General features: G+C 47.6%; 2 protein-coding genes and 2 non-coding genes across 9 annotated transcripts; 1 reads left to right on the forward strand and 3 right to left on the reverse strand.

Annotated features, from left to right (window-relative positions):
• The first annotated feature begins 4,894 nt into the window (after positions 1-4,894).
• GRAMD2B (GRAM domain containing 2B) lies at positions 4,895-94,809 on the forward strand. Of its 6 annotated transcripts, none has more exons than XM_029055931.2 (15): positions 32,571-32,649; positions 64,222-64,446; positions 70,647-70,766; positions 73,513-73,627; positions 75,504-75,570; positions 76,690-76,790; positions 80,133-80,228; positions 82,863-82,934; positions 83,031-83,111; positions 85,225-85,336; positions 85,473-85,589; positions 86,166-86,250; positions 87,055-87,159; positions 92,405-92,495; positions 93,604-94,809. In XM_029055931.2, exons 4-15 carry the CDS (start codon positions 73,517-73,519, stop codon positions 93,643-93,645), a joined length of 1,080 nt encoding a protein of 359 aa, XP_028911764.1. In that variant the 5' UTR covers positions 32,571-32,649; positions 64,222-64,446; positions 70,647-70,766; positions 73,513-73,516; the 3' UTR covers positions 93,646-94,809. The 6 variants fall into 6 exon arrangements, with proteins under 6 accessions (XP_028911758.1, XP_028911759.1, XP_028911763.1 ...); XM_029055928.1 differs by lacking the exon at positions 64,222-64,446 and adding an exon at positions 70,205-70,238 and having other exon boundaries at positions 32,574-32,649; XM_029055925.2 differs by lacking the exons at positions 32,571-32,649; positions 64,222-64,446 and adding an exon at positions 4,895-5,084.
• On the reverse strand, positions 54,378-54,450 carry MIR92D (microRNA mir-92d). The gene has a single exon (NR_037199.1). It is a non-coding gene; the product is annotated as a microRNA mir-92d (primary transcript).
• Positions 94,810-101,143: 6,334 nt separating the features above from the next.
• On the reverse strand, positions 101,144-101,281 carry LOC114808321. The gene has a single exon (XR_003756167.1). It is a non-coding gene; the product is annotated as a small nucleolar RNA SNORA7 (small nucleolar RNA).
• Positions 101,282-104,665: 3,384 nt separating this feature from the next.
• LOC100681148 (phosphorylated adapter RNA export protein) lies at positions 104,666-118,389 on the reverse strand. The gene is made up of 5 exons (XM_029054839.2): positions 118,232-118,389; positions 112,569-112,653; positions 110,862-111,439; positions 106,267-106,350; positions 104,666-105,023 (listed from the first exon to the last, which is right to left on the reverse strand). The coding sequence occupies exons 1-4, from the start codon at positions 118,312-118,314 to the stop codon at positions 106,311-106,313; spliced, it is 786 nt and encodes a 261-aa protein (XP_028910672.1). The 5' UTR covers positions 118,315-118,389; the 3' UTR covers positions 104,666-105,023; positions 106,267-106,310.
• Between the last annotated feature and the right edge of the window lie 9,724 nt (positions 118,390-128,113).

Consider the following 128,113-nt stretch of genomic DNA (forward strand, 5'->3'; position numbering starts at 1 on the left):
GAAGCTTTAGGGAAACCCCATCCAATACTGCACCCTCTCTCCTTCCCATCATGCTGGTTCCTTATCCTCTCCAACCCTGACTCTCAAGCCCCAAACCTGCCCTCCCAGCCCCTACCCTTGTTCCTCATGGCAAGTTGAAAAACATTTACAGAATCCACTTGCTTTTAACAAAAGCTCATTATCAGCCAGAGGATCTCTTATGACTATTCCAGGAGGATTAGGCCAAGCAATAAGACCCTGAGTTAGCCCCACAACTCATCCAATCTAGGTAAGGTGATCATTCATCCAATTTCCAACTTTCCAAACTCAGTATGGAGACAACACTGAACACCTTTATGTCCTGCCACCAACTTCCACAGCTGGGACACAGTGTCCATGTTCACACAGATCTGGGAAGAGAATGCAAAGGCTCTGGAGCAAATTTGGGGAGGCAGGACACATGTGATGTCATGTGTATCATAGTGTCCAGTATTCCCGAGTGCTGTCAGTGGTCATCCTAAATTTAGGACTCTATCTCTGGCAGGGATCCCAGGACTCTTGGAGGAACCTTGGGATGGTTTCCCAGCAGCCCTGTCTGTAGTGAGGCCGAGAGAACGTGCTATTCTGACCAACAGCTCATTTCCCAGGAATTCCTCCTATTCCATTAGGTGGCGCCGTGGTTCCACAAATGGTTCTGTGTTTACAACAAAGTAGCTTGAGTTGTTGTCGAAGAACTTGAAACTAACGTTCTAAGGGTCCCACAGAGCTAGTACACTTCCGGATTTTTCATTCATCAACCCTGGATTCCAGGAAAAGTCCAAAAGCCACGAGATCTTAACCTGCAGCTGTTTCCAGCATCATTTTCATACCTCCAAAAGGGATTAGCAACTGAAAAGATTCCTAGACTTTGGTTCTGATTCATATCAATTTCTGTCAGAGCAGACAGGGATTAAGATTGGGGATTTTCCTGCAACGCCCACCTGTCCTTAAAGGGATCAGAAGAACTGCTTGTTGGACAGGAAATGCTCTGCTCTGCCCTGCCTGTTACCACCCTATCCGTTTTCGCCCCTGATTCCCCATACCCCTGCCCTTGTCTGCTGCTCCCAACCCTGCCCCACCCCTCTTTACTCTTGCTGTTGATTCTGTTCCTGCTACTACCCCTCCCCTAACCTTTGCACCCCGCTGGAGCAGTGGTTTGAGACACACAGCATTCTCAGGCGTCAATTCTGTTTTAGGGGGACCAGGATTATCAGACATTCTGGGGTTCTTCAGCGGAGGGCAGGATTCCCAGAGAGGGCTGATTCCACAAATAGAAATAGTATGCCTAATGGCTAGAGCACGGGCCTGGGTACTATGGCCTAATGGCTAGAGCACGGGCCTGGGAGTCAGAAGGACCTGGGTTCTAATTCTGCCTCCACCACTTATCTGCTGTGTGATCTTGGGCAAGTCACTTCACTTCTCTATGCCTCAGTTACCTCATCGGTAAAATGTGAGCCCCACTTGGGACAGGGACTGTGTCCAACCTGATTTGCAGCACTTAGAACATTATGTCATTATATTATATTATGATTATGTTATAAGTGTAACTGAGTTAATCAACAAGATTCCTTCCCTCTAGGAGCTTATGGTGGGAGACAGTTGTTAAAAATGCACTACAGGTAGGGAAAGCAACCCAGTACAAGGATTTGTATATAAATCATTTTGGGGAGGGGGGACACATCCTAACTCTCAGTCAATCAATCAGCCAATCAATCAATTGTATTTATTGAATGCTTACTTAGAGTCAGTAGATACGTTCCTTGCCCACAGTGAGCTTACAGTCTAGAGGGACTGACATTAATATAAATCAGTAAATTATGTATATATAAGTAAATTATGGTTATATAAGTAAATTACAGGCAATTTAATGTTCATTCAATAGTATTTATTCAATAGTATTTATTGAGCACTTACTATGTGCAGAGCACTGTACTAAGCGCTTGGAATGAACAAGTCGGCAACAGATAGAGACAGTCCCTGCCCTTTGACGGGCTTACAGTCTAATCGGGGGAGATGGGCAGACAAGAACAATGGCAATAAATAGAGTCAAGGGGAAGAACATCTCATAAAAACAATGGCAAATAAATAGAATCAGGGTGATGTACATCTCATTAAACAAAATTAACAAAATAAATAGGGTGATGAAGATATATACAGTTGAGCGGACGAGTACAGGGCTGAGGGGGTGGGAGGGGAGAGGAGGAGGAGCAGAGGGAAAGGGGGGAGAAGAGGGTTTAGCTGCGGAGAGGTGAAGGGGGAGGGTAGAGGGAGCAGAGGGAAAAAAAGGGAGGAGCTCAGTCTGGGAAGGCCTCTTGGAGAAGGTGAGCTTTAAGTAGGGATTTGAAGAGGGGAAGAGAATTAGATCGACGGAGGTGAGGAGGGAGGGCATTCCAGGACCGTGGGAGGATGTGGCCCAGGGGTCGACGCGGGATAGGCGAGACTGAGGGACGGTGAGGAGGTGGGCGGCAGAGGAGCGGAGCGTGCGCGGTGGGCAGTAGAAAGAGAGAAGGGAGGAGAGGTAGGAAGGGGCAAGGTGATGGAGAGCCTTGAAGCCTAGAGTGAGGAGTTTTTGTTTTGAGCAGAGGTTGATAGGCAACCATTGGAGGTGTTTAAGAAGGGGAGTGACATGCCCAGATCGTTTCTGCAGGAAGATGAGCCAGGCAGCGGAGTGAAGAATAGACTGGAGCGGGGCAAGAGAGGAGGAAGGGAGATCAGAAAGAAGGCTGACACAGTAATCTAGCCGGGATATAACGAGGGCCTGTAGCAGTAAGGTAGCCGTTTGGGTGGAGAGGAAAATGTTGGTATTTGTTGGTATTTGTTAAGCGCTTACTATGTGCAGAGCACTGTTCTAAGCGCTGGGGTAGATACAGGGTCATCAGGTTGTCCCACGTGAGACTCACAGTCTTAATCCCCATTTTACAGATGGGGGAACTGAGGCACAGAGAAGTTAAGTGACTTGCCCAAGGTCACACAGCTACCAAGTGACAGAGCAGGATTCGAACCCATGACCTCTGGCTCCCAAGCCCGGGCTCTTTCCACTGAGCCACGACTGGAATTGGGTTTTGAGGGAGTTGGTGGAGTTTTATGTCTCTCAGAGCACTATCTTGTGCTTATCCACATTGAATTTCACAGACTATAAATCCATTCTGTGCTGTGAATGGAGAAATTCCCGCTTTTTCTCCTCCCCTCCTTCTCCTACATGGAAACCTTCACTGGCCTATTTACATGAGTTCAGCTCAGGAGAGGGAAAATCTGCCTCCCTGCAGAAGTTTGCAGTAAGAGTTCCATAACATAGCAAATTTCACTTTATCACAAAGCATATTGGTTGTTTCTTAATGTGGTTTCCCACCCTGCCATACTGCCTCATCATATCCAGTCTATCGAATGAACCTCGCAGTCCACCAATCCCCTCCCTGTCTCCTGTCTCCGTTCACTCTACCCTCCCCACAGTCTTTTGGAATCTCCATCCCCATATCTCCTCAGCAGAATCGTCAACTGCCCAAAAATTCACAGACAATCCTAAAAAATGAGGTAAAATTGGTCACATCCATATATCACATAGAAATGTTTGGCTGCCTGTAGATACAGTCAACCTTCACACACCGGGAGAGCAGCAGGATGAATCCCGGGGGTGTCATCACCACCATTGCCACCAACCAATACCAATTCTGCTTCACCAATTTGTTGCTGCCTCCTCACCTTCTCAGGCAGGTGCCTGGATGTCAGTGTTGTCAACTGCTGCGAATTATTTTTACAGAGTTTGTCTTGAGTCTGACTGGTTACTCTCATAGGAACGGCCACTGCCCCTTTCCCCCAAGAATGTCAGCTCTTCACTACTTGTGCTCTGTCAGCAAAAAAGTTTGAAAAATCAGTCATTTTCATTCATTGGTTGGTAAAAATCATTCTCAGCAGTTTGGCAAACCTGTTCCCCTGCCAGTCCCAAGCCCTCATCCTCACTGAGCTGGACCCATTCACTCTGGGAAGCCATAGGGATGGAGATTTCAAAGAGCTGAGGACAAGGCAGGTTGAAAGAAACTCGGGGTGACAGAGGTAAGGAGCAAGAACAGGGTTACGTGGTCACCGGGTGGGGTGTGATATCATGTAAAAAGACATCTGGTGTGCTTGGTAGCAAAGTGAAATTCGTCACCCTATCATCCACCGGCAGTTTGTCCTTGAATTCAGCTACAGGCATGTGTTAAAACTCAGTTGTGTTGGGTCAGTGATAGTTGTGCACCGTGAATAAATTCAAGAGCCAGACCCTGTGGCAAATTTGGGGTAACTAAATTATTTAAACCAGAAATTTCAAAAACAAATCCCTTAAATCGCTTTTTCTATAAAGGTGAGAAAAGCCTGATTTAGCATGACTCCTCGGGCTGTTAGCTCAATTCCCTCAACCTTCCTGAGACAAAACCTCTTCCTGAAATCATAACTTGCTGTCAGGTCATCACCTAGCTCTCTGCCCTGTCACTTTTCCTGCCTCTTTAGTGGTCTCTGGAGGCTACCAGCAAGATTTCCTTGGGTCTTTCAGGGAGTGGCTGCTGAGGCGAAAAGCTGAGCGAGAAGGGACCCAGGACCTGTCGCCCAACCTCACTCCTCTTTGATGAAGCAGAAAGCTTGCAGAAACCCAATCTCTAGAAATGTTGAGGGCAAAGGGTTGAATTTCCTGGATATCCAAATGAGTTAAGTATCGTCGGTTTAAGTAACTGAAGTTCTAATTTACCTACCTAGAAATTGTTACTTCCCCTGCGAAGGAACATGGTTAAAAATATCACTTCTTCATGGCACATTAATACATTACTTATTAACTGATAAAGCCCCTGGCAGGATTGGGAGTCACACCAGGAACACATTTCCTGGAACACTGGAAGTCTGCTCCTTTCATCAGGATACTTGCTGGAAATACTGGAGCTCGTTCTTGGTCTGACAGCTTATGTTCCTACGATGATGAGAAATAAGCATTCCTCCACTGACAGCTTTTTCCGTTTTGATATCCAGCCCAGCCAGCAGGAATCCAAGAATGGGTCCACCTTCAGTCCGACCGAGAGTATCAACTCTGTTTTTCTGAGGTGAGTACGCAGTTGGGTTACAATTTCCTAGTCTCTCTCTCTTCTTAACTCTCCTTTCAAACTGTCCATGGTGCTTCAGTCGCCCACGACTGCTTTGAATCATTTAGTATGAACCCCTTTAAATGCTCATGAATTCACCGACTGGAACTTGTAAACCTGAAACACGTACTGAACCCAGGCAAGGCAGATTTCAGCCATTGGCATATACGGCTGTGGGTTCCTACCTCACTCTAGGAAGTCATGTTTAAGCTAAGGGACAGAAAGAACCGGATATGGCACCGAACTCACAACCTCCATTAGTTTGCCGACAATCTGGAAACAAGACCAAGAGGGCGAAAAATACATTCAGAAAAAATAGAGAGCAAACATGACATGTGAGGTCTGAGGGTCCAAGAAGCCTGGATTCCATCCCTGCTTCCTGGGTACTCTGAATAAGGGAAAGGAAACAGGTTTCTCCAAAGAGGCAGAATGTTTAGGACAGATTTACCCAAGGGAATACGACAATTACTTACCTGTATATGGATGATAGACACAGTTCCTGCTAAGCAAAGGCACTGAGAGAGAAATGGGAAAGGAAAGGGTGAATGACTGAAGCTGAAACAGGAAAAGAGACAGACCAGTGATGGTGGGAGAGAAACGGGACCAGGGAACACAAGTAACTGTTTGGTCCTTAGAAGGGGAAAACTGCTAGGTCACCGTACAAAATGACAGAGAGCAAGTTCCCTCTTTCAGTTCACATTTCCCCTCAGCAAAGCCTTGTAGAAAAGGAAATTGACATCATTGATCCATAGAGCCCTAAAGGGCTTGTCTTGTTGCTATCTCAGGTATTTTCAGGCCCTTTTTAGAAAGAGCTGGAAATAGAATGTTGGCTGGGCAATGATCCTGTCTCAAACCCAGACTAGGAAAAGCTTTAAAAGTTTCCCCTAACCTACAGCTGTTCTCTCTGTCAGTTTGGTGGGCTTCTGTCCAGCACCAGCTCCACAGGAAGAAACATAATAATAATAATGTTGGTATTTGTTAAGCGCTTACTATATGCCGAGCACTGTTCTAAGCTCTGGGGTAGACATAGGGGAATCAGGTTGTCCCACGTGGGGCTCACAGTCTTAATCCCCATTTTACAGATGAGGGAACTGAGGCACGGAGAAGTTAAGTGACTTGCCCACAGTCACACAGCCGACAAGTGGCAGAGCTGGGATTCGAACTCATGAGCCCTGACTCCAAAGCCCGTGCTCTTTCCACTGAGCCACGCTGCTTCTCAAGGCCAGCCAGCCTTCTTCTCTGAAATGCCATGGCCTTCCCCTCCCATAAAGCACCCCTAAAAAAATTACTTCCTCCAGAAAGCATTCCATGAAAGATTCACACACACACACACCTTCCTGGTCATGCCATCTCATTAGATTTCTCAGCAATCATTTCTATATCTGTTCATTTATCATGTATTTATTGGATTATTCTTCTTTTATGATTTCTATCTTGGGCAACCATTGAAGGTTTTTGAGGTGTGGGGAGACAGGCACAGAACGATGTTTTAGGAAAACGATCTGAGCAGCAGAGTGAAGTATGGACTGGAGAGGGGAGAAATCGGAAGCAGGGAGGCCTGCGAGGAGGCTGATTCAGTTGTTAAATTGGTGGACCAGCTTTGAGTTGAGAGGAAGTTGGTGGAATCTGGAGATGTTGTGAAGAAAGACCAGATGGGATCTGGTGGCTGACTGAATATGGAGATTGAAAGAGAAAGAAGAGTCAAGGATAATGCCAAGTTTAAGTGCCTGAGAGATGGGGAGGATGGTGGGAGGGGGAGAGGATTTGGGTGGCTGTGAGAGCTTCTGGTCTGTGGCCATGTCTGCCCCCTACTGCTTCCTCCATTTTGTCCCTGTAATTCAGAAGAATGCTACATATTCCTGGCCCAGCCTACAGAGTCCTGAGCCAAACCGCCTGGAGGTTGTGTTGATTGGTTCAGGCACCCAAAGCCCCAGAATTGAAAAGGTTTGGACATGCCTATGGCCAGATTTTAGTATTTAGAATGGATTTGCAGTAAGGGAGGGGAAGAAGTGGGGTAGGTTTTATGGTTGCTTCCATATTAGGGGAGTGGAGGGGCAAACTTTGTTAGGAATCTAGTTCTCAGGTCTACAGGATTATTATACTTCCTGAATTCAGCTTCTAGTCCCAAGCACCAGGAAGTCCTGTCCCCAGGGAGCTTTGGAGAATCCTGGGAGGAGAGTTGGGGAAAACAGACTTAAACCCCATTTTACAGATGAGGTAACTGAGACTGCCACAGCAGACAAGTGGCAGAATCAGGAGGAAAACCCAGGTCCTTCTGACTCCCAGGGCCATGCTCTATTCATTAGGCCATGCTGCTTCTTTCTGCTCCTTTTATGGGCTTTGTTAAGTGTTTACTATATGCCAGGTACAGTACTCAGAGCTGGAGCAGATACAAGCTAATCAGTTGGACACAGTCCCTGTCCCACATGAGGCTCACAGTCTTAATCCCCAGCCCAAATTTCTCAACCCTCCTGTCCAAAGGCTGTCTGAGTTTCCTCTTAGAGTAAGCAGTCTCCTCAACTTCCTCACTCTGCCCCTAGGTGCCTAAATCTCTGAGGGCCCTTCCCTGTTCCCAACTGAGACCTCTGTACCTCTTGAGGCCCTAGCCCCAGCTGAATACTTCTACTTAAAAAAAGAACTCAAACCTGCTACTGTAACTGACATCATGGTCATTACCACCCTCACCACCACTGTTAATGTCACTGATTTGAGGGTCTACTATGTAGGTACCAAGTGGTGGATAAAGTATAGGGAAAAATGGAATAAAAAGCAACACCTACAAGGAGGTCACAATTTAAAAGACCATTCAACACAGTCAAAAATTAAACAATAAAAATTATATCAGCAATTAGGTAAGAACTGTCTGGTGAGATGACTCAGACCAGTATGATAATTCCCTCTCTTTTGTTGGGTTGGGTTTTTTTGGCTTTGGTTTATCACTTACTATGTGCCAGGTACTCTACTAAGTGCTGGGGTAGATACAAGCTAATCAGGTTGGACAGAGTCCATGTCTTACGTGGGGCTCGCAGTCTTAATTCCCATTTTACAGATGAGGTAACTGAGGCCCAGAGAAGTGAAGTAACTTTCCCAAGGTCACAAAGCCCTCCTTTTGTTTCCTTTCATCCCCACTCCATGCTCAAAAGATTAGAAAAGTTATATTCCTCCCTCATCCACCAGAGAAGTGATTTTCCCAAGGTCAAAAAGCCCTCCTTTTGTTTCCTTCATCCCCAGTCCATGCTCAAAAGATTAGAAAAGTTATACTCTTCCCTCATCCACCCTCCACTACTGCAATGGCTGGCAGCACCAGATGATTCAGGCTTCTTCAGGGAGGGCTCCTACTTGCTATATTCAATCATATTATTGAGCGCTTACTGTGTGCAGAACACTGTACTAAGCACTTGGAAAGTACAATTCAGCAATAGAGAGAATCTCTCTCACAATGGGCATCTACCCCAGCGTTTAGTACAGTTGCCTGGCAAATAGTAAATGCTTAACAAATACCATTAAAAAGAGCTGGCATGGACCATTAAGTGGCAGCTCACCACCTTCTTTTCTGGTAGCCCAGGCAGGAGCAGCCAGGTCAATAAGCAGAAGCAGGCCTGCTCAGACCCTAGTAAAGGGACTATTTCCCCCCTACCAGAAACTTCCCCCATTTTACAGACAAGGTAACTGAGGCATTAAGTGACTTGCCCAAAGTCACATGGCAGACAAGAGGAAAAGCTGGAATTAGAACTCAAGTCCTTCTGACTCCCAAGCCCGTGCTCTGTCCACGTGTTGAGGACAGGGACCATATCTAAACCATCATTTTGTAACTCCCCAAGTGCTTAGAGTAGTGTTCTGAGCTAGATTGGAATGCTCCAAGAGTGGACATTGACTCCCTGGTGATGACAGGTTTTCGCCATGTCAGAAGTTACAGATAAGTTTGCTCTTGCCTTAATAGTTCTTTAATCTTTATCCTGGGCAAATTCCTCCAGGCCCTCCAGGTTTATTACTACCCTCAAATTTATGCCTGGGCATATCACAGTGGAAAGCACAAAACTCAGTGTAGCCAGGGAGTCCAGGCTAGCAACAGCTCTGATATGGGTCCAAAGTTCAATTTTGTAAAGACTGAGTTCAGAGAGTTGAAATACAAACTCTTTGCCTAATTTAAGCTGGCTTAAAGATCAGTGAGTAAAAGCTTCAAACAGACATTCCCTTCCCTAATGTTCTTCACACACCTTGGGGCAAGGATAAAGGCAGGGAAATTCCTGGTGGATGGTGGGCAAATCCCTCAAACATTCTGGGCTTGGTTTCCTCATCTGTGAAATGGGTATTTCCATTTACTCCACCCAGGTGTTCTAAATAGTCATGAGTTGACACATAAATTCCTCTGGGTCCCTGATTGGGAGTTGCTCTGCTCTGACTAAGATTATAAAGCTCAAAATGCTGGACAACTGCAGGAAGTAATGAGGTGACACTGACCAAAATAGCAGGCAACCCTTTCCTTTCTTCAGTCCCTGCCAGGGTTTTGAGGGGGGTTTTAATGGTATTTGTTAAGTGCTTTACTATGTGCTAGGCAGTGTACTAAGGCCTGGGGTAGGTACAAGATAATCAGGTTGGATAAAGTCCATGTCCCACTTGGGGCTCACAATCTAAAACCCCATTTTACAGATGTGTTAACTGAGGCACAGAGAAGTGAAGTGACTTGCCCAATGTCCCACAGCAGACAAGTGGCCGAGCCACGAGGAGAACCCAGATCCTTCTGACTCACAGGCCTGTGCTCTATCCACTAGGCCATGTTGCTTCTTTCTGCTCCTGTGGACCACTCTCCTGACTGCGCCCAGACACCCAGCCCAGACTCAATAATAATAATAATAACAATAATAATGTTGGTATTTGTTAAGCGCTTACTATGTACAGAGCACTGTTCTAAGCGCTGGGGTAGATGGAGGGTAATCAGGTTGTCCCTCATGAGGCTCACAGTCTTAATCCCCATTTTACAGATGAGGTAACTGAGGCACAGAGAAGTTATTTGACTTGCCCACAGTCAGCTGACAAGTGGCAGAGCCGGGATTCAAACCCCTGATCTCTGATGCCCAAGCGCATGCTCTTTCCACTGAGCCACGCTACTTCTCAACCCTCCTGTCCAAAGGCTGTCTGAATTTCCTCTTAGAGTGAGCAGTCTCTTCACCTTCCTCACTCTGTCCCTAGGTTCCTAAATCTCTGAGGGGCCTTCCCTGCTCCCAACTGAGACCTCTATACCTCTTGAGGCCCTAGCCCCAGCTGAATGCTTCTACTTAAAAAAAGAACTCAAACCTTGCTACCGTAACTGACATCATGCCCATTACCACCCTCACCATCACTGTTAATATCACTGATTTGAGGGCCTACAGTGTAGATACTAAGTGGTGGGTAAAGTATAGGGGAAAATGGAATAAAAGACAACACCTACAAGGAGGTCACAATTTAGGAGACCATTCAACAGAGTCAACAATTAAACAATAAAAATTACATCAACAATTAGATAAGAACTGTCTGGTGAGATGACTCAGACCAGTATGATAATTCCCTCTCTTTTTCTTAGGTTTTTTTTGGGGCTTTGGCTTGTCACTTACTATGTGCCAGGCACTGTACTAAGTGCTGGGGTAGATACAAGCTAATCAGGTTGGACAGAGTCCATGTCTTACATGGGGCTCGCAGTCTTAATTCCCATTTTACAGATGAGGTAACCGAGACTCAGAGAAGTGAAGTAACTTTCCCAAGGTCACAGAGCCCTCCTTTTGTTTCCTTTCAGCCCCAGTCCATGCTCAAAAGATTAGAAAATTTACACTCTTCCCTCATCCACCCTCCACTCCTGCAGTGGCTAGCAGCCCTCGGGGATTCAGGCTTCTTCAGAGAGTGTTCCTACTTGAGATACATTTAACATTTCCGAAGGCCAAAAAGAAATGTCATAACTGTAGAGTAACCAGATTATTTTTCTCAAGCCAGAAGAAGGCCAAGGGTAGGCTTCCAGGGTTGGAGCCTCCAGGGTAGGGGCTTAGGGTGAGGAAGATTGAGGAATCTACCCTGGATGATATTGTCCTGAAGAGTCTGAGCAGTCACCTAATAACAGGAGATGGGAGGTTAAACCATACAGTACTGAGTTACCTTCCGGTTCTGGAATTCTTATGAGAAGTGGCATAGTAGGATGGGCCCAGGAAAAACACCCGGTTTTGGTTAATTAATGAATCAATCAATCAGAGGTATTTATTGAGCACTTACACAGTACAGAGCACTGTGTTAAGCGTGGCTCAGTGGAAAGACTCCGGGCTTAAGAGTCAGAGGTCATGGGTTCCATTACTGGCTCCACCACCTGTCAGCTGTGTGACTTTGAGCAAGTCATTTCACTTCTCAGTGCCTTAGTTACTTCATCTGTAAAATGGGGATTAAGACTGTGAGCCTCACATGGGACAACCTGATTATCCTGTATCTACCCCAGCGCTTAGAACAGTGCTTGGCACATAGTAAGCGCTTAACTAATACCAATATTATTATTATTATTTTTAAGCACTTGGAAAAGTACAATAAAGTTAGCTGACAGGATTTCTGCCCTCAGGGAGCATATAACTGAGCAGGGGAGATAGGCACTAAAATGAATTACAGGTAAAGGGAAGGAACAGAGTTTAAGATATAAACCTAAGTGTCACAGGGGGCAAGGGAGGGTGAGCGCACCCAAGTACCTAGGATGTATTGAAGTAGCCACTGAAGGGGAAAATGGGTACTCCTGTAGTGGTCTGCCGAATATGAAGAGGAAGGAAGTTCCGGATAGAAGGAAGGGTGTGAGCAAGGGGGTGTTGGCCTGAGAGACAAGAACAGGACACAGGGAGTAGGTTGGCATGAGAAGACTTAATCAATCTTTTTTATTGAATACATACTGCGTGCAAGGCACTGTACTAAGCTCTTGGGAGAGTACAACACACCAATATAGCAGACACATTCCCTGCCCATAGCGAGCTTACAGAGGGGGAGACAGACATTAATATAAATAAATAAATTATGGATCACTGACATCCACAGATTATCCTCTTTTACCCTAAAGTGCAAATTTCTTGTGCCAAATCTACTCAACAGAAGCATATTAGACCAGTTTTGTTTTATCTCCTTTCTTTTGCTCCTCAGCCATGGGGAGACATGAAGAGAGAGAGAAACAAACCAATGGCCTGTGTAGCCCATGAATGGGGTCTGATCCAAGGAAGATTTTTTTCCTCTTCTTTATGAAGAGGGTTCATCTTAATAAACAAAAGTAAAAAGAACTAATTTGGGGGGAATTTACTTTAAACCTCCTCTTTTCTTAAAGTCTCATCTTTTATGGCACCTCCAGGCTCCAGTTTATCTCATCTTCATCTCAAGCTCCCCTACCCCCATTGGATAAGTGAAGGTACCAAGTGTTTATAGATTCAATTCACTCCCTCTGAAGGAAAGCAACCATGGAGTAACAGAAAGACAAAAGTTGAAAACACTGAGGAATGAAAGGCAACTTTAGAAAACAACCAGAAAATCAACCACAGTGTCTTGTATTTGCCTAGTGCTTTGTGGACATTTTGCAGATATGATCTCACCAATCCACACAGCATTCCTGTGAGGGACATAAAAAGGAATCATCCTGCTCATTTAGAAAAAGCTAGAAAGAAAATAATTGTTTGAGGTTTGATGCATTTATAGGAAAATGAATTTGAAAATGAATATGTGGAGGTTCTCTCACATCAATAAGATAATATGAAACCATTTGGGAAAATAAAAGCATTGTATAAATTGTTTTATGGGGAGCAGCATGGTCTAATGGAAAAAGCACAAGACTGGAGTCAAGAGGCCTGAGTTCTAATCCTAGCTCTGCCACTGGCCTGCTGTGTGTCCTTGGGCAAATCACTTAATCTCTGTATCTCAGATTCCTCATCTGTAAAATGGGAAAACTGTATCCATACCCATCTCTCCTTACCATTAAGAATGTGAGCCCCCTGTGGGGGAGGGACTATGTCTGCAAATCTGTTTGGTAGAGGTAAGGAGCAAATAAATCCATAATTAATTACCTTGGTTGTTTATAAAGTCCATCAACCACTGAGTATTCTCTCTAAATTTCAAGTACACCACATGATCACCTAGGTGGCAGTAGTGGCAGAAGGGGTAGATGATCTGCTGAGTGGTTCCTGTCCTCTACCCATTTTTCCTTTAGACTGTAATCTCATTATGGGCAGGGAATGTATCTACCAGCTCTGTTACACTCCCAAGTGCTTAGTACAGTGTTCCATACACGGCGAGTACTCAATAAATGCTACTGCTTGACTGATGAATGTAAATGTACACAATTGATTACTATTCCCAATAGCCCCATGGTTAAGTGTAGTTATTAATAATTCCTGGACAACCATTTTCCAGTTCTGCCTCTTTAATTGGATTTTGGTTTATAAAATTATCCCTTGAGTTTACTTCATTTCCAGATTATGCCTGAACTTTGCTTTTCCTCTTCCTCCTCCATCTCTTTCTCCTTCTCTGGAACCATTACAGGGCCATAAATCTTTCCCAGGATGGGGTGAGAGTCACAGAAGAAATAAAATAATATGAAACTCTAGCACATCCATTTTGCTATTTAAGGTTTGGTGGGGGGAGGAGATTGAGCTTTGTAGATAAATCGAGGTTTGGGGATTATCTGAATTTTGATCATTAGGATTTGGGATCATTGCTTGATTATCCATGCTCTCCCTGTTCCCCATTCCTGTGGATAATCAAAAGATGGCTATGTTCATTTCTAGGAGCCTAGATCCCAGTGGTGGCACAAGGTCAAGATGAATCACTCCTATTCTCTACCCACTCGTACTTCTGCTCATGGTGTTATCAGAGTATCTAGGGTCATTAAGCTCTCAGCCAATCAAACCATTCTCTGTGTAGAGGCAGGGAGCTGAATCAGATGATCTCTTGAAGGACCCTGTAAGTCTGGAATTTTAGAAATCCAGTTTCTAGTAAATAATCTTTTCCAAAATCCCTCTTCCCTTCATTTACAATGGAGTTCTGAGCTAAAAAAAAAAGCCAAGTGTGCCATTTGGGAAGTATGTCTGTTATTGGTCAGGCTGTTTATCTGTCTTTTATGGGAAAGTGCTGAGGTTTCGAGGACCAACTTTCATCCACCATTCCCGATGGCAACTCCATCACTTAGGAAGGTAGATCTTCCTCTTCGATTGCCATAAAAAAGGACCAAAACAAAGATAACACATCAACTTTTTTTTTATTTCCAAAGGCAAATTTCAACTCAGCTTCCGTTGTTCACTTTTTAAAATTAAAATAATAATAATACTAATGGTATTTGTTAAGCACTTACTATGTGCCAAGCACTGTTCTAGGCAGTGGGGTAGATACAAGGTAATCAGATTGTCCAATGTGGGGCTCGCAGTCTTAATCCCCATTTTACAGATGAAGTAACTGAGGCAGAAAGAAGTTAAGTGGCATGCCCAAAGTCACACAGCTGACAAATGGTGGAGCCAGGATTAGAACCCATGACCTCCGACTCCCAAGTCCATGCTCCTTCCACTAAGCCAAAGCACATGGAGCATTCTCTTTTTTTAATGGTGTTTTGAATCAATCAATAGCATTTATTGAGCTCTTACTACGTGCAGAACACTGTACTAAGCACTTGGGAGACAGCAATACAACAGAATACGATTGACTGACTGACTGACTGACCAACTGGAAACAAAGGAAAGGATCATCAAATGGCCTGCTTCTAGTATGAAGAGCCACCACCAGAGAAACCTGGTTGGAATTGTCTCATCTTCATCACCCTTGCCACTTTCCTCTTTGCTTTTGAGCTGATCTCTATTCCCCGCCTGCCCCCAAATCCTGCCTTCCATATTTTTTGTTCATTCCAAGTGCTTAGTACAGTGCTCTGCACATAGTAAGCGCTCAATAAATACTATTGAATGAATATTTTTGTCTTGAGCCAAATCTCCTTAGAAATCTGAGGAACACCCACCAGAATAGAGATTCCCAGGGCTGACTTAAGTCACTCTTGGTTCAACCCAGAGATGGTGAGAATGCTCCTTTTCAAGGCCACACTGAACCCAATGAAGAGCTGGAAGAAAACTAGGAGTCAAATGTTGTCGCATCTCCCATCTCTGTCCAGTTGAAATTTACCAAATGGTGACCTTTTCATAAAACAAGTCCCAATTCAGAGTTGCTGTTCAAATCCCTATAGATTCCAGTCAAGCCACTTCACAGTAAAGATGAGGGATAGGATGCCACTGACTTTCCTCATGAAGTTAGAATGCTTGTTAGTCCTCACAGAAAAAACTGCACAAGAGATACTAGTTAGGGGGTGAGCCAGATGCCAAGTAAGTATTCATTTAAAATTGCATGCCAGGCATGAAAGTGTAGTAATGGCTAGCAAATGGGCCATATTTGTGCTAGGACTGGACAGGTCAGGTGGTCTAGTGTTTCCACCCCAGATTGGCCATTAGGCCAGTTAGTTTCAGGCCCAAGTGGGCTTCCTTAATCAAGGGAAAGAGGAGGGAATTTAGGTCATGCAGCTGCACCCTCTCCCAAACACCACTGTTTTTTAACATACTGTGCACCTGGACAACATCCAGTGCACTAATTGCATTTCCTTGATGCAAAGAGAAGAGGGCATCTGGAGGGTGCAGCAGGATGGCGGTTGGGGGGAGAGGGAGACCATGGGGGCAGTCTGTGATCAGTGTCAGAAATAGGGGACACTGACTGCATGCCACAGATGTCCCAGATGCACCAGTTGTCCCTGAGTCTAGTTTCACAGGGTTGTTCGTGCACCCTTGGGCCTTCCAACCCTTTCAGAAGTTTGTTGGTTTGGAGAGAGCCCAGGAAATCCCATCTAGATCCTCTTACTTCCCACCAAAATCCCATTAAAGTCTCAAAGAATTTGAGGCAGGTTAGCTTCCCCTAGATCATTTTAAAAGGATAGAACAACTCTGGTACAGAAACTACCCTCCTTGTGTAAATCTGAGGCATTTATTTTTTTCTGTTCTTTTCATATTCTCTCCTATTACTGCTGTTATTATCCCAAAGACCTATCTTTCAACCATGAATCACTATTCCAGATGCAAATTATAGCTTGCCTTTTGCCAAAATGTTCAAAATCCTTTTCAGTTCTCCGTTCCAAGGAATGGGTGACCTCCTAACCCCACAGAGTAGTGACACTGGCAGCTTGCAACCCCCCAGTTTGAGTGCAGCTGTAGCTATGCTTACCCTATGGAATGCTACTTCAAACATATTGAAATGTATGTTCCCATTATACAACAGAACACAGAACAAGAATAATGAACTTACATTCCTCCCCACAAAGCCCAAATCTTGCTTTCTGACCTGAATAATGTTGAGCTCTAAGAAATAAATAGAGAATGGTAGTGTTCAGCTTACCCAGCACATGATGAGTTTCAAGAATGGGAATTTTGTGTTTGAGGAAAATTGTACCCTGCTGTTTAACCATGTTTGGAAATGCGATCTGCCCTGGTCTTGGCCAAACATCACGTGAGTGGTATTTTTAAATCGTGCTGTTTGTTGAATTCATCAACTGGTTGAATTTATTACCCTACCTTGCAACTTTGAACTCTTACAAATATCTTCCTGGGAGATCTAGAACAGGGCAAATTCTGCTGCACAGTCTAAACCTGTGGGCCTGAAAGGAAGTGTCAAGCTATCTGGCAATTGAAGATGAAAGTACCCCTTTCATACTAGAAAACATGGAAAACCAAAGCTGATCCAAGACTCAACCACACATCTGGAAGTGATTAGCTTGTCAGAGTTTGGTAATTGATTGTGGCATTTACACACATGTTAAGCACTTACTCTTCTCCCACTTCCTTCTCTGTCACCCTTATGCTTGGACTTGCACCCTTTATTCACCTCTCCCTCAGCTCCGCAGCATTTATGTACATATCCACAATGCATTTATTTATACTAATAATAATAATGATAATAATGTTGGTATTTGTTAAGCGCTTACTATGTGCACAGCACTGTTCTAAGCGCTGGGGTAGACACAGGGGAATCAGGTTGTCCCACGTGGGGCTCACAGTCTTCATCCCCATTTTACAGATGAGGTAACTGAGGCACAGAGAAGTTAAGTGACTTGCCCACAGTCACCCAGCTGACAAGTGGCAGAGCTGGGATTCAAACCCATGACTTCTGTCTCCAAAGCCCGTGCTCTTTCCACTGAGCCACGCTGCTACTAATGTCTGCGCCTTCCCCTGCCCCACATTGTAAGCTCATTGTGGGCAGGCAACGTATTTACCAACTCTGTTATGTTATACTTTCCCAAGTGCTTAGTACAGGGGTCTCCCCACAGTAAGTACTCCATAAATACGATCGATCGATTACTATGTTCCAAGTACTGCTCTAAGCACTGGGAGAGACACAAGATAATCAAGTCCCTGTCTCACACAGGGATCCCAGTTTCAGTAGGAAAGGGAACAGGTATTGAATCCCCATTTTGTAGATGAGGTAACTGAGGCACAGAGAAGTTAAGTTACTTGCCCAAGGCCACACAGCAGGCAGGTGGCAGAGCCTGGATTAGAACCAGGTTGTCTGATTCCCAGGCCCATGCTCTTTCCACTAGGCCACACTTCTCCTCCTGGTAACATTGCAATAAGTCTATTCAGATACCTTTTAAAAAAAATCTTTGCTGGTTGCTATTTGTCAATGGTGGGGTATAATCATCAGTGATGGAAACGAAGTGCTTTTGCTTTAGAGACAGGAACAATAATAATAATAATGATAAAAATAATTGGGGTGTTTGTAATGCACTTACAACATTCCAAATCCTGTACTAAGCACTGTGGTAGATATAAGATAATCAGGTCAGACACAGTCCTTATCACACATGGGGCTCACAGTCTAAATAAGTGGGAGAACAGGTATTGAATCCCTATTTTACAGATGAAAAAACTGAGGCACAGAGAAGTTAACTAATTTAACCAAAGACCTACCGAAGGCAAGCAAAGCAGCATGGCCTAATGGATAGAGCCCGGGCCTGGGAGTCAGAAGGACCTGACTTCTAATCCCGGCGCTGCCACTTGTCTGCTGTGTGACCTTGGGCAGGTCATTTCACTTTTCTGTGCTTCAGTTGCCTCATCTGTAAAATGGGGATTAAGACTGTGAGCCCCATGTGGGGCATGGCCTGTGTCAAACATAATTAGCTTGTGTAAGCTCACTGTGGGCAGGGAATGTATCTGTTTATTGTTATATTGTACTCTCCCAAGCGCTTAGTACAGTACTGTACACCCAGTAAGTGCTAAATAAACACAGTTGAATGAATGAATGAACGAATACCCCAGCATTTACAACACTCCATCCCTGCTCTAGACTGTAATTTCATTGTGGGCAGGGAATGTATCTGTTATAGTGTTATAGTGTACTTTCCCAAGCGCTTAATACAGTGCTCTGCACAGAGTAAGTACTCAATAAATATGATTGACTGACTGCTTGACACATAGTAAGTGCTTAACAAATACCATCATCATCATCATCATCATCAAGTGGCCAAACTGGAATTAGAACCTGGGTCTTCTGATACCCGGGTCCATGCTCTTTCCATTAGGCCAGGGGTAAGATCATCAGTCAAGAACACGGGCCTGGGAGTCAGAGGGGCTGGGTTCTAATGTCAGCTCTGCCACTCCGCTTCTCCAAATGTCAGGATGATTATTCTTGGGCTCTACGTTGATAAAACTCCTATGGAGTTTGAAGTCTAGAAAGGACAAAGTGGAGTTCTCCTAACATGACAAAGATGTGATCTCTACTTTTATCCATAGAAAGAGCCCCATTGTGAATCTGGAAAGTCTGGATTCTGATCAATTAGTTATTTATTATTTCTAAGTGTACTAAAATAGAATGCTTCTTTCTTGAGTGATGCATTTATTCAAATCAAAATCATCCAATTCTGACTAAAACGCCCTTCTAGCTGTTCGATTGATTTGAAAATCCAATAATATTCCATGGATCTATCAGCACTTTCTCTTCCACTTTAGGGGGAAAAATAGCATTTCCACTGCCTATGGACCAGTTGAACTGGATTAAATTCTCATTTTGAATGCTCCAACCCTAATCCAAATCACTTTCCTCTCTTCCCATCCCCGGAAAGGGGTGAGGACAGGAGAAAAGCAGTATGGCCTACTGGAAAGAGCATGGGCCTGGGCATCAGATGACCTGAGTTTTAATGCTAGCTCCCCTACTTGCCTGCTGTGTAATCTTGGACAAAGTACTTTGCTTGTCAGTGCCTCAATTTCCTCATCTGCAAAATGAGAATTCAGTATCTGTTAGCCTACTTAGGGACTGTGCCCAATCTGATTATCTTGTACCTCTCCCAGCATTTAGTATGGTGCTTGACATATGGTAAGGCTGAAAAAAATCCACTATTCTTAAGGGAGCCGACATCATTTGGTGTTCTGGGGAGGCAGGTGGGAGGACTAGGTAAAGGGGCTTGAAAGATATTTCTAGAAACCAGGTTGGTTTAGAGGGAGCTGAGGGGATCTGTCCTAATCCTCCTCAAACTGGAATCACTCAATCAGTGGTATTTATTGAGTGCTTACTGTGTGCAGAACACTGTACTAAACGCTTGGAAAAGTACACTATAACAGAGTTGGTAAACATGATCCCCACCCTTGAGGAGCTTACAGTGTAGAGGGAAGAGCCTCTGGCCTGCCAGATGAGCACTGGGCATGCCCAGGGAATTCAAGTGCTATCTGATTCACATTGGAAAATGTACTGAGAGTTCCATATAGAATGCCAAATTCCCAGGTCAGAAAGTTCCTTGGTCTCTTATGAGGTCCTGGGTCAAGTCTAACCCATTGGGGCTGCTCTGTGTCCCTTCATAGCCTGACCCACATCCCTAATATTGTTTCCCAGCCAATTTAAGAGCGGGAGTGCCCTTCTACCCTGTAGTCCAGCGTTCATTCAGCTGTCATTGTATGATAGCTCAGGCCATGCAGTTATTGCAGGATTCTCCACCCTCTCCCAACAACAGCTCCCTTCTTCTGTCCTGAACTTATGGATCAATGTTCAGGTACTGACCCTAACTCCTTGTGGAGCAGGACACTGATTTCTACAGACCGGCCTAGCACCTTGCAAGAGCTGAGAGAAGAGGAGAAAGTGGCCCGCCTCAGGAATAGCTGAAGAAAAGAGTGTCTCTTCCTCTGGAGGTAGTCAATAGCCAAGGAGAATGAGTTGAGCTTGGTCTGGTAACCAAATCAATAATCATTTGACCTATGGTATTTATTGGATGCTTACTGTGCACAGAGCACTGTACTAAGCACTTGGGAGAGTACAATACAACAGAATTGGTAGATCACTTTAGTGAAATATACTGTATTTGCCCTGGGGCTTAAGAAGCCAAAGACTTAATAAATTGCCACACAAGCCAAAAAAAAAAACCACCCAGAATTCAATGACAGCATTAAGTTCTTTGTGGCCCCAAATTGTGCTTGCTTGCTTGGCCATTTCACTCTGAAAAGTGATTCATTAATCATCCACGTGTCTTCTGTTTGTGCCCCAGCAATACTGACATTAGCAAATGACATTTCCTGGGTGCCTGCCTCGAAGACTTTTGATGATGCTCATAGCCTGTTGAGTTGGAAGATTTTCTCAATGGATCAAAATCACATTCTGACTCCAACTTCCAGATTCCATGGAACCACAAGCATTATTAGATAGAGTAGTTTAAACAAGAGTGAGCCCTCCAACCAACCCTGCTTCCTTCTGAGACAGCGATGGGGAAATGATTGGATAGGGCACCTTTAACTCAGACTCGATGGACTATTCCTCCATAGAGTAGCTTCAGGAGCTTAGTGAATTTCTCAGGACAGCTGAATTTTGCTTAGCACTTTCCAGAGCTTCCGGTCGATTGATGGGGTGAAATGCCTTTGTATGGTTTGTGAAAACAGTACAGATTGCTGTTGCTCTCTGAATTTTTCCTTTCTTGTGCTGCAAAGATCATATCTTCTATGGTGGGTTTTGGTCTGGACCCAAAATTGTGATTAGTGCATGGTTTAACGCTATCCTCTAGACTGTCAGCTCCGAGTGGGCAAAGAATGTGTCTGTTGTATTGTTACACTGTACTCTCTCAAGGGCTTAGTACAATGCTCTGCACACAGTAAGTGCTCAGTAAATATGACTGGTTGACTGACTTTTCTTCAGTAGATAGTACAGGAGGAATCTAGCTAGAATCTTGATGATGGAAAGCCCCATTAATTTCCACAGTCAGATCCCTCCTCTTCCCTGAAACTGGTGATCATGGTGGCCTCCCTGAAGTCTTTTTTTATGGTATTTGTTAAGCACTTAAAATGTGCCAGACACTGTACTAAGCACTAGGGTAGACACGAGCTAGCCGGGTTGGACACAGTCCATGTCCCACTTGGAGATCCCTGTCTTAATCCCCATTTTATAGATGAGGTAACTGAGGCCCACCCTCTCAGGATAGCACCTGAAGAGTTTCCAGTGCTCTACCAGTTTCAATTATATGGGGAGAGTCAAGCAGAGGCATTCCCATTCCATCTCTAGCTTGGACAGTGGCTAGCAAGTGGAAGGCAATCTGCTACAAGTCAAAACTCACCTGTGCTAGGCAGCAGTGGCTTAGGAGAGAGTTAAGGGAAAAGACTCAAGTTTACTGTGTGGAAGAAAGCAATGGTAAACCACTTCCATATTTTTACCAAGAAAATTATATTGATTCACTACCCAAACGATAGCAGATGGAGGTGGGCCATTCTGGGAGAGCTTTGTCCGTGGAGTTGCTCACAGATGACTCGACAGCATAAGACAAGACAATGAGGTCCAGAGAAGTTAAACCACTTGCCCAAGGTCACACAGCAGACAAGTGGCAAAGCCGGAATACAACCCAGTTCATCAGCCTCCAAGTCTCATGCTCTTTCCACAAGACCACACTGCTTCATTCACACTGTTACATTTCTTTGAGGACTAGGCTTTGTGGTTGTTTAAGTCTTAGCCCCCCTCTTGACTTTCGATTTCTAAAAGAATGCCATCAGATCCAGGTGCTTGACTATTTTTCATGGTTTTGACTGTGGAAGTTGCTTTTTTAAAAGTCAAAGCTAGCGTTAGACCTCTGTATTTTTGCCAGTTTTCTAGGCTTCAAAGGACCTCCTCTTCAGTGGTGGAGGGCATGTTCAGGAGTTTGCTTGATATTTTTGCCATCTAGGAAAAGTTATCTTTGTCGTGGCAAGGGTGTAGTCATCTGCACTCTTCAGTCATCCAGAGGTTCAGAGGATGGGGCTATGTAGCTTCTTTAATAATGAGTCATAGTCTTGAGCTTGGTGACTATCAGGATATCCCTGGATCTTTTCAGCTTGCGGCATCCTTCCACTGACTATGCGTATTTCTGAGCTTAATCCACCTGTCCTGTTGCAAGCGTTTGTCAACCTCTTCTTTTTACAGTCATAAGGAGCTGCAAGGCGTTGTCGATGCATTTCTTGCTTTGCTGCTAGTAGTTTTGATGGGTTTTTTAAAAATCTTAGTCATTTATATCAAACCAGTCTTGCTGGTCTCTCCTTGCCATACCCACAGTCTTGATGGAGCTTTATCGACAGTTTCTCTGAAAAGACACCAATACTAATTCAAGCTGATACTTGCAGCCGAGCTCCATGTTTCAGAAGGGCTTCTTTCACTTGTCTTCATTCTCCAGGGGGTTTTATTTAGCAGCATGATGGTTTGGATGCAATTTTCTTAATGCATCAGTTGTACTGCCAGCAAAAAGGTGGAGAGAAATGAGCCTCTTGTATTTGTTTTTATTTTGTTTTCTTCCTCTCCCACCACCTAAATTGTTGAGGTGATGGTCTTTCTTCTGGTAAATAGCTAAGATTCCAATGGTTCCAATGGCAGAAGTGAGTGATACATTCTACAGTGATATGTGAAGCTATTGAAAACACAGCAGTGTCCAATGTAGAAGGGGAAAGATAGAGTTGCTCTCTGGCCAACTGTCTTGGGATGTTGCTGTTGGATCCTGGAGAACAAAATGAGGTTGTGGATGGGTCAGTCCGTTCCATCATCAGTACTGGAAAACCCCCAATGTTCCTCCAAACAAAAAACAAAAATTCTATGCACGTAGGTGACCAGCAATGTCAGTAGTTTGATTGCCGAAGAGGCAACAGTGGTGTTTAGTGAAACCATAAGTAACTGAGCATCCCTGTTTAGGAACATACTGCTCACCCAGGTGGAGAAAGGGCTAGAAAAGGTGCCCTGCATATTGTCTGTCTCACTAGAAGGCTGTATCTGATTCTCTTTAATCTTGCAGTGCAATAACAGATAGAAAATTAATGAATAGAAAGGAAAGGATCATTGCATCATGGAACAAACCGGTGTCCCCAAATAAGGACAGAGCTCAGTGTTTGTGAACTAGCCAGATATGGAGTCCATCTCTTGGCACTGAGTGAAACTAGACTACTTGATGAAGGACAGCTCACAGACACTATTCATTTATTCAATCATATTTACTGAGCATTAACTGTGTGCCAAGCATTGTACTAAACATTTGGGAGAGTAAATACAACAGACACATTCCCTGTCAACAATGAGCTCACAGCCTAGAGGGAGAGACAGACGTTAATACACATATACATACATACATAGAGATATAAAGATATGCTGTGGGGATGGGAGGGAGGATGAATTAGACTGTAATTCCCTGATTAGACTGTAAGCCCGTCAAACGGCAGGGACTGTCTCTATCTGTTGCCGACTTGTTCATTCCAAGCGCTTAGTACAGTGCTCTGCACATAGTAAGCGCTCAATAAATACTATTGAATGAATGAATGAATGAATGAAAGGAGCAAGTCAGGGTGATGCAGAAGGGAGTGGGAGAAGAGGAGAGGAGAGCTTAGTCAGGGAAGGCTTCTTGAAGGAGGTGTGCCTTCAATAAGACTTTGAAGTGGGGGAGATCTATTATCTGTCTGATATGAGGAGGGAGGGCATTCCAGGCCAGAGGTAGGATGTGGGGGAGAGGTCGGCGTCAAGATAGACAAGATGGAGGTACAGTGAGAAGGTTAGCATTATAGGAACGAAGCGTTCAGGCTGGGTTGTATTAGGAGAGTAGTGAGGTGAGGTAGGAGAGAGCAAGGTGATGGACTGCTTTGAAGGTGAGGAGTTTTTGTTTGATATGGAATTGGATGGGCACCTGCTGGAATTTCTTGAGGAGTGGGGAAATGTGGTCTGAACATTTTTGAAGGAAGATGATCCGGGCAGCAGAGTGGAGTATGGACTGGAGTGGGGAGAGTCAGGAGGCAGAGAGGTCAGCAAGGAGGCTGATTCAATAATCAAGGCTGGATAGGAGAAGTGCTTGCATTACTGTGGTAGCAGTTTGGATGGAGAGGAAGGGGTGGATTTTAGCGATGTTGTGAAGGTAGAATTGACAAGATTTAGTGATGGTTTGAATATGTGGGCTGAATGAGAGAGAGGAGTCAAGGATAATGCCAAGGCTACAGGCTTGTGACACAGGAAGGATGGTGGTGATGGGAAAGTGAGTGGGACAACTGGGTTCGGGTGGGAAGATAAGAATTTCAGTTTTAGCCATATTACGTATGAGGGGACAGGAGGACATCCAAATAGAGATGTCTTGAAGGCAGGAGGAAATGCGAGATTGCAGAGAGGGAGAGAGATCAGGGCTGGACATGTAGATTTGGGTATCATCAGCATAGAGGTGGTAGCTGAAGTTGTGTGAACAAATGAATTATCCAAGGGAGTGGGTGAAGATGGAGAATAGAAGGGGCCCCAGGACTGAACCTTGAGGGCCCCCCCAGATAGGGATTGAAAGGCAGAAGAGGAGCCCGTGAAAGAGACTGGGAATGAGTGGCCAGAGAGATAGGAGGAGAACCAGGAGAGGACACTGTCAGTGAAGCCTAAGTTGGATAATGTTCCTAGGAGAAGAGGGTGGTCGACAGCATCAAAGGCAGCTGAGAGGTTGAGGAGGATTAGGGTGGAATAGAGGTCACTGGATTTGGCAAGGAGATCACTGGTGACCTTTGAGAGGGCGGTTTCTGTGGAGTGAAGGGGATGGAAGCCAGATTGGTGGGAATCAAGGAGAGAATTGGAGGAGAGGAACTTGAGACAGCGGGTGTAGACAGCTCAGTCAAGGAGGTTGGAGAGGAATGGTAAGAGGGAGAAGGGGTGACAACTGGAGGGACCCGTGGGGTCAAGGGAGAGTTTTTTTTTAGGAAAGGGGAGATAGGGGCATGTTTAAAAGCAGTAGGGAAGAAGCCATTGGAGAATGAACAGCTGAAGATGGCAGTTAAGGAGGGAAAAAGGGAGGAGTCATGTGTTTTGATGAGGTGTGAAGGAATGGGGTGGGATGAGCAGGTGGAGGGGGTGGATTTTGAGAGAAGGAGAAGGAGAAGAAGATTTCCTCTAGACATACTGCTGGGAAAGATGGGAGAGTTGAAGAAGGGGCAAGAGAGGGGAGGGACTGGAGAAGGGCAGGGGATATTTTCAGGAGAGCACGCCTAATAGTGTCCATTTTGTTGATGAAGTAAGTGGCCAGCTCATCGGGGAGAAGGGATGACTCCGCAACTCCCAGCTGGGGGAATCCACAAATTCTCAGCTGCCACTAGCGAATCATTAAAGCATCTGCAGGAGTGAATGGGCGAGCCACGCTATCAAGTCCTTAGTCATTGATGGGGGATTGTTGACACGTTAACTCCTTAGTGAGTTCTGCTTCTTTCGGGGGGCGGGGAGGGTAGCCTGGGTCCTTGCCTCGATTTTGGCCGGAGGGCTCAGCGTCCCTTCCTTCCCTCCAAGGCGGCGATCGCAGGTCCCCTGCTGTCATTTCATAATTCACAATCAGGTCGGACACAGTCACTATCCCATATGGGGCTTCCACTCTAGGTAGGGGGGAGATGAGAGCTCACCTCCTTCAGGAGGCCTTCCCAGACTGAGCCCTCCCTTTCCCTCTGCTCCTCCCTCCTTCCCCTCAGCACTGTGCTCATTTGTATATATTATTTATTACCCTATTTATTTTGTTAATGAGGTGTATATCTCCTTGATTCTATTTATCTTGATGATGTTGTCTTGTTTTGTTTTGCTTTGTTGTCTGTCTTTCCCGTTTAGACAGTGAGCCCGTTATTGGGCAGGGATTGTCTCTGTTGCCGAATTGTACATTCCAAGCACTTAGTACAGTGCCCTGCACATAGTAAGTGCTCAATAAATACTTCTGAATGAACAGATATTGAATCCCCATTGTACAGACACTCAGACACCAGTGCCGAATATAACTTCGTGAGAGGTTTACCTTCTTAGCAGCAACATCACTCATGTGTTTCATTTGCAATCAGGCAGTCCTTAGTCTCTAACCTGGCAAATCTGCCCAGAGGCAATAGAATAATAATAAAAAGAAGAATTGGGGTATTTGTTAGGCACTTATTGTGTGCGAAGCACTGTTCAAAGCACTGGGGTAGATACAAGATAATCAGATTCCACATGGGGCTCACAGTTTAGGTGGGAGAAGAGGTATTGAATCCTCAATTTGCAGATGAGAAAACTGAGGCACAGAGAGTTAAGTGACTCGCCCAAGGTCACATAGCAGGCAAGTGGTGGAGGCTGGATTAGAACCCAGGTCCCCTGACTCTCAGGCCCATGATCTTTCCACTAGGCAACGCTGCTTAAATCATAATAATAATAGCATTTGTTAGATGCTTAACGCTATCTGCCAAACACTATACTAAACACTGGGGTAGATACAAGATATGAGATAATCAGGTCGGACACAGTCACTATCCCATATGGGACCTCCAGTCCAGGTTGGAGGGAGAACAGATATTGAATCCCCATTTTACAGATAAAGAAACTGTTAAAACTGAACTGAAAACTTAAACTGAAAGCCCAGATGAGTTAAGGGACTTGCCTATAACAGGCAAGTGGAAGAGCTGGAATTAGAACCCAGGCCCAGGCTCTTGATTGCTAATCCTATGCCTGGCATAGTGAAAAGAGCATGTGTCTGTGTGTCCAGAGACCCAGCTTCTAGTCGCAGCTCCACCACTTGCCTGCTGGGTGACCTTGTCAAGTCAGTAAACTTACCTGTGTCCCTGTTTCCTCATCTGTAAAATAAGAATTCAGTAGCTATAGTCCCCCCACTACTTAGGCTATGGGAGAGGGGCTGTGTGTGCCCTATTTATTTTATATCTACCCCAGTGCTTACCGCAGGATTTAGCACATAGTAAGCCCTTAACAAATATCACAATAATCATTATTATCATTATTGTTATTATTGCATCTGCCTCTAAAGCAAAAGCACTGTGCTTCAATCTTCGATGATTATGTCCTAACATTGACAAACAAGAAGAGAAAAAAAAAGAGGATCTGAATAGAGATATTGCAGTGGTACCAAATTCTGACAAGCTAATCATCATGGAAGATAATCATGTACAGGAGGGCGATGATGCTGAAACAGAGAAGAGAGTCATCGGACCCCATGGGATTGGAGAGCTAAATATACATGGTCTACTTCTGCTTAGTGATTGTGCCAAACATCAACTCATAATCACAAATCTTATTTTCTGCCTCTCAAATGAGAGAAAAACATCACTGATACATACAAAGACTAAGTATTGACAGCTCAGAGATTATATCATCCAAAAGCAGACCTTCAAATAGGGAAGCAGTGTGGCCTAATGGAAAGAGCACAGGCCTGAGAGTCAGAGGACGTGGGTTTGAATTCTGACTCCACCATTTGTCTACTGTGTGACCTTGGGCAAGTCACTTAACTTTTCTATGCCTCACATACCTCATCCTGAAAATGGGTATTAAGGCTCAGACTACGAGCCTTATGTGGGGCAGGGACAGTGTCCAACCTGATTGATCTGTTCCAGCGATAGATGCCTGGCACATAATGAGCACTGAATAAAGCCCATTTAATTAAAAAAAAAGGTATCCCCATATCACTACAGGCATGGGAGGTTCTGAGTGCTGAAAGGTGTATGCTATTTCACTAGTCACTGAAATATTTGTTGCAATTCAGAATAGTAGGACAAAGAACCGCCAAGCTGGCCTCATGCAATCAAGACAGCAATTCTGTGAGAATGCTCCCTCAAGGGTACCTTCTAATTGGCACACATTTGACACCTGCAAGCCCATCCCTCTTCCCTCTAGTACTGCATCTTGCATTGCTGCTGGCCAGGGCAGTAAAGGAGAGGGGCATAGGGATTTCTCTCTGATCTCCCTTCCTCCTCTCTCGCCCCGCTCCAGTCTATTCTTCACTCCGCTGCCCCGCTCATCTTCCTGCAGAAACGATCTGGGCATGTCACTCCCCTTCTTAAACACCTCCAGTGGTTGCCTATCGACCTCCGCTCCAAACAAAAACTCCTCACTCTAGGCTTCAAGGCTCTCCATCACCTTGCCCCTTCCTACCTCTCCTCCCTTCTCTCTTTCTACTGCCCAACCCGCACGCTCCGCTCCTCCGCCGCCCACCTCCTCACCGTCCCTCGGTCTCGCCTATCCCGCCGTCGAGCCCTGGGCCACGTCCTCCCGCGGTCCTGGAATGCCCTCCCTCCTCACCTCCTCCAAACTAATTCTCTTCCCCTCTTCAAAACCCTACTTAAAACTCACCTCCTCCAAGAGGCCTTCCCAGACTGAGCTCCCCTTCTCCCTCTACTCCCTCTACCGCCCCCCCCTTCACCTCTCCGCAGCTTAATAATAATGTTGGTATTTGTTAAGCGCTTACTATGTGCAGAGCACTTATCTAAGCGCTGGGGTAGACACAAGGGAATCAGGTTGTCCCACGTGGGGCTCACAGTCGTAATCCCCATTTTACAGATGAGGTAACTGAGGCACAGAGAAGTTAAGTGACTTGCCCACAGTCACACAGCTGACAAGTGGCAGAGCAGGGACTTGAACTCATGACCTCCGACTCCAAAACCCATGCTCTTTCCACTGAGCCACGCTGCTTCTCGTAACCCTCTTAAGCTTAACCCTCTTTTCCCCCCATTTCCCTCTGCTCCTCCCCCTCTACCTTCCCATCCCCTCAGCACTGTACTCGTCTGCTCAACTGTATATATTTTCATTACCCTATTTATTTTGTTAATGAAATGTACATCGCCTTGATTCTATTTAGTTGCCATTGTTTTTATGAGATGTTCTTCCCCTTGACTCTATTCATTGCCATTGTTCTTGTCTGTCCGTCTCCCCCGATTAGACTGTAAGCCCGTCAAACGGCAGGGACTGTCTCTATCTGTTGCCAACTTGTTCATTCCAAGCGCTTAGTACAGTGCTCTGCACATAGTAAGCGCTCAATAAATACTATTGAATGAATGAATGAATCCATATGCCAGTATACCAGGGGTGGCCTGTGTTGAGTTGCTTTTTTTTTTAATGCTACTTTTTAAGCCCTTACTACATGCAAGATACTGTACTCAGTGCAGGGGGTATAGAAAATAGTGGTGTTGAACACAGTCCCTGTCCCACATAGGGCTCACAGTTTTAATTCCCATTTTACAGATGAGGTAACTGAGACACAGAGAAGTAAAGTGACTTGCCCAAGGTCAAACTACAGACAAGTGGCAGATCTGGGATTAAAACCCAGTTCCTCTGACTCCCCAGGCCCATGCTCTTACTACTAGACATGCTGCTTCTCTGTTACTATATCTTTAGGAGTTAGGAAAATTATCCCATTAGACTGGAAACTCCTCAAGGATAGGGAATCGCCTCTTTTCCTTCTATGGATGAACCCAACCACCCAATACAGTGCTTTACATAAGGATTGATTTGTGGCTCTTCTCTGAACCATCTCTGTTTTCCACACCCCTCTGTAGTTGGAATATTTCAAGAAGAAATACCAAGTGCCTATTTACCAAATTAGCGATGGAAATAGAGGCCTATTCTCCACTTCAAAACTCCCTCCAGTTCGATCCATCAATCAATGTATTTACTATGTGCTAAACACCATTCTAAGCACTGGGGTAGATACACGATAATCAGGCCCTAGGGGGGCTAGAGGTATTGAATCCTCATAGTAAATCATTTAATCAATTTTTATTAAGCACTTACTGTGTGCAGAGCACTATCCTAAGCGCTTGAGAAAGTACAACAGAGTGGGTGATCAGGATCCCTGCCTACAAGGAGCTCACAATCTACAGTCCCCCCATATCAGAAAGGCCACAGCTTTACCCACATTTGAAGCCCTCCTAAAATCCCATCTCCACCACCAAGTTTTCTCCAATTAATGTCCTACATGGCATCCTGAGAACTATCATCCCTTCAGCCAGCTCTAGCATTTATGAACTTATTCTCACCCACGGGCCTGGGAGTCAGAGGACTTGGGTTCTAAACCCAGCTCTGCCACTGGCCTTCCTTGTGACCTTGGGCAAATCACTTACCTTCTCTGTGCTTCAGTTCCCTTATCTGCAAAATGAGGATTCAATACCTGTTTTCCCTCCCGTGAGCCCCACGTAGGGCCTGATTATCGTTTATCTACCCCAGTGCTTAAAACTGTGTTTAGCACATAGTAAGCACTTAACAAATACCACGAGTATGATTATTCTTAATTCTATACTTCCCAAGCACCTAGCATACTGCATTGTACCGAGGGGGTGGTCAATAAATACTACTACTACTACAACTACTGTTGGGTGCTCAGTACTGAGTGTCTATTATATGCAGAGCACTGTATTGAGAGGGTCAGAGGCAGGAGAGCCCAGTTAGAAGGGGTTAGCTTGGGAGGAATGAAGAGTCTGAACTGAGGTGGAGCAGAAGAGCAGTCAATCAATCAGTCAATCAATCAATGGTATTTATTGAGTGTTTACTGTGTGCAGGGCATCGTACTAAGTACTGGGAGAGTGCACTATGGTAGGTGATAGAAACAAAGTGGGATGGAGACAAGTGGTGAAAAGTTTTGAAGCTGGCTGCTAGTTCTCTTTCCTTTGGCAAGAGGAATTGGCGAACCATCGGTTTTTCATTTCTCCCTCATGAAAGGGAATTTTTAAATGGTCTTTGTTAAGCTTATGATGTGCCAGGCACTGTTCTAAGTGCTGGGGTAGATCCAAGTTAATCAGGTTAGACACAGTCCCTGTCCCACGTGGGGCTCACAGTCTTAACCCCCATTTTCCAGATGAGGTAACTGAGGCCCAGAGAAGTGAAGTAACTTGCCCAAGGTCACATAGCCGACAAGTGGCAGAGCTGGGATTAGAACCCAGGTCCTTCTTAGTCTCGGGCCCGTGTTCTACTATGCTGTTGCTAGAAACTGAAATAAGTTCCAGCAAACATCCTAGACCTTTCCTCTCCCGCATCCCAACGAGAGAAGAAGAAAGCTATTTGCAGCCTCACGTCTACTTCTCTGAGTTGCCATTCTCTATGCTTTCCCCCATGGTCACTTCTCTTTTTGGATCACAGAGCAAGTCTCCTGCATGGGAAATAAATGCGCGCCTGTGTGTGCACGTTTGTTTACGTCCCTATAGAAGAGGTATGCATCTAGACTGTGAGCTCGTCGTGGCTAGGGATTGTGTCTGTTTACCGTCGTAGGGTACTCCCTCAAACGCTTAGTACAGTGCTCTGCACACAGTCCGCTCTCAATAAATACGATGGAATGAATGGATGAATGAACATATGGACAGCGTGTGTGTACGTGTTTCCCCATGCTCCTATAGAACAGGTATGCGTTTGGACGGAGTGTGTACATGAAGTGTGGACTTCTAGACTCTAGACCGTGAGCTCGACGTGAGCAGGAAAACTGTCTCTATTTCCGGATTCTACTCAGAACAGTGCTCGGCACTTAGTAAGCGCTTAAGAAATGCCATCATTATTATTATTACTTCCCCAAGCGCTCGGTACAGTGCTCTGCGCACAGTAAGCGCTTAATAAAACGATCGATCCATTGATTCTAGTACACATAGCGGGGCTTTAGGGTGCCCGTTCCCGGAGAGAGTGGGTGTTCACGAGGATTATTAGCGTGCCCCCACGTGAAGTGGGCGGAAGGGGGAGAAGTGAGCAACCGGCGAGGCCCGGGAGTTGGCGGGGGCAGTGCCCCCCTCGGTCCTTCTCTCCGGCTGTTGGGGGGCGGAGTCGGGGGCGGGGCCAATATGACGATCCCCTGGGCCTTCCCTTTCCCGCTCGGACTTCCCGGCTCCGCTCCGCCGGCGGTGCCAGTCGGTGCTCCTCGTCTGGGGCTGTGCCGGCCCGGCCGAAACAAAGAGCCGGGCTCTGTCTCCTCCTCCTCCTCTTTTTCTTCCTTCTCCTCCTTCCTTCTCCTTCTCCTCCTTTTCCTCCTCCTCTTCCTCCTCTTCCTCCTCCTCCTCCTCCTCCTCCTCCTTCTCCTTCTCCTCCCCGGAGTTGGCTCAGGCTCTCCGTTGGCGTCGGTGTCCGAGGCCGGGACGACGACGGCGGCGGTAGTTTCTCTGGGAGCGGTAGGGAGCGGGGACACCACGGAGGGGGACAGCCCGGAGGGGGACACCCCGGGGCCGGCCGCCCTCAAAGCCCCCGAGGCAGCCCCGATGACCGATCTGCCGCCGGACGCGGAGGATTTCAAACCGGCGCGACCCCTCAGCAAAAGGGAGAGCAAAGCCGGCCTGTGCCCGTGAGTAGAGTCCCCGCGGGCCGGGACGGGGCGGGAACAGGCTTGGCACGACCCCAGCCCCTTCGGTCCCGCTGCCCCCGATGCAAGCTCTGCCCCTCAAGATGAGTCTTGGCAGGCGGGACAGGGCACTTGTGGAATTTGGCCCGGCTCTCAGTCACATGGCGATCGACTTCAGCCTGAGCCGAAAGTGGGAATCGTTTTTGTTCTTTGGGCCGACTTCAAGGGAGAACTTTCTTCTCGCTCTCGCGCTCTATTTTCCAACCTCTGGGGCCTGCCCAAACTAAACAGGGGCAATCCGAGCCGCGGAAACCTCGGAAACCTGTCTTTCAGTGGCCCCGACTCTCTCAGTTCCAGGTGCGAGCTCTTCAGGGACCATCCAGACCCTCAGTTAACTATGATCTGTTTTTCTCTTCTTCTGGGGGGCGGTTACTTCCTCCCGCCCACCCTCATCCCTCGAATTAAACCCTTGAGAATAAAGTAGCAATACGTTTTGCAATATTTTCCATGTGTTCCTCGGCCGGATGTACTCATCGTGGCCTTTTTGAAAATTGGTATTGCTCATCTAGGCAGCCGTGATCAATCCAAAAAGAGATCCAGACCAACATACTTCAAATATTTGAGTATTACGCACCTACGAGATTGCCTTTAATTGCTACGTAACCCGTCGCGAAAAGAAGTTAAGTACTATGTTATCTTGATCAGAAAAGGAGCATTTGGAACAACAAAATGAGCTGTTGACCCTCTTAGCTATTATGATGTGCTGCAGGTATGCGAATGCTCATCTCATGTACGTATGTAAACTAAGTCGTTATGCTTTTGGAGTGTGGGAATGACTCCAGAAGTGCAACTGCTTCTCTCACTCCTTTCTCTGTAGCATCTTGGTTTGTTTCAAAAGCAATGGCAAATTCTGCTTTCGGTTCTCAGTAATCTCAAATGAAATTCAGAATATCAGAAAACATACGTTTCTAATGTACTTAACACCCTGTACACTTAACATTTCGATTTCGTGAAATGATGTGCAGGCATTTCAGACTCTAGATCAGTTTGCTGAAGAAAAACAATATTTTTCAAATCACAGGTTGGATCCAGCTGCTGTGGAAAATGTTGTAAATAAAGACTGAAGGCAGAGAGCTGTTGGTTGGGATTTGCTTTTCACTAACCACCTAACATTATGTGGCCTTGACTGGCAGGCTTATAGGTTGTTTTAAAGGACTCTGTTGTCTTTGACCACTCTTCTTAACAGAAATATTCCTTTATTTGCCTTGGGCTATCCATCTGGCATCATCTTTCTTAAGGTTCTCTCAACACTGACATTAATTACAAAAATGAGAGAAGTTTTGCATTGTTTTCTCGCTGTAGAGGAAGAGGAAGAAACATCAAACCAACAGCCTCACAGAATGAAGGAACCTCTCAAGCATAACTGTGCTACCGAATTAGACACAGGTCTAGAAAAAGATATACATGAAACTGTTGTTCAAGACATCCAAACTTTTAAAAAAAATCTATCTAAACATTTAGAAGTATTTTAGGGGAAATTAGGCTTTTAATTTAATATTCAACGTACAGCTGTGAAGATGCTCTAGACAAAAAAAGTCAGCCCTATTCTCAGTGAATATGAAGCATCCCATGGCCCAGCATTTTTTGTTAGATCTGCTTCATCATTGAGCCATCTCCATGTATAGGACTTTTGTCTGCGAGACTGACTTAATAGCCTTTCCCTTTGAAAAGAGCATTTTGAGTTCCTGATAGCAATTTAAAATTCTGTTGATATTTCCACATCTCAGCAGTTGTGATACTGTCCAGCCCCATTTTATTTTTCCCAACGGAATAGTTTCCTCAGTCTTTCTAAACTATAGAGAAGCAGCATGGCCTAGTGGACGGAGCACGGGCCTGGGAGTCAGAAGGACCTGGGTTCTAATCCCGCTCCTCCACTTGTCTGCTTTGTGATCTTGGGGAAGTCACTTCACTTCTGTGAGCCTCAGTTGCATGGGGATTGAGATTGTGAGCCCCACCTGGGACAGGGACTGTGTCCAACCCGATTAGCTTGTATCTACCCCAGCGCTTAGTACAGTACCTGGCATATAGTAAGTGCTTAACAAATTCCATCGTTACTAACAAATACCATCATTTTGACCTTCATCTCTACAGCATCATAGATGCTGAGGAATTCCATTATTCCAGAATGTCTATTCCATCTCTGGTAGAGGTATTCTGTCCAAAAATGCTAAAATGGCTTATTTAGGACGCTCTAGAAATGTGAATACAGAGGTTTGTATCCCCCTCCATGTCATTGTGGTTCTAGTCCGAGTTTCTTACTTTATAGGAAGCTGAAACCATAATTGGGTCTTGTCAATTATACTATGTTTACCCCAACATTTAGTACTTCAGCACTTTTTTTTTAAGTATTTGGCACATTGTGAGCACTTAATAAGTACTGTTACTAAATAGTTCTCATATGATTGTATGTCTCAGTGTAGTCTAGCGCTCTAGTTGTGGGCCTGGAAGTCAGAAGATCTGGAATCTAGTACTAGCTCTGCCATTCGACTGCTCTGTCACCTTGGGCAAGTAACTGAACTTCTCTAGGCTTCAGTTTCCTCCTACGTAAAATAGGGAAAATAATTCCTGCCATAAGGATGTTGTGAGGACAAAATGAAATAAGTAATATGAATGTGGAATAAAGGCTGTGCAATTTCAAGGTGGTATAGCACCTTCTGTAGTGCAGGGGTTGCGTTCCTGAGGGAACGTGTCTACCAAGCACTTAGTCCAGTGCTCTGCACACAGTAAGTGCTCAATAGATACTATCGATTGGTTGAAGAATATGTTCCCAAAAACTTGTATTCTGATCCTCATGCCTTGACCAATGTCAAGGGGATATGCACAAACCCGTTTTCTTCCAATACCACATCATGACGTATCCAGACAGACTCACGCTGTGGGAAGAACATTCCCGAATTTAACAATAATGATAATGTTGCTATTTGTTAAGTTCTTACTACATGCAGAGCACTGTTATAAGCGCTGGGCTAGATACAGGATAATCAGATTGTCCCACGTGAGGCTCACAGTCTTAATCCCCATTTTACAAATGAGGTAGCTGAGGCACAGAGAAGTTAAGTGACTTGCCCACAGTCACACAGCTGACAAGTGGCAGAGCCGGGATTCAAACCCATGACCTCTGACTCCCAAGCCCGTGCTCTTTCCATTGAGCCACGCTGCATTCAATAGTATTTATTGAGCGCTTACTATGTGCAGAGCACTGTACTAAGCACTTGGAATGTACCATTTGGCAACAGATAGAGACAATCCCTGCCCAGTGACAGGCTCACAGTCTAATCGGGGGAGACAGATGGACAAAAACAAGACAACATAGTCACGATAAATAGAATCAAGGGGATGTATACCTCATTAACAAAATAAATAGGGTAATAAAAATATATACAAATGAGCACGGTGCTGAGGGGAGGGAGGGGGGAGGAGCAGAGGGAAAGGGGGCTTAGCTGAGGGGTGGTGAAGGGGGGAAGGGGGAGGGAGCAGAGGGCAGAGAGGGAGCAGAGGGAAAAGGGGTAGCTCTGTCTGGGAAGGCCTCTTGGAGGAGGCAAGCTCTCAGTAGGGCTTTGAAGAGGGGAAGAGAGTTAGTTTGGCGGAGGTGAGGAGGGAGGGCATTCCAGGACAGTGGTGGGACGTGGGCCAGGGGTCAACGGCGGGATAGGCATGAACGGGGGACATTGAGGAGGTGAGCGGTAGAGGACTGGAGCGTGCAGGGCGGGCAGTAGAAAGAGAGACGGCAGGAGGGGGCAAGGTGATGGAGAGCCTTGAAGCCCAGAGTGAGGAATTTTTGTTTTGCACGGAGGTTGATAGGTAACCACTGGAGGTTTTTAAGGAGGGGAGTGACATGCCCAGAGCGTTTCTGCAGGAAGATGACCCAGGCAGCAGAATGAAGAGTAGACTGGAGTGGGGAGAGACAGGAGGAAGGGAGATCAGAGAGAAGGCTGACACAATAATCTAGCAGGGATATTATGAGAGCAAAAAAAATAATGATGGTGCGCTTACTATGTGCCAAGCACTGTTCTAAGTGTTGGGGGTAGACACAAGGTGATCAGGTTGTCCCATGTGGAGCTCACAATCTTAATCCCCATTTTACAGAAGAGGTAACAGGCACAGAGAAGTTAAGTGACTTGCCCAAGGTCACACAGCCTATAAGGGGGAGCCAGGATTAGAACCCACAGCCTCTGACTCCCAAACCCGTGCTCTTTCCACCAAGCCATGCTGCTTCTCAACAGTGTTCTGTCCAAAAGGTGTAATGAAAATATGTCTTATAGAATAGTGAATTGTATTATGAGAGTAGGCGTGGCTATCCTATAGATATGTCTACTTTTTATTTTTCTTTTGTAATTTCTATCATTTGCATTAATATTTTTGAGATTCTTGAATGCATCACTCACTTGAGGTCTTTGTCTTTTTGTGTTTTGCGGGAGAGAGGGATCGTATCTATTCACACAACTGACCTTTGTACTCAAAGATGACCGTAAAAAGATGACTGTGTATTGTAGTAGTATTTATTGAAAGCCCACTTGGTGCAGTGCACTGTATTAGAAGTTTGGAAAATCCAGAATTAAGAAATGACACTTTTCCTGCCCATAGTGAAGTTACACTCTAATGGGGTAGACAAGTACAAACGTATTTACAGAGGAGGCAAAATCATTGAATGCGTAATGGAATAGTCATATTTACAAGAGTGCTGAGGATAGGTCTAAAATTTCTAAGTACTATAGATGGCTGATGGGTTTATATGACTTACTGGATAGAGCCCGGACCTGGGAGTCAGAAGGACCTGGGTTCTGATTCCAACTCTGCCACTTGTCTGCTGCGTGACCTTGAGCAAGCCACTTCACTTCTCTGGTCCTCATTTACCTCATCTGTAAAATGGGAATTAAGACTGTGAGCCTTATTTGGAACAGGGACTGTGTCCAACCCAATTCGCTTGTATTCACTCCAGCGCTTAGTATAGTGCCTAGCACATAGTAAATGCTTAACAAATACCACAATTACTATTATTATTAGGAATTAATTGAGGTAAGCTTGTTGGAGGAGGTGGGATTTTAGGAGGGCTTTGAATATGTGGCGAGCCGTGGTCTTTTGGATTTGGGAAGGGAGTTCCAAGTCAGGGGAACAACATGAGTGAAGAGACAGAGGCGGGAAAGTTGAGAGCAAGATACAGCTGGAAGGTTAGCATGGGAGGAAGCAGCATGGGCTAGAGGGAAGCAATGTTGCCTACTGGATGAAGCACAGGCCGGGGAGCCAGAGGACCTGAGCATGGGCCTGGGAGTCAGAGGACATGGGTTCTAATCCCAGCTCTGCCACTTCTCTGCTGTGTGACCTTGGGCAAGTCACTTAACTTCTCTGTGCCTCAGTTTCATCAAATGTAAAATGGGGATTCAAAGCCTGTTCTCCCTCCTATTTAGACTGTGAGCCCCATGTGGGGCAAGGACTGTATCCAGCCTGATTAACTTGTATCTACCCCAGCGCTTAGAACAGTGCTTAAAATATAATAAGAGCTTAACAAATACCATTACAAATGAAAGAGAGAAAGGGAGAGCAAGCAAACAGGTTGGGGAACATTGGGTGAAAAGAGCAGAGAGGTATAGTAGAAGGCCTTGATTGTGAGGAATAATAGAAACATTTTTTATGGTATTTGTTAAGTGCTTACTATGTGTCAATCACTGTTCTAAACACTGGGGTAGATAAAAGTTAATCAAACCAGATACGGCCTCTGTCCTGCATGGAGGGAGAATAGTTATTGAATCCCCTTTTTGCAGTTGAGGAAACTGAGACACAGAGAAGTTAAGTGATTTGTCCAGGATCACACAGCAGGCAAGTGGAGTAGCTGGGATTAGAACCCAGGTCGTCTGGCTCCCAGGAATCTTATCTACTTATCCCAGCTCTGCCACTTGTCAGCTGCGTGTCTGTGGGCAAGTCACTTAACTTCTCTGTGCCTCAGTTACCTCATCTGTAAAATGGGGATTAGGATTGTGAGCCTCACGTGGGACAACCTGATGACCCTGTATCTACCCCAGCATTTAGAACAGTGCTCTGCACATAGTAAGCGCTTAACAAATACCAACATTATTATCATTACTTATCTGTCTTATCTATTATGCCACACTGCAGTAAACAGCTTACTGTGGGCAGAACAATTAACTGAGTGCTGGGAAGGAATATACAAGTATGAGAAGATTTTGTTTGAAGCCGAGAAACACAGGAAGGCAGTGGAGGGTTTTGAAGAGAGGAGTGATGTGGGTCGAGCAAATATTTCATGAAAATGATCTGTGCAGCAGTGTGTAGTATAAATTGGAGCAGGGAAGAGACTAGTGGCAAGGAGATCAGCGAGAAGGCTGATGCAGTAGTCTCACTGTGATATGACTAGAGCTTGTACGTGAGTGGTAGCTGTTTGGATGGAGAGGAAGGGGTGGATCTGGAAGTGCAATGTAGGAAGAACCCTAGGGATTTGGCAGTAGATTGATCATGAGACTTGGAAGTCAGTCAGTTGTCCAGGATAACACTGAGATTGTGGGCTTCTGGGACAGAGAGGGCGGAGGTGTTGTTGACTGAGGTAGGAAAGATGAATAGTTTTGAAATATTTCAAATTTGGGGTTCTAGCCGGCTATCCGAGAGGAGATGTCCTAGACGGGGAAGAAAAAGAGAGATGTAGGATTGCAGGTTAGATTAAGAGGTCAGGGTTAGAGAGGTAGATTTGGGAGTCATTTGCTTAAAAGTGGTAGCTGAAGTCAGGGGAGTGGATGAGCACCCCAAGAAAATGAGGGTAGAGCAAGAAGAGTAGGGGACCCAGAATAGAATATTGGAAGATGCACAGCATGAATAGAGCTGCAAAAAAAATCTCAGCTTTTCCTAAATTTTATTCTGAAAAGTGCCCCCTCCCCAATTAATGAATTGGATTTCAAATAATCATTTCTATTTTAAGAGTTTGATAAAAGCCACCAGCATTGAGCCCATAGAGCCCCCCGATTTTCTATCCCAAACATTTTCCAGACTAGAATATGTAAATTTCTTATATATTGTAAGGTCCTTGTGGGAAGGGAGTGCTTAGTACAGGGCTCTGCACACAGTAAGCGCTCAATAAATACCACTGATGGGTTGATGAATTCAGCTCAGAATATGGAGCTGTTTGTCCACTACAAAGTTATGTGTGTGCATTAAATTCTACGTTAGTAACTTGGTGTAGCCACCATACCGTTATGTTCTTTCTAGCTATAACTTGTTCTGGAGTTGGTAATCCAGGTATGAGAAGGCAGAGCCAGCAGCTCTTTGTGGTGTCCATCTGATTTGTGAAAATTATCTCAGGGTAACCAGAAACTCTTTGAAACATTAACCTGTTGATAGTAAATTGTGTATGCTTCAGATTAGAGCAGAATCTTTTGTAATTAGGAAGATACCTGGGTGACTTATCTTTCGATTCCCTCCTTTAGGTTTGGTACGATGATCTGTTAATACAATTCGTGGTTTTTCAACACCTATTACTTAATTTTTGTCTCGGCCCATCTTTGAGCTGCTCTACCCTACTTTACAATACACTAGAATGGTTCTTAAAAGTCTTTCTGAACCCCAAACTCCTTTGAAGTAATTTATATGCCTAAAAAAAGGTGGAATTATGTCAGTAATCAATCAGTTGTATTTATTGAACACTTACTGTGTGCAGAGCACTGTACTGAGCACTTGGAAGAGTAAAGTATAACAGTTGGTAGACACATTCCTTGCCCACAACAAGCTTATAGTCTAGAGGGGGAGACGGACATTAATATAAATAAATTACGGATATCTACATAAGTGCTATGGGTTCGAGGTTGGGAGTGAATAAAAGGTGCAAGGGCTACATAGAAGCAAGTGGGAGAGGAGGAAATGAGGGCTTAGTCGGGGAAGGCCTCTTGGAGGTGTGCTTTTAATATGGCTCTGAAGGTGGGGAGAGTGATCATCTGCCGGATGTGAAGAGGGAGGGAGTTCCAGGCCAGAAGCAGAATGTGGGCGATAGGTCGGCAGTGAGATAGACGAGATCAAGGTACATTGAGCAGGTTGGCATTAGAGAAGCGAAATGTGCGGCCTGGGTTGAAGTAGGAAATCGGTGAGGTAAGGGAGGAGGGGGCAAGGTGATTGAGTGATTGAGTAGAGTATGAAATACTGTAAGCATTCTTTTAAGATGAATACCTGATGACTACAGAGCATTTATTATTGTTGCATGCAGCTACTGCCCCTGCGGGATCATGACTAGCAGGGCTGAGAGAGGATGAGTGAAGCTAACCACTCTCATGGATAATCAATTCCCTCTGGTAGCTTGGCGGTCCCAAAGTCTCAGGACTGAGGCTTGCCCGTCATTTGACATGAGACTCCGTCATTATCATTTCAAACTACTTCAGTTTTGATCTGCAGTTGTTGGTGTTGCTAAGATCCTACTTGGTGTTGCCTTGAAGCCCCAGGTGAGCAGCCAGTTTATTTGGGGGTTAAACCACTTAGTCCATACATATAGTTGCCTTTCAGTTTCAAAGATGACAATGTGGCAGGTGAGGGGGCTTTTTTGTTTTGTTTTGTTTTTGATTCTTTTATTGGTGGGGAAGGGTTGATAAGATCAGTGCATGACTGACATTTTTTGCATCTTATACTGGTAAGAGATGGCTCCTTCCTGCCATATCACATCTGTTACCCACAGTGCCTGATGCTGGTTTCTCTCGCTTAGTGTCATGATCTTCCAAAAGCCTCTTCTGAGTGTCACACTATTTCCAATTGCTATCATCTGCCATGTTTGTGGTTTTCCTGAGCAACCACTGAGTGCGACATAGTATACAAAATAGTTGGGAAAGTGCGGCAGAAGCACCAGGGCAGTTCCCTGCCCTCAAGGAGTTGTCACTTTTAAAGGGGAGACGGACATTCCAAGTTTTTACAAATTGTGGTCTCTCTTACTGCTGTTTCATCTCTGTCCACAGCTGTAACCTATCATTTGAGGTTTTGCTTCATCGTGTCTTTCAAACAGCTCCTTCTTCTGTTTCCTCCCCCTAGTTGACAATATAGAAGATTTTGGGGTTTCCTGCTGTTGCATTTCTCTCACACAGCCCATCCGGTGAAGGTGTGATGTGACCTGCATTGCTTCAATGTTAGTGAGCTGACTGAGTTTCAGGACTTCATTGTTTATGTCCTGTCTTGCTATTTGGTATTGAGAATGTCACATAGGTAGTGTTGACATCTCTTTAAAAACTGTGGGCCCCATGTGGGCCGGGGACTGTGTCTGACCTGATTTGCTCACCGAACAGATCCTGTCTGGGAGAACCAATCGGAGGATGGGGTGGGAGAGGCGGAATGTAAACCAATGTTTTGGAAAAATTCTAACAGAGGTACCCAGAAACCTTCCATTTGTCATGGGAGTCATAGATTAGCAAACCTATCACGTTCCTAAAGAAACCAAAGATGTTTTAATTTCTTCCTCCAGGTACATAAACTATGCACCCACTAAGTGTATTTTTCTGAATAGAAAGTAAGTTTTCCTTAAAAGTGTAAATTTAACAATTTTTAGCTGAATATGTTAAAACAGGCAAAATGTTATAATACCAGAAAGTCTTTCAGTGAGGTTAAATGAATGTCTGTAGATACCATGACCTTCCTGGGATCAACTGGTGTCCCAAGAGAGATTCTCACATTAGTGGGTGGTTTGCTTTTTTTTTTTTTTTAATCTTCCTTCCCTACCTGAATTCACCTAAAATGGTCAGGGTCATGCACCTCCCCCTGTGCTGATAACCTAGAATAACTTGTCCGCTGATGGATAAATTCCTAGGCAAATTTCAACAACAAATACAATCTTTCGCCTTTCCCCCCTTTTTCCTCTGTTAGGTCAGTCTCAAAGGGTAAGAGGGTCAAAGTGCTGCCTTGTTAGTAGCATTCCAGTCTTATAGGTATATCATGTCTCTCCTCCAGCTTTGCTTTCAATCTGTGGTATTTATTGAACATTTTCTGTCCACAGAGCATTGTACTAAGCACTTGGGAGAGTAGAATAAATAGTCATCCCTGTCCTCAAGGAGCATACTATCTAGCAGGGGAGAGAGACAGCTAGTCTACTGATGTTCTTTGTTTCTGAGTTCTAAGACAGCCTTTGAAGTGATGAAGTTGATCAGTGAAATAGACTAAAGAAAACCATTTAAATGGGAGGAAACCATAAATCTTCCCCCAAGAATTTCTAAAACTGTACAGGAACATTGCTCCACGAACAGTTTTTCATGTAATGGCAAACTTTTTTTCCCTCTGCTGTTGTGTTCAGATACAACTATTCCTAATATATCATGCATTTCTTCTTGAATTTGATTAGGATAAGCTCATATGCTTTGCTCAGGATCCAGGAAGGAAAAAGAATAAGAACATAAGACCATCAGTACTACACTCCAACAGTAGTGATAGGATGGTTGGAAGAAGAGTGTAATACCCTTCTCGATATCCCTTCCTACAGATGTCGGTTCCCCATTCCATTTTGCCCTAGGCAATGAGATATGAAGTCATTCTCTGGCTTCTTCCCTCCTTTTTCACCTCCAAGGCGGATCACGGGTAGATGCTCTCCTCAGTTTAGTGATCACAGAGGTCTCTTATGTCATGTAAATCCCAGAAGTGCATTCGTGTTTTGCCATCATCCGAGTGGGCTCTAACTGACCCCTCTTATTTTCAGCCATGGAAAAGTAATGGGACCTCATGAATAACTAAGAATCATAATAAGAACTATCTGGAATTTCAGAGCAGTGGCTATTGCACTAGACCAACTCAGTGCTAACATGGATTCGTCACTTTCAAGCCAACTTTAACCAGATCTAATAATCTCTCTGGGCTTTTGTTTCCCCAGGTGTCATCTACCTTATAGAGATAAAAGGATCAGTGAGTTACTACAGAGATCAGAGAGTTTGAGCTCTTCAAAAGAGAAACGTTTTTTGATTTACCATCAGTGGAATCAGTAGTATTTATTGAACGCTTCCTGTGTGCAGGGCACTGTAGTAAACACTTGGTAGAGCACAGTACAAGAGTTGGTAGACACATTCCCTACCCACATGAGGTTACAGTCGAGAGATGAACTTAATCTAATTATTCCCATAAAGCCACTTTGTTAAGGTCATTCTATTTTTGTTTCTTTTAATATAAACATAGGTTTTTTATTATTGTTCCTTGACTCCTTTCAGTATTATTCTTTGCTTTCCACCCTCCACCTTCTTCAAATTCTAATCAAGCAATTATATTTATTGAACATCTATTATGTGCAGAGCACTGCACTAAGCAATTGGGGGAGGAGAATTAGTAGACATGATCCCAGCCCTCAAGGAGCTTAAAATCTAGCTGAGATAGACACAAAAGTAAAGTACCATTAGGAAGAAGTTTTAGGGGGTAAAGATATGACAATATGTGTTAAGGGAGAGGGGGAAGTGAGTGCTGAAATGTGTAGGTGGTGTGGAAATCCCAAAATGGCAGTTGGGGGGGAGGAGGGTGATATAAAGTGGGGAGATTAGAAATTAAACAGAAAGGACCTCCTGGAGGAAATGGGATTTGAGAAGGTTTTTGAAGATGGGGAGAACAGGAGTCTGTCCAGCGTGAAGCAGGAGGGATTCCCAGGTAGTCAAAAGGGCATGAGTAAGAGGTTTCTGGTGAGAGTGATTGGTAATGAGGTTCAGTCAATAGGATATCTTGGGAAGAATGAAGTGTGCCATCTGGATTGTAGTGGGAAAAGGAAGTGTGTAAGTGGGAGGTGAGGCATGCTGATTAAGTGCCTTAGTAATAATTATTGTGGTATTTAAATGCATACTATGTGCCAAGCCCTATACTAAACACAGGGGAAGATACAGGATAATTAGGTCTGACACAGTCCCTGTCCCACATGGGGCTCACAACCTAAGCAAGATGGAGAACAGGTATTGAATCCCCATTTTACAGATGAGGAAACTGAGGTCCAGAGAAGCTAAGTGACTTGCCCAATGTCACACACCAGGCAAGTTGAGAAGCAGCGTGGCCAAGTGGAAAGAGTACGGGCCTGGGAGTCAGAGGACCTGGGTTCTAAGCCCAGCTTCACCACCTGTCTGCTGTGTGACCTTGGGCAAGTCACTTAATTGTTCTGTGCCTCAGTTATGTCATCTGTACAGTGGGGCATAAGACTGTGAGCCCCAGGTGGGACATGAACTGTGTCCAACCTCATTATCTTTGTTCTATCCCAGCAATTAGTACAGTGCCTGGCACATAATAAGCGATTAACAAATACCATTTAAAAAAAAAGTGGAGGAGCCTCAAGCTGAAAATGTCTAAAATAGAACTTTTTATATCCTCCCCACCCCCAACCGCCCCCCCCCCCCCCCGGCTAAGAACTCTCCTCCACTTAACTTTTCCACAGTTGATAGTACCATTTACCCGTCCCATCTCTGAAGCCTGCAACCCTGACTCCACCCTCTGTTTCAACTCCCACACTGTCATTAAATCCTGTTTGTTTTTCCTGCCCAACATTTCCAGGAAGTGTCCCTTCCTAGTCATCCAAATGGCCACTCCCAGGTCCAACCATTTATGTCCCGGTTTGACCATTGCATCAGCCTCCTCACAGGTTTCCTCACCTCCAGTTTCTCCCCTCTCCAATCCTTATTAGATTTTACTACTCAGATCATTTTCCTACAGTGTCATTCTGCACATATCTGTCCACTCCTTGAAAATCTCCAGTGATCAACCACTCCTCTCTACACCTCAGAAGCTCTTGACCATTGGCTTTAAGTCACTCAATCAGCTCTCTCCCACCTACTTTTTTTTAAAATGGTATTTATTAAGCACTTACTACATGCTGGGTACTGTTCTAAGAACTGGTCTGGATACAAGCTAATCAGATTCATTCAGTCAGTAGTATTTATTGAGCGCTTACTATGTGCAGAGCACTGTACTAAGCACTTGGAATGTACAATTCCGCAACAGATAGAGACAATCCCTGCCCAATGACGGGCTCACAGTCTAATTGGGGGAGACAGATGGCAGAGCAAAACAGAATGAAACAAAAACAAGACAACATTATCACGATAAATAGAATCAAAGGGATGTCACCTCATTGACAAAATAAATAGGGTAATAAAAAATGTATACAAATGAGTACAGTGCTGAGGGGAAGGGAAGGGAGGGGGGAGGAGCAGGGGGAAAGGGAGCTTAGCTGAGGGGAGGTGAAGGGGGGAAGGGAGAGGGAGCAGAGGGGGAGCAGAGGGAAAAGGGGGTAGCTCAGTCTGGGAAGGCCTCTTGGAGGAGGTGAGATCTCAGTAGGGCTTTGAAGACGGGAAGAGAGTTAGTTTCACGGAGGTGAGGAGGAAGGTCATTCGAGGACAGCAGTAGGACGTGGGCCAGAGGTCGACAGCGGGATAGGCGTGAGCAGGGGACATTGAGGAGGTGAATGGCAGAGGACCGGAGCGTGCAGGGTGGGCAGTAGAAAGAGAGAAGGGAGGTGGGGTAGGAGGGGGCAAGGTGATGGAGAGCCTTGAAGCCAAGAGTGAGGAGTTTTTGTTTCATGCGGAGGTTGATAGGCAACCACTGGAGGTTTTTAAGGAGGGGAGTGACATGCCCAGAGCGTTTCTGCAAGAAGATGATCCAGGCAGTGGAATGAAGAATAGACTGGAGTGGGGAGAGACAGGAGGAAGGGAGATCAGAGAGAAGGCTGACACAATAATCCAGCCGGGATATTATGAGAGCTTGTACCAGCATGAGAGCTGTTTGGATGGGAGGAAAGGGTGGATCTTGGCAATATTGTAAAGGTGAGACCAGCAAGCGTTGGTGACGGATTGGATGTGTGGGGTGAATGAGAGAGCTGAGTCAAGGATGACACCAAGGTTGCGGGCTTGTGAGACGGGGAGGATGATCGTGCTGTCCACAGTGACAGGGAAGTCAGAAGGGGACAGGGTTTGGGAGGGAAGATAACGAGCGTAGTTTTGGACATGTTGAGTTTTAGGTGGCGGACAGACATCCAGGTGGAGACGTTCTGGAGGCAGGAGGAGATATGAGCCTGAAGGGAGGAGGAAAGAACAGGGAAGGAGATGTAGATTTGGGTGTCATCTGGGTAGAGATGATAATTGAAGCCGTTGGAGAGAATGAGTTCACAAAGGGAGTGAATATAGATGGAGAACAGAAGAGGGCCAAGAACTGACCCTTGAGGAACCCTACAGTTAGGGGATGGGAGGGGGAGGAGGACCCTGCGAAGGAGACCGAGAATGAGTGGCCAGAAACATAAGAGGAGAACCAGGAGAGGACGGAGTCCGTGAAGCCAAGGTGAGATAAAGTATGGAGGAGGAGGAGGGGATGGTCGACAGTGTCAAAGGCAGCTGAGCAGTCGAGGAGGATTAGGATAGAGTAGGAGCCATTGGATTTGGCAAGAAGGAGGCCATGGGTGACCTTTGAATTCAGCCCCTTTACCTCGGGATGGGTAGAAATGATAGGACATCCAGACAAGTTTGTAAGCCAACTAGATGCCTCTTATGCAAATTGGCTGTCAGTCCGTGACGTGTCTCTCCCCCCACCCCCCACCCCCATCTTGGGCCCCCTAGTATTTTTTGTACATAACATGCCTGCCCTACTGTTTAAGCACTCACTCATCTACACATCCATAGGGAACCTAATTTATCTTGTATCTGACCCAGCACTTAGTACGATGCTCGGCATATAATAAGTGCTTAACAGATACTATGATCATTAATCAATCAATTGATCATATTTATGGAGCGCTACGTGCAAAGCACCAAACTCAGCACTTGAGAGAATACAACAGAATTAGCAGACTCATTCCCTGCCCATACAAGCATAAGTCTAGAGGAGATTAATATGAATAAAGAAGTAATTTATAATATTCAATCATATTTATTGAGCGCTTACTGTGTGCAGAGCACTGTACTAAGCGCTTGGAATGTGCAGTTCAGCAACAGATAGAGACAATCCCTGCCCCACAACTGGCTCACAGTCTAATTTATTATATATCATTTAAAGATAGGTACATAAGTGCTGTGGGGTTGGGGTGTATATCAAGTGTCCAAAGGTCACAGATTGAAGTGCATAGATGACGCAGAAGGGAGAGCGAGCTGGGGATGAGAGCTTAATTGAGGAAGGCCTCTTGGAGGAGATAATAAGTTGGTATATGAGATGTGACCTTAGTAATGCTTTGAAGGTGGAAAGTGGCGGTCTGGCATATATGGAGGGGGAGGGAGTTCCAGGCTAGGGGGAGGACGTGGGAAAGGGGTCAGTGGTGACATAGAGGGGATTGGGGCACAGTGAGTAAGTGGGTGCTAGAGGAGCAAAGCGTATGGGCTGGGCTGTAGTAGGAGATTAGTGAGGAGTTTGATGCGAAGTGGATGGGCAGCCATTGGAGGTTCTTGAGGCATGGGGAGACATGAACTGAATGTCTTAAGGTAAGATTTCACCATCAGTTGCATCATTTCCAAAAACAAATGGTCGTAGTGATCCTTCATGTTTAGAACTCTATACTATATATAGGTATTAAGTATTGTTATAAGTTCGTTAGCAAAATCCAGTTCTTTTCAAGTGTGGTCCACATACAGATGTGTACTTGTATTGACAGCCCATCCCCAAGAATGAGTTTTGGCATGCCTGTTTTTATGGTGTGTCAAAGCCTAACACTAAAGCCAAGCTAAACAGATTCATTTCTAAGCTGAACTGTAGTAGTAGAACTAATCATAGTAATGGTAGGCTTAATTGCATTTACCAAGTGCTCCCTGGGTGCACTGCACTAGGAGTTTAGAAAGTACAAAATAATGAAGTGAAGTGTTCCCTGTCCAGAAGGAGTGGCGTGCAGTCTAAAATACAGTGTCATGTACTAAGTGGTCACTCAAGCATTTGTTCGTTAATATGCATGAGGATGCTTTATCCCATCTTGTTCTGTATATTTTCACCAAAGATTTCCTGCTAATAATGCTCACTTGTTCTAAAAAGAAATATAAAATAATAATAATAATAGTAAAGGTATTTGTTAAGCACTAACTATGTGCCAAGCACTGTTCTAAGCACTGGGATAGATTCAAGGTAATTGGGTTGGATACCTGATTGGGACACTGACTCTGCTTAAATGATCCCCACCAGTCACTCACTGAGTAATTTCAATTTCATTCCCAAAGAAAATAACCTAAGTTTGGCCTCAAAAAAATTTGACTGTAGTGTTTACTAATTCTTGCACATGCTCAGTTGTCCTCTCCGTGCCCCCCCCACCCAAAAAAAATCCTTTTCATATGCAGTTTGAGAGGCCTCTTTCAGCTAGGCTTTGCTAAGAGGATAACAATAAATGACACATTTTTGCATTGTCAGTATTGCCTAGAAAAGCAAATAATGGAAGGTTAACACACAAAACTTGCTCCACAGACCTCAGGTACTGATCTGAAGAGGCTCGTTTTCCTAGATAGGAAAGTCAAATCCCTATATTAAGATTCTCAGTTATGATAAGCATCTAGTGAGTGAAGATGCCACTCCCAGAAACTGTTGTCCTATTTCTGGGAAGCCAGTTATTAGAGCTTCTCATTAAACATGACCTGTTTGGGGAGTTCAAAAGGCAGGATTGCATGTGCTAACTCTTTTTGCTCCACTTTATGGAAGATTCTCCCAACAGTCAAGTGTCTTTGCCTGTCTGACCTTTTAATTGTGAGACAATAGAACCAAAACCAAGGAAACAAAGTTTTGACTCCTCCTAAAGTCAATGAGGTTTATGGTGAGAGGGTCTTCCTCAGTTCAGTTCTTCCTTTTGTTAGGTCCACTTTGTGCGATACCCTGTCCTGGGTGCTGGAAAGAGAGGCAGAGGCAGGAGAAGAGTTGATCCTTGCCCTGGAGGGGATGACAGGCTGATGGTGGAGATGGGAGAAACACAAATTCATCAACAGCTGGCAGTACCAGTAAAAGAGGCTGTTGCTATAGAAACTTCCCAGCATATCATTTCCTAGTTTAGCATGGTATATTCTTAAAAACAGACAAGATCTGGAGGGTTCAGAAAGATTGATACAGTCCTAAACTTTATCTCCATCTTGAAACCCTCAGTCTCCCCTTTCTCTCCCCTGACGACCATGCCAACTACATTATTGACAAAAATTCAAAACCTCAGGTCTTAGCTTCCCTCAAATCTCCCACTCACTGCTCCAGTTCCCTCCCATTCTCACATCCACTCTCTCATCCTTCTCAAGCATCTCTTAAGAGATCTCCCACCTGCGTTCATAAACTACCCCCTCCACCTCTGTCCCCAGCCAATATGCCTTCTCACCGCCTAAAAGCACCTGCTGCTCAGACTTCTTAATTCCATGATCGCTATCTTCAACTGCTCACTCTCTGATAGCTCCTTGCCCTTCAAACCCACTCAAGTCTAGTGTAGTCTCACAAGAACTTTCTCTGGACCTCATTACACCATCCAGTTATCGCTCCATCTCCCTCTTCCCATTCCTGTACAAACTCCTTGAATGGATTGCAAACTGCTTTCTCCATTTCCGCTCTTCTAAATCCCTTAAAGATTCTCTATAATCTGGTTCTACATCCTTCGCTCCTGTGAGACCGCACTCTCCAAGGTCTCCAGTGACCTCCTACTTGACAATGAAATGGCTCCCGTCCTAATCCTCCTTGACCATTTGATTCCTTAAATGCTTTAGACCACTTCCTTCTCAAAATATGATGTAACCTTTGGTTTATCTGACACAGTCCTCTCCTGGTTCTCCTTTTAGATCTCTAGCCAGTCTTTCTTTCGCTGACTCAGCACTTAATCACCTTGCCCCTTCCTACCCCAGAGAAGCAGCGTGGCTCAGTGGAAAGAGCACGGGCTTTGGAGTCAGAGGTCATGGGTTCGAATCCCGGCTCGGCCACTTGTCAGCTGTGTGACTTTGGGCAAATCACTTAACTTCTCGGTGCCTCAGTTACCTCATCTGTAAAATGGGGATTAAGACTGTGAGCCCCACGTGGGACAACCTGATTCCCCTGTGTCTACCCCAGCGCTTAGAACAGTGCTCGGCACATAGTAAGCGCTTAACAAATACAAAAATAAAAAATAAATAAAATAAATACCTCACCTCACTATTCTCTTACTACAACCCAGCCTGCACACTTCGCTCCTCTAATGCTAACCATTTCACTGTACCTCATTCTCACCTATCTCACTGCCAGCCTCTCACCCACATCCTGCCTCTGACCTAGAACGTTCTCCCTCTTCATATCCAACAGACAACTCTCCCCACCTTCAGGGCTTTATTGAAGGCACATCTCCTCCAAGAGTCCTTCCCTGACTAACTCTCTTACCTTTTCTTCTGCCCCCTTCTGTGTGGCCATGACTTGCTCCCTTTATTCATTCCCCCCTCCCAGCCCCACAGCACTTATGTACTTATTTGTAATTTTATTTATTTATTTTGTCTGTCTCCCCCTCTAGACTGTAAGCTCGGTGTGGACAGGGAATGTGTCTGTTTTATTGTTATAGTGTACTATACTCCCAAGCATTTAGTACAGAGCGCTGCGCACGGCAAGTGCTCAATAAATGTGATTGACTGACTGCCTCCCAACCCCAAACTGTGAATGGTCCCTCAAGACTCTGTTCTGGGTCCCCTTCTCTTCTCAGTTGACACTCCCTTGGGGATCTCTTCCACTCTCATGATTTCAACTATCACCTCTATGCATATGACTCCTAAATATACCTTACTAGCCCTGACCCTTCTACTTCTCTGTAATGTCACACTTCCTCTTGCCTTCAGGACCTCTTTACACAGATGTTCTGCTGACACCTCATGCTCAGTGTGCCCAAAACTGAACTCCTCATCTATTAATCCTATTCCCCACCTCACTGTCCCATCACAGTTGGCAACACAACCATCTCCCAGGCTATCAAGCCCATGATCCTTCTCTTTCAACTCCCCCTTATTCAGCCTGTTATCAGATACTGTCCGTTCTACCTCCACAACATTTTGAGGAGCCACTCCTTTTTCTCCATCCAATAGCCAGTTTCTTGTTATATAATAGTAATAATGATAATGGTTTTTGTTAAGTGCTTACTATGTGCCAAGCACTGTTTTAAACGCTGGGGTAGATACAAGGTAATCAGGTTGGACACACTCCCTGTCCCACATGGGTCTCACAAACATAATCCTCATTTTACAGATGAGGTAACTGAGCCACAAAAGTTAAGTAACTTGCCCAAGGTTGCATAGCAGACAAGTGGCGGAGTCTGGATTAGAACCCATATCCTCTGACTCCCAGGCCTGTGCCCTTGCCTTCTGCCTTCAGCATTAACATAGATACATATTCAATTATTCATTTGGTCACTGCACCCCAATATACTGATGTTACTAACCACTACATCCTTGTTCTTGCTATACCTACATGATTGACATCTGCTGCCCTGCTATAGAGAAGCAGCGTGGCTCAGTGGAAAGAGCACGGGCTTCGGAGTCAGAGGTCATGGGTTCGAATTTCGGCTCTGCCACTTAGCTGTGTGACCTTAGGCAAGTCACTTGACTTCTCTGTGCCTCAGTGGCAAGTCACTTGACTTCTCTGTGCCTCAGTTACCTCATCTGTAAAATGGGGATGAAGACTGTGAGCCTCACGTGGGACAACCTGATTACCCTGTATCTACCCCGGCGCTTAGAACAGTGCTCTGCACATAGTAAGCGCTTAAATACCAACATCATTATTATTATTATTATTATTATAATACCCACAACAGGGATCGTGGTTTTGGCACATGGCTGTGCTTACCAGAACAGTAAGCTCTAAAATACCATTGATTGATCTAACAGTTAAACTCAGTACAAACCAGTGCAGCCAGAAGGTCCTGCCTGGTTAGAACTTTGCTTATGAACCTAATCTTTAAGAAGTGTGGCCTAGATAACACGGTAGCATTACTTATAGCCACAGATGTTTTTTTTCTTGACCAAAGAGGTAATTTCTTGGCACCAAAGTCCCAGTTTTCTCTTCATCTAATAGTGTAGTTCAAATTACAGTTTTGAGTGAGCCCAAGTTCAGTAGTCTTTATATTCAAAATAATATCCAAGTCATCCACCTAATGAAAATTGTAATCACACGAGGAGACTTAGACCTCACATCTATGAAGCCCACTATGTTCAGCTCTTGCATTTTATGCAGATAGTACTATGGAGCCTCAGACCTGACCTAAACTCCATGTGTCTGTCTGCTGCAATAAGCATCTTCTTGCTTTAAAGGATCAAGATGCAGCCTTAGATGATGGGAGCTGTATTCGATTGCCAGAAGCAGCCTTCCAACATGGCTACGCAAATTCCACCACTTTTCAAGGGGAGCATGATGACTGGCTGAAACAGCATACAACTGTTTTGAGGGGATAGATCCTTGGCAAATGAGAGCAAATCAGCTACTGGGCAGCCTTTCTATTTGTGTTAGAATTAGATATCTGTTCTATCTTCCATCATTTGGAGGACACCCGGGGAGAGCTGAGCTGGCTCCAGAAAGCCACTTCTTCCCAAGTTCCAATGAAATATGGGAAACCATTGTCTGGAGCTGGTTCTCAGTCACTCAATGAGTGACCCAGGCTGGTGACCTGACGCAGCCAATTGATGGCCCTATGGAGTTGGCAAGATTCTATACCTCTCAACATATAGGTTGAAAGGAGTGGAAACCTGACCCAGAGAATTTCTCCCAAAGTGCAGTGTAGTGTGGGAGCTAATGTAGTATTGATATTGACATATGTCAACAGTCATTATGACTAGCATACATAACTTTACATTAACCTAAATAAAAAACAAAATGCACTGTTGATATTGACAAATGTCAACAGCGATTATGACTACTATACACAGTTTAACACTAACCCAAACAAAAAACAAAATGCAGTGTTGATATTGACACATACCAGCAGTCATTATGACTGGTGTACACAACTTTACACTAACCCAAACAAAAACCATGCAAAACCCCACAGTTTTCTATGCCTGGATTGCAGATCTAGCCTAAAAGCTAATGCCCCAGAGTGGTTGGGTTGACTTGAGTTTTATGTATCAAAACAAACCAGAGGTGACAGTGGAACTTGAGAAGCAAAATGACTTAGCTTATTAGTGGTAGATAGTGGATTTCTTCATATTATTTTTTTATTGAAACCATAACATTATCCACAGGGCCTCATAATTTGTTTCAAGCAGTGCAAGATATGGCCTTCCCCTCAAAAGAAGTACAATTTACATCAGATAAGGACATGTTAGGAATATCAATTGTTTTCCAAGCATATTCCAACTCTGTTGTGAAAGCATCCTTGGGTTGCTGTTACTACTAATAATAATTATGGTACTTGTTAATAGCTTACTATTTACCAAGCACTCACTGGTTGTACACATTCCCTTGTCCCACTTGGGGTCTCACAGTCTAAGTAGAAGAGAGTAGGATTTAAAGTCCATTTTACAGATGAGGATATTGAGGCCAAAAAGTTAAATGACTTGTCCAAGGTCTCACAGTAGACAAGCAGCGGAGCCGGGATTAGAACCCACATCCTGTGACTTTCAGGTCCATGCTCTTTCCACTAGGGCATGCTGCTTAAACAACTTAAGGAAATACAAAATTTGAGAATCAATTCCATACAAAGGGGACTCAACCTACAAGGAACCAGAGCATCAGCTACTGGTCTGGCTCTCTAGAGCATTTAACTGCAGAATTAACTTCTTCTGCTATCTGCCACATTTTAACATCTTTCGACCACAATCCCCAGCAACCTCAACAGGCCGGAACAAGCGCAATACTGTAGACAAACAAAGCATTGCAACTGATCCCAACCTGCATAGAAAGGGGTTTGACTTTTCCTGGCTTTTGAATGGACTTTTCACTGCCACACCCAGTTTGTCTACTGTTTCAACCTCCTTGTTGATCTCTCTGCCTCCTGTCTCACCAGTCCATACTTAATTCTGCTGCCCAGATCATTTTTCTCAACTGTCTTCCTGCCTCTGTCTTCACGCTCCTCAGAGGCCTCCAATGGTTGGTTGCCTGCCAATTCCACATCAAGCAGAAACTCCTGACCATTGATTTTAAGGCATCCAATCAGCACTCTTCTCTCTCCCCTCCCCACTCACTCATTCACTCTCTTCTTTCATTTATGCTTCCTCTCAACTCAGTCTGCCTCATTTTCTTCTCTCCTGCCTGGAACTGCCTCCTCCTTCTTATTCCACAAACCACAGCTCTCTCCATCTTCAAAGCCCCCCTGAAATTGTATTTCTTCCAGAAGACCTTCCCACTTAACCCCACCATCTATTTCCCAACTGTCACTTTCAGCCCTTCCATACCACTTAAGTACTCACAACCTCCCCCACCCCCAAAGCTCTTGTGCACATATCCCTATCTACTCTATGATTTTCTCCTGTTTAAGTGTTTGTCTCTCCCCACCACCTACCTCCCCTGGATTGTAATCTCCTCTAGTGCAGGAACCATGTATACTAATTTGTATGATCCTCTTCCAAGAACTTATTACTAAGCTTTGCACATGGTAGGCACTCAAATCCTCATAGGTTCGTTGTTCGATTTTTATTTTAGACTCTGATTTAGGGGGTGATTTTCATGGTTGGACGAAATAATGTGTTGCCACTCAAGGACCGAGTTTGAATCCAAGTTGTCTGTGAATTGACCATTTAACTCTAAATCAATTTCTCTTCTTCACATGTAAATATGGGTGATTGATCTGTATCCCAGGAATGGGATGAATATGTTAACCTTCTTAAGATGTAGAGCTCTTGAACTGTACACGTAAGTTATTCCGCTTTGCTTAAACAGCTAGAACACTTGACTATCTTGCTCCTGCCACTAGTTAATGATGGAAGTTAGTTTCTGGGTCCTATTCTAGGAGAGTCTTCAGTCATTTTAAATGCATACACGAGTCATCTTTGACTCGTCTCTCTCGTTCACCCCACACATCCGATCCATTACCAAGACCTGCTGGTCTCACCTTTACAATATCGCCAAGATCCGCCCTTTCCTCTCCACCCAAACGGCTACCTTACTGCTACAGGCTCTCGTTATATCCCGGCTAGACTACTGTGTCAGCCTTCTCTCTGATCTCCCTTTCTCCTCTCTCGCCCCACTCCAGTCTATTCTTCACTCCGCTGACCGGCTCATCTTCCTGCAAAAACGTTCTGGGCATGTCACTCCCCTTCTTAAACACCTCCAGTGGTTGCCTATCAACCTCCACTCAAAAACTCCTCACTCTAGGCTTCAAGGCTCTCCATCACCTTGCCCCTTCCTACCTCTCCTCCCTTCTCTCTTTCTACTGCCCACCCCGCATGCTCCACTCCTCTGCCGCCCACCTCTTCACCGTCCCTCGGTCTCGCCTATCCCACCGTCGACCCCTGGGCCACGTCCTTCCGCGGTCCTGTAATGCCCTCCCTCCTCACCTCCGTCAATCTAATTCTCTTCCCCTCTTCAAATCCCTACTTAAAGCTCACCTCCTCCAAGAGGCCTTCCCAGACTGAGCTCCCCCCTTTTTCCCTCTGCTCCCTCTACCCCCCCTTCACCTCTCCATAGCTAAACCCTCTTCTCCCCCCTTTCCCTCTCCTCCTCCCCCTCTCCCATCCCACCCCCTCAGCACTGTACTCATCCGCTCAACTATATATCTTCATCACTCTATTTATTTTGTTTAATGAGATGTACATCACCCTGATTCTATTTATTTGCCATTGTTTTTATGAGATGTTCTTCCCCTTGACTCTATTTATGCACACTGTTCTTGTCTGCCTGTCTCCCCCAATTAGACTGTAAGCCCGTCAAAGAGCAGGGACTGTCTCTGTTGCCAATTTGTACATTCCAAGCGCTTAGTACAGTGCTCTGCACATAGTAAGCACTCAATAAATACTATTGAATGAATACACTTCCCATTTAGAAGTGACAACACTGGTCATCTCTGAACTCCTCTGAAGAGGAGTTAATTTTTTATTAGAAAAGGAATACAGGTTGTTAATAATGGATGATGTTTAAGCAGTAGAGAATTTACACACAGTGCCATTTATATTGTCACAGTGATCATTCTGATATCTAAATAGTAATACAGTATGAAAGCTGATCTGGTGGGCCTGAGACGTTTCCGTGAGGTACATCCTGTGCATTCTTTAAAGAGAACAGGAGTGACAGGTTTCTGTGAGAGCTTCACTTTTTCCACAACCTTTGTAGATCAGAGATGGGCAAAGCATGGCCTGAGGAGTGAGTCAGTTGGTAATTGATTATTGGAAGTGACCGTGCTTCTTTCTGCCCGTGGCGGCTCTTAACTGTCCCTGAGTCATCTGCAGACAGATTCAGCTGCTCAAGAGCAGCACCTTAAAAGGGGGGTGCCGAATGGATCTGCAGCTGGTTTGGAGATAGTAATGGGCCACTATGAGTGGAAATTTAGCTGTTTCTGTCTCCAAACTATTACCACCCCTCTGCACTATCCCAAGGAGCTATGTAACCCTAACAGCCTGACCAAATTGGTAAAGAGTCAGCAAGCCTGAGTAGTTGTTCTAGGTTTTTTTGTTTAGTTTAGTTTTGGTTTTTTTTCATCACTGTTTTAAAAATTTCATCACAAAAACAAGCAATTCTTATCTACTGAAAGTCGGGATGACAGGATTGGGTGAGCTATTGCAGGTGCTCACAGTGTGGTCTGCGTGCCAGGACAAGGTGGCCTACTGGATAGAGCACAGGCCTGAGAGTCAGAAGGTCATGGGTTCTAATCCCAGATCCGCCACTTGAAGGACTTCGGGCAAGTCACTTCACTTCTCTGGACCTCAGTTCCCTCATCTGTAAAATGGGGATGAAGACTGTGAGCCCCATGTGGGACAGGGACTGGGGACTGTGTCCAGCCTGACTAGCTTCTATCTGCCCAGTGCTTAGAACAGTGCTTGACACATAGTAAGTGCTTTACAAATACCATCCTTGTTATTATTATAAATGCAACCGCAACCCCTACTGCCACTATAAATGAGGGGACTGGCTTGCTTTTATGGCCACTGGCGAAAGCCTCGCCAAAACTGTCCAGGGGCAAGGGGCGATGAAGGATATAAGGCCTGTTTTGTTTCACCCAAGGGGTCTTCCCCTGAGCTATGAGGGCACTTCCCCTCCCACCCCCCCAACTCTCGTTCTTTCCCTCTCTCTCTCTCTCTCCCCTCCTGCCCCCCCTGTCCTTTGTGACCTGAACGAATGCATTGGAAGAAACAAAGTTTGTAAGAAGCAACAGTTGATGGCCATCAGATAGCAGGAAAGTTTGCCCGGCCCACCCCTACTTCTCTTATGCCACAGGAAGGCTGATTTTGTCATTCCTCACTGTTCTACAAGGTTAAAGATAACCTTGTAAAAAGCAAGTGTTCATTTCCTCATTCCCTAATCTTTATCTCATTTTTACAGTTGGTACACTTTCCCAATCAAGTATGAATCCCTGGTATTTATCTTTCTCTCTGTTTCCAGCCCTCCACGTTTACTGACAGGCTGGTCTGCATTGTGATTAGAATCGGTGAAAGATTTAAGCAGCATTCAGGGAGTAGAACTGCCTTAGGGAAGGCCAGGAAAGCTAGGGTCTGGGGAACAATTGCATTGGGAGGTCAGCACCCTGGGCCATCACCATTCATTCCCAGGTCCTCTCTGACCCGGCTTGGGCAACAAGACAGGTGGCTGACAGTAGCGGAAAGTTGCATGGACAACAGGAGCAACCTTCCATTTCCCCACTCCACTAGCAATACCCTGTTATTTGGAGATGGTGTTGAGAGAGGCCCACAGTCAGCCATGACTGAAGAGCTTTGAGTTCCACAACTGGCTGCCATACAAGGAATTTCCAACAGTGAAACTTGTTTAATACTTAAATGGGTGACTGAGTGATGTTGTGGGATCTGTACATATGTGTATATGTACCTATCTTTAAATTACATATTATGAATTGCTTAATCATATTATTGTCTGGCTCCCCCTCTGTACTGTAATTTATTTATTCATTCATCTATTTATATTAGTGTCTGTTTCCCCCTCTAGACTGAAGTCACTGTGGGCAGGAATGTGTCTGTTGTTTTAGTGAACTCTCCCAAGTGCTTAGTACAGTGCTTTGCAGACAGTAAGTGCTCAATAAATATGATTGAATGAATGAACTGTAAACTCTTTATGGCCAGGGAACATGTCTGCTATTTTTGTTATAATGTCCTCTCCCAAGCACTTAGGATAGGACTCTCTGCATAGTAAGTGCTCAGTAAGTACATTGATTAACTTACTGATTCATCTCCTAAATCTCCTTTGCTGCAGGACTTGCAAAATAGATCTCTCTCTTCCATCTAGCATGAGTTAGAGCTTGTCTGAAAGTTCCAAACTTATCACTGCAAGATAAAAAAGGTATATTCTTCATTCTGGGAAAAGTGGGGAGAAGCAGCGTGGCCTAGTGGAAAAAACACACCTGGGCTTGGGAGTCAGAGGACCTGAGTTCTAATTTCGGATCTGCCACATCCTGCTGTGTGACCTTGGGGAAGTCATTTCATTTCTTTGAGCCTCAGTTCCTTCATCAACAGAATAGGAATTCAGTACCTGTTCTCCCTCTTACTTAGGCAGTGAGCCCCGTGTGGGATCTGATTATCAAGGCTTAGTGCAGTGCTTTGCACATAGTAAGTGCTTAACAAATCAATCTGTTAGTGGTATTCATTGAGCACTTATTGTGTTCAGAAAACTGTACTAAGCACTTGGGAGAGTGTAATACATCAGAGTTGGTAGACTTGTTCTCTGCCCACAATGAGCGTACAGTCTGTAGGGAGAGACAGACATTCATATAAATAAATAACTTATAATTTATAGTTAGTCCACAATTATTAAGGGGGCAGATGGAAATTGCCAGATGTTTTGTTGAGGGGGCGGAAGAAGAGATTCATACCTCCGCAATTGACTTTTTACCATCAAAGATTCATGACAACCAATTCTGACAATGTAGTCGTGCCATGCACTTCAGCCACATTAGAGAGGCACTGTTGCAAGTGGTTTCTGACATTGCCTCACTTCCATAGGAAGACTTTATTTTCAGAGATGATGGTACTGAAGGTGAGATTCATTCAATCGTATTTATTGAGTGCTTACTGTGTGCGGAGCACTGTACTAAGCACTTGGAATGTAGAGAAGCAGCACGACTCAGTGGAAAGAGCCCGGGCTTGGGAGTCAGAGGTCGTGGGTTCTAATCCCGACTCCACCACTTGTCAGCTGTGTGACTTTGAGCAAATCACTTCACTTCTCTGTGCCTCAGTTACCTCATCTGTAAAATGGGGATTAAGACTGGGAGCCCCACGTGGGACAACCAGATCACCTTGTATCCCCCCCCAGCGCTTAGAACAGTGCTTCGCACAGAGTAAATGCGTAACAAATACTATCATTATTATTAGAAGTCGGCAACAGATAGAGACAATCCCTGCCCAACATCGGGATCCTGTGTGTGTTTGGGGGAGGGGGCATGGCTGACATTCCCTTCTGCCTTATATGCATGTAAAGATATTTCCGTGCTGATGTGGTTGCCTGTCACTGTTTCTTGCTATCCCAAACTCCGCAAAGCTTTGAGCAAGGAGAGGAAACCCCTCTCTAGATGTCTGCTCACCAGACTGGCCTATCTACCTCAGTAGTCTCCCAACAGCCCACTGCTAGCTCACATTTTTTGCAACCAGACTTCCCTTTAAATAATGTATTCATCCCTCACAGTAGTTGTTTGGGTGTCCTCCCATGTGATAAGTTATGTATTTATTCATATTAATATCTTTCTCTCCCTCTGTGGGCAGGGAGCATGTCTGCTAATTCTGATGTGCTGTAATTCTGTTGTACTGTATTCTCCCGAGTGCTTAGTACAGTGCTCTGCACATAGTAAGCCCTCAATAAATACAGTTGATTAATTGATTAGCGCCGATTCATTCTAAACATCCCACCCAGCGAGTCTGTGTTGCTTGTTACCCTCAATGCTGATGAGCCAACTACATTCCAAGACCTTCTTGATAAGCTTTGTCCTGCCTTTTGACGTTGAGGAGAGTTCATAGGTGACATTGGTGAAACTGTTCAAGAAGCTGAATGTGTCTTCTATAGTAGGCCAAGATGGGTAATAGTATTCTTTTATAGACCAACTTAATATGATAATAATGATTGTGGTATTGGTTAAGTACTTACTATGTGCCAGGCACTGTACTAAGCGCTGGGGTGGATACAAGCAAATTGGGTTGGACGTAGTCCCCGTCCCCTGTGGGGCTCACAGTCTTAAACCCCCATTTTACAGATGAGGTTACTGAGGCCCAGAGAAATGAAGTGACTTACCCAAAGCCACACAGCAGACACGTGTTGGGGCCGGGATTAGAACCCAGGTCCTTCTGAATTCCAGACCCATGCTCTATCCACTAGGCCACCCTGCTTCTCATATGAATATGAAGCTTGATGCTCCTTTGTTGCCAACTCTGTCAGTCTCCCCAAAGTCAGGCTGACCTTTTCAATTCTTTTCTCGTACTTACTTCACTAGTCATGCGTGGTTGGATAGTGTACTGCGTAAGAAGCAGAAGTCAGTGACAGTATCAAGCTCTGTGCCAGTGAAAATCTTCGAGTGTAGCGCTTACCTGGTACAGGCTGGTAGTTAACCTTGGTTTTCCTCAGACTTAATGTCATTCCATAACTTGGCACCAACCCTGCAAAGCACTTCACAATTACTTCTATATATGCTTGTGTGTATCTTTGAAGAACATAGCCATTGGCATTCAGAAATTCTTGGAAGCCCAGCTCAAAAACCTTTGATGATGCTCAATGCCTTTTGAGTTGGAAGAGTTTTCCGTTGGAGCGATCATGAACTTATTCAGACTCCAGCTTCCAGATCTCCCTTCGCATCCTCAAACATGCCAGCATAGAATAGTTTACACTGGAGTGGATCCACTGTGTAGCCTTACTCTAAGTCAGTGGTGATGGGAGAAAGAGGTGGACGGGGCATCTTCAACACTGACTCGATCGACCCATCCTGCCATGGCATACCCTAAGGATCTTAGCAAACTCCTCAGGACAACCAGATTTGCTTAGCGATTACCAAAGTCCTAGTCTGATGGTTTCAAATGCTTTGGAATGCACCCGAGATCTAAACAATGGCATCTCATAGATCATGTCAGCGTCTGTTAGCGAGACTAAAGCGACGGACGGATCACTGTACCCAGGCAAGGGCCTGAATACTGGACTTTCAGCTCATATGCTCCAAACTCAAGCTATCAGTATAACCAGTGCATTGAAAAGTGACATGCACCCTGTCAGGAAGGCAGATTATCAAGATCCTGGAGAATAAAGAAATCTCCAAGTCCTTCTGTGTCAACATCACAGGAGTCCTGTTGGAACATGGAACCACACACAGTTAAAACGACCGATCCGAAAAGTGAATAGACCTTTCTCCAAAATGCTGTCTATGAGACAGCCATTAAGATCGGGCATGACAAGGAGGGATGTTGAGACAGATTCCATGAAAATGACTGATTTTTAAAAAGTCCTGGTAGCAAATCAAGAAATGTATCAGAATGTCTTGCTGTGCCCCATGACTATAATAATATTATAATCATAATTATGGTGTTACGTGCTTACTATGTGCTAAGCACCATACCAAGCACTGGGGTAGATGCAAAATAATCAGGTTGGACAATAGTCCCTGTCCCACACGAGGCTCACAGCTTAAGCAGCAGGGAAAACAGGTATCGGAGCCCCATTTTCCAGAAGAGGAAACTGAAGTTGAGAAGTTAGGTGCTTTGCCCAAGGTCATTCAGCAGGCAGAGGCAGAGGTAGGATTAGAACCCAGGTCTTCTGACTCCCAGATTTGTGCTCTTTCCACTGGGCCATGCTGCTTCTCACAGCAGATCAAGCTAAAAAAGAAGACCAGTGGTGGGGTGCTGAGGCTGAAGAGATCCTGGGATATGCGATCAGCCACCAAACCAAGGAATTTTACTCATCACTAAAGAAGCTTTATGGCCCCTTACACACCACTGCTACATTAGACTACAGATGGAACACCCACCTCACAAGCGCTACAGTGATCTTCTGAACGTGCCTTCCACCCTTGAGGAGGAGGCCCCATGAAGCAGAGAATATCTGGCAAGTAGTGACGGCTGGGCCATAGGCCCAATTTTTGAGTAACTTGCACAGCCGGAGCCGTGAAAAATGCTAAAACATCACTTGTGTTCCTGCAGAAAAATGAGATCTCTCCTGACATCCGTACCAACTCTTACTCAACATATGGAGCACAGAGGAAATGCCACAGGACTTCAGATAGACCACCATAGTCCCCATCTTCAAGAAGAAAAGTGAGAGCACTGACTGGGAAAAATACCTTACTGCTTTCTATTGTCGGGAAGATTGTAGCCAGAATCCTCTTGGAAACAACTAGTGAAGGACGTAATCAACCATGCACTGCCTGATTCATAACGTGGCTTCACACCAAAATGCAGCCCAGAAAATATGCTCTTTACAGCATGACAGATGCAAGGAACAAGAGCAAGCATAAGTGCCCACCCCCCTCCCTACCATAGGATCAGTGGGGGTGATGACCCCCCCCCCCCCGCCCCCAGTTGTGTGAGCTGGACTCCAGGACTGCAAATCATCCCAGGTCTCTGACAAAACCTTGGAGTTTTCAATCAGGATCGAAAAGACTCCACAGGGTGGCTTTCTGACCTGTCAACTCATTGAAACCTGTCCCCTCCCGTGCCTTGTGCTCCCTAATATTTCAACCCCCTTGCTCAAAATGAAAAGTTGGGACCCATGACAACAAGACTTCTAATTGAATGAACTCTGACAAAGAACCTAGACTTTGTCCGTGTGTAAGACACCAAAACATGTGCAGCAGGGGAAGGGGCGATGATGAATCGGTGGGGCAAGGGGCAAATGGGAATGCCGGTTGGTGGTGGAGGGAGAGAGAAGGAGAGAAATCGGAGGTGGGAGGGAGGGCATCAGGGAAAGGAAAGGAGATGGGGATTTGGAAGCAGGACAGTTTTTGTACTCTCCCAAACACTTAGAACAGTGCCGTGCACACAGTAAATGCTCAGTTAATACCATTGATGGATTGATTTCCCTTGAAGTGGCTCCTCAGATTGGGCAAATGGATTTCAGATTTCGGTACCCTGGTGGGGCTCAGCAGCAGGGTATGAATAAGAGGATGAGTATGAATGGCTTCTGTTTGGGAGGCAAGGATGTAACCATAGCAACTCTAAGTGTATGCCAAACAGAAAGATTAAGTAAGATTTTGGTAGCTCAGCTCAGGCCCAGTGCCACGGGTGTTACAGGGGGACATAGCTACTAAAATCAGAGAATTCTTCTGACCTCATTGGCATAAATTATGGATTTTAAAGCTATCAAGACCACGTTGTCTTAAGCCAAGACTCCTTCCCAATACCGTACACAACTCAAGCCGTGTGATTCCCAGAGAAGAAATGCAGAAGGACCCCTGCTCTCTCGGGGAGTAACCCAAGTTTTTTAAGTAGAGCAACAAGAAAATATCTCCCACTGGGAGCACCAGTGAGAATTAAGAGCACCATTTTGTAGAACTTCAACTTGATTCTTCTCCTCTTCTTAGTATTTATGCCTGTGTTTTCCACCCAGTTTTTCAAAGCTCAACGCCTAGAACAAGGAAACAGAAAAGAATGCGTGCAAGATTAAAGTGGCCATCTGACCCACTTTTGGCAGGACAGTTGCACATTTCCTTCCTTAGTCCCGTCACCTACCAGGTCAGCGGGATGGCAAAAGTCCTGTTTTCAGCTATGGCGGTGGCAAGAGCGAAAACTCCGGGGAGCCCAGTACTGAGCCAAGCAGCAATGGCAGGAGTAGGTAAGTTACAGCAGCCCCTGTTGCCACCACCAGCTTCCCAGAACTCCCATCTCCCAAAAATCTTAACGAAGAGCTGGTTGCAGCTGCACTCAGATGCTGCTCTCCCCCACCTCCCTTGACTGCTGTTGCTCGGTTCCGGACCGAGCACGGCAGCTTGGGTGAGTATGAACCTGCCCCCCTTGGGCGCTTCCAAATTGGCCTTAGGCTGAGGGAGGCCTCAACATTTCAGAGGGAGTTTGTGCAGGCTCCACAATCGGGCAGAGGCTGTTGGAGGATGAGGAGAAGCTCCCTTGTACAAGTCTGCTCTCTCCCATCCTCCCGACAAAAAGGCAAATGGGCATGTTCCCAGACTTGGGAGCAGGTGATGAGTGAGGGACTTCTTGGGACCCTTTAATCCACTGTGCACTCTCCTCTCCATCATCCTATCCCTGGGAATGCACAGCACTTGTGCAGGTAGGTCCCAAATTGCCAGGTGGACGTTTTGAGGGTTGGGAGATGTGTATGTGTGTGTGTGTATCATTGTTGGCTGTTTCTGGGAGAAACGGGGAGGTGCATATGTCTAGATATGGCTGTGCGTGAGTGTCTCTCTGTGTGGCGTGTCTGTCTCTGTGTATCAGCATTTGTGTGTGACTTTCCTTTTCCTGCTTCTTTCTCTCCTTCTCGCTCACCAGGCATATGCCTGGACCATTGGCCACACTCATCTGGATAGCCCCACCCTCCATCCACTTTACACTCTGGAAAATCTGCTCACTATATGCGAGAGACATAGTCAGACGATTGCCTAAGAAACATACCTCCAGTGGACTTGGAACAATTTAATGAAGGAGGAAGTTGCTGTTGTTGATCTCCTTTTTAATTACAAGTATTTATTTAAGAAGCAATGATTTCTCCATACCACACACGGTCCCCATAATAGTACAGTGTCATTCAAACAGTCAGTGCTCAAATATTTGTTGGTAGTGATGATGAAACCTACATGTTTATGAATCACTTCCAAACTGTTCCTGGTGAGTGGGTGAAAATTATAGTCGAAGAATCTAAAAATGATTTTCTGAGAAGCAGCATGCCCTAGTGAGAAGCAGCGTAGCCTAGTGGTCTGGAAGTTGGAAGACCTATAAGCTCGTTGTGGGCAGGAAATGTGTCGGTTTATTGTTATATTGTTCTCTCCCAAGCGCTTAGTACAGTGCTTTGCACACAGTAAGCACTCAGTAAATACGAATGAATGAATGAACCCGGGTTCTAATCCTGCTGTGTGACCACAGGCCAAGTCACTTCTCCGCGCCTGAGTTTCCTCCTCATAAAATGGGGATTCAGTGCTTGTTTGCTCTTCTCTTTAGACAGTGAGCCCCATCTGGGTTAGGGACTGTGTCCGACCTGATTATCCAGTATCTACCCCCAGAACTCAGTACTGCGTTTGGCACATAATGAACACTCAACATATCATTGTTGTTATTGTTATTACTAGTATTACACTGTATTATGTATAGGAGCAAAGGACTGACTTCTTTTTTTTCTCTCCAGTATGAAGTTAAGTGTATACAGTGTTCCAAGGGAGGCCCAGCTTCTCTGTAATTAGAAGGGAAATACCAACTTCCTGGACCTAACCACTCATGTCTCTGAATCATCAATCTCCTTAATCATAGCTTGTTCATGTGTACTTGAGGGTTTTTACTTACTGGCTTCTTTGTGGCTAGCCTTGAACACACTAAAATTCTCATTGCAGAGTGGAAGGGGGATTAAGAGCCTAAACAATCAGTGGTATTTATTGAGCGCTTTCTGTGTGTGCAGAGCATAGATGTGATCCCTGCCCACAGCAGCTTACAGTCTAGCCGGAGGGACATATTAAAATAAATTACAGATGGATATATACGTAGGAGCTGTGGAGGGGCTTAAGGGATTCAGACCCAAGTGCATAGGTGGTGTGGAAGGGAGGATGAATAGGGGAAGGGAGGGCTTCATCATGGAAGGTCCCATGGAGGAGATGGGAATATGTTTAAAACTTGGTTGCCGCAGTTTATGGTCAGTTTTGGTTTGTCAACAGTCTTTGTCAAAACATAAACAAACATTGAGTCCTAATATGGAAATCTGTAAAATGTTGAAATCATTTAAGCCTTCTTTACACAAATGAGGTATATGAGGGGAAATTTTGAGAATACTAATAGAGTTGCCTAGCCTTTATTCATGGATAGTTTAATTCTGTTGGATTTTCTTACCCACATGATACTTTATGCTTAGCTCGTCCATGACTTGGGCATGGATGCTACCTTCAACCCACATGATTAGAGTCAGGATGGGGGACAAGAAGAGGAGAGGGAGTTTTCAAATCGTTTTCAAATAGTCATTATTTCTGGATTTATTCAGTGCCTACTCTCCAGAGCACTCCATTAGATGCTTGGGAGAGTATAATAAAAGTAAAATACACAGTTTCTGCCCTCAAGGGGCTTCCCAAATAATGAATATAAATGATCAGAATACAGTTGTACTTTGAAGATTGAGAATGATAATACAAAGAGGGATAGTTAATGAATTCAAGAAGTTGGGTGCTTGTTTTTATGAATTGCATAGGTCACAATATCTCCAGATGAACAGATGTCACTCTTTCCATAATACTAGTTGTAGTTCCCTAGGACCTGGCAACCTGTGAAGAGTTTTCTGTCCTCAGAACACTAGTTATCTCTTTTCAGTTTATGTGTTGTTGTTTTTGGTTCTTGTATTCCGTGTTCTGTAGTGAACTAACACAAAAGTCTTTCTACTGCCTTGGTAACGGATGTTTTCAAATGCAAAACATCTTTGTACTTGATGACCACAACCTCTTAACTTACCTTCGCACCACCAGCTCTGTATCCAAAACTACTCTTCCCTACCTCCAAAATGTCCAGTCTCTTAACTCTCTCCCCTTATCTCAACCTGTTTTTCCCCTTCTTATCTCCTCTTCCTAGACATAAGGGTTCATATCCTCAACACCTTTGGCCAAATCTAATAGGCTTCTTCTTAGTGCTAATCCTCTGACTGGTCTATTTCATTGGACATCATTGACCATCTTCTCATTCAGAAGAAAGATGAAGAAAACTGTTGTATGGAATTCAGGGTGTGGTGCCAATAGATGTTTCAAGAGTGGGTTGTTTAGGGTAATGGCAAGAGAACAGGGATGTGAGAGTAGGATGAACGCAGACATGGTAAGGGTACAGTGCATGTACTCTACCACCATGTGGCTTAGGTTCGGGGCAGCAGGCCACTTGGTAAGGAATCATAGTCTTTCTAGTGCCAATGGAAGTAATTGGGGTGGGGGACACAAGAGGATCCCACCCACCCACTATTGCATCTGTAACACTGTTCCTTTTTCCTATTACACCCTAGTTCTTGCTCTCTGCTCTCTCCAAGAAAATCTCCTAACTGTACCTCGCTCTTATCAACTCCTTCCTGTGACACATTGATCATATCTTCCACCTGGAGCAAGGAGGGGAGAGTTAGGGCTGAGTTAGGGGTGTAGGAGAGTGGCTGGAAATAGGGATGCTGGGGAGGGAATTGGTTTCCCTACGGTGATCGCATGTAATATAGGAAGTGGGGATTTACATATCTATAATTTTATTTATTTATATTAATGTCTGTCTCCCCCTCTAGACTATAAGGTTTTGGTTGGCAGGGAATGTGTCTGTTTGATTACAATGTACTCACCCAAGAGCTTAGTACAGTACTCTGCACACAGTAAGTTCTCAATAAATATGATTGACTGACTTGCATATATCTCCCACCACTTTTGCATTTGAAAACAACTATATATCTAAATGATTTTAGCTTCTGTCTCCTCCATTAGATTGTGTGCTCTTTGAGGCCAGAGATCAGGTCAACTAACTCTGTTTTACTCTCTCAAGTGCTTAGTTGAGTACTCTGCACCCAGGTGCTCAATAAATGCCATTAATCGCCACTGATCTCTTCCATAAGTAGTAGCCCTAAAATCTCTGGATTACTTGGTTACAGTTACACTTTTCGGTCTCCAATAGGTTAAAGCTATTAAACAAACTGCTTTTTTCTTGCTGTATTTAAAAATATGTCAACCTTCTGGAAATCCTCTTAAATGTTTTCTTCTTGCTCTCAGGAACAATTAGTAGTAGTAGTAGTAATAGTATTTTTTAAACACTTACTGTGTGCAGAGCATGGCACTAACCATTAGGAAAAAATACACCGGTGAGAGTTAGACATAATTCCAGGCCCTCCGGGAGCTCACTGTCTAAAAAAAAGACAGGGAAAAGTTTAGCAACAGACTTGTTGGAAAAGATGAAATAATATAAAAATATGAAGCAACATAAAAGATAAAATTTAGAGTCCAACAAGTCCAGGAGTAAATGGAACTGGTTTCCAGTAATAAGCAGCATTTATGATCAACCTTAAGTCTGTGAGAGAGGCTTTCCACCCCCTCCACTGCCCCGCTGCCACTGGGGCTCCCATCAGCCCCTGCTCCAGTCTGAGAAGGATTCAACCAGCACAAGCCTTTAGGACTTGGAGAAGGTCACGCCATGGTCGCAGCTGTGACTTTTGTGACTGGTGGTCTGAGCTGTGAGGAGCCTGAAATCCTGCTGCTCTTTCTTTCGGTACTTTCCCATTGCCCTTTCAGATTTTTGCTCACCTTTCCTTAAGTTCATTGTGGGCAGGGAACGTGTCTACCAACTCTGTTATATTGTACTCTCCCGATTGCTTAGTACAGTTCCCTGCACACAGTACGCATTCAATAAAGGTGATTGATTGATCGATGTGTCTGTGGCTAACTCTCTACTCCCTCATTCTTAGATTGTGAGCCCCTTGGGTGATATCTAATCCATTTACTTCAGTCAGTCAATTAATGGTATTTATTGAGTATTTACTATTTGCAGAGCATTGCGCTTAGCTCTTGGGAGAGCACAGTACAGTAGTGTTGGTAGACAAGATCCCTGCCTACAAAGAGTTTACAGCCAATGTATTTTTTCCCAATGCTCAATATGATGCTTTGCACGTAATCAATCGTATTTGAGTGCTTACTCTGTGTAGAGCACTTGGGAAAGTACAGTATAACAGATTTGGTAGTCACGTTCCATGGTCACAATGAGTTTATGGTCCAGATATGTACGTAAGTGCTGTGAGGCTGAGGGAGAGTGCAAGGGCGACGCCAGAGGGAGTGGGAGAAGAGGAAGTGAGAGCTCAGTCGGGGAAGACCTCTTGGAGGAGATGTGCTTTTAATAAGGTTTTGAAGGTGGGGAGAGTGATCGTCTGTCAGACATGAAGAGGGAGGGTGTTCCAGGCCAGAGGCAGGATGTGGGCCAGAGGTTAGCAGCGAGATAGATGAGATCAAGGTACAGTGAGTAGGTTGGCATTACAGGAGTGAAGCATGAGGACTGAGTTGTAGTAGGAAATCAGGAAGGTAAGGTAGGAGGAGACAAGGTGATTGAGTGCTTTTAAGTGCTTTAAACACATAGTAAGTGTTTAATAAATACTACTAGATGCCTTTAGATGATCCATATTTAGGTAGGTATCTTTTCTAATTCAAATTCTGACTTGTTTGGTCAGGCGCCAAGGTGTGTAACTTCATGTTGAGTCAAGCCAATCACTGCATATTTTATTAACCCATAAATCATTGGTTTATTGTAAGATTTAACTATGTACAAATGAGTCCTTCTCTCCATCTCTGCCTCTCTACCTGTCTGTATGTGTCTCTGTGTCTCTCTCTCTTTCTGTCTGCCTGTCTTGCTCCACCTGTCTCTGAAACTTTCTGTACTCTGAAATCCAGCAATGAATTACCTATGCACAATAGAACCATCTAAGTAAGTCTATGAAAATGATTCTCTCCAGTCTTATAGATGCAAACTGGGGTCACTTCTTTGTGCTGTGTTTGAATTATCCTTTTAAACTTTAAAGCATTTTATAGTATTCTGAGTTTCTTCTGTTGTAAACTATTGATGTGGGATAATATTTCATTGGAGAATCCCAAATGGAAGATAAATTGGGGTTAAAATTAGCTGCTATATAAGAGGTGCCATCTTCTGTGTTCATATCCCCTAACACATTTATCAAAAACAATTATATTTTTGTGTGAAAAGAGAGATTATTCAAGTATGTTGGAGGTAGGAATAGGGGAGCCCAGCGGGCTATTGGAATTACTGATTTCTCCTAGTTGTCATTTCTCCCCATTTTGCATGTCTGGGGTGTGCTGATGCCTTTCTCTTCTGCAGCTCAGAGTCTGAAAATGGTGTGGAAGAGAAGAAAAAAGCTGGCAAATCACCCACCACCCAGCCACCAACGCCTTCAACCGAAGCAGACTTGTTGGAGCAGAAAAAAAATATTGGTCCAAGGTAAAGTCCTCTCTGAAATAGACTGTATTCTTGCCGTGGGGGTTTATTGTATTTTATCCCATTAGCCCATAATAGGGCAACGCACCAGGAGTAGTTGGGTGTTTTTCCTTCATACCAAAGAAATCTAGCTTGAATTATGTTCTCTTCTCATCCTCCTCCCTTCCCTGTCAATCTTTCCAAGCACTTAGTACAGTGCTCTGCACACAGTAAGCACTCAATAAATACGATTGAATGAATCAATGAATGAATTTAGTGATCATTTGCTGTTTGCAGAGCACTGTACTAAGCTCTTGAGAAGGTATAGAACAATAGAGTGATAGACACATTCCCTCTGCCCACATTCAGTCATATTTCCTGAGCGCTTACTGTGTGCAGAACACTGTACTAAACACTTGGGAGAATACAGTATAACAGAGTCGGTAGACACGTTCCCTGCCCAGCCCACAAAGAGCTTTCAGTCTACAGGGTGAGCCAGACGTTCCTATAAATTACAGATCGGGAAAGGAAGGAAGCTCCTGTTTTTTTTTTTCCTTAATAAAATGGATTTGCTCTTCCTCAGGCAGTGACTTTGAACAGTCCTGGTGTCGCTATCCGTAATGTCACTGGACACTGATTCTGCTGCTGGATTCCCAGTACACACATCAATCTCTCTCATGTTCCCACAGCAACCCAGGTAGTCGGTCCAAAGATAGCAGAGCCAGAATCGCAGGCTGTGTGTGGTAAAGCCTGCTATCATCAACATGAATATTTAGTGAGCCCCTTCTGTGTGCCAAGTACAGTTGTAGTGCTTGGGAATGTATGGTAAAATTAAGACTTGATCCCTGCTCTTGGAGTGCTTACAGTTGTTCACGGTCATTCTGCCCCATCCCTCCTGTCAGCTTTGTACCTGGGATGGGGTGGACAGAGATAGTTGGAACTTCTGATAGTTTGGGGCTCCCTTGCAGAGAGCTGGGAGTGTAGAAAGGCCAGTGGGAAATGGATCGTTGTTATAGGCCTGTAGTTTAGTGCTTCGTTATTAAGCTCGTTCTGGGCAGGGAATGTGTTTGCTAATTCTGTTGGATCGTACTCTCCCAAATGCCTAGTACAGTGCTCTGCATTCATTTATTCATTCATTCCATCGTATTTATTAAGCGCTTACAGTGTGCAGAGCACTGTACTACACACTTGGAGCAGAGCAAGGGAAGTCTGAAGCAGCTGCGTGCATTCCCAATTTGGAGAATGTTCGGAAGGTGCTTCATGACCTCTGGGGCTCTGGTTAGCCTTGCCCAAGGGGTGAGGAACCTGAAGCTGAGCCTGACCTGGCTCCATTTATGCTTCCCCCACCTCTAACTGAGGGGGTTCCTCAAGGCTCAGTCTTGGGTCCCCTTCTCCTCTCCATCTACACCCACTCCCTTGGAGAACTCATTTGCTCCCATGGCTTCGATTTATCATTTCTACACAGATGATTCCCAAATTTACATCTCCATCCCTTCTCTCCTCTGTGTTCCCTTTTGCCTCCAGGACATCTCTATTTGGGTGTCCCACCAGTACCTCAAACTTAGTGTGTCCAAAACAGAATTCCTCATCTTCCTACCCAAACCCTGTCTTCCCCGCTGCCTCTCCAGTCAGTGTGGACACCACCACCATCCTCCTTGTCTCACAAGCCCATAATCTTGGGCTTGACTCAACCCAAATATTCAATCTGTTACCAAATCCTGTCAGTTTTACCTTCACAACATTGCTAAAATCCACATTTTCCTTGTCATCCAAACTGCTATTATGATGATCAAAGCACTTATCCCCACTCACCTTGACTACTGCATCGGCCATCTTGCTGATCTCCCTTTCTCCTCTCTCTCCCCACTCCAGTCCAGACTTCACTCTCCTGCCTGGATCATTTTTTCTAAAAAAAAATTGTCTTTTATTTATTATTATGCTTGATAAGCGCTTACTGTGTGTCAAGCACTGTGGTAAATACAAGTTAATCAGGTCAGAAGGAGTCCCTGTCCCACGTGGTGCTCACCATCTAAGTAGAGGGAATAACAAGGTCCATATCTCACTCCTTAAAAACCTCCCATGGTTACCCATCCACCTTTGCATCAAACTCCTTACCATCGACTTTAAGGAACTCAGTCAGCTTTCTCCCTCGTGTCTTACTTCATTGATCTCCTGCTACAACCCAATCCACACAGTTCATTCCTCTAACCCCAACCTTCTTGCTATACAGCCATCTCCTCTATCTTGCCAATGACCCCTTGCCCACGTACTCCCTCTGGTCTGGAATACCCTTCCCCTTCATACCCACCACTCTCTCCAAAATTCAAAACTTCCTTGACTAGGCCCTCATTTCCCATGTCTGCCCTCCCCCCTGCATCACCTATACACGTGAGTGTGTACCCTTTAGACACTTTGATACTCAGCCCAATCCCACAGCACTCATGTACATATCTGTATATTCTATTTCCCCTATCTATAATTTATTTTAATGTCTATCTCCCCTCTAGACTTCAAGGTCCTTGGGGGCTGGGACCATATCTACCAACCCCATTGTATTGTACTTTCCCAAACACTTAATACAGTGCTCTGCACATAGTAAGAGCTCATTTAATACCACTGTTTGAATGATTGAAACCAGCTTCTTAAGTGAATGAGTTTTGACCACTGTGACCTGGAAAGTGTTTCCTATGATCATTTAATTATCAGAATTAGGGAAAGTTGCTGGAGATGCCTCATTAATGCATAATCCTGGATGATTTTCTTTTCCCAGTTGGATGAGGACCAGTATCGAAGGCCCCTCCTTAACCGGTGATAAGTATGATTCTAAAATGGACAGCAAGACTGACTCTAAACCCGATCGGAAAAAGTCATTCTCCACAAGTCAGGTAACCTAAGAGTCGGAGTGAAATTGTCACTACTGGGGAACAGCTTTTAATGTGTGTCATTTGTCAAATAGAGCCTGGAATTCCTTTGGTTTGGTCTCTCTGAGCAGGAAACTGCATTGAGGGTCAATCCCCAACTGCGGTGGGTGTGACAATGGCAAAAGACTGTGTGTTGTCTATGGTGGGGTGCAGGAAGAGCTTTAATCGGAAGGCTTTGAACTAGGAAACAGTGCCCAAGGACTAGTCTGAGCTTTCAGCTGCTCTGCCGAAAGCACTTCAAACATGAGGTTGATGGAGAATGTGGGGCAGGAGGAAGGATAATCATAGTTGTGGTATTTGTTAAGCACTTACTATATGCCAAAAACCGTTCTAAGCACTGAGGTCGATACAAGGTAATTAGGTTGGACACTGACCCTGTCCCACCTGGGGCTTATGGTCTTGATCCCATTTTACAGCTAAGTAACTGAGGGACAGAGAAGTTAAGTGACTTGACCAAGGTCACACAGCAGACACATGGCAGAGCTGGGAGTAGAACCCATGTCTTCTGACTTCCAGGCCCATGCTCTTTCCACTAGGCCACACTGCTTCTGGCCAAGAGGAAGCCAAGAGGCTAAGGGCCTGGGGGGATTCAAGACCCCCTAGACCAGGGCTTATCACACACCCCTCTGGTGTGGGCTAAGAGGATACCCACATATGGCTTGGTGAGCCTGTTGATCCCAGCCAAGGAGAGGCCCTTGAATCGAGATGCTGCTGCTATATCTATAAATAATATATTATAAATTCCTTTTTTTTTCATATTAATACCTGTCTCCTCCTCTAGATTGTATGCTCATTACGGGCAGGGAACATGTCTGCTGATTCTCTTGTACTCTCCCAAGTGCTTTGAACAGGACTCTGCACATAGTCAGTGCTCAATAAATACCATTGATTGATTGATCGGCTTTGTCTTGAAGGACTGTCATGGGGCGAGGGAGGAAGGGAGTGGGCATCCTGGAGGGGTTCAAACACTGGGTGGTCAGAGGTGAAAACTCTCTCGCCCCGCTCCGGTCTATTCTTCACTCCGCTGCCCGGCTCATCTTCCTGCAGAAACAATCTGGGCATGTCACTCCCCTTCTTAAACAACTCCAGTGGTTGCCTATCGACCTCCGCTCCAAACAAAAACTCCTCACTCTAGGCTTCAAGGCTCTACATCACCTTGCCCCTTCCTACCTCTCCTCCCTTCTCTCTTTCTACCGCCCACCCCGCACGCTCCGCTTCTCTGCCGCCCACCTCCTCACCGTCCCTCGGTCTCGCCTATCCCGCCGTCGACCCCTGGGTCACGTCCTCCCGCGGTCCTGGAACGCCCTCCCTCCTCACCTCCGCCAAACTGATTCTCTTTCCCGCTTCAAAACCTTACTTAAAAATCACCTCCTCCAAGAGGCGTTCCCAGACTGAGCTCCTCTTCCCCCTCTACTCCCTCTGCCATCCCCCCTTTACCTCTCCGCAGCTAAAGCCTCATTTTCCCCTTTTCCCTCTGCTCCTCCACCTCTCCCTTCCCATCCCCACAGCACTGTACTCGTCCGCTCAACTGTATATATTTTCGTTACCCTATTTATTTTGTTAATGAATTGTACATCACCTTGATTCTATTTAGTTGCCATTGTTTTTACGAGATGTTCTTCCCCTTGACGCTGTTTAGTGCCATTGTTCTTGTCTGTCCGTCTCCCCCGATTAGACTGTAAGCCCGTCAAACGGCAGGGACTGTCTCTATCTGTTGCCGACTTGTTCATCCCAAGCGCTTAGTACAGTGCTCTGCACATAGTAAGCGCTCAATAAATACTATTGAATGAATGAACTTATATTCTTTGGAATAACTCTGGTTTGTTTTCTGGCTTTTTAGTTTAAGGCAAATGTCCACTTTCACAAGCTGTTTCTGGAAGTCTCCAAAGAAGAACCCCTGAGGCAGAGTAAGTTGTGACCTGTACAGGCTGGAGGGCTTTCTCTCTGACCTGATATGTCCAATCCTTGCTCTCTGAGGAAGGGGAAAGTAGCCAAAGCAGTAGCTGCCCATAATCTGTGAGGGCAAATGAATCCAGGCTGACTCAGCTGACCAAGAGAAGTGGCCATCCCTGAAGGCGTGGGCGGAGAAACAGAGAGAACCATTAGAAGATTGGGGAGGCCACGGTGGCAGTTGGTGGCCAAGCTGCTTGTCACACTGAAGAAAGACCCTCCAGCTGAAGATCCAGCCCTGTCCTCCCCCTCTGTCTTCTCCTTCTTTCCCTTTCCTTTCTTTTACCACATCTCCATTCCCTTCTCCTCCCCACCTCCCAAACAGTCCCTCCCCAAAACACCTTCTCTGACACTTGGTCCCTGTCCCACGCAGCCACATCCATTACCTTCCCCACTCTACCCTCACCTGCCACAACTCCATTCGGCATTGGCCTCTGGAACCCACACTCCATCTGACCTCTTGCTTCACCCCGCTTCAGCCACACGTCACCATGGATACGGTTTAGATTTCTTCATCTCAAGTGAGTGAGTGCTTGCACAGTAAGACTTTGGACACCAGAGATCAGAGTGTTCAACTCTTGCTGATTCTGCATATCTACATCTCCCTGGCCTGCCCATTAGGAGGATAAATTATCCTCTGTGTACATCACCTGGTCCTTGGGCAAAGGAGCTGATAGGAGGAAGTGGTGAATGGCTATTGTTTCAGAATGAGTGTTAGGCAAATACATCCTATTCATTTACATAGTGTGGTCAGCGTACATCATGGCAGGTCCATTTGGAAGTTCTGATTTGTGGTGTGGCAGGGAAGGAGGCCTGGATTTGAGGGTTTTTTTGTTTTGGGGGGTTTTTTACAATTTAAGTTCCAGGACACCTGAGCTTTGGCTCTAAGTTCTGAGGAGTAGGTGTACAAAAAAGGTTTTCTGCATGTGCGGTTCTCTTTCGCTTAGCAGAAGCTGAAGATCCAGCTAGGTTTAGGTTTTCTGGATGTGTTTTTGTGTATTTTCTACTCTGTAGTAAAATTGTTCTCACTGGCCTGAAGAACATCATGGTAACTATCCTGAATGCTTTTGTCCCAGGTTTTACCTGTGCTCTGCAGAAGGAAATCCTGTTCCAAGGAAAACTTTTCATATCAGAAAATTGGATTTGTTTCCATTCTTTCTTTGGCAAAGACACAAAGGTTAGTATCACTTTTCAAGAAATGATTATTGGGTGTAAAATGCATTATCACAATGTGAACCTTGGGGTGATGTGGAATGATTTATCCAGGTGTACAGTGAGTTGGACACAAAGATCCCAAGACCCTCAGTCTTGTGGAACTCCATTTCCCTAGGAGTCACTTTATTTCCTCCTCCTCCTCCTCCTCTTGCCCTCTCCACCTTGACCTCCTCGGAGATATTGACACTCAAGGTCTTGTCTCACATGAAAATCATTTGGGCCGCTGCCGAGGGCGAGAGCCCCACCTGGAACAGGCAGGCCCAGCTCATGGACCCTGGCTCACAGGACTGGTTGAGCCCATCAAACTGAACCTGGCTTCACTTGGGCTGGTATCCACCACCCCGTAAGGCCTGACAGTCTGTTAACAGCACTAGTGGCTGGGGTATTGCCGTGTGTACATAGTTACACCAGGAGGCCCACTCAGGTCGATTCTGGTACAGGGCAAAAAAATGTGCTTTTATTCAAGGCTCAACTTTTGGCAACTCTGGGTGCCAGTCGAATGAGGCATCTAGAGCAGAGAGTTTTAGTATTCTGGAGGTGCTCTCTGACTCAGCTGTAGCTATGGACATCCACTTAGGTAAAAAGAGAGATGTGTCGGGCGGGGGGCGGATGTTGGGGGTGGTGCGTGAGTGAGAGAGAGAGAGCAAACCTTTGAGTGGGAGATGTATTTATTTTACAAGATAGTATTCATTTCCTTCTAACTGCTGAATTCTTGCACCCGCATTAAGGAAAAAAATGAAATAGAAACTCCATGAACAGAGGAAGTAAATAAGTCAGTTTCACTTAACTGTTTTTCACATCATTATTATTATTCTCATTATTATTGTGTTTTAGCACTGTGTGTTAACCAGTGTTCTAACCACTGAGGTAGATACAAGTTGATTAGGTCAGACACAAACCCTGTCCATCATGAGGCTCACAGTCATGTAGAAGGGAAAGCAGGTTTTGAGTCCTCTTTGTTCGGTTGAGGAAAGTGAGGCAGAGAGAAGTTAAGGGACTTGCCTAAAGTTGCATAGCAGGCAAGTGGCAGAGTCAGGATTAGAACCCAGGTCCTCTGGCTCCCAGGGCCATGCTTTATCCAGTAGGCCATGCTGCTTCTCAATATTTATTATTTTTATCACGTTTCTATATTTATAGTGTTTTAGTCCATTTATAAGAAATTGCAAATACACTTCACATTTTTCTTTCACTTAGCACTCTTCCACTTAATTAGTTCCATGAAAATGGAGTGTTAGGAACACTAACCAGGGTATAACAGTTTTAAACAGTTTTCAAAATCTGCAGTCATTTAGCCTCATAAACAAAAATTTCTGAATGAGCTATTTTAAATGCATGAGAATCCCTCGTGGAATACGGAATACTATTTGTTTTACAAATTGATGCATGGTCTCCTTCCAAAACCAGTTCCTTCAAAAGAAGGTTTTCAACAGCAGGATTTCTTTGAGTAGGGTACATAAAGAGTAATCAATCAACCAATCAGTCAGTGGTATTTATCGAGCGCTTTAGTATGTGCAGAGCACTGTACCAAGGCACTTGGGAGAGCACAATATAACAGAGTTGCTAGGCATGTTCCCTGCCCGCAATGAGTTTACAGTCTAGAGAGAAGAATAGTCAGACATCTACAAAATAGCAAGCAGTTCCAGGAACAATCCCTGTTGAAGGAAGATCCCAGGAGAGGGAGCCAGATGGATGGTAGTTTTCATCCCATCCCATCTTCATGCCTTGTGTTCTTTTTGAACAATGCCATCAAAAGCATTTGTGACTGGGAAATAATTAGCAGCAAGGAAAGGCTTTGTACAGTTTAGAGGCAGCCTTGTGCTAGTAAATGATGTGGTTTCTGGCCTCCGGCAGTTTACACCCTAATAGGGAGATAAACTTAGGTGCAGTAGGGAAAAGGGTAAGAGCATAGATACAAATGTAGCTGCTTTTCATAAATGACAAGTATATGAAGGGACGAGGTGACCAGGACTGTGAAGGAGTGTCTTGAGAGAGGGAAGGCAGGAGGAGAGAGAGATATTTCTCCATGGAACTAGTGACTGAGACTCTTTGAAAAGCTTGGACAACATAGTTTTGCACAAAATAGACCCAAGTGCGGAAAGATATTGTTTTCTACAAACAATTTCAGTGCTTCCTAATTCTGGGGTAAACTGCTGCTTATTTATTGTACCCAAAACTAATTTAACTGAACTCCCCTAAAGCCAGTGGCCTGTCTCTGAGAGCGATCAGCAAAGCTTCCAATTTTTTTTGGTGAGAAAACAACAGAATATCTCCAAAATAGGCCATCTGGTGCTCAAATGAATCAATTCTTTGTCTTGTTCTACTACACCAATCTGTATGTTTTGAAGCAACCCATTGTCATCAATTGAACCAGAAGTGAAATCGTTCCACAGTCACGATCTATGAAACAGACTTCTAGGCACTGAGGATCTGGTTCTTATAAGGAAGAAAAGCCACGAATGTATCTTTAGGTCCTTATTGTCACTTTCATTTAATGGAACCGATTTCAGGCTGCAGATTATACTGATTGGAGGGAAAAAAACCATTTTTTAATCTTTCTTACGATGAAACGAAATTGGTGGCTGAGAGTGGGAAAGACAAGAAATATGATTGTTTTCTTATGAAGTGCATTTCATATACAATAGGTATGCTCACCAGAAGAGCCACATAAGGAGTTTTACAAAAGATATATCATGATTAGGGGTATTTTTCACAAGGCTGCTTTGGTTTTTTTTTAGTAATGAAAAAGATCTTACCTTCTTAATCCTTCAAACCAGCTATTGTTAAATATAGTGTGGTGATATCAGGAGACTCTTAAATATTATTTCTATGTCCAGCAACTATTCTTCACATTTTTTTTTGTTCAGCCCTGGATGCCTTGGTTTTTCTTGAAAAGGGAAAAATTAACTCTGATATAGTGGATGGTTTTTTTTTTCCCCTCCTGAAAGTGGTGGTGGTGGTGGTGGTGTAGTACTAGTATTTATTAAGCACTTACTCTGTGCAGAGCACTGAACTGAGCTCTGGGAAAGAGTATACAGGTAGGAACTAGACACAGACCTTGTCTCTGGAGGGATTCACAATCTAGCTATCAGGCGATTAGACTATCAGGCGTAACTCAGTTTAGACTGTAGCCAGAGAGATTCAAGTTAGATATAAAGAAGGGTTTCCTGACTGGAATGGGGATTAAGGACTGGGATAGGCTACCTAGGGAGGTTGTGGGATCTCATGGCGATTTATTACAGTTGGTTAAACGTGACCGTAGTTTCAATGAAGCCTTAAGAAAAACTCTGTGGTGATTCCATTTCAGATCTGTATCCCTGCACTCTCAGTTACATTAATAAAGAAAACCAAAACTGCCCTTCTAGTGCCAAATGCTCTGATTATCGCAACAGTCACCGACAAGGTGAGTATGCAGAATCCATGAGAACCAGTACTTTGTTGTCTTCTTGCCCTTCACTCTATTGTGGTTTTTACTCTGGGAAAATATATCTGCAGGGTTTTTTTCCTCTTTTTTTAAAGTGGCAGATTAATTTCGGGATTATTTATCCTCGATATTTTCCCAACCTAATCCTATCAAGTTGTCAAGCATGACTTTTGACCATATTGCTCAAGAATATTCAATTCTTTTTGACAAGCGGGGAGTGAAAAAGGTAGTATATTCCAATAAAGCATCAGAGAACCACTACAAGTTTGGATGTCTAGGAATGCTTTGTCTGTTGTTTCTGTCAAATTTAAGTAGTATGACCAGCATCTCAATGTGGTTGTATTGTTAGTATCCTTGGATACTGTCTAACTTTCAGTTGTACTGTCCTACTTTCCAGTTTTGCTGTGGTATTTTCTTGGCAAGGAACGGTGGGAATTTTCAGTTTCAATTATTGGATGATGCAGCTTTATTTCTGCCTTGAACATGATAGATAACAACTTCTAGCAGCTTATGCTTGGACTTTACTATATGGAGTCTGGGTTCTTTATCTGTGTTTGGAATCGAATGTTTTTCCCCCCCCAAATACAAAGTAATTTATAAAAACCTAAACAATTGGGGATTATTTAAAGATGCGCCCTGAACAGAGCAATCCTAGCATGTAGACTTGACCCATAACCTTTGCAGATTGCAGTCATGTAATGATTGCATCATAACACTTACTAATACCAGGCTCAGGGGGCACAACATGCACCTGCCTGGAATGCCGCATTGTTGGCGGCTACTTCATAGTAGCTGTCCTGGCCCCCATGCACAATTGACCATTTAAGGCTCTCAGCTGCTATAATACTGATTGTGGTATTTGTTAAGCACTTACTGTATGCCAAGCATTGAACTAAGCGCTGGGGAAGATAGAGGATAATCAGGTCCCACATGGGGCTCACAGTCTAAGTGGGATGGAGCAAAGGTATTGAATCACCATTTTGCAGATGAGGAAACTGAGGCCCAGAGAAGTTTGTGACTTGTCCATGGTCACACAGTAGATAAGTGACAGAGCCAGGATTAGAACCCAGGCCCTCTCCCAGACTTGTGCTCTTTCCACTAGGCCACGCCTCTATCCCTTCTCTGATTCCCTCAGTTCAGTTACCTGGGGTACCATTATTATACAGGGCATAAGCATAATTATGATCCAAGACCCACTACCTCAGGAACCATCCAGTGGCATATAATTATTAAATGCCATTTTTATACTAATGTCTCCTAGCTGCTATTGTCCTTGAACAAGCCACTCGGGACTAATGGAGGCTATCTACAAGGATGTTATACTTCTGTGTTGAGGGATGAGGGGGGCGGGAAGGGGATATGGTCTACATTTTTCTTAACTATCTTAAGACTGTGTTGATTTTGTATTTCTCCCTAAAGTCAGATGCTTCAGAATTTTACTTAAATGAAATGCACTCATTAACATCCTCCCAGTAAAAATTGCTAGTGGGCCATTAAGAACTTGAAAGACTCAGAAAGGAATTAGCTCATTATAGCTCCTTTGGTCAGAGGTCAAGTGAACTGACTCTTGGAAATTTTAAGCGTCTCAAAAGGGGATTTTAAATGGGCTCTAGCGAACTCCTCCAGACTGCCATTTGAATTTTTTTCTTTCTGCTCTTCAGAATCTGAGTCAGTTCTTCTATAACACCTATTTTTCATATGCATTTTGGAGAGACACATGACAGAATAGGGGAAATTCTTCCAACAGCACACAACTGTTTGGATACGGTGGAGTGCAATGTCGGAAGAAATGGTTGTGTCATGCAAACGACATCTGACAAGGGGAAGGTGCTAAGATGCTAGTTTCCATAGTATGGGGATCTGCAGGCACCCCCCCCCCCAGACTGTAAGCTCTTTGAGGGCAGGGATTGTATTTACTTGAATATACTCCCCCAAGCACTTAGAACAGTGCTCTGCACACAGTAAGCACTCAGTAAATACTATCAATTGATTAGGAGAACTGACTGTACTGGATTTTCTGCTGTGATTAAATATGTGAAAACCCTAAATTGAGACCCAAATGCTGCCTCAGAGGCCTTTGATTATTAGAGAAACATTTTGTATGCTTAGCCTTCAGTTGGAATGGAGTAGGGGTTTTTTTGTTGTTGTTTTATTTTTTGGTTTGTTGGGGGTTTTTTTGGTATTTATTAAGCACTTACTATGTGCTAGACACTGTTCTCAGCTCTTGGGTAGACACAAGCTAATTATGTTGGACACAGTCCATTGCCCACATGAGCCTCACAGCCTTAATCCCCATTCTACAGATGAGGGAACTGAGGCACAGAGAAGTTAAATGACTGACCCAAAGTCACACAGCAGACAAATGGCGAGAACCCAGTTCCCTCTGATTCCCAGGCCTGTGCCCTTTCCACCAGGCCATGCTGCTTCTCGAGGAAAGTTCAGTAAGGAAGAGTAAAGGAGAGAAAAGGGATAAGAAAAAGGTGGAGCATGCTTGGGTACAGATGGCAAAAAGTGAAAAATGACCTCTTTTGGAATGAGTAACATCTAGCCTCTGTTCATTTAAGTGTTACCTGGCGATATCTCATCATATGATCATTCTGGTTTGTTTTGCAGTATGTATTCGTTTCCTTACTCTCCAGAGATACGACCTACAAGTTGTTAAAATCAGTGTGTAGGCACTTAGAAGTGAGTATCTAGTCCCTGCACCCCAAGTTAGTCTTTTGGTGATGGTTTGTGAATTAGCAGTTGGAAGGACTTCATTTTTGGCTCGTTGACTTTCAGAATACAAGTGTTGGCAACAGTCCCAATCCTTCTTCTGCTGAAAACAGCTTTCGTGCCGATCGCCCTTCGTCCCTGCCCCTGGTAAGTCCCTTACTTCATTTTCTAAACAGCAACAGAGGACATTATGATCAGATGGGTCTAACTTGAGAGGGTTGCAGGCATGAAAGCCAAACAACCTCATTTGTTTGGATCACCTAGCTTTTGCCCCAGAATCCTGACTATCCTATCTAATTGTTCTAAAAATCTAACTTAATTCGAATATGTTATCTGGGGTAGAGGGATACAAAAGTAACAAGTTAAAAGGAAATCTGCCTGTTACCCCAGAACCTCATTATAGCTAGTAATTTGCTTTGGCCCTCACCTGATCTTTTTTCAGAGTTGCTAAAAATTAGCAAAATAGATTAATTTCAGAGTCACAAGCTTTCCATTCCACTGCCTTAAGTCAGATTAAAAATTAAACTAGTCCTAATTGAGCAGAGACTAGTTAAAATGACTTCAATTGCTTTCCTATTGATTGCCCCGCTTGGGAGGTACAAAGTTCTGCTGGAGGACTGAGGCTGCCTGCTGTGTGACCTTGAGCAAGTCACAACATCTCTCGACCTCCATTTGCTCACCTGTAACATGGAGATAAAGTATCTGTTGGGAACGTGACTACCAACTCCGTTATATTGTACCCTTCCTCTAGACTGTAATCTTGTTACGGGCAGGGAACGTGTCTGCTAATTCTGTTGTATTCTCCCAAACGCTTAGCACAATGCTCTGCACGTAGTAAGCATGCATTAAATGCCATTGATTGACTGATGCTACTACCACCACCGCTATTACAGCCCATCCCACATCTAGCATCTGTGACCTCTGCCTCACTTCCCCTAAGGCTGACCTAGGGTTGGTTTCTCTCTTGCAAAATTCTGTCGCTGACACCTGCACATCGAGAGTTCTTTCCCAAAGAGGTTAACTATTGACTCATCCAGATGCATTCTTTCTTTTCATTTCTAGTTTTGGAGTCTCCCTGAGAAGTATACTTCCAAGTCATTCTGCAAACATTTTAAGATAGTTTCAGATCTTGGAAAAGCCTCATAATTGTAGCAAACACATTATTTTAACTATCGCTCCACTTTCCTTTATTTTGGAAATACAGGTAAATCTATGAAGGGGCGTGTTAAAGCCCATGGAAGGCAGCTGGAATCAGCATCTCAGTTGGCATTGACAACATACCTAAGTATTCCAGTTGTTACTGCTCTGTTCTGCTATTTGCAGCATTGTCTTCAGCGGTTCTCAGATTGGGCAAAGTGCTTTATAGAGCGTTATGGGGGCTAGGTGGGAGGGGTGAGGTTATATGCTTCTGATTTGGTTTTTTGTCATTAAATCAGAGCTCTGAGGCTTTTTTCCCCCAAAATATTGGGTAATTGAGAAAATGGAGAGTGAAACTAAAATCCTCTCTCAGATGTTTATTTGTATGAAGAAAATGTTTTCATAAGAGTATAGTATCCCAATGGGAATTAATTATTGCCCCTTATTTCAAATCAAATAGGACAATTTCCTGAGTAGCAGTCCCCCTCTCCCTCTCTCGTGTGTGTCTCTCCCTCTTTCATGTGTAAGTCTATCTCTGTGTCTTGTGTGCTTCTCTCCTTTTCCTTTTTTTTTTCCTTTCACCCCACTCCTCACATGCTCTCAGACTGTTGGCCCAGTTCCCTGGAAGTCCCGCTCCCTGGAATCCCCGTCCAGTGGCCTAGAAGAAACATTTGCCTGGCCTGATCCAACCTTGTGTAGGTGGTGTGTGGATTTTGTTCTTTGATTGTAATTTGTGCTTAGATATTCAGCATAGCCTTGGAGATTTTTTTTTCCACCATGTATTTTAACATTTCCAACCGTCACAGTTTCTCATTGCCAAGTGCTAATTAGAGCTCCACCAAGTTGTCAGAGAGCACAAATAAGACTCAACTTGCAGGCATTTTCCTATCCCTGTGTAGACTCCAGAACAAGGAAGATACAACTTTGTACTTGCTGACTGTCCAAAAAGATCACTGTGATTTGTCTGTTGGAGAAATCTCCAGTGTGTGGAATAATTCCTCTGTTCTCAGTTAAGATGGTTATTCCATAAATATAGGGACTCTAGTCTGTCCTATAGGTTAAAGGAAAAGTGGCCTTTAGTTTTAAGAAGTGTGTTGACCCACTTGATTATTCTTTCCTTCAGGATTTCAATGAAGAGTTCTCAGATCTGGATGGTGTAGTGCAACAAAGAAGGCAAGAGATGGAAGAATTCAGCAGTTCTGGTTCCCAAACCCCAGAATCCGAAAACTTTCAAGGTCCGTGGGACTCTACTTGGGCCACAAAATATCTGTCCCTGCCTTGTAGGGACCAATGGAAGGGATGCATTCTTGATTGAGAGGCAGTGTTCAAGGAGGAGGGAGTATGCCTCATTGAGTCCTGTTTTATCAACAGATTTCCACATGACAGAGGCCCAGGCTGTTTTGAAAGTCATCAAGAGGGAGGTAAAACCAATACGGGCAGATAAGAGCCAGGGGCCTGAAGGAAAACCCCAGACCTTCTCCAGACAGGGTAACGAAATGTGTGGTTTTCTTGAGTGGCCCAAGTCAGTTCTAGAGTACTTAGGGGCTGATTGTCCAGCTTGTGGATGCCCTTCTCTTTTTGCTCCTCCTTCTTGCTGCTGGTCTTGTAGCTCCCTCTGCTCCTAACACTTCTTCAAGAGGGAAGGAAGAGAAATCGACCAATCTTGCCAGTGAGCTGCTCCAGCGAGAGGTGGGATGTGGGGAGAAGATTGAAGCTGTTGTCTAAAATGGGGTTTTGAGATACCACTGGGCTTCATTTATTCATCTTTTCATCCTTTTTTCTTGAAGAACTAGTGACTATTTCTAAAGTAGTCAATTCCCCTATGACACAGAAACTTCGTTCCGGACCAACCTTGCTCATTAAGAGCAATGCATTGAGGACACTGCAGGTGTGCTCACAGCTGTTTCTTCTGGCCTCACAATGTGCTCTGTGCAGCTCTTATAGTAAAACCACAGCTCATGGGAGAAGTGACTATATGTCTTTCCTGTGGTGGGTGGGGGAGCGGCTGGGGAATCCACACCATTGTATCGTGTTAAGGAAAATTGTTTATCCCCTTGCCTTCAGCAGCGAACTTTGGAACCTGTGGATTCTTCTATAAATCTCAGAAATATCTGTCTCTCCGCCATATTCTCATTTTCTATGCAGTTATGTAAGTATACAAATTTTCTATTAGTGTCCTAGAAAATGGGTATAATTGGGTCCAATTATTTGCATTTTAGCAACATTGAGTAATCTGAAATTTACATTTCTGTCACCCTCTTGAGAAATTAAGAAAAGGTATTTCCCTTGGCTTTCTGCCCCTTTTCCATTCCCTGGCCCCATTTCCTCCTCATCAGTTTGGTGTTAATTTAGCCAATTAACTGGAATTAGCTAATTTCATAGGGAGGAGAAAAATGATTTTTCTATTGCATCAGAGTCAGCAGAGGGAAATATTATGCCAGCTCTGTAGGAAGAGATTTTGTCCCTCTAATTCCTTAAGGATTTCTTTGTTCTCTAATTAATAGCAAGGGATTTTGTTTTTAATCTAGAGTGATTTCTTTATTCAGTACTGTGATGTGAATCAGATCTGCCATAGTTAGTTGCCACAGCCAGAATCTGATTATCGGCTTCCAACTGTCTCCTCCTCCCTCCTCCGGATCCAGAGCCGGCATTTGGTGGGATGACCTCCATAACCGCCTCCAGCCATGGGGTGGGAGCAGCCCTTTGAGTGTTGGTGAAGCCATGCCCCCTCAGTATCCTGAGCCCCCGGGGGAGCCTCCAAAGCAGCTGGAGAGCTGAGCCGGAGGCCCTCACAGAGCCCGGCTGAAAGAGCCAGTCCTCAGCAACCAGTTCTCATCCTAGGGGCACTCTCTCCTTACCCCAGCTGAACCCTATCTCTAAATGGGTGGAATGTCTCTCGTGGGCCCCGAACCACGGTTAGAGGATGTACGTGGTGGTGTTTTCTTTCCCCCAGTATCTGTGCCCTTATCGTCTCTACCTTCTACATGAGATACAAAATCAATGCTCTAGAGGAGCGACTTGGGTCCTTGGCCTCCTTCCTAGAATCCCACAATACTGGGTAAGATTTTCGGCTTCTCTTTGGGCACTGGTGGGTCTGAGCTTGTGTTCTTGAGTTACTACGTGGATGCGCCACCGATGAGCTGCGAACACACTTCCTCTTTTTTAAGGCCGAAGTGCTGTTGCTCTTTAGGAAATTTCTTGGCTACCCCAAAGTTAAGTGGGGGCAACCTTTCTCTAGCCTTAAAATAGGACACGTGAGCATTATGCTTGAAACCGAGTGACAAGGCAAGGAGGAAGGAATTTAGCCAATTCGGTATGTGGAAAAAGCTAAAAGACTTAACGGGGAACGTCAATGCTTTCAACTGGTATAAAATGGGTAAGAATAAGAATAGTAATTGACTGCACCTAAGGCAATGCTATAGAGTGCCAGGCTCTTTTAAGCAGGCTGATCTAAAATAAGCCTGATGCTCAGATTCCCATTTCACTGGGCTGGTGGGGGTTCGAGGATAGCAAAGGATCAGGGATGAAACTGAGATCACTAGCAATGGTTTCAGGAGCTCTGCCATATTGGACTCCTAGGGGGCATCAGTAATTCCAATTAGATCTCTCCCCTAAACGAAGTGGGATGTGACCCTGGACTATGATGAGCAGCTAGCTAAATGTGCTTTTTTTTTGATTCCCAGGGCAGTGGATTTGTGCTCTTCTTCCATCCCTCTCCCTCTCTGTGCCTCAGGCTGCACTCTGGACTTTCTGGCCACCCCAGCCAGCCAATGATGCAAGGAGTTTCCCAAGGGAACTCTGTCTCACAGTGGAAGGGGCTTGGGATAAAGCTGCAGGGAAAGGTCCTCGAGGACAGGGACTTTGTCTTTGAATTTTGCTGTGTTCTTGGCAGTGCTGACTAGAATCTTGCTGGCAGTGAAAACAGTGAGCCGTCTCCGTAGTTTTCACAGTCAGTGCTCTCACCTTTCTTGAAGAGGGTGATTGAAGTGTTGACTTTGAAGTTCTGTGGGATTCTTCCATGCTTCATATGTTGAGGAATAGATGCCTAAGCGTTGGTCCTTTGGACATCCTAGATCAGGCAGGTTTCTTCCCTGTCACACCCCAGGTGTTGTGAGCTTTCCTCTTGTAATGAACACGTGGAGCTTCCAAGTGTTAATAACGTGTGCTTCTTTGGCTCCAAGTAGTTTCAGAGTTAGGAATCATTTTCATTGAACTGGTTCTGGTGTCTCCTGGCCACACCTTCTATTTCCAAGGCTGCTTGGTGGACAGTTTCTCTCTGAAGTGTCTCTCCAAACTCCTTGAGCAAGTTGTTCATGTCTTCTGCCTCCACTTCCTCTCATCCAGTTCTCTCCTTGATCCCCTCCAATCCAGCTTCCACTCCACTCAGCCCCCAGAAACTGCCCTCTCTAAGGTCACCAGTGACCTCCCTCTAGCTAAATCCAGTGGGCTCCACTCCATTATAATCCTCCTCCACCTCACAGCTGCCGTCGACACTGTGGGCCACACCCTTCTCCTAGGAACATTATCCAGTCTTGGCTTCACTGACTCTGGTCTCCTATTTCTCTGGCTGCTCCTTCTCAGTCTCCTTCACAGGCTCCTTCTCTGCGTCCTACCCTCTAACTGTGGGGGTCCCTCAAGACTCAGTTCTAGCTCCTCTTCTCTTTTCCATCTACACCCCCTCCCTTGGAGAACTCATTTGTTCCTGCAGCTTCAACTACCGTCTCTATACTGATAATTCCCAAATACATCTCTCAAGCCCTGAAGGACCTCCTTTAGGACCTCTCTACTTGAATATCCTGCCAACATCTCAAACTTAAAATATCCAAAACAGAACTCCTCATCTTCCCACCTAACCCCTGTCATCCCATCACTGTAGACACCACCACCATCCAGCCTGTCTCACAAACCTCAACTGGCATTATTCTCCACTCTTCTCTCTCATTTAATCCACATATCCAATCTGTCACCAAATCCTTTCAGTTCTACCTTCACAGCATCTCTAAAATCCTTCTCTTCTTCTCCATGCAAACTGCTAACATACTGATCCAAGCACTGATCATTTCCTGCTTCTACTACTACTGCATCAGCCTCTTCACTGACCTCCCTGTCCCCCGTTTCTCCGCACTTCAGTCCTTCCTTCACTCTTCTTCTGCCTTATTTTTCTAAAAAAACATTCAATCCATGTCTCCCCACTCTTCAAGAACTTCCACTGGTTGCCTATTCACGTCTATATTAAACATTAAACACCTCACCATCGGCTTTAAAGCACTCAGCTTCCCCCTGCCTCCCTTACCTAGTTGCTTTCCTACAACTACAACCCAGCCCACACACTTCATTCCTCTTACACCAACCTACTCACGGTACCTTTATCTTATCTATCTCACCACCTACTCCTTGCCCACATCCTGACTCTCCCCTGGAACCTCCCCCTCCACATACAACAGACTACCACTCTTCCCCAACTTCAGAGTCTTACTAAAATCACATCTCCAACAGGCCTTTTCACATTAAGCCCTCATTTCCCCTTCTTGCTTTTCCTTTTGCGTCACCTATGCACTTGGAGCTGTACCCTTTATTCACCCCACCCTCAGCCCCACAGCATAGACTGTAAACCTGTCAAACGGCAGGGACTGTCTCTATCTGTTGCCGACTTGTTCATTCCAAGCACTTAGTACAGTGCTCTGCACATAGTAAGTGCTCAATAAATACTATTGAATGAATGAATGAATAATTTATTTTAATGTCTCTCTCCCCCTCTAGACTGTAAGCACCTAAGTGGACTGTAAGTAGACAAGGGACATATCTACCAACTCTTGTATTGTGTTATTATTGTGGTATTAGGCACTTACATGCACTATTCTAAGCACTGGGGTAAATACAGGTTAAGCAGATTGGACACAGTCCCTGTCCCATATGGACTCACAGTCTAAATTGGATGGAGAATAGGTATTTCCCCATTTTGTAGATGAGATAAATGAAGCTCAGAGAAGTGAAGTGACTTGAGAAGTGAAGTGACATAATCAAGGTCACACTGCAGGCAAGTGGTGGAGCTGAGATTAAAACCCAGTTCCTCTGACTCTCCATGCCCATGGTCTTTCCAGTAGGCCACACTACTTCTCCTAAGTGCTTAGTACAGCGCTCTGCACACAGTAAGCCCTCAATAAAAACCATTGAGTGATTGATTGGATGGATTGTTGGATCATAGCTGGGTTACTGGCTCTAATCAGATTGCCGTGATGTCACAAAGCGCCTTAAAGAAAGGCAGTGTTTAATCAGTCAGTCAACTGTAGTTATTGAGCTCTTCCTGTGTGCAGAGCACTGTACAAAGTGCTTGGGAGAGTACAATGTAACAATATAACCGACACATTCCCTGCCCTTTTCCCATCGGAGTGAGTAGTGTGTCCCTAAGTTGGACCGTTGATACCCCAAGAGTGTCAACTACCACCACCTCTGCCTCATCAGCAAGCAGCTGACCGATGTCCTGGGCCACCTACTTATATTGGACTTTTGTTTAGGGAAAGGGGTTTCCCACCACCAACATAATGTGGGCTTTAGTTGTTTTTCTAGTAGTGGTGTTGGCTTACACCTAGCCATCTACCCTCTCTTACCAGGTCCCCCACCAGACCAATGGCAGATATCGTGAGATAGATGGGTTTGAGGATGGAATCTTTGGCTGTGAAACAAAACCGGTTTCCCTCACAAACCTTGGGTTTGCCAGCCATGATTTTGAGTATCCACATTTATCATTCAATATTTCCCCTTTGGCCCCCATAGTAGAGTGCCCTTTGGCATGGCTATACATCAGTTCAGCTTGCCACCTGCCATTTCAGGAGACCCCACCCTCAGCTTTCACTGTATCATGCTCTATGTGGCTATAAACCAGGATCCATGCTGTGTGTCTTGCTCCTGATTCCGTCACCTTTAACTAATGGCCTCTAAGCCAAAAGTGAGTGAGCAGTCTGTGAAGAGGGCAAGAAAAGTGATGTGTATGGGAAAGAAAATGAAATAGTTGGACTGTCTAGCATGTGGACAGGGCTTTGGTGCTTTTGAGGAAGCATTTGGTGGCAACAAATCCGCAGTAAGAACCATCAAGGGTGAAATATACCACTTCTAATCTGGGGGACTGTGCAGAGGAAAGAAAGGCCCCAACCAAAGGACTTTGACACTGTCAGCTCTCTCTATAATTTCCCATCGCTTCTTTTCCACTACAACCCCGCCAACCCACCTCACCCATTTTAATACCAGTGTAGTATGCTTTGAACTCATCTCATTGTCTGCCAACACCTGCCTCGTATCCTCTTTTCTGCCTGAAACTCCGTCCCCCTTCACAACCACCAACAGACCACTGCTTTCCCCATCTTCAAAGCCACTCTAGGAAGCCTTCCCTGACTAATCTCTCAGTCCTCCTACCTATTTCTCCCACTATGCACTTGAGTCCATACCATCAATCACAAAATGGTATATATTTAGGACTGACTGTGGAGCACTGTATTAAGGGCTAGGAATAATACAACACAAGAGAGTTGGTAGACATGTTCCCTGCCCACAAGGAGCTTACAGTCTAGAGCACGTAGTTACTCCCCCGCCTCCCCCAAATCCCACGACACTTATGTACATAGCTTTATACTCAGTTAATTCCCATATCTGCAATTTTATTGTCTATCCCCACCACTAGATTTTTAAGCTCTATGACAGCAGGGATCGTATCTACTTCATTATACTCTCCCAAGCTTATAGTACAGTGATCGGCCCAGAAAAGGAAGCCGCATGGCATAGTGGATAGAACACGAGCCTGGGAGTCAGAAGGTCGTGGATTCTAATTCTGGCTCTGCCACTTGTCTACTGTGTGACCTTGGGCAAGTCACTTCACTTCTCTGGGCCTCAGTTACCTCATCTGTAAAATGGGGATTGAGACTGTTGAGCCCCGCATGGAACAGGGACTAGGTCCAACTCGATTTGCCTGTATCCACCTCAGCCCTTAGTACAGTGCCTGGCACATAGTAAGCACTTAACAAATACCATTATTATTATTTAAAAGCCCTCAATAAGTACTCTTGAGTGACTAAAAGGAGGTAGTGGAAAGGGGGGTCGGGGCAGGGAGAGACAACAAACCCAAGGCCCTGACCTCTTTGACTGAAAGAAAAATAGCTGGCAGAGGTGGGGAATAAGCCCCTCCCTTCACTGAACCTTAACCCACAACAGTATTGAAGGATTGAGGGGTAGGGGTGGGGGCACTTACCCCGCCCATCTACCTGTCTGCTTCCAGGACTGTGTCACCTTCATTACTTTGTTTTCTCCTGCAGAAGGAAAATGTCAGGTGTGGGATCCCAGGTGCTTGCCAACCCAGATTTTGTCTGTGAAGAGCTAACAGCTAACATAATAAAATTGGAAAAGGTAACTTTCCTTTTTTCCATCTTTCACATGACTTCAGGCTGCTCTCTACCACAGTTCAGAGAAACAGCATGGCCTAGTGGATAGAATACGAGCCTGGAAGTCAGAAGGACCTGAGTTCTAAGCCCGACCCCTCCCCTTGTCTGTTGTGTGATCTTGGACAAGTCACCTCACTTTTCTGTGCCTCAGTTACCTTATCTGTAAATTGAGGATTAAGACTATGAGCCCCATGTGGGACATGGACAGTGTCCAACCTGATTAGCTTATATGTACCCCAGCGCTTAATACAGTGCCTGGTACATAGTAAGTGCTTAACAAATACCATTTTAAAAAAATGCTATCCCAAGGTCCAGAACAAGCAGTTGTGGTGGGGATGGTGCTAGTCAGCAAACCTCTCCACTCCCCATCTTGGTATCCGAGCAGCCACACTGAACACCTGAGGGGGACCACTCTGCCCTCTCGCCTCTGCTCTGACCTGTCCAGCTGAGCATCCTCACCAGACACTTCTGCTGCTTGATGTGCTGGGCCTTGATCTAATAATAATGTTGGTATTTGTTAAGCGCTTACTATGTGCAGAGCACTGTTCTAAGCGCAGGGGTAGACACAGGGGAATCAGGTCGTCCCACGTGGGGCTCACAGTCTTAATCCCCACTTTACAGATGAGGTAAATGAGGCACGGAGAAGTTAAGTGACTTGCCCACAGTCACACAGCTGACAAGTGGCAGAGCTGGGATTCGAACCGATGACCTCTGACTCCAAAGCCCGTGCTATTTCCACTGAGCCACGCCGCTTCCCCACTGCGTGTTATTGCCCAGCGAAGCCTCTCGTTGCCCATGGGCACTCTGGCAAACAGTATGACTGCAGGGACAGAGGCTTGTTGGCTCGAGGGGGAGTTCATTCCCAACACAGCCTCATTTGGGATGAGCGGTGGGCAGGCCCCACTCGTTTGTGGCTCCGGCCTCTTGGCCATTGACCCAAGTGGGTAATTTCTCTGCCCTGTCAGCTCGGGCTTTGAGGAGCCATGGAAACTCTTTCCAAGCTCCCGGAGTGGGGGAGTGTCTCAGTTGTACAGGGATGGTTGGTAATGGGACTTTTCTTCTGCCATTTCAAGATACAAAATAACCTGCAGAAGCTGCTCGAGAATGACAACTGACTGACCCGGCCTTTCCGGGTCAACTTGATGCCTTCAATTCCACTTTAGCAAGCCCACTCTGAGCCACAGGAGAGAACTCAACTGGCGGAGACACGATCGGCACCAAATCCAAACTGCAGGAAAGAGGGACGTGACCCTAAGTGGCCTGTTCTTGGGCAACCTAAGTTTTAAACCTGATGCTCTGAGAGCTGTTTCAGTGCCTCTCCTGAAGAAAGCTGATCCTGTCTCTGGAGAAGGAAGGATTCTGCAGGATCTCCCTGGAATCAGATGGCTTCTGTTCCTGCAGAACGGCTCCCCCTCAATTTCCGACTTCATTCCCCTGTCTTTGGCCTTTAGCGCCCTGGCTCCCAACTCAAAAACCCAGGTTCTGCCAAGTCCGTGGCCTGGCCCCAAAAAAGGCAGGCATCACAGCCGTACAAAACCACAACGGTGGACCTGTTCCAACAAATGGGTCTCCTGTGTGGTGGTTTTGTACTGCTGTTCATCTCCCCCTGAAATAACCTGCAGGCTTTACAGTGCTCACAGTGGGCTTGAAAATTGAAGGAGACAAAGTGGGCTAAACCTCTGAAGTTTGAGTTTTTGTTTTGTTTTTGGTTAAGACTAATAGCTGGTTGTCAGTAATGTTCTCTGATTATGGGAGCTGGGGGACATGCAGCAGAGGACCAAATTAGAACCTGCTGGGTTTGGCAATTTCCACCCTTCTGAATCCTCCCACAGCACTTGTGGGCGACGTGTTGGCAAATGAAAAACCATGAGATGTAGAAAGTAGAGTTTGGCTGTGTTTGAAATCTTTCCAAAGAGGAGTCTTTGAGGGGAAACACACAAGTCCATGTCAACACTTAATAGTCTGATGTTTTTCTCCTTGCTGCCTCAAATTAAAAATATAGTGGTTTACTAATTTAATTTACCATTTGGGTTTGTTGGTTTCATTAGTAATTATTTAGGTTTCTTTAGTTTCTGTACATATAACGTATTCTATTTCCGTTATTGCATTTTATAATCATTTCTGTGAAATGTACCCTATGTTAATCAAATAAGCTAATAAATTAGATAAGTTGGTCACATTATTTGTTTTGTTAAGACCACTGGATCAGGGTGCCGCTAATGTTCTGGGCATTGCTTGTTCCACCAATGGCTTTTATTAAATGTTTATTGCTAAAAATATCCAGCTGGCCATTTCTTTTGTTTAAAAATAAGCCCTAAAATTGGCCCAAGCCAGGAGACACATTGAAGGGAGAGAATTTTCTGGTAGAAATGAATTAAGTGTCCGTGTAAATTTGACAGTATCCCAAAGTGTTTCTTATTTTGTCGGAGCACTTCTTACTGGCAGCTTTATTGGTGAGATTCTCCAGCATGGTGCCACAAATTAAGCAGGCCAAAAATAAAAAGTTTTCCTAAACAGGTCAAAGTGAGTTTAAGGCTTTCCACCAGCGGTTGGGACAGAAGAGCCCAACACCGTGAAAAACACCGTGAAAGCTTTGAGCAGTTCATCTACCTGGACTGACTGGACTGGATGCCTACTGGCACATGTCAAATTTGAGATGTCAGCAGGCCATCTAAGAAGAGATGTCCCTAAGGTAGGAGGAAATACAAAACTGCAGAGAAGGAGAAGGGTCAGGGCTGCAGAGGTCATTTTGGGAATTATCCACATAGAGATAGCGGTCAAAGCTGTGGGAGCAAATGCATTCTCCAGGGGAGTGGGTGTAACCAGAGACTAGAAGGGGGCCCAAAATTGAACCTTGAGGGACTCCTGCCACTAAAGGGTGGTAGGCAGTAGAGAAACCAGCAAAAGAGACTGAGAAGGAGCAACCAGAGAGATAATCAATGGTATTTAAGCCCTTGGGAAAATACACCACAATGGATTTGGTGGACATGATACCTGCCCACAAGGAGCTTTACCGTCTAGAGGGGGAGACAGACATTAAAATAAATTAGATAGGGGAATTGGCTGAGTTTAAGGATATGTACATAAATGTTGTGGGGCTGAGGTTAGGGTGAATATCAAGTGCATAAGGGGTGCAGATCCAAGTACATGGATGGATTGGAGGAGATAGGAAGAGAACCAGGAGAAGATTGTGTCGATGGAGCCAAAGGTAGATAGTGTTTCCAGGAGGAAGGGGTGGTCCACAGTGTCAAAGGCAGCTGTGAGATCGAGGAGGATTAGGATGGAGTAGAGGCTGTTGGATTTGGTGAGAAGGAGGTCATTGGTGACCTTGGCAAGGGTGTTTTCCATGGAGAGGAGGAAGCAGAAGCCAGAATACTGGGGATCAAGGAGAAGAGGAAGGGAACATTGTTACATCATGTCGTTACATTGTTAAAATCCGCCCTTTCCTCTCCATCCAAACCGTCACCACATTAGTACAATCACTTATCCTATCCTGCCTAGATTACTGTATCAGCCTCTTTTCTGACCTCCCAACCTCCTGCCTCTTCCCACTCCAGTCCATGCTTCACTCTGCTGCCCAAATTATCTTTCTACAGAAACATTCAGGGCATCTCATGCTCCTCCTCAAAAATCTCCAGTGGTTGCCTATCCACCTGCATATCAAACAAAAACTCACCATTGGCTTTAAAGCTCTCCATTACCTTGCCCCTTCCTACCTCACCTCCCTTCTCTCTTACAACCCAGCCCTCACATTTTGCTCCTCTGGTGCTAACCTTCTCACTGGGCCTTGTTCTTGCCTGTCTCAATGCCAACCGCTGGCCCACCTCCTACCTCTGGCCTGGAACGCCCTCCCTCCTCAAATCTGCCAATTACTTTCCCGCCCCTCAAAACCTTACTGAAGGCACATCTCCTCCAAGAGGCCTTCCCAGACTAAGCCCCCTTTTCCTCATCTCCCACTCCCTTCCGCATCACCCTGATTCACTCCCTTTGCTCTTTCCCCCTCTCACTGCCCCAGGCATTTATGTATATATTTGCAATTTTATGTATTTATATTGATGTCTGTTTACTTGTATTGAAGTTTGTCTCCCTCCTTGTAGACTGTGAGCTCGCTGTGGGCAGAGATTGTCTCTCTTTATTGCTGTATTGTACTTTCCCAAGTGCTAAGTACAGTGCTCTGCACACAGTAAACACTCAGTAAATATGATGGAATGAATGAAAAGTGGAGGCATCAGGTATAAACTCACTGGAGGAATTTGGAAAGGAATGATAGGAGAGAGATGGGATGGTCACTCAGGATGCAGTGAGGTCAAAGGAGGGTTTTTAAACCCTCTCCTCCCAACAACTTTCCCATCACTGTTGACCATACCATCATCCTCCCTGTTACACATGCCCACAACCTTAGCATTTTCCTTCACTCATCTCTCCCCTTCAACCTGCATATTCAGCCCATCACTGTCAATTCTATCAGTCAGTCAATCCTATTGTGTTACTGTGTGCAGAGCACTGTACTAAGAACTTGGAAGAGTACAATAAAATTCAGTTGGTAGCAGAACCTAATGGAAGACAGTATGGGTCTGAGAGTCAGAAGACTTTGAGTTCTCCTGGCTCCTCTGTGTGTCTGCTGTGTGACCTTGGGCAAGTCACTTAAATTCTCCATGCCTCAGTTCTCTTGTTCTCCCTCCTACTTAGACTGTGAACCCCATATGGAACAGGGACTGGAACCAACTTGTTTTGTCTTTTATCTACCCCAGTGCTTAGAACGGTATTTGGTCCATAGTAAGCGCTTACAAGTACCATAATTATTATTATTACAAGAAGATTGTAATCACAACATCTCTAGAGTCTGCCCCTTCTTCATCCAAACTGCTACCCCACTGATCCGAACACTTATCCTATCATTCCTTGACTACTGCATCATCCTCCTCATTGACCTCCTTGCCTCCAGTCTCTCCCCACTCCAGTCCATACTTCACTCTGCTGCCCAGATCAATGTTTCTAAAAAATTGTTCTGCAAGCATCACCTCTCTCCTCAAAAACTTCCAATGGTTTCCCATTCATCTCCACATCAAACAGAAACTACTCACCTTCGCCTTTAAGGCACTCAACCTGTCTCCCTACTATCTATCCTCATTCCTCACCACTACAGCTGTTGCTTTTGTTGTTATTATTACCCCATGAAAGAAAATCTATCAGTCATTTCCACTGCACTACTGAGCCACAGCATCAAAACTTCAGCCCAATCCACTGCGGCAGCCTGGGCCTCTGAGGGTGAAGTGGAAGGAGCCTAAGGATCCTGTTCACCTGAGTGACAACCATCCTGTAAGGTAAGCTTGTATTTTCTCACCTAAATGTTTCATCTCTCCTGCTCTTCTCCTCCAAATTCCTCCAACCAGGGGGCACCAGCAAGTACAAGTGACAGTAACAACACTCAGTGGCATTTATTGAGTGCTCACTGCAGGCAGAACGCTAGGGAGAGGACAATAGAGTAGGGAGGCTTGATGGCTACAGGGAGGGTGGGTGGATAAGGGGAGGCAGAGGTTTGGGCCATCAGCAGGAACGAGGGTCAGTAGGAAGCAGCGGGCGGGGGGGAACCCCCACCCTGCTGGTTCACTCAGTCGTCTCCCACAGGAAGGAGGCAGTCTAGGGTGGAACCCCACCCCTGGGTGCTTGATTGTCCTGGGCCCAAGGCAGCTGTATTCACCCGACGGGGCAGGACTGGGCAACTGTAGGGCCAAGTGTCACTCCTGGAGCCACTGCTTCCTCCTTCCAGACCCAGTTTTACCCTCCCACTCCTTACCCTTTCCCTGGAGAGGTGCTGGTGTTCCGGGCCTGCTAAATCGAGGGGACATCCAGAACAGTTCACTACAAGCATCTGGTTCTGTCTGTCTCTGCTAGCCAAGGCTACCAAGTGCAATCCTGTGACTTTCTCCAGTTCTGTCCAGGCAGCCAGCCCAGACTGTTCAATCACCAGAGAAGCAGTATAGCCTAGTGGATACAGCATGGGCCTGGGAGTCAGAAGGACCCTGGTTCTAATCTCCTGGTGAACTTGGGCAAATCTCTTAACTTCTCCGTGCCTTGGTTCCCTCATCTGTAAAATGGAGATTAAGACTGTGAGTCCCACATGGCACAGGGACTGTGTCCACCCTTTCATTCATTCATTCAATAGTATTTATTGAGTGCTTACTATGTGCAGAGCACTGTACTAAGCGCTTGGAATGTACAAATCGGTAACAGATACAGTCCTTGCCCTTTGACAAGCTTACATTCACCCCGGAGCTTAGTACAGTGTCTGGCACATAGTAAGTGTTTAACAAATACCACAATCAGTATTATTATTATAATTAATAATAAATACCAACTGCTTCGCGAGGGGAGGAGATGTGCCAGTTTCGTGATAGCTGGGCATTCCTTCACTTGCTGTCAAACGGGAAGGCAGGTGGAATTCATCCTGGCACTGCCACTGGCTCAGCCTACTGACTTTCTTTACTCAACAGGCCTCTGTCTCTTCCCTACCCAGCCCCCTCCCCTCCCCGCCTGCAGCTTCCAAAGCCACAGGGCAGCGGAAGGGATGGGACAGGTGCTCCAATGTGAGGAAGAATTATGTTCAGTTTGCCTGCAAAAGCAAGTAGTCGACACCCAGCGGTCGCTAGCCCAACTCTGCAGTTTCAGTCTATGCAACAGACACTAGGTGGCGGCAGATAAACACAACTCCGCCTTCTCTCTCTCTCAACCCAAAATAAACACTTAAATGACTGGGAGAGGCTGGACGAAATGAGGTTTAGGAACATGACATGAAAAGGGGGAAAGAAAAGAGGTAGAATGTTAACCAAAGGGGTCAGAGTGGGAGGATTTTGTCTTGGCTTTTCTCCTCTGTGTCTGTTGGAGGGAAGTAGGAGCAACCAAAACTCAGTGAGAATCCGCTGGTGAGGATCACTCTAATGTATGTCTCTAGTGGCAAGTATAGAAATACTTCGGAATAAAAAGCAACTCCATCTTCCATATAAGGCCAGTTGTGTTGGAACTGAGTGAAGAGATGCAGATAGAGGAGGGCCCTCGCTTTCCGGAAGATGCAAATTCTGCATCTTTAGGAGGGGATGGGACCACACTCCACTCTTCAAGTCCATCCATGTCCCCGTTCCTGTGACTTGGATTGGGCTTTAGGGGCAGGGCTACAAACTGGAAGAGGAAGGTAGGCAGCGAGTGGGCTGGGTTTGCTGCAGCAGCTGCAGTCACTGCTGTAGTTCCTTTTTAAAGGCAAAAAAACCACTGGTACAGGAAGGGGAGGTGAGTGGGGATTGGCATGTGAGAGGGTGGCAAAAAGCTGAGAACAGGAGAGCATGGGGAAGAAACTGATTGCATGTACAGAGGCGGGCATTACATATACTGAGACTTAGGCACAGCATAGCATATACTGTTTACTTATAGAAACTGTGCTAGAGAGACAGTGAAGAAGCAGCATAGCCTAGTGGAAAGAGCATGGGCCTGGGAGTCAGGGGATCTGGGTTCTAATTCCAGCTCTACCACTTACCTGCTGTGTAACCCTGGGCAAGTCACTCAACTTCTCTGTGCTTCAGTTTCTTCATCTGCAAAATGGGGATTCAATAACTGGTCTCCCTTCTACTTAGACTGTGAGCCCCATATGGGACCTGATAATTAGTACTTAGTACAGTGTTTGGCATATAGTAAATGCTTAACAAATACCATTATTATTATCCTTAAGTTGCACATACTGTGTGGTGGTTGTAACTTCAGATGCTCCTGTACATTTATCAATTTGCGGTTTCTTGTATTCCTCCAATTAGATTGTTAGCACACTGTGGACAGGAATATCTCTTTACTCTCCAAGTACTTAGTACAGCTCATTGCAGGCTGGAGCCACTCAGTAAATTCTGTCTATGATGATGCTGTTGATGCCTAACATCTTTTACATCTCAATGACATTTCCAGTGTTACTTATTTGTCATGTTTTTATTTGATACATTGTAGCTCAGTTCCAGTTAATCTCTTCCAGGTAACTTTTGCCATTCTCTCAAGTTAAATGCATGTGTAATGAATTTGTTTCAGGTGCTTGGCTATTTTAGTGGGGTGGTTCATGTGCCCACTAGCTCCCTTAGATGGTACTATTGTGCATAAACCGTTCAGTGTTGGATGGTGCGGCCATGCTGACCCCCATGCTGCCTCCATGGGTTCCCACACCAATTCTCCTCTTGCATCATGTGCCCACTTGGTTTTTCCATAGGTCCTCATTCCTTATGCCTTTCATTCAATCATATTTATTAAGTGCTTACTGTGTGCAAAGCACTGTGCTAAACTTTTCACTAATTTGGTCTCCAATGAAGGATGCCAAGAACTTCATATACCCCTGCTTTGACTTAAATTGTGTGGTAATAGTTTGTCTTGTCTTGCCTTATGCTGTCGTTTCCGACCCATAGCGACTCCATAGTCACATCTCTCCCAGAACGCCCCACCTCCATCTGCAATCATTTGGGTAGTGTATCCTTAGAGTTTTCTTGGTAAAAATACGGAAGTGGTTTACCATTGCCATCTTCCGTGCAGTAAACTTGAGTCTCTGCCCTCGACTCTCTCCTGTGCTGCTGCTGCCAAGCACAGGTGACTTGTAGCAGATTGCCTTCCACTCGCTAGTCACTGGCCAAGCTAGGAATGGAACGGGTATGCCTCTGCTTGACTCTCCCTCCCATAGCCGAGACTGGTAGAGTACTAAAAACTCTCCAGGTGGCATCCTGAGAGGGGTGGTAATTGGTTAACTCATATATATACCCCTTTGTTCTTCTTCCTTCTATCCGCAAACTATTTTAGGGTCTGTCTTGCCCTCAAGAATGTAAGCTTTATGAGAAGGATCTTGTCTACTAGCTTTTGAAAACTTTCCAAGTGCTTGCTACAGTGCTCTGCACACAATAGGCACTCAATAAATACTGTTAATGGACCGATTAGACAGCTATCTTCCATAAATAGTAGCCCAAAAAGAGCTGGGTTATCTGGCTAGAAAGAAACTTTTCTGGTCCTGAGTGACTAAAGTTGTTTTTTTTTTTAAAGAATGGCTTTTTTTCTTGCAGTATTTAAAAATATTTTAGCCTTCTGGAGATCCTCTTTTAAATGTTGTCTTCTTGCTCTCAGGAACAAGTCCCGCTTTTACAAAACTTTTCAAGTAATAAGGAGCATTTACGATCGACCTTAAATCCGTAGGTGCTTGTCGTTGATCTAAATTTAGATAGTCATTTTTTCTAACTCAAATTCTGACTTCACTTCACTCAAGTATTAGGCTGTATGACTTCACTTCGAGTCAAGCTCATCACTGCGTATTGAATTTAATCAGAAGTCATGAGTTTCTTTACTAGATGATTTAACTGTGTACAAATAGCTCTCCCTTTCTCACTATCTCTCACGCGAAACTTTCTGGGCTCTAAAATCCAACACTGAATGGCTTATGCACAACAGTACCATCTTGGTGCTGCCATGCTGACCCCCATGCTGCCTCCCTGGGTCCCACACCAATTCTCCTCTTGCATCATCAATGAACTTCCATCTCAACTCACCTTCCACCACCCCGGCGGGACAGAGGGAAGCAGCAGCAGCAGCCTGGAACTGCCCGACAAAACCTCTGGAAGGCTGTGGCGCCTGCTGCTGTAGCAGTCCCTATGGCCACAGTTGTGATGGTCACTTCGAACAGCAAGGAGCCTGAAATTCTGCTCCTCCTGCCACAACACCCTACTGATCTTTGGTTTCTTCCCTATGTTGTCTTAGTGTTTTGTTTCATCTTACCTTATGTACTTGTCACCAGTCCTCTTTCCTCCTTTTTATATTTTGATTGTGAACCCTCTGAGGGCCAAGGACAGTGTTTAATTCCCACCTGTATATTCTTTCCCAGTGCTTGGTACAGTGTTCTGTTCACAGGAGGTGCTTAACAAATATAATTACAACTATTAAATTCATTAACCACTTACTGTGTGTGAAATGCTGGGTTGGGTACCAGGTTATGAAATGGAGCCCTTTCCCCCCTGAGGCACACAATCTATCTTATCCCCATTTCACCAGAGGAAACTTGAATGGATGGAATGTCTCTTTTGGGCCCCGAACTATAATGACAGCATGTATGTGGCTCCTACCTATCCTTTCCTACCTCACCTCACTTCTCTCCTTCTACATCCCAGCCCACACATTTCGTTCCTCTGGTGCTAACCTTCTCACTGGGCCTTCATCTCACCTGTCTCGTAACCAACCCCTGACCCATGTCCTGCCTCTGGCCTGGAACACCCTCCCTCCTCAGATCCACCAGACAATCCCCCTTCAAAGCCTTACTGAAGGCACTTCTCCTCCAGGAGGCCTTCCCGAATTAAGCCCCACTTTTCCTCATCTCTCACTCCCTTCTACGTCACCCTGACTTGCTTCCTTTGCTCTTCCCTTCTCACCCCACCCCACAGCACTTATGTATATATCTGTCATTTTATTTATATTGATGTCTGTCTCTGCCCCCCGTAGACTGTGAGCTTGTTGTGGGCAGGAATTGTCTCTCTTCATTGCTGTATTGTACTTTCCCAAGCGCTTAGTACAGTGCTCTGCACACAGTAAGTGCTCAATAAATACAATTGAATGAATGAATGAAAAGTGGAGGCATCGGGTATAAACTCACGGGAGGAGTTTGGAAAGGAATGATGGGGGGAGATGGGATGGTCACTGGAAGGTGCAGTGAGATCAGTGAGCCACCAATGTGGTGGTGTTTTCTTTCCCCTAGTTTCTGGGCAATTATTGTCTGTATCTTCTACATGCAATGCAAAATTAATGCTTTAGAGGAGTGACTTGCGTGTCTGGCCTCCTTCCTAGAAATCCATGATGCTGGGTAAGATTTTTGGCTTCTTTCTAGGAATTGTTGGGTCTGGGCTTCTGTTCTTGAGTCAACAGTGTGGCAAAGAGCATGCTTCCTCTTCCTCAAGGCCGATATGCTGTTGCTCTCTAAGAAATTTCATAGCTACCCCAAAGTTCAGACCTGGACCTGGGGGTGGCATCATAGCTGCCAGATACTGGCCATCTCTGGGCCCAGCCCCTTTCCTTTTTCCACAAGATGGCATTTGTTTAGGTGCATTCAGTTACACATTCTTACTAATTTAATACCGATTGAAAGCTTTGCCATTTCTCATTGGGAGATGGAGATTTTTCACATACTGAACTGTCTGATAACCTCCGCCTTCTCCTTTCACACCATATAATTGCTTAATGCTCATATTTCCCATTTTAAAACTATAAAAATGTTGCACATGTGAACTCTGGGGTAGCTATGCATAATTTGGCTTTTTGGTTTCCATTCTCAAAATAATTATTTGTAATCTTTCCCATTAATTCTGGAAACATTTCTGCTATATGAACCACCCGTGTTGTTATTCTTTAAGAAAAAATGCATTTTGAGATTTTAGGGAAAAGTTGGATTTTTTGTAAAGATACTCAAAAGAAGGTAGAAAGCCAAGTAAATTGCCAAACCTTATTTTTGTTTCCACACATCAGACAGATCAGATTTTGTGTTTGGAAGGCAATCAGTTTGGACCAAATTAAGGTTTTAGGTTGAAACCTCTTTGTAAATCATGTGTCCCTCACTCACTCCTCATGGTTAAGACTAAGAAGAAGATTATTAGACTGGTGAAAATTATTGTATATTGAGAGGTAACAACTAGACGTCACGGTTCTCTGCAGTCCCAGAACTGAAAAAATAAGCTAACAGTTCAGCTTCAGCTGCAGAATTGGGTCTCTTTTCCAGGAATAGCCCCAAAAGAATCATGTACAGAGTAGGATTGGTTTGGATGGGACTGTTCTTTAAAAGAGCTCATACAGATCAAGAGATACTAGTGACCAAGTGAATAACCCAAGTCACGTCCCATCTTATAAAGAGCCTTGACTACATATTCTTCTAAAGAAAAAGAATTGACCCAAACAAAATTGAAACCAGAAATGCCCATACCACCCTTCAACGACTGTTTAATTCAGTGGCTACTCAGTGGCTATTAAGTTGTTTCGTATCAACATTAAATTTAAAATTTAAATTAGAGGAAATAAAAAGAAGACCCTAAACCCATCATATTAGACTCTATTACATTAATTCCCCAAATATGAAAGGAACCGATGCCTTCCCTAGCTCAGAACCTTTCTTTAATATGTTGCACACAAAAATCAACAACATAGTCCTAATCAAACAACAGAATAACTCTAAGGTTTTTAAACAATTTTTGTTTAAAAAAACAGATTCAGGGTACCATTAAGAAAGCTCACAGTCGTGAGGAGGAACAACCTTGACTGCTTCCTCTGAACCTAACTTAGTTTCATTGCATTCTTCCTTTGAATCTTCTGGAGGGGCCGATGCCATGCTAGAAGGACTGCAATCTTCTTTAAAATTACGATACTTCAATTTTCCCCTCCAGACTTGTAGGCTTCTCTTCTCAGCATCCTTTGGATGTTTATTTTTGCATTTTTGTTCCTCACAGAAAATTTCCTTAAAAAAAGACATTAATTTAATTAACTATCAAATAATGAGACCTTGCTAATAAATATTCTATAGAGGAAGATTTATAAGATTGGATAGAAATTTCAGTTCTGCCCAGGCTGGGAATTCTATTCAACTGATTATTGGAAGGGGGGTAGTGATGTGTAGGGGCAGAAACAGAGCGAGAGAGACAGAAGCAGAGAGAGAAAGCAAGACAAACAAAAAATATCAGGGGAGAGATTGCCTTCCTCGAGCAAGGGTTTTGCAAACAGAGAGTGACTGTCAGTGGACTGATCCCATCGATGCAGCCAAGAATTCTTAGGCGTACACAGTGTGGAAGGGAGCGGCAGTCACGACCACTTCTAGAGTTCTAGTGGTCTTCTGACCACTCCCACAAGCCCCAGCGGGATCTCACCAAGTAAAAGCTGCCTACCGTAACTCGGAACCTCCCTGATTTGGCTATAAATACATTATTATAGCCGTATCATTCATCGAGAGTTGGCCGAGTACCCAATTCTGGGCAATTTTTGGTAGCATTAGAGGATCTGACCTTGGTTCAGGAATCACTCCCCCCATTTACAGCATTGTTCCTGTGATAAAACTGGTTTCGGGTTACATCCCTTTGACTTGACGTGCAGATTTCTCAAACCAATTGCACCATACATCCCGGGACTGCCAGCATGTATATATGCGCCTCACTATCCCTCTTAACGTTGCCACCAGGGTTTCACCCCAGTCTCCCAAAGATGGATAAAAGAACGGAGCAGGGGATGAAGGGAGGGGAGAAGGGGGTCTACAGAGGATGGGAAATGTGAAGGCAAAGGACAGGGAGAATTGGACTTCCTATGAAGGCAACAATTTCATGCTATGATTTCATCATAGCTATCCCACATCTTTGTAGCGGTCCAGGGGTCCACTGGGCCCACGATGGGCCAGTGCAGAATAAAGAAGGACCTCTCCGGAGATGGACTAGCAGCCTGATAGCGCACCACGTCCACATCGAAGGGGTCAAGGACAGCTTGCTCAACCGCCTTGAACCGCAACCATTACCGGAAGGGAAGCCCGCACGTGCAAGTACCCGGAGACCGCCTCGTTCTCTCCCAAGCGCCTACTACAGTGCTCGGCACACTGGGAGCGCTCGATGGACGCCCTTGATCAATCAACGGCCGTCGCAGCCTCGTGCGTGGTTCCCTGAGTAATAGCTACCGAGCCTCCCGTTCCCCGAGCGGCACGGCGCCAACACGATTTTTACCTCAATTTGTTCAGCAGTTAGGCTCTTAGTGTTTCTCAAGACACTCAGATAGACTTCTCTGGGTGTTTTTCTTCCACTTCCATCCTACATAAATGAACGCAAGCGTCATTTATATTCACCCCCCTCCCCCCCGCCGCCCCCCTCCCGGACAGACCATCAGCCAGACCATTGAAAACCCGCTACAACAATTAGACGTCAGACTCATCTGTATTTCCCGAGGTCCTCCGGTGCACAGGGCATGGTGCCAGGCACTTGGAAGGATGTAGCGAGAGTGACAGACACGGGCCCTGACCAGCTGCTGTGTGCTTTTTTACAGTATCTGTTACACGATTACCATGCGTCAAACACTGTTCTAAGCGCTGGGGTAGATACAAGTTACCGCCCTGCACTGAAGCGACCCATCGAGTGGATACAACACATCACACCATGACTTCAAAACCAATCTCCAGTAGTGCAGGATAGTAGCGGCCTGCTGGGAACAGAGATACGCTACATATGACCAGGAATAAGCTCACTGTGGGTAAGGAATGTTTCTGTTATGTCGTTCTGTTGTACTCTCCCAAGCACTTAGTACAGGGCCGTGCACGCGGGAAGCGCTCAATAAATACAACTGACTGACCGCCTGACTGGGGAGCTTCTCAGCACCGCCCCTGCAGCAGGGCAGGTTGGATGGAGGGGCTGGGAGGGGGATTTCCTTAGCTCTCTCCCCGCCGGGGTGCCGCAGGGTGGGGTGACCCGACAGGGCCATCGCCGCTGCCGGGTGCCAGGGCCGTGCCTCTACCGCCGGGCCTGTGCCCTGAAGTGATGGCTTCCCTTCCTTAGCGTCTGAAACCGACCCTGAGCCTTTCTGCTCTTTCAGCTGCCTGAGCGGCACGAGAGAGAAGGAAAAATTCCGTTTCCTGGGAATTCCAATTTTGGACCACTTACTAGAGTTTTCGGTGAAAAGAACCGGGGTTTAGCTGGAGTAGATACCAGTTGATCAGGTGGGCCCCACTCAAGTAGGAGGGAGAACAGGAACTAAATCCCCATTTTACAGTAGAGGAAACTGAGGCCCAGAGAACTTAAGTGACTCGCCCAAGGTCACACTGACGGCTAGTGACTCCCAGGCCCGTGCATTATCCCCTAGGCCATGCAGAATGATGCGTGACAAAAGAAGGAAAAAAATAAGAAGATCTCAACCATGAGGCAAAAAAAAAAAAAAAGATCCTCTGAAAGCTATCCAATAGACATGCCGTGCTATGGAAAGCATAAAGGAAGGCAGTCCTTCCTCATCGGTTTAAGGATTCCGCCTTTTTGTTCCACTTCAACAGTTTCTATCAGCAGCTGAATTGCCTTTTTGGTCCCAATTATTCCCACTGCTCGGGCTATCAGCTCTTTCTGCGGTACCCGTAGCCTACAGGGAAAGTCACATAAAGTAAATTCCACGCTTACTCTCGGTTGTTTTCACTTGCAGGGACGGGAGGCACCTTGGAAATCGTTTGGCCGGTAGTATGAATTACCTGGAAGTTGTCCAGCCATCTACGAACTGGGGAACTGTCCTCGTTCCAAACCGAATGCACAAAGCTTTCAGCGAAAGACCACGTTTTCCAAGTCTCCACGTACTAAGTCAGATTTTCTAGACCCACGGGAAAGCTATCACATCAGTCTAAACACAAGACGCCCTCGAAGTAACTACTCACTCTCCGTTCGAGGTCCCTCTCCAACCCAAGACACAACTTGACTCGTCTCTCTCATTCACCCCACACATCCTATCCGTTACCAAGTCCTGCCGGTTTCACCTTTACAATATCGCCAAGATCCGCCCTTTCCTCTCCACCCAAACGGCTACCTTACTGCTACAGGCTCTTGTTATATCCCGGCTAGACTACTATGTCAGCCTTCTCTCTGATCTCCCTTCCTCTTCTCTCACCCCGCTCCAGTCTATTCTTCACTCCGCTGCCTGGCTCATCTTCCTGCAGAAACGATCTGGGCATGTCACTCCCCTTCTTAAACACCTCCAGTGGTTGCCTATCGACCTCCGCTCCAAACAAAAACTCCTCACTCTAGGCTTCAAGGCTCTCCATCACCTTGCCCCTTCCTACCTCTCCTCCCTTCTCTCTTTCTACCACCCACCCCGCACGCTCCGCTCCTCCGCCTCCCACCTCCTCACCGTCCCTCGGTCTCACCTATCCCGCCGTCGATCCCTGGGACACGTCCTCCAGGGGTCCTGGAATGCCCTCCCTCCTCACCTCCGCCAAACTAATTCTCTTCCCCTCTTCAAAACCCTACTTAAAACTCACCTCCTCCAAGAGGCCTTCCCAGACTGAGCTCCCCTTCTCCCTCTACTCCCTCTACCGCCCCCCCTTCACCTCTCCGCAGCTTAACCCTCTTTTCCCCCCATCTCCCTCTGCTCCTCCCCCACTCCCTTCCCATCCCCTCAGCACTGTACTCGTCTGCTCAACTGTATATATTTTCATTACCCTATTTATTTTGTTAATGAATTGTACATCGCCTTGATTCTATTTAGTTGCCATTGTTTTTACGAGATGTTCTTCCCCTCGACTCTATTTATTGCCCTTGTTCTTGTCTGTCCGTCTCCCCCGATTAGACTGTAAGCCCGTCAAACGGCAGGGACCGTCTCTATCTGTTGCCGACTTGTTCATTCCAAGCGCTTAGTACAGTGCTCTGCACATAGTAAGCGCTCAATAAATACTATCGAATGAATGAACCTGGCAAGACAAACCCATTCTTCCTCAACTGATATTTCCCCTCCTACCTGACTGGGAATCCTCATGACAGGATTCACACTTCACACTGCCCGAGAAATCTCCCCGATGGACCATTGACCTGCTTTGGCTGGCGCTCGGATGAACGGGCGGGTCCCAGAGTCAAGGCTTTTAGTGACTTCTGAGAAGACCCATCCCCTCTCGGGGTCACACCTGGAGAGTTTCCAGGACTCTGCCACTCTCGGCTATGGGAGGGAGAGCCCAGAAGAGGCCTACCCCTTCCATTCCAAGCTCGGGCAGTGGCTGGCGAGTGGAAGGCGACCTGCTACAAAGCCAAACTCGCCCATGCCGGGCAGCAGCGGCCCGGGAGAGAGTCGAGGGCAGAAGCTCGAGTTGACTGCACGGAAGGCGGCAGTGGCGAACCACTTCCGTCTTTTTACCAAGAAAACTCCACGGCTACACTACCGGCACGATTGCAGATGGAGAGCGGGGCGTTCTGGGAGAGATGCGTCGGTGGCATCTCTATGGGTCGGAAACGACTCGGCGGCATAGGACGAGACACGAAGACCCAAGCGGGAGTCCAAGGTACGTTAGAAAATTATGGAAAAATAAAATGCCGAGGGGCCGACTCTGCTCCGCTGTTGTAGTTTGAGACAGCAAAAGAAACAACCACCACAAAAGAGGCAAGACCCCAGGTCACCCACCTCCAGCCGGAAACATCTCAAAAGGAAAGCCTCAAATCGCAAAGCGACCATCAGGTTTTGGCTGGATTCTCCCGGCGGGTTTGCTTCTGGCTGAATCCTCCTCCCAGAGACAACAACCAGAAATTCTGCCTCGCCTTCGAGCCCTGGCTAACCAGAAAGCAGTAAAATTGAAAACGATACACGGTGCAGGCATTGGCATTTCTCATCCATTCGGACCATTTCGAACCATCTCTTCGCCACCGAGGCGACAGGCCTATTAATCTTTCCAAGGGCACAAAAACTAGAGCACTGCCAGCATTTTCCAGGAGCCCGATTCGTGTCTGTCAAAGCTCCCCTCCCCTCTCCTAGCCACTCCTACTTCCTGGAACTTGGCGCCCTGGTGACTGAGACAAGAGCGCGCAAGTACGGCCCGCGGCCTTCGCCGCGGGATTCGCGCCTCACATTCAAATTGTCTACGGGCAGAAGCGAGGACGACAGAAAAGAGAGAAAGAACTCAGCGAAGTTCTTTCAGGTCGGGGCCCGGGGTCTCCCGCTAAATCGTGGGGCTGGTTTAAATGTCGGCGAGGGGGAACGAGGCCTCGTGGATAAGACACGGGCCCGGGAGTCCGGGAGGAGCCGGGTTCGAATCCTCACTCCCCCGCCTGTCGGCCCCGCCTGTCGGCCGTGTGAGCTTGGGCAAGTCACTTCCCTTCTCTGAGCCCCACTCAGCCCACCCGCAAAATGGGGCTTGAGGCCGTGAGCCCCGTGAGGGCCACGGACTGCGTCCACCCGGCTTGGCTTGTGTCCACCCCGGGGCTCGGGGCAGCGCCCAGCACGCAGCGGCAGTAACAATGAGAACAATGATGATGACGATACCAGTAGTAATGACTGTGGTATCAGTCAAGCGCTCGCTATGTGCCCGGCACCGTACTGAGCGTTGGGGTGAACAGAGGCAAATCGGGTTGGACGCGGTCCCTGTCCCACGCAGAGCTCCCCGTCTCGCTCCCCATTTTACGGATGCCCGGCGGAGTGAAGTGGCCCGCCCGGGGCCACGCGGCAGACAGGTGGCAGAGTCGGCATTAGATCCCACGCCCTTCTGACCCCCAGGCCTGTGCTCTGTCCACCCCGCCACGCTGCTTCCCGTGCGTCTTAACCAAGACCGTCAACGTACAACAGAGACGCGGATTAAACAAATGCGAGGGCTCACCTGTGGGAAATTTCCCTTGCCACTACTTCCTCCGAACCCGCCTCAGGAATATCGTAGTATCTTTTGTAATTTATCTCTTGTCTCTCTTCCGGTTTTCCTTCGACGAGGCATTTGCGCTGGGGATGGCATTTTCCTTTATTCTCTTCTGTCCTTGCGATGGGGGAGGCTCCCCAGACGCCTTCAGCCGGCTCGTGGTCTCCTTTCTCTGCCTCCTGCACTCTCGGGAGTTTTCTGGCTAGCAAACGATTCTGGGTCTCCGCCCGCCCGCTCTCGGCGGCGCTCTCCTTGATTTCCAGCTTCTCGAACTGTCTGGCCAACTCGTCCTGGCTATCGTCCGTCAGCACTGCACTAGCCCAGTCGTCGCTGGCCCTCCCCCCGGCCCGAGCTGGCTGCTTCTGACTGCGCGGGACCAACGGAACGGGAGAGAGGACGCCACGGTTCTCCCGCTTTGCTTTCCGCGGGAGCTCGTCGGCATCTGAATCGGAGGAACTGTCAGAGTTCTCGCCGTTCATCGCCCAACTACGTTTAAGGGCGGCGGTGCGACTCGGCCCGGAGGAGACGCCTCCATCCGACGCCCTCTACAAAGGAGTGAAACACAATGAATGGCACAGGGACCAGCTTGGGAACCACCCCACTGCTCAACGCGGTGCCGGGCACCTAGGAAGCGCCTCACGAAGACCACGATCATCATCACCGGTCTCCTTCTCCCTATCGACAGTATCAGGATTTATTACCGCGGAGCTAAAGCGGCAGGGGTAGGCGAGGGCTCGTGCCCGACCCTCCCCCGACGTCTGCCCGCTTTAAATTCCAAAAAAAAAAAAAAAAGGAAATCGATCAGGTGGAGGAAATGATCCTCCCTCTCCCCTCGCTCCCCTCCCCAGTCCAGGCACTGGTCGAATCCCCGCCCGGCTCGCCTCCCACGCCCGCCTTCTCACCGGTACGCCGTCGTTCGGCTCTATGCTTCGTCGGTCAACCGATCGATCGATCAATAGGTATTTATCGAGGGCTAACTAGGTGCGGACCGCTCTGCGGCTGGGATCTGGGAGACTACCCTACCACGGAATCGGTGGGCGGGTCCCCTGCCCTTAAGGAGTCTAGAGGGGGAGCGGCAGAGGCCTGCAGGAAAGGGAGCGGGAGCCGGTTGAGAGGCGGGGGTCCTTCGCAGGAGCCGATGCTCCACACGGAAAGCCTGCGTCCCGAACGCCGGACAGACCAGGCCGGGGAAGGGAGCGCGGCCCCGAACTAGAACCCAGGGGCATCTTTGGTGGCACATCATGGCCCGGCCCGGCCCGGCCCGACAGCGAGGGCAAGGGGGAGAGGGGGATTGGGCCACACACGGGGCAGCGAAGCCCGCTCCCCTGGGGCCGCACACGGGGCAGCGAAGCCTGCTCCCCCGGAGCCGCACACGGGGCAGCGAAGCCTGCTCCCCAGCCTGCTCCCCCGGGGCCGCACACGGGGCAGTGAAGCCTGCTCCCCCGGGGCCGCACACACGTAGGTGAAGGATTCCCCGGAGGTGTTTGGGTGTGGGGATGCGGCCCTCCTCTCTGTCCATCTTTCTCAAGCCTCCCCCTCCCGACCCCGCCTCGCCCCCACAGACCCTCCCACCTCTCTTGCTGTTTGCTATCTCCGTGTCACCTTTTTCTTTCCGCCAATTCCTGGCACTTGAGCCGCGGCACGGCTGGCACAGCGAGCCCACGGGGTGCTTACCTTGGGCGCCGCCCTGGGCAGGGTCTCGTCCTTTCCGGTCCACTCCGCTCCACGATGGTACAGGGCTGGCGGGTACCTAGGGGTCCTGGGGGCGGTGGGAGGGCGGCGGTGTCGGGCCCGGGGTTGGGGGCGCCCCCCCCGCCCCGCTTTCCGCCGCACGGATCCCGCCCGCCCCTCCTCCCCAAAACGTCTCCATCGCGGGCAGTGTCTCCCTTGGCTCCTTTCCGCCGCCCTCACCTCGTCCTGTCTCTCAGCTCCTTCCCGCCACCCTCGCCTCGTCCTCTCCGTCGTTTTCTTCCCGCCGCGGTCACTTGGTCCTTTTCCTCAGCTTCTTCCCGCCTCCCTCTCCTCGTCCACTCCGTCATCTTCTTCCCGTGCCCCTCACCCCATTCTTTCCCTCAGCTCCTTCCCACCGCCCTCACCCCATTCTTTCCCTCAGCTCCTTTCCACCGCCCTCACCTCGTCCTTTCTCTCAGCTCCTTCCCGCCGCCCTCGCCTCGTCCTCTCTGTCGTTTTCCTCCCGCCGCGGTCACTTGGTCCTTTTCCTCAGCTTCTTCCCGCCTCCCTCTCCTCGTCCACTCCGTCATTTTCTTCCCGTCTCCCCTCACCCCGTTCTTTCCCTCAGCTCCTTCCCGCCGCCCTCACCTCGTCCTTTCTCTCAGCTCCTTCCCGCGGCCCTCGCCTCGTCCTTTCTCTCAGCTCCTTCCCGCCGCCCTCGCCTCGTCCTCTCCGTCGTTTTCTTCCCGCCGCGGTCACTTGGTCCTTTTCCTCAGCTTCTTCCCGCCTCCCTCGCCTCGTCCACTCGGTCATCTTCGTCCCGTCTCCCCTCACCCCGTTCTTTCCCTCAGCTCCTTCCCGTCTCCCCTCACCCCGTTCTTTCCCTCAGCTCCTTCCCGCCGCCCTCGCCTCGTCCTCTCCGTCGTTTTCTTCCCGCCGCGGTCACTTGGTCCTTTTCCTCAGCTTCTTCCCGCCTCCCTCTCCTCGTCCACTCGGTCATCTTCTTCCCATCTCCCCTCACCCCGTTCTTTCCCTCAGCTCCTTCCCGCCGCCCTCGCCTCGTCCTTTCCCTCAGCTCCTTCCCGCCGCCCTCGCCTCGTCCTCTCCGTCGTTTTCTTCCCGCCGCGGTCACTTGGTCCTTTTCCTCAGCTTCTTCCCGCCTCCCTCTCCTCGTCCACTCGGTCATCTTCTTCCCGTCTCCCCTCACCGCGTTCTTTCCCTCAGCTCCTTCCCGCCGCCCTCGCCTCGTCCTTTCTCTCAGCTCCTTCCCGCCGCCCTCGCCTCGTCCTCTCCGTCGTTTTCTTCCCGCCGCGGTCACTTGGTCCTTTTCCTCAGCTTCTTGCCGCCTCCCTCTCCTCTTCCACTCGGTCATCTTCTTCCCGTCTCCCCTCACCGCGTTCTTTCCCTCAGCTCCTTCCCGGCGCCCTCGCCTCGTCCTTTCTCTCAGCTCCTTCCCGCCGCCCTCGCCTCGTCCTCTCCGTCGTTTTCTTCCCGCCGCGGTCACTTGGTCCTTTTCCTCAGCTTCTTGCCGCCTCCCTCTCCTCGTCCACTCCGTCATTTTCTTCCCGTCTCCCCTCACCCCGTTCTTTCCCTCAGCTCCTTCCCGCCGCCCTCACCTCGTCCTTTCTCTCAGCTCCTTCCCGCCGCCCTCACCTCATCCTTTCTCTCAGCTCCTTCCCGCCGCCCTCGCCTCGTCCTCTCCGTTGTTTTCTTCCCGCCGCGGTCACTTGGTCCTTTTCCTCAGCTTCTTGCCGCCTGCCATTCCTCGTCCACTCTGTCATTTTCTTCCCGTCTCCCCTCACCCCGTTCTTTCCCTCAGCTCCTTCCCGCCGCCCTCACCTCGTCCTTTCTCTCAGCTCCTTCCCGCCGCCCTCGCCTCGTCCTCTCCGTCGTTTTCTTCCCGCCGCGGTCACTTGGTCCTTTTCCTCAGCTTCTTCCCGCCTCCCTCGCCTCGTCCACTCGGTCATCTTCGTCCCGTCTCCCCTCACCCCGTTCTTTCCCTCAGCTCCTTCCCGTCTCCCCTCACCCCGTTCTTTCCCTCAGCTCCTTCCCGCCGCCCTCGCCTCGTCCTCTCCGTCGTTTTCTTCCCGCCGCGGTCACTTGGTCCTTTTCCTCAGCTTCTTCCCGCCTCCCTCGCCTCGTCCACTCGGTCATCTTCATCCCGTCTCCCCTCACCCCGTTCTTTCCCTCAGCTCCTTCCCGTCTCCCCTCACCCCGTTCTTTCCCTCAGCTCCTTCCCGCCGCCCTCGCCTCGTCCTCTCCGTCGTTTTCTTCCCGCCGCGGTCACTTGGTCCTTTTCCTCAGCTTCTTCCCGCCTCCCTCTCCTCGTCCACTCGGTCATCTTCTTCCCGTCTCCCCTCACCGCGTTCTTTCCCTCAGCTCCTTCCCGCCGCCCTCGCCTCGTCCTTTCTCTCAGCTCCTTCCCGCCGCCCTCGCCTCGTCCTCTCCGTCGTTTTCTTCCCGCCGCGGTCACTTGGTCCTTTTCCTCAGCTTCTTCCCGCCTCCCTCTCCTCTTCCACTCGGTCATCTTCTTCCCGTCTCCCCTCACCCCGTTCTTTCCCTCAGCTCCTTCCCGCCGCCCTCGCCTCGTCCTTTCTCTCAGCTCCTTCCCGCCGCCCTCGCCTCGTCCTCTCCGTCGTTTTCTTCCCGCCGCGGTCACTTGGTCCTTTTCCTCAGCTTCTTGCCGCCTCCCTCTCCTCGTCCACTCCGTCATTTTCTTCCCGTCTCCCCTCACCCCGTTCTTTCCCTCAGCTCCTTCCCGCCGCCCTCACCTCGTCCTTTCTCTCAGCTCCTTCCCGCCGCCCTCGCCTCGTCCTTTCTCTCAGCTCCTTCCCGCCGCCCTCGCCTCGTCCTCTCCGTCGTTTTCTTCCCGCCGCGGTCACTTGGTCCTTTTCCTCAGCTTCTTCCCGCCTCCCTCGCCTCGTCCACTCGGTCATCTTCGTCCCGTCTCCCCTCACCCCGTTCTTTCCCTCAGCTCCTTCCCGTCTCCCCTCACCCCGTTCTTTCCCTCAGCTCCTTCCCGCCGCCCTCGCCTCGTCCTCTCCGTCGTTTTCTTCCCGCCGCGGTCACTTGGTCCTTTTCCTCAGCTTCTTCCCGCCTCCCTCGCCTCGTCCACTCGGTCATCTTCATCCCGTCTCCCCTCACCCCGTTCTTTCCCTCAGCTCCTTCCCGTCTCCCCTCACCCCGTTCTTTCCCTCAGCTCCTTCCCGCCGCCCTCGCCTCGTCCTCTCCGTCGTTTTCTTCCCGCCGCGGTCACTTGGTCCTTTTCCTCAGCTTCTTCCCGCCTCCCTCTCCTCGTCCACTCGGTCATCTTCTTCCCGTCTCCCCTCACCGCGTTCTTTCCCTCAGCTCCTTCCCGCCGCCCTCGCCTCGTCCTTTCTCTCAGCTCCTTCCCGCCGCCCTCGCCTCGTCCTCTCCGTCGTTTTCTTCCCGCCGCGGTCACTTTGGTCCTTTTCCTCAGCTTCTTCCCGCCTCCCTCTCCTCTTCCACTCGGTCATCTTCTTCCCGTCTCCCCTCACCCCGTTCTTCCCTCAGCTCCTTCCCGCCGCCCTCGCCTCGTTCTTTCTCTCAGCTCCTTCCCGCCGCCCTCGCCTCGTCCTCTCCGTCGTTTTCTTCCCGCCGCGGTCACTTGGTCCTTTTCCTCAGCTTTTTCCCGCCTCCCTCTCCTCGTCCTTTCTCTCAGCTCCTTCCCGCCGCCCTCACCTCGTCCTTTCTCTCAGCTCCTTCCCGCCGCCCTCGCCTCGTCCTCTCCGTCGTTTTCTTCCCGCCGCGGTCACTTGGTCCTTTTCCTCAGCTTCTTGCCGCCTCCCTCTCCTCGTCCACTCCGTCATTTTCTTCCCGTCTCCCCTCACCCCGTTCTTTCCCTCAGCTCCTTCCCGCCGCCCTCACCTCGTCCTTTCTCTCAGCTCCTTCCCGCCGCCCTCGCCTCGTCCTTTCTCTCAGCTCCTTCCCGCCGCCCTCGCCTCGTCCTCTCCGTCGTTTTCTTCCCGCCGCGGTCACTTGGTCCTTTTCCTCAGCTTCTTCCCGCCTCCCTCTCCTTGTCCACTCGGTCATCTTCTTCCCGTCTCCCCTCACCCCGTTCTTTCCCTCAGCTCCTTCCCGCCGCCCTCACCTCGTCCTTTCTCTCAGCTCCTTCCCGCCGCCCTCGCCTCGTCCTCTCCGTCGTTTTCTTCCCGCCGCGGTCACTTGGTCCTTTTCCTCAGCTTCTTGCCGCCTCCCTCTCCTCGTCCACTCCGTCATTTTCTTCCCGTCTCCCCTCACCCCGTTCTTTCCCTCAGCTCCTTCCCGCCGCCCTCACCTCGTCCTTTCTCTCAGCTCCTTCCCGCCGCCCTCGCCTCGTCCTTTCTCTCAGCTCCTTCCCGCCGCCCTCGCCTCGTCCTCTCCGTCGTTTTCTTCCCGCCGCGGTCACTTGGTCCTTTTCCTCAGCTTCTTCCCGCCTCCCTCTCCTCGTCCACTCGGTCATCTTCTTCCCGTCTCCCCTCACCCCGTTCTTTCCCTCAGCTCCTTCCCGCCGCCCTCACCTCGTCCTTTCTCTCAGCTCCTTCCCGCCGCCTCGCCTCGTCCTCTCCGTCGTTTTCTTCCCGCCGCGGTCACTTGGTCCTTTTCCTCAGCTTCTTCCCGCCTCCCTCTCCTCGTCCACTCGGTCATCTTCTTCCCGTCTCCCCTCACCCCGTTCTTTCCCTCAGCTCCTTCCCGCCGCCCTCACCTCGTCCTTTCTCTCAGCTCCTTCCCGCCGCCCTCGCCTCGTCCTCTCCGTCGTTTTCTTCCCGCCGCGGTCACTTGGTCCTTTTCCTCAGCTTCTTGCCGCCTCCCTCTCCTCGTCCACTCCGTCATTTTCTTCCCGTCTCCCCTCACCCCGTTCTTTCCCTCAGCTCCTTCCCGCTGCCCTCACCTCGTCCTTTCTCTCAGCTCCTTCCCGCTGCCCTCACCTCGTCCTTTCTCTCAGCTCCTTCCCGCCGCCCTCGCCTCGTCCTCTCCGTCGTTTTCTTCCCGCCACTGTCACTTGGTCCTTTCCCTCAGCTCCTTCCCGCCGCCCTCGCCTCGTCCTTTCCCTCAGCTCCTTCCCGCCGCCCTCACCCCGTCCTTTCCCTCAGCTCCTTCCCGCCGCCCTCGCCTCGTCCTTTTCCCTCAGCTCCTTCCCGCCGCCCTCACCTCGTCCTTCACCTCAGTTCCTTCCCGCCGCCCTCACCTCGTCCTTTCCGTCAGCTCCTCCCCGCCGTCTTTCCCTCGTCCTTTCCCTTAGCTTTTGCCCGCCTCCCTCACCTCGTTCGCTCCTTCATCTTTTCTCCGCCCTCGCCTCGCCCTTTACCTCAGCTCCTTCCCGCCGCCCTCACCTCGTTCGCTCCATCAAATTCTTTCTCCGCCCTCACCTCGCCCTTTACCTCAGCTCCTTCCCGCCGTCTTCACCTCGTCCTTGACCTCAGCTCCTTCCCGCCGTCTTCACCTCGTCCTTTTTACCTCAGCTCCTTCCCGCCATCTTTCCCTCGTCCTTTCCCTCAGCTTTTGCCCACCTCCCTCACCTCGTTCGCTCTTTCATCTTCTTTCTCCGCCCTCACCTCGTCCTTCACCTCAGCTCCTTCCCGCCGCCCTCGCCTCGTCCTTCACCTCAGGTTTTTCCCGCCTCCCTCGCCTCGTCCGCTCCCTCAGCATTTTCCCGCCACCCTTACCTCGTCCGCCTCCACGCCTCCTGTCCGGCCCCTTTCCAATGGGCGTCCCCGTCGGGCCCGTCGCGGGCGGAAGCAGCAGCCATGCTTCGGCCCTGACACCTTCGCGGGGCACCAGCTGCCTCTCGCTCAAAGGCTTCTGGGTCTTTGACCGCTCTCCGCTGAAGCCCAGGCCGGACCGCCCCCCTCCCCCCGTCACCCCCCTCCCCCCGGCCGCGTACGGCCCCGCCCAACGGCTCTCTGGCCCCGCCCAGCCCCCAAGGTCACGTGGGGCCCGCCCAACGGCTCTCGCTCGGCCCCGCCCAGCCCCCAGGTCACGTGGGCCCGCCCAACGCCCAATGCCACCTGGGCCCCGCCCTACGCCCTTTTGTGCTCGCGCACCGCTCAGGGCGGCTCTCCGGCCCCGCCCGGCGCCCCCGCTCACCCCGGCCCCGCCCAGCGCCCCCGGCCCCTCAGGCTCCACCCCGCGCAGTTCTCAGGGATTCCCCGCTGGGAGCTCGTCCTGCCCACTCCGTCGTGGGGCACTCGCCCTTGCGCTCCTCGCGGTCTCCCGCGCTCCGTGAGCGCTCGACGGATACCGTCGATGGGATGATTCGGATCGACTTTTGAATTCGGATTCGGTCCAACCCGGGCAGAGTCGCGATCTCTCCTGACCGGACGGGCCCCGGTTCGCCTTTCGATCGGACAGACGGTCCGTAGGTCTGAGGAAGGGCCTCTGGGCGGACGCAGAGACACGTGGACAGACGTACGGGCGACCGTGAGAACCGAGGAGACTCGAGTTTATTAAACTCGCCGAACGCCAAGTGGAGCGTTGCCTTTCCCGGCCCGGGACTTTGCTTTATCTAGTCGCCGACGGAAGCAACCGACCCCGTCTAAACCCGACGACCGAACAAACGACTTCCTTTAAGGGTCTGAATCGCGGCTTTTGGAGGGTTTTGTTTTTCTAATACCCAGGCTACCCCCGGAACCCCCCTCCAAATCTGGAGGAGGATCGACCTCGATCGCTTCCGAGGCATCTCATCCGTCTTGCTGCTTCCCGCCTCGGGATCTCCCGGAGGGGTCAGGGCCTCACTTTGGGGTCGCGAGCAGAAGTTCCTCCAGAAAGAACACCAGCTTTTGGAAGAAGGGGTTACTTTAAAGCCCGCTTCGCCCATCCGCCGCCTACTTGTAGCTGCCCGTTCTCGGTCTCTCATTGCGTTTCTAGACTCGGTTCGGGGTCGATGTGGAGAATTTCCTGCTAACAGGGCATCGGTCGGAATGACGAGCCCTTCTTAACAGATATTCTAAAGAGAGAGATGGGTAGGTTCAGGGAAAAATTACCGTTCTGCCCATGGTGGGGATTCTCTTTCCCTGAACAGTGGGAGAGAGGGAGAAGCGGAGGGAGGGAGGGAGGGAGGGTGTGTGTGTGAGAGAGAGAGAGAGAGAGAGAGACGACCGATAGAACTGATGCAGTGCTCGCTGGGCGCAGAGCACGGGTCCTGGGCGTCTTGGGAGAGTGGCACATCGCAGAGTTGAGAGGAAGTGAGAAAGAGAATCGGGAGAGAAGTCGCTGTCCCCGAGCAAGGTCTTTGCGAACGTCGCGATACCAAGAGGCGGGCCGGAAAACACACAGACCGGCCCTTAATCGGCTAATCGATCGGTGGGATCTCTTGAAGCCTGACGGGGTAATCGATGTGGTCGATACCATCCCTGCCCTGGAGGAGCTCCCTATCTAGCTGGGGGTGACAGACGTTAACAGAAAGTGCGGGTAGCGATGGCGTAGTGGGATCCGTACCCGAGCGCTGCCGGGGGCCGGGGGCGCGTATCAAAGTGCCGAGGAGGCCTGGACGGAAGCGAGTAAGTGATGCCGGAGGAGGGGGTGGGGTGGCCGGGGGCAGGAATGAAAAGGGGCGAAATCGGATAAACGGGGCGGGGAGAGGAGACGTTAGTCAGGGAGGGCGTCCCGGGGCAGACGGGCCTTTAGGTTGGTAGCGAGATCGGAGAGAGGCCCCTGATGGACCGATCACGTCAGGGTGGCAAGGAACGATCTTTCCGGGCACCCGGGGTGGAAGGGCGTGCCGGTCACCCGCCGGCCTTCTCGGCCACGCCCGCGTGCCCCACTAGGATCACACCTTCAGTGTCACCTCCAGAAAGAGAGGGACACCACATACGCGTAGGAAGTCCTCTATTTAAGGTCGCGACCCTTGCTCGTCTCGGCGACGCATCCGTTTCGCCTTGACCGCGGGAGCCTCCTCGGTGGCACCCGCCCAGGGGTGTGGGCGGTGGAAGGTGGGTATGCACGTGGGAACTGTAGGGAAATGGGAAAAGTGATGTTAAGAGGGGGCAATTTTGGGCAACGTTAGGGTCCAGGACCCTCGGTTCGGGGACCGATCCCCCACCCACGACAACGGTTCTGGGAGAAAACTGGTCCCGGGTACAGGCGCTCTGATGCCGACGTGCAGTTCCCAGACGCCGACGGTGGCGTTAGGTCCCAAGACTGCTCGTGTGTATTCTACGCGAGCCAGTGAGACTGAGGCAACTTTCACTGACGTGTCAGCCACAGTCGCCCCAGAGTGGGGAGGGAAAGGGAGGGAGGGTGGGCGGGGGAGGGAGGGGAGGGAGGGGATGGATGGAGGAAGGGAGTAAGTGAGGAAGCGAGGAAGGGAGCAAGGAAGTACAGGAGAGGTGAGAGGTGAACGGAGGGAGGACTTGACCTGCTATGAGAGGAAAGAAAACATTTCACTCTCTTCCCCCTTCAAAGCCCTACTGAGAGCTCACCTCCTCCAAGAGGCCTTCCAGACGGAGCCCTCCCCCGTTTCCCTCCCCTCAGCACTGTGCTCATTTGTATATATTACCCAATTTGTTTTCCTAATGAGGTGTACGTCCCCTTGAATTCTATTTAACTTGATGATGATGTCTTTGCTTTTGTTTGTTCTGTTTTGCTTTGCTGTCTTTCTCCCCCGTTTAGACTGCGAGCCGTCGCTGGGCGGGGATTGGTCTCTATCTGTTGCCCAATTGTACATTCCAAGCGCCAAGTACAGTGTTCTGCACCTAGTAAAGCGCTCAATAAATACTACTGAATGAATGAATGAATAATGAATGAATTTCACGATCCTTCCGTCGTAGCGTCACAAGGAACTTTTACTTCGTTCATTCGTCACTCGTGCTAGGGGGTGCTTTTCAGATAAACTCCTCCATGTTGTCCTCACCTCCTCCGGCTACATAGACAAAACGCAAAAGTTAAGCAGGCCACCGCGCCGGACCATCGAGAACCGTTAAAATCCCATCGGAGCACGGGCCTGCGAGCCGGAAGGTCTTGGGTTCTAATCCCGCTCCGCCGCCTGTCCCGCTGGGTGAGCTTGGCGAGTCGCCGCACTTCCCTGCGCCTCGGTTACCGTGCCGGTAAAATGGGGTTTCGCGACGGCGAGCCCACGGGGGGACAGGGACGGTATCCAACCCAATCGGCTTGCATCGATCCAGGGCTCAGTAAGGTGCCTGCCCGCACTGAGCACTTAACGGACCCCACAGTGACGACGATGATCACCGCCATTATTACGACTACTGTGGAATGGCAGATGCATTCATCGTTCACGGGTCTTTCCTGAGCACCTAAGGTGCACGGGACAGCGAACTAGGCCTTGGAGTCCAGTAAAACTCCCAGCAGGCAGGGATCATCTCCGCCGACTCTGTCGTCAGGTAACTCTTCCCTCGCTGAGCACAGGGCCCGGCGCGGGGCCAGATACCAGTTTTTTTTCTGATCCGACCGACTGCCCGATCGAGCAATCGATCGCAGGGAGGGCCGAGCGGCTCGCCGTCCTCGCCCATCGGGCCGGGGGTCATGCCACCGTCCCGCTCCTCGTCGGGGGGGGGTCACGCGGCAGCCGCCATCGGGGGCGGCGGCACCGCGACGGTCCCCCGGCCCTGGACCGTGAGCGATGGCTTACTCGACCCGGGGCTCCTCTTGGATTCCGGCTGCGGGTTTCCTGCTACTTGCCGTGCTGGTTGAAAGCGGCAGTCCGGTAGAATCTAGTTCTCAACCTGGAGAATATTTCTTCTGCAGCCTCTCCTCCGATTTCTCTCCAGCAACAGCACGCCATCTACTGTATTCTTCCCTGGGCCCCAGCCTCTCTCTGACGGCCCGCCTGGGTACCTGACGGCTCTGTCCACTTCCCCCCTCTTCCTTTTCCATTCGATCGGCCCTCCGCATGTATTCGTCCGTTCTTCGTCTAACTTCTCTTTTTCCTGGAGCCACCTGAGCCTTCCTGGCTTGCAGATAATTGGTAGGTTTCCGATTCTCTGCCGCGATCGCATCATCCTCCACGTCATGCAGGAAGAGCTCAGTGGTTAAGGCGTCCTGGTTCTGTTCCTCAAAGCACTCTGACCAGCATAGTATGACTTTCCTCCCTCTCTGACGGGGGAGGATCTGAGAGCTCGGGCAGCCCCTCGTTGGCCCCAGCGTAAAAACATCTCTTCCACTTTCGTTTTGGTCCAGAGCCCATCTCCTCCGATTCGGAAGAGCTGCTTTCGGAGGAGCCCTCGTCTTTCATCGTCGAGGGACGGGCCGCGGCGCTACTGGACCACGTCCCAGGTGCGATTCTTCCATATGTACATCTGTGCGGGGACAGAGAGGACAAAGTTCCCCGAAGAAAACTTTTAAAATCCCGTCAAAGAATAAAACAAAATGATTGGGGGGCAGGGGAGGCGGGGGCATATTTTAGTTCTTTCTGACGGTGGTTGTGAAAGCGCTAACTACGTGCCGGCCACCGGACTCGGCGCCGGGGCAGAGACGAGATCACGGGTGGACACGGTCCCCTCCCACACGGGGCTCCCTGGACTAATCCCCGTCTCACAGACGAGGGACCCGAGGTACGGGGAAATGACACGAGTCGCTCGGGGTCACCCAGCGGACAGGCGACAGAGCTGGGGCGGAACTCAGGTCTGACTCCAGGCCCAGCGCTCTTTCCCGGCTCCGCCCACCTGTCCGCTGTGGGACTTCGGGCAAGCACTTAACTCCTCGGTGCCTCAGTTGCCAACATCTAGAAAATGGGGATAAGACTGTGAGCCTCATGTGGGACGACCTGATTACCCCGTATCTATCCCGAGCTTAGAACGGTGCTCGGCACATAGTAAGTGCTTGACGAGTGCCAACATCATCATCGGCTGGGCCACGCTGCCTACCAAACTAGACCCTTCCGGGGCAGGTCTGAACCTTTAAGATGGCCCTTCCAGACGTCCTCTGGACGGGCGCTGCCCCGGGGCCGGGCCGGCTCAGAGGCCACTGGCCTGCCCTCCCTCCCATCCAGCCCTTCCGTGATAATGCCAACACGAACTCCCAAGGTACAAAGAGGCGAGACCCACTGAGGGGGCCTTACTGAGAAGCGATACCTGTCCTCCCTCCTACTTAGCCCATGAGCCCCACGTGGGACCTGATTATCTTGGATCCACCCCAGTATCTGGTACGGTGCTGGGGCACGTAGTGAGTGTTTTACCGCATACCCCAGAAAAAAGAAAAAACAGAGGGGAAACCTGTCCAGGTTTTCGATTTACAAGAATGGGTCCGCCCCTTGAAGTCGGGGCAATCTCATGGAATTCAGTTAACCCCCGGGGATACGGGTGCCGTGATCTTGCAGCTGCCACCGGCTTCTCCACCGGCTTCTCCCGTCTCCCAAGAGGAGGGGATGGAGGGCCCAGACCGGCCTCAGCCTTCCGTTCCCCCTCCTCCCTGCCCCGCCAATATGGCCAGCCCCCCAGACTGCGCTGTTCCCCAACCCCGGGGGGGTCGGATGAGAACCGTCGGGGGTGGAACTTCGGGGCGGTAGGGGACCTGGTTTCTTAGCATGCCCCGGCGGAGGACGGCATCTGAGCAGTCTGTGGTAGATGGAGAGTGCTCTTCGCTACTCGGGCCAAAATCCCTGGCTTCCTTCGACCTGGGCACCGTGAGGGGCATCGGGAATGGAGTGGAGGGTACAGAGTGCCTGGCTGGCGTCCCCCCCGCCTCGCCCCCCCACCACGGTGGAATTCCGGACCTCCGGTCCCCCCGGCCTGCCCCGCGGCCCGCAGGGTCCCCGGAGGACCTGACCCCAGCGGCGGTCACTCCCGAGGATGGTCGCGTGGAGGGGAGGGGTGGCGGAGGGTAGCGAATCTGCGAGAGGACCTTCTTCTGTTGGGGAGAACCGGCGTCAGACGCAGTCGTGATGGCTGCGGTGGCAGGGTTGAACCCATGGCACGCGTCGTCGGGTCCTCCAATGGACTCCCGCCGCATTGGTAACCTGCTTTCCCGGCCTCCAAGATAGGTAGAGTGAATATACTGCGGGCGCGTGTTTTGCGTCTGGGGCACCGCCCCTCCCTCTCCACCTATCTCCAGCATCCTCTCCTTCTCTCCCGCTCTCTGATCGGTAATCCCCCTCGTCACCTTTTATTCTCTCTCTCTCTCTCCGTGCTCGGACCCGACCCTCCCTCCCTCCAAATCGCGTGGAGCTCCGGAACGTAAGGACACTGGAAAGGTAAAATAGCCGGGAGGGACCCGCCCTCTTTCCCTCGCTGCCTTCCCCTTCCCGCTTGTTCCCCGAACCAACCTCCGCGTCTCCCCTCCCTCTTCCCCTGTCTGGGCCCTGCCGTGTCCTCGGTTCGGCCCTCTCGATCCTGTTTGACGAACCCGCTCTTCCAAGGGTGGTCAGTGCTTCCTCAAAGGCCACAGCGAGCTGGGTTCTCCAAAGATCTTCTTCGGGCGTTCAGGGTCACCGAGACTGGTCAGCTTGCAGTATGCGGTGCCGAATGTACAGACTGAATCGGAGAGTACGCTTTAGACCGTAACGTCAATGTAAACTGAAAGTACAGTTGGGTCGTACTTTCCAGCGCTTAGTACAGGGCTCTGCACACAGTAAGCGCTCGGTGAATGCGACTGAATGAACGAACGAATGAATGTCTCAGGGCAAAACCTTATCTCAGTTTCACTGCAATCGTGTCAGCAGAACTTATCTTCCAACGGTTTTGCGGAGTTACAGAAGGCAACTCGCTCCTTGTGTTTTTTGATCCCTGAAGCGCCCGGACCGGTTCCCATCTTTCCCTCTCCCCAGTGGCCATCGGTCGATCGATCGATGGTATATTTCAGTGCTTCTTCTAGGCCGAGCACTGAACTAAGGCGCTCGGCAGAGCAGAGTCACAGAACCGGTAGACGCGCTTATAGGCGCGAGTCAAGCAGAGGCCTACCCCTTCCACTCCTAGCTCGGGCAGTGGCCGGCGAGCGGAAGGCGACCTGCTACGAGGCAAAACTCGCCTGCGCTGGCAGCAGCGGGAGAGGAGAGAGTCGAGGCGGAGACTCAAACAGACCGCGCGGGAGAAGGCGATGGTAAACCGCTTCCGCGGCTTTGACCCTCCCCTCCCGACCCCCAGGCCTCTACGGACTCAGCACCGGAATGACCGCAAGTGGAGGCGGGGCGTCTGGGAGAGATGCGTCCACGGAATTGCTACCAATCGGAGCCGACTTGACGCACAAGCCGAGACGAGACCCGAGCGCCGTGGGGCCGAGGGCGGGGCGGCCGTCCACTGCCTAAGGAACTTTTCTCCGCCCCCCGCCCCCTGCCCCCCCAGCCCCAGCCCCAAGCCTGGGCGACAGAGACACCCTCGGGTCAGAAAGCGGGGAAGTAAGGAAGGGCTCTCCGAAGACAAGGCGGTAGAGCCGAGGGGCCACGGAGCGGGAAGATGGCGGGGCGAAGAACCACACGGGGCGGCGGGGCGGGGCGGGGCGATCTGTTCTCCGGCCGGCTCTCTCCGCCCGGGTGGTTCCCGCGCCGGGTTGAAGGGGGAACCCGGTCTTCTATGCGAGTCGCCACCGCAATCCGGATGGGGCCGGGGGCGTCTTCCAGCCCAACCCAGCTTTAAAACCCAAACCGAGGAACGGAAAGCTTTCCGGCCCCCTCAGGTCTTGGCCAATCCAACGCGCGAGGATGAAAAATGCCCGAGGCCCAAGGCTTCAGGCAGTGCTTCGCTCGGGGTGTTTTCCTCCCGCATCCACGAGCGATGGCGAAACCATGGAACGCCGGCATCCGGAGAGGCGACCGCCAGGGAATGGCCGCCTTTCTCAAGTGGCCCGGCCTCTTCTCCCCCACGGTTGCCTGCCGCCCCACGAGACGAAGCCCGGCGTGCACTTACCCCGGCAGCCGCCCGGCCGTGAACCGCGTCCTCCTTCCAGGGCTGCACGCAGCCGGGTGGGACCCAACCCGCCCGCTGCCGAGCGTAGCAGGGCCGGTCCCGGGGTCCTGCGGGGCAGAGTGGGGACACGGCGGCATGGGCCCGGGCGGGGGTCGCTCCCTTCTCCCGACCCGCCCGTCCGTCCCACTGTCCGCCGCCTGCACCCACCCGACCCCCACCACCCACTGGGCTCCCCCGACTCTCCCCGCCGCCCTCGCCTCCTCCTCTCCGTCGTCTTCTTCCCGCCGCTCTTGTCTCGTCCGCTCCCTCGGCGGCTTCCCCCCGCCCTTACCTAGTCCGCCCCGTCCCCTTCTACCCTCCGCCCTCACCTTGTTCTTTCGCTCGGTTCTTTCCTGCCGCCCTCTCCTCCCTCGACCCTTCCCGCCGCCCTCTCCTCCCTCGACCCCTTCCCGCCGCCCTCTCCTCCCTCGACCCTTCCCGCCGCCCTCTCCTCCCTCCCGCCGCCCTCTCCTCCTCGACCCTTCCCGCTGCCCTCTCCTCCCTCGACTCCTTCCCGCCGCCCTCTCCTCCCTCCCGCCGCCCTCTCCTCTCCTCTCTCCCGCCGCCCTCACCTCCCTCGACTCCTTCCCGTCGCCCTCTCCTCCCTCGGCTCTTTCCCGCCGCCCTCGACTCCTTCCCGCCACCCTCGACTCCTTCCCGCTGCCCTCTCCTCCCTCGGCTCTTTCCCGCCGCCCTCGACTCCTTCCCGCCACCCTCACCCGGCCGCTCCCTCGGCTTTTCCCCGCCGCTCTCACCTGCCACTTGCCCTGTCCGCCCTCTCTGCTCCGGCGCCCGTCTCCCGGCCCCTCGTGGTTCGGAGCGGCGGCGGCCATGGCTCCGCCCTGACAGCTCCGCGGCGACCCCGCTGCCTCCCGCGCAAAGGCTTCTGGGCCTCGGCGCTCCCGCCCCGTACTTCCGGCAGGGAAACTGACCTCCATTGTGCCACGGGGCCCTGCCCCGCCCCGCCCCGCGCCGCGCCCTCTGCCGCCTCGGGCTCCGGGGCGACCCCGAGCGCCGGCGAGCGAGCCAGACGGCCGGCCCTCCCTCGCTCCGGCGGATCCCCTCGCGCTACGCGCTGCGGAGAGTGCACTGTGACACGGTAGGTAGGCGTGCCCCCTGCCCACGAAGGTCCCTTCGGTGAGGATGGCCTGTCGGAGGCGCTGATCGCCCGGCACTGTGGTAAAGGCTGGGGTCCACCCGGGACGGTCGCGTCGGGCACGGTGCCTGTCCCACCGGGGGCTCACGGGCTGGGTGGGAGGGAGAACGGATAGCGAATGTCCCTTTTCCAGATGGGGAGACTCAGGCGCCGAGAAGTTAAGCGACTCGCCCGAGGTCACGGAACGATCCATCGCTCGGCCAGGCCATGGAATTGCTCGAGCGCTTCTTCCGTGCAGAGCACTGACTGACTGACCGCTTGCGAGGGTCCATTCATTCATTCAGTCATTCATTCAATAGTATTTATTGAGCGCTTACTATGTGCAGAGCACTGTACTAAGCGCTTGGAATGGACAATTTGGCACCAGATACAGTCCCTGCCCTTTGACGGGCTTACGGTCTAATTGGGGGAGACAGGCAGGCAAGAACAATGGCAATAAATAGAGTCAAGGGGAAGAACATCTCATGAAAACAATGGCAAATAAATAGAATCAGGGTGATGTACATCTCATTAAACAAAATCAGTAGGGTGATGAAGATGTATCAGTTGAGCGGGCGAGA

The sequence above is a fragment of the Ornithorhynchus anatinus genome, chromosome X5 (genome assembly GCF_004115215.2).
Source record: "Ornithorhynchus anatinus isolate Pmale09 chromosome X5, mOrnAna1.pri.v4, whole genome shotgun sequence".
In the NCBI taxonomy this organism is placed as follows: Eukaryota; Metazoa; Chordata; class Mammalia; order Monotremata; family Ornithorhynchidae; genus Ornithorhynchus; species Ornithorhynchus anatinus.

Bases quoted from the DNA above. Each gene is read 5' to 3' on its own strand.
- GRAMD2B (XM_029055925.2), top strand. From the start codon at position 4,960: ATGATGAGAAATAAGCATTCCTCCACTGACAGCTTTTTCCGTTTTGAT. The intron at 80,229-82,862 runs GTGAGTATGCAG...TTTGTTTTGCAG, and splicing joins TCGCAACAGTCACCGACAAG to TATGTATTCGTTTCCTTACT. The intron at 87,160-92,404 runs GTAAGATTTTCG...TTTCTCCTGCAG, and splicing joins CTAGAATCCCACAATACTGG to AAGGAAAATGTCAGGTGTGG.
- LOC100681148 (XM_029054839.2), bottom strand. From the start codon at position 118,314: ATGGCTGCTGCTTCCGCCCGCGACGGGCCCGACGGGGACGCCCATTGG. The intron at 112,654-118,231 runs GTAAGGGTGGCG...CACCGCCCCCAG, and splicing joins GAGGCGTGGAGGCGGACGAG to GACCCCTAGGTACCCGCCAG. The intron at 111,440-112,568 runs GTAAGCACCCCG...ACTCCTTTGTAG, and splicing joins TGCCCAGGGCGGCGCCCAAG to AGGGCGTCGGATGGAGGCGT.